This window comes from Oncorhynchus tshawytscha, linkage group LG16 (assembly GCF_018296145.1).
Source record: "Oncorhynchus tshawytscha isolate Ot180627B linkage group LG16, Otsh_v2.0, whole genome shotgun sequence".
Classification (NCBI taxonomy): domain Eukaryota; kingdom Metazoa; phylum Chordata; class Actinopteri; order Salmoniformes; family Salmonidae; genus Oncorhynchus; species Oncorhynchus tshawytscha.
Window position 1 is genome coordinate 69,497,570 of NC_056444.1, and position 121,578 is coordinate 69,619,147.

Here is a 121,578-nt window from a genome sequence, read left to right on the forward strand (position 1 = left end):
GGTGGTGTAGGTGTCCTGGAGGGCAGGTAGTTTGCCCCGGTGATGCGTTGTGCAGACCTCACTACCCTCTGGAGAGCCTTACGGTTGAGGGCGGTGCAGTTGCCATACCAGGCGGTGATACAGCCCGCCAGGATGCTCTCGATTGTGCATCTGTAGAAGTTTGTGAGTGCTTTTGGTGACAAGCCGAATTTCTTCAGCCTCCTGAGGTTGAAGAGGCGCTGCTGCGCCTTCTTCACAATGCTGTCTGTGTGAGTGGACCAATTCAGTTTGTCTGTGATGTGTATGCCGAGGAACTTAAAACTTGCTACCCTCTCCACTACTGTTCCATCGATGTGGATGGGGGTGTTCCCTCTGCTGTTTCCTGAAGTCCACAATCATCTCCTTAGTTTTGTTGACGTTGAGTGTGAGGTTATTTTCCTGACACCACACTCCGAGGGCCCTCACCTCCTCCCTGTAGGCCGTCTCGTCGTTGTTGGTAATCAAGCCTACCACTGTTGTGTCGTCCGCAAACTTGATGATTGAGTTGAGGCGTGCATGGCCACGCAGTCGTGGGTGAACAGGGAGTACAGGAGAGGGCTCAGAACGCACCCTTGTGGGGCCCCAGTGTTGAGGATCAGCGGGGAGGAGATGTTGTTGCCTACCCTCACCAACTATACATGGTTGATGATATTACTAGTTTAACTAGTGATTATGTTAAGATTCATTGTTTTTTATAAGATAAGTTTAATGCTAGCTAGCAACTTACTTTGGCTCCTTGTTGCACTAGCGTAACAGGTGGTCAGCCTGCCACGCAGTCTCCTCGTGGAGTGCAATGTAATCGGCCATAATCGGCATCCAAAAATGCTGATTGCCAATTGTTATGAAAACTTGAAATCGGCCCTAAATAAAATAGGCCATTCTGATTAATCGATCGACCTCTAGTTAGTATTGTGGAGTAACTACAATGTTGTTGATCCATCCTCAGCTTCAATTACAGCCATTAAACTCTGTTTTAAAGTCACCATTGGCCTCATGGTGAAATCCCTGAGCAGTTTCCTTCCTTTCCGGAAACTGAGTTAGGAAGGACATCTGTATCTTTGTAGTGACTGGGTGTATTGATACCCCATACAAAGTGTAATTAATAACTTCACCATGCTCAAAGGAATATTCAATGTCTGCTTTTTCATCTACCAATAGGTGCCCTTCTTTGCAAGGCATTGAAAAACACCCCTGGATTTTTTGGTTGAAACTGTGCTTGACTGAGGGACCATTACAGATCATTGTACGTGTGGGTAAAGAGATGAGGTAGTCATTCAAAAACCATGTTAAACACTTGCACACAGTGAGTCCATGCAACTTATGATGTGCCTTGTTAAGCACATTTTTACTCTTGAACTTATTTAGGCTTGCCATAACAAAGGGGTTGAATACTTATTGACTGAAATTTCAGCTTGTCATTTTTAATTAATGTGTTAATTTCAAAAAACATAATTCCACTTTGACATTATGGGATATTGTGTGTAGTAGGCCTGTGACAAAAATATCAAAATCTAATCCATTTTCCATTCAGGCTGTAACAACAAATGGTGGAGAGAAAAAATGAAGGGATGTGAATACTTTCTGAAGGCACTGAAGCTCATTCTCATAGAAAATGTTATACGATGAAATAGTATCTATAGTATCTATGGAGAGCACTCCATTGCACTCTGGCCATCTCTTTTCTACTATGAAAATAACTACAGTCCTTCTACAGTAACAGGACATAGATCTAAATTACATGACCAGATACTTCAGTTCCCCAAAACGTGACACGCACTCTTTTGTTTCTAAAAACCTCTTTGCATCATGAAAGGTCACATGTCCAAAGGTCTAACTGGGCAGTGGTCTACAGTGTCCCCTCTACATCAAAACAACATCTATAAATTATATAAAAATGCATAATACACTAGAATGTCAAATAGTAGGATCCGTAGATAACCATCCAGTCCCTCAGAATCCCCTCCAGAGTTGAATCACGTTCTGTGCATGCGATTCTCACACACAAATTATTGTCAATTGTAAATGATCATTATACAAGTTTTATCGGTGAAATGACCATGCAGCATCTGCATACCAACCATTGATCTCAATCAGTTTCATGGGGATACGTGTTCAGATCTTGAGTTATACAGTGTTGTTTCAAGTATCCTTATGAGTTATGTACAGTGAAAGAATTTTAGAGCAGATGTTAACAAACTGTAGCATACCTGTGTTTAGTTTCAATTTTAAAAAAGCATATTTTTCCTAGTGGCACATGCTGTTGAGTTTTGGCCACGAGAAAAAAAATGCAACCATTCGCACAATCAACCTCCTCAAATCTCTTCAGAAATTAGGTGGTGTTTTGTCTTAGAATAACATTATATTATGCCATTATATTTGGTTCTGTTATGTGGAATACTATCATTGTGATCTTGCAGACATTCAGCTTTGATCTAACTTTATTAAACTAGCAACATTCACCAGAGTAGCCTGTTCTCTGAGCAGCCAAACAAGTAGAGCAGAGAATGTGTCTAAAGTACAGACGTTTCAGACCTTTCGCTGTCGGGAAGAGGGGTCCAGAGAAGTCGCTCCATAAATAGTAATAACCGCAAATACAAAAGGTTACTGTACTGCATTCAATCCTCCCAAAAGCTGAGCCCAGAGGCCTACTCAAATTACTCTGAAAGCAGCCCACTGTAACACGCATCATTTGAGTCTGTTGTGAATGAAAGGGTTTACTAATGCTGTTCTGGCATTCTGTGTATGATATATGCTTCCCTCCACCACAGTCAAGAGTGAGAAGTGACAGAAAGGCAGATGTGTCCTGTAACTGATGCCAGGGGGAGAGATGACTGTTTGCCTTACCTCCGTGGCTCTGTGGTCTGAGTCAGGGGATTCCTCTTCTGCAGCCCACCATTCTGTGACGAGAAAACATGACGGACATGAAATAACAACCAAAGACAGGTGTCTAAAGGTTCAAACAGAAATCACACTGCACACAAAGGGGATTTTCTTCCTACCTACGTAGGCCAGGTTTGCAGGACATACCTCAAACTCTCACTTATGTGTCTTGTCCACCAAGTCCTCCTGAGGCATGTTGTGTGTGTTTGGTGTCTATGTTTGTGTTCAAGCTACTGAGCCAAAACATGGGTAAGAAACCATTACAGATAAAAACCAGTATGTCTGTGTCTGACTGTCTGCTCTCGGTTGACCCTATTTACTGTCATTAGTCAAAGGAGAGGTTTTGGACATCTATATTTAAATTATCTACATCGGAGTCCACTGACTTGTGATGCCCAGACTGCTGATCAAACCAAACTGTGTGTCTTTATTTTTTATCATTATCAGAAAAAACAGATCTCCCCATTTCTACAGGTTACATTCAGAATGTAGACACACAAGACATGTGTATGGATTGGAGCCTTGGGCCTCTTGGCACAATCCCTGCATTGAGGGAAACCCCAAACCAAATTGGGACTTTGGGAGACCCAAACCTACAACCTACACTTTACCTAGTGTAAACTACAAGTATCGCTTACACTACATCCCTTACCGTATTTAGCCTACACTACAATCAATTCACCTCTGTTCTACCTCAATTATTTAAAATGTGGCCCCTATGAAAGGGCACTTTTTATTAAAAATGTATTTTTTAAATAATATATATTTACACTGCCAGAATTGTCCTGGGCCCCTCAATGACTTCATTTATTCCCAAGTACCCAGAGAGAGACCCATGGGGGTGGTAGGAGCAGAGCAGGGTCCCCTGCACAATGCCCTGTTGTGGTCCTAGGCTCCAGATGATGATGAGATGTACGAAGGAGGCCTCCACATAACTCTGGCTGGCCTCCTAAGACAGTACAGTAACACTACAGAACTGGGACAACCAATGCTGTTGTGTCACACACACACACACTTCCCATAATAACAGTTTTACCAGTCTACATCACAGTACATTCTCAGATTATGATGATGCGTGGCCATGTTAATTCACTAGTAAAGTCAGCACTGTTCCTTGTGAGGCCATGTTCTGCCACAGTACATTATGTTTGCCTGCCTATAAATACTCATTTGATGCCAAACTAATTTCTCAATGCAGAGATATTATGAAATGGTTGGATTGCACTGAATCAAGAGGAAGTCTGGAGTGTGGCACTCAAAGAGTAATGTGTGGGTGGTCCTGTGGTCAGGAAGGGGCACGCTTTAGTACGTGACAAGTGGACACCATGTGATTTTGCTTCAGTGTGTGTCAACATTTATACAAAGTTTATATGAAAATGGGGAACAGATGCAACAGGGCATCCATGTCGGGCTCTGACAAAAGGTCACAAATACTCACACTGCTATTTCTAATTAAATAAAATGTCGTCACAGATAGGCTAATGTCTCCACTCATAATGAACAACAGACATCAATGCATGTGCTCGTGTGAGAAGCCACAAGGAAATCCATATTCAAATATTGAGCGTATCCGCTGGCCTCTGTACTTTACGGGCAAGTGACACTGTATTTGGCTAACTGAAAGTATGTGCTTTCATTGATGAGTCTATTATGCTAGATGACTTGATTGAAGGAGCAAGTGAAAGTTAAAGTGATAAAGTTAAACAGGATACACACCTTTCTGAAGTTCCTTGGCAACGTTCCACCAGAGTAAGCCAAAGTCTTGTAATTATACACTTCCGAATTAGTTGGTAAATCCATAGTTTTACAACTGTCTGACTTTGAGGACGGAAAGTAAATATCGTCCGGACTCGAAAGTCTACCAGATGGATCACTGGAGTTGACATTTTTAAGCTTTCGTAGCGTCATATTCTTCATATTATGAGCGCTCCGATCAAGAAAGTACAAAAATAAACCCACAAAATCTGAGTGAAACGTCTATCGCAGCAAACAACACTGATGCTTCTGTCCGGACAGCATGCACAATTTGGCAGTGAGAGCGAGGACAGGGGAGGCGTGCCCTGTGATGCACACGACACAATTGGATGGCAGTCGTATTGTATTGTCTTTTGTTTGTCGATCAGCACTTCGTGCACGTAGGCAAAAACGAATGTGCCAAGAAAGTAGCATTTTTAGATAATTTGGGTTCTTTCGTTTCGCTAGCCAGAGCTGTGTTATTATGGTAAATGTTATTCTGCTAAATGGTTAAACTGCTTGTGAAGTGTGCAAAAAGTTTAACATACCTGAGAAAAGCCGTTGCCTATATAGCCTAGGTTCAAGTCTAAACAATAAGCCTACATTTATGAAAGAAAATAGTCTCGGTTTAAGATAAATACAGCCTAACATAGACTACAGCTGTTTAAATTATAGAACGTTATCAGATAAATTGAACAACATTGGTCGGTGGCAGGGCTGTCATGAACTAGGCCTAGATATTTAGTCATTGCAAGAAGATCAGTATTGGCTAGTAGTGAACTAGCTACATGTAGTTCAACTAGTAAGTAAACTACATTTAGCAATACATTTAGCTTGGTGGTAGTTGAACTAAATTAAAATATAGGTAGTGTTTTCAGTAGTTTTTTTTTTTTGCCATGTACTAGTGCTAAGTAGTGGAACTACAAACTACTTGTTTTGCTAAAATAAAATATGGGTGAAGTAGAAAATGTCCTTTATTTTCCGGGATCATACCTGCACAATTCTCACCTGAAACATAGTTGTGTTTAATAGGCTAAATTACAAATTGTTGTTACCATATTACCCCAAAGGGATCTGTTTTTGCAATTTGGAGTCATTGACATTTCAGATTTACATATGAACATTTTTCATGAAGTAGTTTGAATGTAGTGGACTATTTTTTCAAAGTTACTTTAGTTACGTAAACTGTATTTTAGGGTAGCTTTAGTGTAGCTTAACTTCTTTCAATGTAAAGATATCGGTAGCTTGGTAAATTATATTTTCAGAGTAGCTTCCCCAACACTGAAGACACATAATAGCAATTGCTTCTAATAATCCATCTGTGAATGTACCAAAGTATAAGGTCATGGGGCCCAGCCAATGAAGCTGGCACAGAGCAGACTGCTAAAACGGAACAAGTGGCACCCCCTGTGATCTTGTATGTGTAATACACTGCTCAAAAAAACACTAAACACTAAAATAACACATCCTAGATCTGAATGAATGAAATATTCTTATTAAATACTTTTTTCTTTACATAGTTGAATGTGCTGACAACAAAATCACACAAAAATTATCAATGGAAATCAAATTTATCAACCCATGGAGGTCTGGATTTGGAGTCACACTCAAAATTAAAGTGGAAAACCACACTACAGGCTGATCCAACTTTGATGTAATGTCCTTAAAACAAGTCCAAATGAGGCTCAGTAGTGTGTGTGGCCTCCACGTGCCTGTATGTCCTCCCTACAACGCCTGGGCATGCTCCTGATGAGGTGGCGGATGGTCTCCTGAGGGATCTCCTCCCAGACCTGGACTAAAGCATCCACCAACTCCTGGACAGTCTGTGTTGCAATGTGGCGTTGGTGAATGGAGCGAGACATGATGTCCCAGATGTGCTCAATTGGATTCAGGTCTGGGGAACGGGGGGGGCCAGTCCATAGCATCAATGCCTTCCTCTTGCAGGAACTGCTGACACACTCCAGCCACATGAGGTCTAGCATTGTCCAGCATTAGGAGGAACCCAGGGCCAACCGCACCAGCATATGGTCTCACAAGGGGTCTGAGGATCTCATCTCTGTACCTAATGGCAGTCAGGCTACCTCTGGCGAGCACATGGAGGGCTGTGCGGCCCCCCAAAGAAATGCCACCCCACACCATGACTAACTAACCCACCGCCAAACCGGTTATGCTGGAGGATGTTGCAGGCAGCAGAACGTTCTCCAAGGCGTCTCCAGACTCTGTCACATGTGCTCAGTGTGAACCTGCTTTCATCTGTGAAGAGCACAGGGCGCCAGTGGCGAATTTGCCAATCTTTGTGTTCTCTGGCAAATGCCAAACGTCCTGCACGGTGTTGGGCTGTAAGCACAACCCCCACCTGTGGACGTCGGGCCCTCATACCACCCTCATGGAGTCTGTTTCTGACTGTTTGAGCAGACACATGCACATTTGTGGCCTGCTGGAGATCATTTTGCAGGGCTCTGGTAGTGCTCCTCCTTGCACAAAGGCGGAGGTAGCGGTCCTGCTGCTGAGTTGTTGCCCTCCTACGGCCTCCTCCACGTCTCCTGATGTACTGGCCTGTCTCCTGGTAGCGCCTCCATGCTCTGGACACTATGCTGACAGACACAGCAAACCTTCTTGCCACAGCTCGCATTGATGTGCCATCCTCGATGAGCTGCACTACCTGAGCCACTTGTGTGGGTTGTAGACTCCATCTCAAGCTACCACTAGAGTGAAAGCACCGCCAGCATTCAAAAGTGACCAAAACATCAGCCAGGAAGCATAGGAACTGAGAAGTTCCACTCCTTTATTGGGGGTGTCTTGCTATTTACCTATAATTTCCACCTGCTGTCTATTCCATTTGCACAACAGCATGTGAAATTTATTGTCAATCAGTGTTGCTTCTTAAGTGGACAGTTTGATTTCACAGAAGTGTGATTGACTTGTGTTGTTTAAGTGTTCCCTTTATTTTTTTGAGCAGTGTATATTTGGTGAGACTGAAGAGAATTGGTGAGACCACAACATAGTACCTTTATTTCTCTAGTAGGTGAGAATGTGGTAATTTGAGCAATGTTTTTACATTCAGCATTACTCTGTCAAGGGAAATATACACTGAACAAAAATGCAACAACTTTACTCAGTTACAGTTCATATAAGGAAATCAGTCAATTGAAATATATTCATTAGGCCCTAATCTATGGATTTCACATGACTGGGAATACAGATATGCAAAAGATAGGGGCGTGGATCAGAAAACCAGTCAGTATCTAGTGTGACCACCATTTGCCTCATGCAGCACGATAAATCTCCTTCGCATAGAGTTGATCGGGCTGTTGATTGTGGCCTGTGGAATATTGTCCCACTTCTCTTCAATGGCTGTGCAAAGTTGCTGGATATTGGCGGGAACTGGAACACGCTGTAGTTCACATCGATCCAGAGCATCCTAAACATTTGATTTTTTATTTCACCTTTATTTAACCAGGTAGGCCAGTTGAGAACAAGTTCTCATTTACAACTGCGACCTGGCCATGATAAATCAAAGCAGTGCAACACAAACAACACAGAGTTGACACATGGGATAAACAAACGTACAGTCAATAACACAATAGAACAATCTATATACAGTGTGTGCAAATATAGTAAGATAGGTAGGTAAGGCAATAAATAGGCCATAGTGGCGAAATAATTACAATTTAGCATTAACACTGGAGTGATAGATGTGCAGAAGATGATGTGCAAGTAGAGATACTGGGGTGCAAAGGAGCAAAAAATAAATAACAATATGGGGATGAGGTAGTTGGTTGGGATATTTACAGATGGGCTGTGTACAGGTCCAATGATTGGTAAGCTTCTCTGACAGCTGATGCTTAAAGTTAGTGAGGGAGATATGTCTCCAGCTTCAGTGATTTGGAAAGGCAGCCAAAAGAGGAGTTGGCTTTGGGGAAGACGAGTGAAATATAACTGCTGGAGTGCGTGCTACAGGTGGGTGTTGTTATGGTGACCAGTGAGCTGAGATAAGGCGGGGCTTTACCTAGCAAAGACTTATAGATGACCTGGAGCCAGTGAGTTTGGCGACGAATATGAAGCGAAAACCAGCCAACGAAAGCATACAGGTTGCAGTGCTGGGTAGTATATGCGGCTTTGGTGACAAAACGGATGGCACTGTAATAGACTACATCCAATTTGCTGAGTAGAGTGTTGGAGGCTATTTTGTAAATGACATCGCCGTAGTCAAGGATCGGTAAGATAGCCAGTTTTATGTTTAACAGCATAAGTGAAGGAGGCTTTGTTGTGAAATAGGAAGCTGATTCTAGATTTAATTTTGGATTAGAGATGCTTAATGTGAGTCTGGAAGGAGAGTTTACAGTCTAACCAGACACCTAGGTATTTGTAGTTGTCCACATATTCTAAGTCAGAACCGTCCAGAGTAGTGATGCTAGGCGGGTGGGTGCAGGCAGCGATCGGTTGAAGAGCATGCATTTAGTTTTTCTTGCATTTAAGAGCAGTTGGAGGCCAAGGAAGGAGTGTTTATGGCATTGAAGCTCGTCTGGAGGTTTGTTAACACAGTGTCCATTGAAGGGCCAGAAGTATACAGAATGGTGTCGTCTGCGTAGAGTTGGATCAGAGAATCCCCAGCAGCAAATCAAATCAAATCAAATGTTATTTGTCACATACACATGGTTAGCAGATGTTAATGCGAGTGTAGCGAAATGCTTGTGCTTCTAGTTCCGACAATGCAGTAATAACCAACAAGTAATCTAACTAACAATTCCAAAACTACTGTCTTATACACAGTGTAAGGGGATAAAGAATATGTACATAAGGATATATGAATGAGTGATGGTACAGAGCAGCATAGGCAAGATACAGTAGATGGTATCGAGTACAGTATATACATATGAGATGAGTATGTAAACAAAGTGGCATAGTTAAAGTGGCTAGTGATACATGTATTACATAAGGATGCAGTCGATGATATAGAGTACAGTATATACGTATGCATATGAGATGAATAATGTAGGGTAAGTAACATTATATAAGGTAGCATTGTTTAAAGTGGCTAGTGATATATTTACATCATTTCCCATCAATTCCCATTATTAAAGTGGCTGGAGTTGAGTCAGTGTCAGTGTCAGTGTGTTGGCAGCAGCCACTCATGTTAGTGGTGGCTGTTTAACAGTCTGATGGCCTTGAGATAGAAGCTGTTTTTCAGTCTCTCGGTCCCAGCTTTGATGCACCTGTACTGACCTCGCCTTCTGGATGATAGCGGGGTGAACAGGCAGTGGCTCGGGTGGTTGATGTCCTTGATGATCTTTATGGCCTTCCTGTAACATTGGGTTGTGTAGGTGTCCTGGAGGGCAGGTAGTTTGCCCCCGGTGATGCGTTGTGCAGAACTCACTACCCTCTGGAGAGCCTTACGGTTGTGGGCGGAGCAGTTGCCGTACCAGGCGGTGATACAGCCCGCCAGGATGCTCTCGATTGTGCTGTAGAAGTTTGTGAGTGCTTTTGGTGACAAGCCGAATTTCTTCAGCCTCCTGAGGTTGAAGAGGCGCTGCTGCGCCTTCTTCACAATGCTGTCTGTGTGAGTGGACCAATTCAGTTTGTCTGTGATGTGTATGCCGAGGAACTTAAAACTTGCTACCCTCTCCACTACTGTTCCATCGATGTGGATAGGGGTGTTCCCTCTGCTGCTGTTTCCTGAAGTCCACAATCATCTCCTTAGTTTTGTTGACGTTGAGTGTGAGGTTATTTTCCTGACACCACACTCCAAGGGCCCTCACCTCCTCCCTGTAGGCCGTCTCGTCGCTGTTGGTAATCAAGCCTACCACTGTTGTGTCGTCCGCAAACTTGATGATTGAGTTGGAGGCGTGCGTGGCCACGCAGTCGTGGGTGAACAGGGAGTACAGGAGAGGGCTCAGAACGCACCCTTGTGGGGCCCCAGTGTTGAGGATCAGCGGGGTGGAGATGTTGTTGCCTACCCTCACCACCTGGGGGCGGCCCGTCAGGAAGTCCAGTACCCAGTTGCACAGGGCGGGGTCGAGACCCAGGGTCTCGAGCTTGATGACGAGCTTGGAGGGTACTATGGTGTTGAATGCCGAGCTGTAGTCGATGAACAGCATTCTCACATAGGTATTCCTCTTGTCCAGATGGGTTAGGGCAGTGTGCAGTGTGGTTGAGATTGCATCGTCTGTGGACCTATTTGGGCGGTAAGCAAATTGGAGTGGGTCTAGGGTGTCAGGTAGGGTGGAGGTGATATGGTCCTTGACTAGTCTCTCAAAGCACTTCATGATGACGGAAGTGAGTGCTACGGGGCGGTAGTCGTTTAGCTCAGTTACCTTAGCTTTCTTGGGAACAGGAACAATGGTGGCCCTCTTGAAGCATGTGGGAACAGCAGACTGGTATAGGGATTGATTGAATATGTCCGTAAACACACCGGCCAGCTGGTCTGCGCATGCTCTGAGGGCGCGGCTGGGGATGCCGTCTGGGCCTGCAGCCTTGCGAGGGTTAACACGTTTAAATGTCTTACTCACCTCGGCTGCAGTGAAGGAGAGTCCGCATGTTTTCGTTGCAGGCCGTGTCAGTAGCACTGTATTGTCCTCAAAGCGGGCAAAAAAGTTATTTAGTCTGCCTGGGAGCAAGACATCCTGGTCCGTGACTGGGCTGGATTTCTTCTTGTAGTCCGTGATTGACTGTAGACCCTGCCACATGCCTCTTGTGTCTGAGCCGTTGAATTGAGATTCCACTTTGTCTCTGTACTGACGCTTAGCTTGTTTGATAGCCTTGCGGAGCGAATAGCTGCACTGTTTATATTCGGTCATGTTACCAGTCACCTTGCCCTGATTAAAAGCAGTGGTTCGCGCTTTCAGTTTCACGCGAATGCTGCCATCAATCCACGGTTTCTGGTTAGGGAATGTTTTAATCGTTGCTATGGGAACGACATCTTCAACGCACGTTCTAATGAACTCGCACACCGAATCAGCGTATTCGTCAATATTGTTATCTGACGCAATACGAAACATATCCCAGTCCACGTGATGGAAGCAGTCTTGGAGTGTGGAGTCAGCTTGGTCGGACCAGCGTTGGACAGACCTCAGCGTGGGAGCCTCTTGTTTTAGTTTCTGTCTGTAGGCAGGGATCAACTAAATGGAGTCGTGGTCAGCTTTTCCGAAAGGAGGGTGGGGCAGGGCCTTATATGCGTCGCGGAAGTTAGAGTAACAATGATCCAAGGTTTTTCCACCCCTGGTTGCGCAATCGATATGCTGATAAAATTTAGGGAGTCTTGTTTTCAGATTAGCCTTGTTAAAATCCCCAGCTACAATGAATGCAGCCTCCGGATAAATGGATTCCAGTTTGCAAAGAGTCAAATAAAGTTCGTTCAGAGCCATCGATGTGTCTGCTTGGGGGGGGATATATACGGCTGTGATTATAATCGAAGAGAATTCTCTTGGTAGATAATGCGGTCTACATTTGATTGTGAGGAATTCTAAATCAGGTGAACAGAAGGATGTCGCAAGAGCGACATCCATTGATATATACAGAAAAAATAGTCGGCCCGAGAACTGAACCCTGTGGCACCCCCATAGAGACTGCCAGTGGACAAAAAAAAAGCAGGTAGCCTTGTGGTTAAGAGCGTTGGAACAGTAACCGAAAGGTTGCTGGTTCAAATCCCCGAGCCAACCAGGTGAAAAATATGCTGGTGTGCACTTGAGCAAGTCACTTTATCCTACTTGCCCCTGTAAGTCACTCTGGATAAGAGCATCTGCTAAATGACTCAAATGTGAAAATGCTTAACACCTAATAAAGATTTTGTACTTTAAAAAAAAAAACTTGTTACCTCATATCCCAGCGATAATGCCTTGCATTATTCCTGGGAAGAAAACACTTCAATTTGCTCAACTTGCTATTAACTCAACTTACCCCAAGGCAAATATTTAGACTATTAGCCCACCCACACAGCTACAAGGATGCACTTTCATGCTAGGATAAGGACCTCATGTTGAAGCTTATAGAGACCCCAACTGATGTATAGAACAATCTTAGAAGTATCTACTTTGGTTTAGATACACGCATCATGAAATCTCTAACACAATAAATTAATTTACTTTTTTGGACTTAACTTGCTTACCACTTTTCCGTGTGGTTTCTTCCTTAGTCTCCATGAAATTATGACCACTTCCTAAATAATTGGTCAAATTATGAATTTTGTGTATGGTTTGCTTGAATTAAGAGTGACTCAACTTAACCCTTTGGTTCAACTTACCCCACTCTCCCCTTGGCCTAACTAATAAAGAAACATATCAAATAGTTACCTATTCATTATATAATAACCACACCACATTGCACAATGTCAAATCAGTTTATTGAAATAACTATAGCATCATTTCCAATATTTTCAACATTCTCAGTATTTAAGTGAAATGATATGGCTAACCTTCAATTAGAGATACCGAATAAGAGAAAACTGAGACCTTAAATTGAGAGGAGGAAGTAAACAATTTGTTTTCGATTCCAAACGGTCACTCAATATATTAAAACTACTGAATTAAACTACTGCTATTAAAACAATTAATTACGTTTGGCCACAGGACATAGGAGCAAAGAGTTTCTTGCTGACAAGAGTGCAGACTAATTTCATATAAATCTGCACTGATGTGGGTATATTACCACAAGCATTATGCACTGAGCTTTTAAACATTTCATAACTTAACAAATCCTGGACAATTTTAGACTTTCAATGACCAAATTTGATACAGTACCAGTCAAAAGTTTGGACAAACCTATTCATTTCAGGGTTTTATTTATATTTTACATTATAGAATAATAGTGAAGACATCAACGCTATGAAATAACACATATGGAATCATGTAGTAACCAAAAATGTGTTAAACAAATCAAAATATATTGTATATTTGAGATTCTTCAAAGTAGCCACCCTTTGCCTTGATGACAGCTTTTCACACTCTTGGCATTCTCTCAACCAGCTTCATGAGGTAGTCACCTGTAATGTATTTCAATTAACAGGTGTGCCTTGTTAAAAGTGAATGTGGAATTTTTTTCCTTCTTAAATATGTTTGAGCCAAATCAGTTGTGTTGTGACAAGGTAGGGGTGGTATACAGAAGACAGCCCTATTTGGTAAAAGAACAAGTCCATATAATGACAAGAACAGCTCAAATAAGCAAAGTGAAAAGACAGTCCATCATTACTTTAAGACATGAAGGTCAGTCAATACGGAAAATTTCAAGAACTTTGAAAGTTTCTTCAAGTGCAGTCACAAAAAGCATAAAATGCTATAATGAAACTGGCTCTCATGAGGACTGCCACAGCAAAGGAAGACCCAGAGTTACCTCTGCTGCAGAGGATAAGTTCATTTGAGTTACCAGCCTCAGAAATCGGCAATTAACTCCAACTCAGATTGCACCACAGAGTTCAAGTTCAAGACACATTTCAACATCAACTGTTCAGAGGAGACTGTGTGAATCAGTTCTTCCTGGTCAAATTGCTGCAAATAAACCACTGCTAAAGGACACCAATAAGAAGAAGAGACCTGCTTGGGCCAAGAAACATTAGACCGGTGGATATCTGTCCTTTGGTCTGATGAGTCCAAATCTGCGATCTTTGGTTCCGACCACCATGTCTTTGTGAGATGCAGAGTAGGTTAACGGATGATCTCCGCATGTGTGGTTCCCACCGTGAAGCATGGCGGAGGTGTGATGGTGCTTTGCTGGTGACACATAGTCCATTTGTAAATAGCCCACCTAAATTTACCTACCTCATCCCCATACTGTTTTTATTTTATTTACTTTTCTGCTATTTTGCACACCAGTATCTCTACTTGCACATCATCATCTGCTCATTTATCACTCCAGTGTTAATCTGCTAAATTGTAATTATTCGCTCCTATGGCCTATTTATTGCCTACCTCCTCATGCCTTTTGCACACACTGTGTAACGGCTTTCCTCCTGGGAAGGAGAGGCGGACCAAAATGCAGCGTGGTTATAGTTCATGTTTTTTAATAGGTAAACTCAACATGAACATAATACAAAATAATAAACGTGGCAAAACCGAAACAGCCCTATCTGGTGCAACAAACACAAAGACAGGAAACAACCACTCACAAAACCCAACACAAAACAGGCTACCTAAATATGGTTCCCAATCAGAGACCATGACTAACACCTGCCTCTGATTGAGAACCATATCAGGCCCAAACACAGAAACAGACAAACTAGACATCCAACATAGAATGCCCTCTCAGATCACTCCCTGACCAAACAAAACATAGAAACATACAAAGCAAACTATGGTCAGGGTGTGACACACTGTATATAGACTCTTTTTTTTCTACTGTGCCATTGACTTGTTTATTGTGTTACTGGCTTGTTTATTGTTTACTCCATGTGTAACTCTGTTGTTGTCTGTGTCACTGTCACGTCCTGACCATAGAGAGCCCTTATTTTCTATGGTAAAGTAGGTCAGGGCGTGACTGGGGGGTTAGTCTAGTTTATATTTTCTATGTGGGGTTCTAGTTTCGTTTTCTATGTTGGTGATTGGTATGATTCCCAATTAGAGGAAGCTGGTAATCGTTGTGTCTAAATGGGGATCATATTTAAGTAGCATTTTTCCCACCTGTGTTTTATGGGATATTGTTTTGAGTAAGTGCACGTAGCATCTCTGTAGTCACGGTTTGTTGTTTGTGTTATTGTTTTGCTAAGTTTCACTTTATAATAAATTATGTGGAACTCAACATCCGCTGCGCCTTGGTCCGTCTCTACAAATATTTGTGACAGTCACACTGCTCTGCTTTATCTTGGCCAGGTCACAGTTATAAATGAGAACTTGTTCTCAACATGCCTATCTGGTTAAATAAAATAAAAAACACTGTCTGTGATTTATTTAGAATTCAAGGCACACGTAACCAGCATGGCTACCACAGCATTCTGTAGCGATACACCATCCCATCTGGTTTACGCTTAGTGGGACTATCATTTGCTTTTCAACAGGACAATGACCCAACACACCTTCAGGTTGTGTAAGGACTATTTGACAAGAACAAGAGTGCTGCATCAGATGACCTGGCCTCCACAATCACCCAACCTCAACCCAATTGAGATGGTTTGGGATGAGTTGGACCGCAGAGTGAAGGAAAAGCAGCCAACAAGTGCTCAGCATATGTGGGAACTCCTTCAAGACTGTTGGAAAAGCCTTCTAGGTGACTACCTCATGAAGCTGGTTGAGATAATTCAAAGCTGTCATCAAGGCAAAGGTTGGCTACTTTGAAGAATCTAAAGTTTATTTTGATTTAACACTTTTTTTGGTTACTATATGATTCCATATGTGTTATTTCATATTTTTGATGTCTTCACTATTATTCTACAATGTAGAAAATAGTAAAAATAAAGAAAAACCCTTGAATGAGTAGGTGTGTCCAAACTTTTGACTGGTACCGTATACATTTAAATTATCCTACAAAAATGTCATAACAATGAAGTTAAATGCAGTTAAAATAATATTGTTGAATAAACATTTAACTCAAACTTTTCAAGCGGATACCAATATCTTAGACTGTGCAACCCAGCAGTCTTTGTCCCCTTGATAACGCATAAGGTGAATTTGGCAAAACATGATGGAAAAGGCACATAAAACCCACTAAAAGCTCTTAACTTGTTGTCCAGAGTAATATAAAAGGCTATCATACAGCTGTAGTTGGCAATGTTTTCATAATGTCATCTTGTATTGAGGCAGAACAAACAAAATAATATGTGTTGAACTGTCTTAAAATGTTGGTCAACCTATTTCTCTAAAATATGCATATACCAACTGGTTTCACAAACCAAGCTGCTTCAGTCATTTCACAAATGTAAAATAATAAGCAAGTGCATATAGGTCATGTTACTGCGTGTAGCCAGGGAGCAGGCTTCTACTTTGAGCTGAAGAAGCTGGACCGGCTCTGGGGACCCATCAGCATACTGGCCTGGTTCTTGTGTGTGATGTGAATCTGAAGGGGGAATATGAGTGAAAGGTTGTGTTACTCAAATGACCATGTTATTACCATGTCTACGTACTTGTTACCAACATGTTACCATGTTATATTAACAACATGTTATTAGCATCAAGCTCCATGGTCTCTAGCAATAGAACTTGCTTTAAAAACTCTTAAAATGCTCTGTTACACTGAACTCAATCTGGATTCCTAGCACTCACCGTACAGGGTGGCTGCATCCAGGGCTCTCCGTCTATCTGCATTGGTAAAGGTTTCTTAGTCCTGAGAGATGGACAGAGACATAAGGGAGAACATTTTGTGTTCACAACATCTCAGAATTTTGTAAATACCAGCATACAACTGGGAAAAATACACTTAAATGCCCTTCCAACTGGTAATTACTAGTGGGGAAACTTATCTATTATCCCCATGCTCCAAGTTTCCCACTTGCACCTCTCTGACATCATTTGTCAACAAAAAAAGACAGCAAGCATGGTGGCATCTTCAGCAGTTGTACAAATGATTGATACAAAATTGATTCTGTTTATCTTCCTTCTGATTTAAAAAGTGAAAGCAGCTCTGGATATAGGGCAGGTAGCCTAATGGTGGCAGGTACCCTAGTGGTTAGAGTGTTGGGCCAGTAACGGAAAGGTTGTTGGATCGAATCCCAGAGCTGATAAGGTACAAATCTGTCGTTCTGCCTCTGAACAAGGCAGTTAACCCACTGTTCCCTGGTATGCTGTCATTATAAATAAACTGTTCTTAACTGACTTGCCTAGTTAAATAACAAACAAAACAATATATATATATGTTCAACAGTTAGGGGCAGTTAACCCACTGTTCAACAGTTAGGGGTCACTTAGAAATTTCCTTGATTTTGAAAGAAAAACAACTTTTTTATCCATTTGTCCATTTAAAATAAAATAACATCAAATTGATCAGAAATACAGTTTTTAATGTTGTAAATGAAGAAGAAAGCTATTTATTTATGGCCATTTTGAGCCTGTAATCGAACCCACAAATGCTGATGCTCCAGATACTCAACTAGTCTAAAGAAGGCCAGTTTTATTGCTTCTTTAATCAGAACCACAGTTTTTAGCTGTGCGAACATAATTGCAAAAGGGTTTTCTAATGATCAATTAGCTAATCCAAGTTTACCATTTTAAAAGGCTAACACAACGTGCCATTGGAACACAGGAGTGACGGTGGCTGATAATGGGCCTCTGTACCCTTATGTAGATATTCCATTACAAAACTGACGTTTCCAGCTACAATAGTAATTTACAACATTAACAAGGTCTACATTATATTTCTGATCAATTTGCTGTTATTTTAATGGACAAAGAAATGTGATTTTCTTTCAAAAACAAGGACATTTAAGTGACCCCAAACTGTTGAACAGTAGTGTATATATATATATATACACACTTTTATATATAAAAATATATATAAAATAATCAAAACCTTCTCATGACCTACACATTTGATGAAATTTCTCAGTTCAAAACGTGAATACACCCATCTTGTATTTAAGACTTTACAACGGGTAATTACCACCTTCTCACTTGGTTATGAAGGCAGCATTAGTAGTGAGAATGGAATATTTTTTTTAAAGGTGTAAGGTGTACAAATAATCATCCCACATCATACTGTGATATCTCAGCTAGTCTGTACATGTCTCAACATGTCACAAACACTCACCTGATTGTAATCTGTGAGGTTTTTGCTAGTCTTATAGCACTCTTAAGTCCAGTATATATCTGCCCCATCTCCATGGCCCCTTCTAGACCAACCACTTCCAAACGCAGGTCACTGAGGTCTGTCATGGAAGATGGAAACACTGAACATGCAGTTCACACAGAGGCAGTACAGTTTTTAGTCTGAGACTAGCTGATCAAACCTAGAACAGACCTCTTGAAATGGATACTCTAAAACATCTCACATGATATTCTAACAATATTCTATACCAGACACTGGCACAACTTTTAACATTTTGAAACCTTGAGCCCTTGGATCAAGCCAAGGGATTTCACTGTACCTTGTCCACTGACTTTCAGGATTTCAGGGTCGACAATAACCTCCGGCATTTCCTGGGGATTCATCAAGGACTTGGATTCACCCTTCTTGGCTTCTCCCCACAGGTTGGATCCACCGTGCATGCTGGGAATGTTGAGGACTGCGATCCCCTCCATAGAAAGGCCACTCAGGTCCAATGGTGTGCCGCAGCACTGAGGGACATACAACATCAGGCAGACAGTGCAACTTAATGAGATGCCATAATGAGCTAAACATACCACATAACTATCAGGTCAGCTGTGTTAACCACAATCCTCATGTAATAAAATAATATATGCTTGCTTGCTGACTATCGACGTGCTAGCGGAGTGGAACTCACCTTTCATGGAGTAGCATTCAGCATAGGAGAAAGGTTTAAATATCAGTGCTTGTGTGAATATGTCCTTGTCTAATGCAGCTGTATTGACCCTCTAGGAAGAATAAAATTGGTTTGAGCTTTCAAATTGCCCGTTGAGTTTTTACTCTGAAAATTAGAACCGTTGGCGTCACGAAAGGGATTCATCACGATTTGCAGTTGAACTAGAGATTTCCGGATCAGAGAAACGGCACCAGAAATAAGGTAGGCACAGTTCCTACGCCTGTTATCACTAATTCTGACACCTTGGGGAGATGAGAATTGTAGGCTGAACAATTATAGGATACGGAACTAGAAAACCTGAGTTTATTCAGTAGGTCTATTGTGTTTTATTTATTTTACTAGGCAAGTCAGTTAAGAACAAATTCTTATTTTCAATGACAGCCGAGGAACAGTGCCTGTTCAGGGGTAGAACAACAGATTTGTACCTTGTCAGCTCGGGGGTTTGAACTTGCAACCTTCCAGTTACTAGTCCAACACTCTAGCCACTAGGCTACCCTGCCGTGTAATGACCGGTCGTAAATATCTGGTGTAGGCTAGGTTCCATTAGGATAGGTCCTGAGTGGAGGTGTTCCTCTGCGAGATCCAGGTAAAAATAAGGTGTAGGGAAGGTTCCATAAGGATAGGTCCCGAGTGGAGGTTTTCCTCTGCGAGATCCATGAGGGACAATACAGTGTAGGGTAGGTTCCATATAGGATAGGTCCCTAGTGGAGGTTTTCCTCTGCGAGATCCATGAGGGACAATACAGTGTAGGGTAGGTTCCATATAGGATAGGTCCCTAGTGGAGGTTTTCCTCTGCGAGATCCATGAGGGACAATACAGTGTAGGGTAGGTTCCATATAGGATAGGTCCCTAGTGGAGGTTTTCCTCTGCGAGATCCATGAGGGACAATACAGTGTAGGGTAGGTTCCATATAGGATAGGTCCCTAGTGGAGGTGTTCCTCTGCGAGATCCATGAGGGACAATACAGTGTAGGGTAGGTTCCATATAGGATAGGTCCCTAGTGGGGATATTCCCCTGTGAGATCCATGAGGGACAATACAGTGTAGGGTAGGTTCCATATAGGATAGGTCCCTAGTGGAGGTGTTCCTCTGCGAGATCCATGAGGGACAATACAGTGTAGTGTAGGTTCCATATAGGATAGGTCCCTAGTGGGGATATTCCCCTGTGAGATCTGTAAAAGGGATGAAAGTCCCAGCTGCAGTTGACAGTGAGGCAGTAGAGTATATGTGGATAATGATAAGAAGGCTGCCTATAAATTCTGAAGATAAGCCACATGCATGGCTAAAAGAAAAGCATTAAGATATACAAACACTGTTTGAGTTACGTGTATTAGCAGTAGCAATAAGGAGAGAGGTTGGTTTATGCCCTATGGGGAGGGGGAACCATGAAAGATTACGTGGAAATAGGGAGACAAGTCTGAATAGTTTTGGTAATGTGTGTTATCAACAACAGTGATATTTGAGGCGCAACACTGGAATAAGACATTAGGTGATCCGTATTCTCCAGCAATACATTTGCAGATGCTATAGTATAGGTTCTAATACAAGGTATTAAGTGCTGTGACCAATTAATAGGCACAAATACCATAACTATTATCTGGCGAAGTGGGTAGCTCTACCTTGGAAAATAGTTAATAGAAGGTGTGTATTATAGACGGGGAGTGAAGAAATCTAAACACCCTGCACACTGTCGGGAGAGGTTTCGGAATAATAACTATTGATATGGCAACAGACGGCCCATGTTTTCCCGGTAAAGCGGAGCTAGAGGATTTTAATAAAGCCATGGAGGCACTGACAGAAGCGTACAAGCATTCTATCAATTCGGCTCGAATATGGGAAAATTGAGCAAACTGGATAAGATTGGTCAGCATTTCCCGGCTGACAGAAAATTCCAATCTGACAGAAAATTCAGGGAGGCAATTATGACTTGGCACAATGACAAAACCATAATCAAAGCTCAATATACCAGCGTTTTGATGTCAGCATTATCTCAACAAAAAATACCAACCGATTAACCCGGAATTAGTAGATGTACTCAGCTACAGAAAGACTGGGTACGGGAGTACATTGATAGAATTTGTACTTTGGCCTTGATATCAGATTTGAAACCTGTGATCAAAACAGCAATTGCGGGGGTTGTGGATGAAATAGAGCAAGATGCTATGAGAGTTGAATTTAACTCCGCTCACTTCGCAGACGTGCGAGGGGTTAATACGGCCACAGGGAAAGTCACTAACTATAGTTTCAATGGCCAAGGTAAGAAAGAAACGTAGCGGAAAAACATAAAAGCGTAGGGAGAAAGAGTTCTGTTTTAGATGTGGAGCTGTTGGTCATTGGAAAAATGAGTGTAAAGTGGGAATGGAGCCTGCTGCAATCGGAAGAAATGCTGCCATTTGCATCTTTTTTAAAAGACAACAACAAATCGTCTGGAGAGTAGCAGGGCGGGAACTTTCACATAGCGGTGTACGGCATCGGTACGATCGATAGTGGTTCATAGAGATTACAGTTCTATGTGAAGGAAGACATATGAGATCACCTCTTACACAACTTTTTAATAGATCCAGGGAACAAAATCGCTGATTCCTTATGATGAGAAATTGTCTAAATTTGCCATAAGAAAAAGTATTTTGGGTTGAAGAATCTAGGTAAAATGCCAGGGGTGTGGATTCTAAAGAGGTAACAAATTAAAATGATCTGGCCAAACACTCAGAACACACCTTGGGAGCTTTTTATCTTAGGAGACATTTTATGTGGTTTTATTATGAAATAGATTTACATTCTATGTTGTCTTGTTCTGAAATTGATTTCTAGAATGGACGAAAGGGTGGAGGGGTCATGAGGAATTAGCATAGGGGTTACCAAACCTAAAATTAACTTTACATTGTTTTTGTTCATGAACATTGTGGTGCGGTGGTTATGGAGAATCATGGGGAAAAGAGACCTGTGAATCGTTGGACTCGGTGGCGAGATAAAGTCACTGTGTCTAAGGGTAGTACATGCTAAATAAAAGATACATAAAACGTTGGGGTGGATTAAAACAAATGTTTAATGATTGGAGTAAGGATAGAGGATTTACCATTATCATGTTTGATTTATAATTAATACTTTTGGATTGCTGGTTAAGATGTAGCATAGTGAATGCTAAGGAAATGTACACTTTCTTTTCCAGAAGAGGGGGTTTCATTATCTCTCGTTGGAATGTTTCCGGAGACTGTGGTCTTGGGGAGAGCAGTTAGGGATATTTGGCAGTTTTAAGTATAAAAGTATCTGGAGTAAGCCATAAACGGAGTTCCCAGACAAGTAAGGCCTGTTATTTAGTGGGGTCTTTTCAATTTGGTTTTAAATTGGGTATGAAGAATGATGGAAAGATTTAAAATGTTTTTAAATGGTTTCGGAAGGAAAGGGAAAGAAAAGTGAGAGTAAATATTTAATGGTGTCGAATGCCCTGTATCCTGACTTTCTGGTGAGGCCTGATCAATCTCACTAGAAATTATCGAAACGGGTGGGATTTAATTATAAATTGAATGAGAAACACCAGTCTCTATTCTATTTTTACCATTACCATTTCCATTTATGGGATACCATTGTTTCCTTATAGTGTTATCAAGATTTGTAACTCTAAGTTGATTGGTTATTCGAATTAGTTAATTTTTTATTTAACATGTTGTTTTTGAATCACGATGTGAATCATGTGTTCGAAGGGAAAATGACCAGTTCCCTGGTCCTTGGGTAAATATACACATTTACTTTGTTCAGTCTGCATATAGAAGAAAATATATATGTTAATGATGGTTGACTCTTACTCCAAATGGATTGTGATGTGTGTATTGCTGATTTAATTTTTGTCTTTGTTTCGATACAAATGTCACCAGATTGGGTCTAGTGGAGTGTTGGGATTCCCCCATGGGTTAGGGTGCTAACTCCCTGATCTGGTAAATCTTCTGAGGGGTCGTCGGTAAAATAAGGGAGTATAAACCAAGTTTGAAAATGGTTTTAACAGTAACAGTATGTTGTTATGCTGTTTGACATTTGTTGTAGAGATGATGTTATTAAGAAATTGGGAATGTAATATTTTGTCATAGTCAATTCTTGTCTGGATTTCCTGAAACAGAACTGTTGTTCTGATCTGTCCTCTCTTGAGGTTATCATGGAAGGTGATGTCAGATGGTGTCTTAATGCATGTAGGAATAATTTGGCCACAAACGGTTTGTGTGAACCGGCTGAAGAAAGAGCAACAAAGGCGTTCAATGCGACAGTGACTTTTAAACAGTCCAATCTGAGTCCGAGCCAAACCTGGGTACAGGTGGCAGGAGTGCTGAGACCGCGCATGTGGAGTGAGCATGGAGAGAGAGAACATACACATTTCTCTCATGCTCCTGGGTAGCTGGTGGGAGAAATGGACAAGAAAGAAATGGTGGTAACGGCTCAGATGAGAGACTCATGTATGTGGGAAAAACAGATGTATCTATTTGGATATTGAAATTGGGACATTATCAAGGGCCATCAAAATGACAGGCAAGAGTTACATGTGCCGTTGGGAAGATGAACTGTCATGCTACCTGAAGAAGACATGCTAGAATGATAAGTGCCGGGAAAAGGGGCAAAGCACAAGTCTCAACATCAACAGTGAAGAGGCGACTCCGGGATGCTGGCATTCTAGGCAGAGTTGCAAAGAAAAAGCCATATCTCAGACTGGCCAAATAAAAGAAAAGATTAAGATGGGCAAAAGAACACAGACACTGGACAGAGAAGGCTTTTTCTTTGCAACTCGGAGCATCCCGGAGTCGCCTCTTCACTGTTGACGTTGAGACTGGTGTTATGCGGTACTATTTAATGAAGCTGCCAGTTGAGGACTTGTGAGGCGCCTGTTTCTCTAACTAGACACTCTAAAGTACTTGTCCTCTTGCTCAGTTGTACACCGGGGCCTCCCACTCCTCTTTCTATTATGGTTAGAGCTTGTTTGCGTTGTTCTGTGAAGGGAGTAGTACACGGTGTTGTACGAGATCTTCAGTTTCTTGGCAATTTCTCGCATGGAATAGCCTTCATTTCTCAGAACAAGAATAGACTGACGAGTTTCAGAAGAAAGTACTTTGTGTTTCTGACCATTTTGAGCCTGAAATCAATCCCACAAATGATGATGCTCCAGATACTCAACTAGTCTAAAGAAGGCCAGTTTTATTGCTTTTTAATCAGAACAGTTTTCAGCTGTGCTAACATAATTGCAAAAGGGTTTTCTAATGATCAATTAGCCTTTTAAAATGATACACTTGGATTAGCTACCTCAGCATGCCATTGGAACACAGGAGTGATGGTTGCTTACAATGTTCCTCTGTACGCCTATGTAGATATTCCATTAAAAAAGAAATCTGCTGTTTCCAGCTACAATAGTCATTTACTACATTAACAATGTCTACACTGTATTTCTGACCAATTTGATTGTATTTTAATGGACAAAAGCAGTTTCTTTCAAAAACAAGGACATTTCTAAGTGACCCCAAACTTTTGAACGGTAGTATATATATATGTATGTACAGTGGGGAGAACAAGTATTTGATAACCTGCAAAATCGGCAGTGTTTCCTACTTACAAAGCATGTAGAGGTCTGTAATTTTTATCATAGGTACACTTCAACGGTGAGAGACGGAATCTAAAACAAAAATCCAGAAAATCACATTGTATGATTTTTAAGTAATTCATTTGCATTTCATTGCATGACATAAGTATTTGATACATCAGAAAAGCAGAACTTAATATCTGGTACAGAAACCTTTGTTTGCAATTACAGAGATCATACATTTCCTGTAGTTCTTGACCAGCAGGGATTTTGGCCCACTCCTCCATACAGACCTCCAGATCCTTCAGGTTTCGGGGCTGTCGCTGGGCAATACGGACTTTCAGCTCCCTCCCAAGATTTTCTATTGGGTTCAGGTCTGGAGACTGGCTAGGCCACTCCAGGACCTTGAGATGCTTCTTATGGAGCCACTTCTTAGTTGCCCTGGTTGTGTGTTTCGGGTCGTTGTCATGCTGGAAGACCCAGCCACGATCCATCTTCAATGCTCTTACTGAGGGAAGGAGGTTGTTGGCCAAGATCTTGCGATACATGGCCCCATCCATTCTCCCCTCAATACGATGCTGTCGTCCTGACCCCTTTGCAGAAAAGCATACCCAAAGAATGATGTTTCCACCTCCATGCTTCACGGTTGGGGTGGTGTTCTTGGGATTGTACTCATCCTTCTTCTTCCTCCAAACACGGCGAGTGGAGTTTTGACCAAAAAGCTCTATTTTTGTCTCATCAGACCACATGACCTTCTCCCATTCCTCCTCTGGATCATCCAGATGGTCATTGGCAAACTTCAGACGGGCCTGGACATGCGCTAGCTTGAGCAGGGGGACCTTGCGTGCGCTGCAGGATTTTAATCCATGACAGCGTAGTGTGTTACTAATGGTTTTCTTTGAGACTGTGGACCCAGCTCTCTTCAGGTCATTGACCAGGTTCTGCCGTGTAGTTCTGGGCTGATCCTTCACCTTCCTCATGATCATTGATGCCCCACGAGGTGAGATCTTGCATGGAGCCCCAGACCGAGGGTCATTGAACGTCATCTTGAACTTCTTCCATTTTCTTATAATTGCGCCAACAGCTGTTGCCTTCTGTTAAGGGATTTTTTAAAATCAATAATGACTAATTATGTATACATTTCAATCAGGACTGACTAATCAGAATACTATTATGTTACTGTATAGAATTATTAATTTTCTTTTTATCCTAGTACTGAATATAATGTGTGTAAATATAATCAAGAATTAGAACAATGACTGTCTGTTCCTTGGTAGAAATGAATTAACTTATCGTCAGACTGGCTAGAATGCTTATCGACACAGGAAGACCTTGGCTCATAAATTATATTAAATTGGTTTGGGACGATGTGGGAAGGCTTGAGATACTGCTTTTGTACCAGGGTGAAGAAGAGACGGGACAGTTCGAAAACTAATGATGTCATTTTCAGTTTATAACCTGTGGTAAAATGTTTCATGTTCAGTACTCTCGAGAATAAACGCTGCTGATTGATTTTGAGACTGGTCTCTGTCCATTTAACGCAAATAAGAGTCTTACAAATTCTTAGAAGTGGGCAGAGTGTTTAATTTAATTGGCTATTAAAACATGTAGGAATTTTATTCCAGTAACACCTTCTCACCAAGCTGCTTGCCTATTGTCCTGTAGCCCATCCCAGCCTTGTGCAGGTCTACAATTCTATACCTGATGTCCTTACACAGCTCTATGGTCTTGGCCATTGTGGAGAGGTTGGAGTCTGTTTGATTGAGTGTGTGGACAGGTGTATTTTATACAGGTAACGAGTTCAAACAGGTGCAGTTAATACAGGTAATGCAGGTAATACATGTATCACTAGCCACTTTAACTATGCCACTTTGTTTACATACTCATCTCATATGTATATACTGCACTCAATACCATCTACTGTATCTTGCCTATGCCGCTCTGTACCATCACTCATTCATATATCTTTATGTACATATTCTTTATCCCCTTACTCTTGTGTCTATAAGGTAGTAGTTTTGGAATTGTTAGCTAGATTACTTGTTGGTTATTACTGCATTGTCGGAACTAGAAGCACAAGCATTTCGCTACACTCGCACTAACATCTGCTAACCATGTGTATGTGACAAATAAAATTGGATTTGATTTGATTTGATTTAATGAGTGGAGAACAGGAGGGCTTCTTAAAGAAAAACTAACAGGTCTGTGAGAGCCAGAATTCTTACTGATTGGTAGGTGATCAAATACTTATGTCATGCAATAAAATGCAAATGAATTACTTAAAAAATCATACAATGTGATTTTCTGGATTTTTGTTTTAGATTCCGTCTCTCACAGTTGAAGTGTACCTATGATAAAAAATCACAGACCTAAGTAGGAAAACCTTCAAAATCGGCAGTGTATCAAATACTTGTTCTTGCCCATGTTTTGGATCATTGTCTTGTTGGATATAGACTATATGGTCCTGTATGTATATATATGTATAATCCTAGAATAATTTTGCACGGATATCTTTAAGAAATGGCTTTCTTCTTGCCAATTTTTCAGTTTTTGATTTGTTAAAAAAGTTTGAAATATCCAATAAATGTCGTTCCACTTCATGATTGTGTCCCACTTGTTGTTGATTCTTCACAAAAAAATACAGTTTTATATCTTTATGTTTGAAGCCTGAAATGTGGCAAAAGGTCGCAAAGTTCAAGGGGGCCGAATACTTTCGCAAGGCACTGTATACATACACCATTAGGGGAGCCTGTAATAATCCATTTGTTTAGAGATACAAATTCTAATCAGTTTTTAATAAAGCAGTACAGATTTAAGGTAAGTGTGTTGGAGGCAACTGGCACCCCCTCCAATAGGGCAACTTGAAAAAAAAGTGCCAACTGTAGCCACTTATTTCCCTAAGCATGACCATCATTAAAATACCACATTTTTACCTAACTTTTATTTTCTTGTGTCAGCAATTGGACATTGTTCTTAGGGGGAGCTAGTTACACCACGTTACCCTATCAAGATAGAATTTAGTTGTGTGATGACACTTTTTATTGCCGTTTTGAATTGTATTTATCAGACATTTTTGATTGTTTATATGAACATTTCGTAAGAACACTTGGAAATATTATTTAGGCCTATGGATCTTCGTTTATTGTCATAATATGTAGGCCTATAGATTTCTCCTCTTTCACACATTTCTGGAACTTTGGCTACCAGCTCTGTGCCTCTGTGCACAATCTCCAGATGCTATTTCAGGTTTGATGTGGTGGTTCTAGACAAAGGTATTAATGCTTGCTGCCTGTGCATAGGTTAAGCAGGGGACACAACACAACTGCCATCTTTCTTTGATTTTCAGTTTCACGATAGCCTAGGAAATGAGTTAGCCTAGCTACAGATGAATTACAGGAAACAAGGCTTAAAAAATATACAACCTTCTGAGAGATTCTGAAAGTAATGGAAAAAATAATAATATAAAACAATTTTGAAGACAGTAACTTGTTATGTTACTCCGTTACTCATAAAAGTAACAGTACTGTAATGTGTTACTTTTACTCGCAACACTGGTTGGGTATATGTTTTTGTTATAAAGTTACTATATGTTTCTATGTGTTGATGCAAAGCTGTGTGTTTGCAATCCTCACCTCAATTGTAAGACATTCATTCAGTTTCTTGCATGAAGCAGAGATGGTCTCAGAGGTGGCAAACTCAAAATACCATAACTTGTTCTTCATTCTAGAATATTGAACAACATTCTTGCATTAACGTAGGGTCGTTTACACCATGCACAAAGTCATTACACCTAAAAGTCCCCTCTGAATAACCAGACTCCAGTCCGATTATTCAAGTTTTCTTACCTGCTATTAAATTTCTGGGGGTGTTTCTCTCTCAGTGTATGAAACCGGTGGGCAATAGAGGCATCCTGTCAACACAGAACAAGTTATAAAAAAGTTGACGAAGCATTCTGGTGTGTGCCATAACTAAGTAGCCTGGACATATCATCTTTTGCTGTCCTGCCAACTCCTATGGTCATTGCCATGTTGACGTGACAATGACCATAGGAATTGGCAAGACAGCACAAACAGATCTGGGACCATGATAGAAGTTCACTCACCACTCCGATGGAGAAGTAGTTGTTGATGATCTCATAAGGCACAGGGTCACCCATCTCCTGGGGGTCCTCTAGGATCACCTCTACATTCCAGCGGTCCATCAGCACCGGGGTGCTGCCCTCAATCTCCTTCAGGATCCGACACAGATCCGTCCCATCATAACCTATAGGGGAGAGTGGCTCAACTATATTCAGCATCACTCCATCAAGGGAACTATAGTATTCTTTCTCACAAAGATATCTACATATATTTCAGGATGTTCTGTTTCCCTGGAAATAATCAGAATTCATATTAACATGATAGTTTTGAAAATATACTTGTAAAAAAAAAATAAGTGGTCTCTTTGCACAACTTACCCCAGGTTTGGGATAAGTTCAGCCGTGGGACTGTAAGTTAAGCCGCCTACAAATTTCTGTACTGAATGAAATATTACCACTACATTTTTCAAACCATTTCTATCTTCATTTCCCAAACACAATCACAATTGCTTTTTTGTCTTTTAATAATTTGAAGCATCTTTTAACACACACCTAAAAAACATGCCTAACAAACACTTTGTACTTAAAAAAAACATTTTTAACACAGGCCAAGCCCTATTGTTACCTCATTTCCAGTGATAATGCTTTGCATTACACCTGGGAAGAAAACACTTCAGTTTGCTCAACTTAAAACAAACATTGACTATATTAGCCCACACAGCTACAGTTGAAGTCGGAAGTTTACATACACTTTAGCCAAATATATTTAAACTTAGTTTTTCACAATTCCTGAGATTGAATCCTAGTAAAAATTCCCTGTCTTAGGTCAGTTAGGATCACCACTTTATTTTAAGAATGTGAAATGTCAGAATAATAGTAGAGGGAATAATTTATTTCAGCTTTTATTTCTTTCATCACATTCCCAGTGGGTCAGAAGTTTACATACACTCAATTAGTATTTGGTATCATTGCCTTAAAATTGTTTAACTTGGGTCAAACATTTTGGGTAGCCTTCCACAAGCTTCCCACAATAAGTTGTGTGAATTTTGGCCCATTCCTCCTGACAGAGCTGGTGTAACTGAGTCAAGTTTGTAGGCCTCCTTGCACGCACACACTTTTTCAGTTCTGCCCACAGATTTTCTATAGGATTGAGGTCAGGGCTTTGTGATGGCCACTCCAATACCTTGACTTTGTTGTCCTTAAGCCATTTTGTCACAACTTTAGAAGTATGCTTGGGGTCATTGTCCATTTGGAAGACCCATTTGTGACCAAGCTTTAACTTCCTGACTGATGTCTTGAGATGTTGCTTCAATATATCCACCCAATTTATCTTCCTCATGATGCCATCCATTTTGTGAAGTGCACCAGTCCCTCCTGCAGTAAAGCACCCCCACAACATGATGCTGCCACCCCCGTGCTTCACAGTTGGGATGGTGTTCTTCAGCTTGCAAGCCTCCTCCTTTTTCTTTCAAACATCAAGATGGTCATTATGGCCAAACAGTTCTATTTTTGTTTCATCAGACCAGAGGACATTTCTCCAAAAAGTACAATATTTTTCCCCATGTGCAGTTGCAAATCATAGTCTGGCTTATGTTGATATAGGACTAGGTTCACTAGGGATATAGATACTTTTGTACCTGTTTCCATCTTCACAAGGCCCTTTGCTGTTGTTCTGGGATTGATTTGCACTTTTTACACCAAAGTACGTTCATCTCTAGGAGACAGAACGTGTCTCCTTCCTGAGCGGTATGATGGTGTGTGGTCCCATGGTGTTTATACTTGCGTACTATTGTTCGTATAGATGAACGTGGTACCTTCAGGCATTTGGAAATTGCTCCGAAGGATGAACCAGACTTGTGGAGGTCTACACATTTTTTTCTGAGGTCTTGGCAGATTTATTTTGATTTTCCCATGATGTCAAGCAAAGAGGCACTGAGTTTGAAGGTAGGCCTTGAAATACATCCACAGGTACACCTCCAATTGACTCAAATGATGTCAATTAGCCTATCAGATGCTTCTAAAGCTATTACATAACCTTCTGGAATGTTCCAAGCTGTTTAAAGGCTAGGTCAACTTAGTGTATGTAAACTTCTGACCCACTGGAATTGTGATACAGATACATTACGATAAGTGAAATAATCAGTCTGTAAACAATTGTTGGAAAAATGACTTGTGTCATGCACAAAGTAGATGTCCTAACCGACTTGCCAAAACTATAGTTTGTTAACAAGACATTTGTGGAATGGTTGAATAACTAGTTTTAATGACTTCAACCTTACATGGATGCACTTTCATGCTAGGTTTAGGACCTCATAATGAAGCTTACATAGACCAAAACTGATGTATAGAACAATCTAAAAATAATATTATCTGGTTTAGATACGAACATCATGAAACCTCTTACAATAAATGTATTTTTTTTTTTAACCTAACTTGCTTACCACTTTTCCCATGTGGTTTCTTCCTTCACAATGACAACCTTTTCCTAAATGTTTAGTTAAATTCTACATTTTGTGTATGGATTCCTATAAACAAGGGTGGCTCAACTTACCCCTATGGCTAAACTTACCCCGTGATACAGGAAATATGATATGTGAACACACAACAGAATGAAAAAAGACAAAAGACAACCCTTCTCACCTCCTCCCCATCTAAGACAACGTGCAAGGTCATTTCCTGTGCCCAGGGGTAACACAGCCACAGGTGGCCGCACTTGAAGATTGGCTTTTTCTGATTGCACCAGAAGGGGAGAAAGAGAGATCGTCAGCATTTTACTCATGTCTAGGTTACTACATGGAATCCATTTCAGTAACATGTTTGGTAAGAAAATTAATTGTTTTTATTCATATACTAAAGTTGACTTGTCTATTGGCATGTACACTCAGTGGCCAGTTTATGGTACACCCATCTAGTCCTGGGTCGGATCCCCCTTTGCCTCCAGAACAGCCTGAATTATTTCGGGGCATGACCACTTTCTCCACACCGTTACACTACTGCCAACAGTCAGTATCGTTGACACCAGGCGGGATGGGGCCATGGACCCGTGCTGCTTACACTAAATCCTGACTGCCATCAGCATGACGGAACAGGAACCGGATTCGTCGGACCAGGCAATGTTTTTCCACTACTCAATTGTCCAGTGTTGGTGATCGCGTGCCCACCGGAGACACTTCTTGTTTTTAGCGGTTAGGATTGGAACATGGTGTGGTCATCTGCTGCAGTAACCCATCTTTGACAAGGGCCGACGAGTTGTGCATTCCGAGATGCTGTTGTGACCCACCGGTTAGCTTGCACGATTCTTACCATTCTCCTTCGACCTCTCATCAATGAGCTGTTTTCTTCTACAGGACTGCTGCTGACGGGATGTTTTTTGTTCGTCGCATCATTCTCGGCAAACCCTAGACACTGTTGTGCGTGAAAAGGCCCAGAAGGGTGGCCGTTTCTGAGATACTAGAACCGGCACGCCTGGCATCAACAATCATACCACGTTCAAAGTCACTTAGGTCACTAGTTTTTTCCCATTCTAATGTTCAATCGAACAGTAATTGTATGCCTACTTTATTTTGCAAGCCACAGCCACGTGACTCACTGTAGGAGCGAACCATTTTCTTGAACGGGGAGGTGTACCTAATAAACTGTCCACTGAGTGTGTAGTACATGGTCTACCAATATTGTGTACTGGACCCCACCTATGGCATCAAGTATCCAGCCCACAGTGCCGTCCCCTCCGCAAACCAATATCCTGTAATCCTTCAGATTTCTGAAGAAGCACAGCCTGAAACACAGAGTGTGTATTATGTTGGGGGTGCAGTACAAGATCTAACAGTGACGTTCACTGATGGTTATGACATCTCAGAGAGAAATAAGCCGTTCAAGTTTACTTGAAGTATGAGTGTACAAAGTGGTCAGTCAACAGTGTAAAAAAAAAGAAGAAAGAAGGCATTATTTATATTTATTATTTCTAAACATAATTTTTAAACCAAAAGTAGGGAAATCTATCAGATATAAAAATGCTGAACAAAGTCTTCCAAACATGGAGATCAACTATGATTAACATCACGGTTGTGATGATAAGTTTATAACAAAAAGGTTAAACATAAAAAGATTAGTGAAGAGAGGATCTGAAAAACCATGATCAGTCAATGGGAAATATCACTAACTTGGGAAAAGTATTTATTTTTAGGCCAATATCGGTATAAATTGAATCATTTTACAACTGCGACCTGGCCAAAAACACAGAGTTACACATAAATGTACAGTCAATAACACAATAGAAAAATCTATGTACAGTGTGTGCAAATGTAGAAGAGTAGGGAGGTAAGGCAATAAATAGGCCAGAGGTGAAAAAATTACAATTTAGCATTAACACTGGAGTGATCGATGTGTAGATGATGATGTGCAAGTAGAGATACTGGTGTGCAAAAGAGCAAGAGGATAAATAACAATATGGGAATGAGGTAGTTGGGTGTGCTATTTACAGATTGGCTGTGTACAGGTTCAGTGATCGGTAAGCTGCTCTGACAGCTGATGCTTAGAGAGGGAGATATAAGACTCCAGCTTCAGTGATTTTTGCAATTCGTTCCAGTCATTGGCATCAGAGAACTGGAAGGAAAGGCGGCCAAAGAAAGTGTTGGCTTTGGGGATGGCCAGTGAAATATACCTGCTGGAGCGCGTGCTAAGGGTGGGTGTTGCTATGGTGACCAGTGAGCTGAGATAAGGCGGGGCTTTACCTAGCAAAGTTTTATAGATGACCTGGAGCCAGTGGGTTTGGCGATGAATATGTAGTGAGGACCAGCCAACGAGAGCATACAGGTCGCAGTGGTGGGTAGTATATGGGGCTTTGGTGGCAAAACGGATGGCATTGTGATAGACTACATCCAGTTTGCTGAGTAGAGTGTTGGAGGCTATTTTGTAAATGACATCGCCGAAGTCAAGGATCGGTAGCATAGTCAGTTTTACGAGGGTATGTTTGGCATCATGAATGAAGGAGGCTTTGTTGTGAAATAGGAAGCCAATTCTAGGTTTAATATTGGTTGGAGAACATTAATATGAGTAACAGTCAAGGCCATGCCTTGATTTTCAGGAGACTGACATAATTTCACTTCTGTTGGGAAGTAGGAGGGAGACCAGCATTTCTCCTCTCCACAGTTGTGGCTATTCTATTCTGGACACATCATATTCTGACTGTGTTAAACCTGCCGCTGCATCATGTCATTAACAGTCAAGGCAATGTCACTGACTGCACTGAGCAGGCTGGAGCTGTTGGGCAGCCCTTGGCACATTGACTGTAGTGTTGTCAGCTTCCCATAAGGTGGGAGTGGATGATGATACTTTGTGTTTTCTTTGTGTGAGGTGGGTTTCTGATAGGGGGTCATTATTCTCCAAAATGAGGGAGAACGTTGCACTAATGCCGGGCATAGCCCAACGGTGGTGAAACTGATGAAGCGTCAGGTAGTGTCAGTGGGACTGGAGTCACCAAATCAGGAGTAACCGAAGACCCTCCAAGAGATGGAGGAGATGAAGTGATACAATTAATGCGATGCAAAATTCCATATCTAACGTAATAAAACTAAAGTCATGTTTTTAACACAACTCACCCTCAGATTTCACAACAGGGACTGATGTTTCTGTCACAAAGGGGCATTCCTCTTGCCTGACAACTCACCCTGAATTGAATTCTGCTGCTCTATCGTTACATACATTCAGTCTAAACTGCCAACCTAGAAGTCCTTTGACTTCAAAATGAGGGGCATTGTACAAAACATATTCATCAGCGATTGGATCGTAAAATTTAACCCGAGTATCAAAGTTGATAATGCCATCATGTAGGCCGGCTCTGGCCTAACCAATCGTTTTTTCGGACCAATCAGAATGGTCAGAATGTGTTTGCATTCTAGAAATTGTCGGGGAGGGAGGCAAATCCAGACTCATCACGGAGAAGAAACATCAGTTGGCTGGAGCAGTGTGGATGGGTAGCCAGGCACGCATTCCTCTTCTGTTTTCACAATGATTGGCTGTTGCTGCTCAGCCTCAATCTGTGGAGGAGGTATCTGATCTTTCGAAAGGTCTACAACTGCATGTCCTACAGCAGTACAGTGCAGTACAGCATTGTCCGCCAATCCTCCTTTATTCTTTCTAGCTCCGAGTCTCTCTGGCCATCTATGCTTCACCTCGCTTACAAAGCCGTGGGAAATAGGGGTGCTAAGGGTGCTGCAGCACCCCATGATAAATGTAAATTAAATAAATATCTAATATATATACTTTAAAGTGAACTCCGCCTTTATTACACGTCAGTAGCACCCCCAACCCAAAAACATCTTCCCGCGGCCATGGTCGCTTACTGTTCGTCTAGCGTCTACCCCCCACTGCATTGATTTTCTGTGTAATGGCAAAAATGTGCTGCCTTACTTTCACCACTCCCTGTATTTACCATGTGCAACATATTTTTGTGGTGCATGACCTCCCTGTTCATCACTTTCCCTTTCGCTGAAATTATTTTTCAGTCTGTGTTTGTCTGCTTTCTTTTGAACACACAGAGCTGCATTGCCTCGCATTTTTGACAGCCTGCGACTGGGCGTAATTTGACCAGAATCCATCAAATTTATTGGGGAATTTATTTGTGAAACTTTAACGCGAGACACTGTAGTAAAACTCTTACAACTATTTACTTTTTTCTCAACCGCCACCAGTTTGGCGGAAAAACAAACATTAACATAGTAAAATGTTTTACAGCTTTGTCACTCTATTTTTTATTTTAAAATGATCTTATTTGATTATTTATATATATTACATGTGATAAGGCCACAGACAGCCAGAGGTAATTACAGATACCTGTGATAATCTAAAGTACCAACAAAAAAACCCACTAGATGTCATCTGATAAAATTCCCATAAAAAAACATGAACGTTTTCTGGTAAACTTTGAACGTTTCCAGTAATATACCCTCCCTTTGCAACCATTTTATTGGCTTTGATGTTCCAATTATCCCAATACCATTGCATATTCAAGCAGTAAATAAGAGAACTGGTAATGAATTTATATTAAAGCCCAGATACACACACAATAACACATCTCAGACTCCTCAAAATGTAAAATGTCTTAAATGTAATTTTCGAGATTTAAAGCTGCTAAATACACCCCAGTTGTCCAATTAGTGATGCAGGTAAAACAGAGTGCAGTTTTTAATTTTATACTAATAGTGGTCTATACATCATATGCAGTTATCCATATGGGAAACCTTACCCTGGTCCAGGTCCACCATTGGATAGGTTATACACCTGCCGTGGATTCAGCAAATACTGGAATTTACGCAGAACTCTGAAATGAATAAAATAGGACTTGAAATTGTAAAATAGAAACATTGACATTGTTTATTATTCAACCATAAATGCCCATTTGTGTAGGAGTGTTCACTTGTAGCATCACCTTTCTCCCTGCTTGCCTCCACTTTTAGGGTTCACAAACACTAAAAGAGGATGAGTGTCTGGGACCGGATCAATCTGATCAGAGATAAATAGTTCAAAGATTACAGCAGTTTCACAAATGGATACAATGATATTGTCAGTATATTCAGTCTATATTGTCAGTATTTTCAGATAACATATACAGTGGGGCAAAAAGGTATTTAGTCAGCCACCAATTGTGCAAGTTCTCCCACTTATACATTTTTTCATCATAGGTACACTTCAACTAAGACAGACAAAATGAGAAAAAAAATACAGAAAATCACATTGTAGGATTTTTAATTAATTTATTTGCAAATTATGGTGGTAAATAAGTATTTGTTCACCTACAAACAAGCAAGATTTCTGGCTCTCACAGACCTGTAACTTCTTCTTTAAGAGGCTCCTCTGTCCTCCACTCGCTACCTGTATTAATGGCACCTGTTTGAACTTGTTATCAGTATAAAAGACACCTGTCCACAACCTCAAACAGTCACACTCCAAACTCCACTATGGCCAAGACCAAAGAGCTGTCAAAGGACACCAGAAACAAAATTGTAGACCTGCACCAGGCTGGGAAGACTGAATCTGCAATAGGTAAGCAGCTTGGTTTGAAGAAATCAACGGTGGGAGCAATTATTAGGAAATGGAAGACATGCAAGACCACTGATAATCTCCCTCGATCTGGGGCTCCACGCAAGATCTCACCCCGTGGGGTCAAAATGATCACAAGAACGGTGAGCAAAAATCCCAGAACCACATGGGGGGACCTAGTGAATGACCTGCAGAGAGCTGGGACCGAAGTAACAGAGCCTACCATCAGTAACACACTACACCGCCAGGGACTCAAATCCTGCAGTGCCAGACGTGTCCCCCTGCTTAAGCCAGTACATGTCCAGGCCAGTCTGAAGTTTGCTAGAGAGCATTTGGATGATCCAGAAGAAGATTGGGAGAATGTCATATGGTCAGATGAAACCAAAATATAACTTTTTGGTAAAAACTCAACTCGTCGTGTTTGGAGAACAAAGAATGCTGAGTTGCATCCAAAGAACACCATACCTACTGTGAAGCATGGGGGTGGAAACATCATGCTTTGGGGCTGTTTTTCTGCAAAGGGACCAGGACGACTGATCCGTGTATAGGAAAGAATGAATGGGTCCATGTATCGTGAGATTTTGAGTGAAATCGTAAGAAGCATTTCAAGGTCCTGGAGTGGCCTAGCCAGTCTCCAGATCTCAACCCCATAGAAAATCTTTGGAGGGAGTTGAAAGTCCGTGTTGCCCAGCAACAGCCCCAAAACATCACTGCTCTAGAGGAGATCTGCATGGAGGAATGGGCCAAAATACCAGCAACAGTGTGTGAAAACCTTGTGAAGACTTACAGAAAACATTTGACCTCTGTCATTACCAACAAAGGGTATATAACAAAGTATTGTGATACACTTTTGGTATTGACCAAATACTTATTTTCCACCATAATTTGCAAATAAATTCATTAAAAAATCCTACAATGTGATTTTCTGGATTTTCTTCTCATTTTGTCTGTCATAGTTGAAGTGTAACTATGATGAAAATTACAGGCCTCTCTCATCTTTTTAAGTGGGAGAACTTGCACAATTGGTGGCTGACTAAATACTTTTTTGCCCCACTGTAGTCTAAATGGAATATGGCTGTGAGGCACTTCCTAGTGACAGTTCTCTAGACTCTAAACAAGGTAAAATAGTTAGACATGGTTGCTTATTTACTCACACCAGTTACTATCCAGCAGTCCTGTAATAGGGAAAGACCTAGACAGGGTACTAGTACGTACCTGAAGCACCTTTCCGTCAGGAGTGGTGTTGTGGTCACTGTCGCCGGCTGAGCTCGAGGAGCCGTTCTTCATGCTGTTAGGCTTCTCCTGATGGGGTCAAGAGAGAGATGAACAGTCAACTTAGCAAATCCAGAGATCATATAAAACAATAAGCAATAACCGTATAATAGTCAAATACAGATGTATTGTTTCTCAAACTAGACATCTTAGCTATCCTACTATTAAAAAGTAATTTCACTAAGTTGAGGTTCCTTAAAATATATCCTTATGTGAGCTTTACAAGTATTAGACACCTGTCATAGGGCAGTAGGTTATCCTGTACCTTCATAACAGGGTAGATGGCCCAAGGGGGGAGGATATGGTCTCTGAGAGTTCCACAGTTACAGTCGGAGGGCTCCTGGGAGGCACAGTCATCATGGCGCTGGAATACAGTAACAGCCAGTGATATCTATTATCAAATTATTCATTTATAAAGCTAACCACATTTGATTTATAAAGCATTTTTATATCAAAGTAGTCACAAAGTGCTGTATTGTTCACAGACATACAGTACCAGTCAAAAGTTTGGACACACCTACTCATTCACAAGGGTTTTTCTTTATATTGACTATTTTCTACATTGTAGAGTAACAATAAATCAAATCACATTTTATTAGTCACATGCGTCGAATACAACAGTGAAATGTTTACTTACGAGCCCCTAACCAACAGTGCAGTTTCAAAAAATACGGATAAGAATAAGAGATAAAAGTAACAGAGTCAATGTGCCCTGCACATTGACTCTGTTACTTTTATCTCTTATTCTTATCCGTATGGTTAGTTGATTAGTTGAAGTAGTATAAGTCGGAAGTTTACTTACACCTTAGCCAAATACATTTAAACTCAGTTTTTCACAATTCCTGACATTTAATCCTAGTAAAAATTCCATTTTTAGGTCAGTTAGGATCACCACTTTCCTTTTTAAGAATGTGAAATGTCAGAATAATAGTAGAGAGAATGATTTATTGATTCATCACATTCCTAGAAGTTTACATACACTCAATTAGTATTTGGTAGCATTGCCATTAAATTGTTTAACTTAGGTCAAACGTTTCGGGTAGCCTTCCACAAGCTTCCCACAATAAGTTGTGGTGAATTTTGGCCCATTCCTCCTGACAGAGCTGGTGTAACTGAGACAAGGTTTGTAGGCCTCCTTGCACGCACACTCTTTTTCAGTTCTGCCCACAAATTTTCTATAGGATTGAGGTCAGGGCTTTGTGATGGCCAATCCAATACCTTTACTTTGTTGCCCTTAAGCCATTTTGCCACAACTTTAGAAGTATGCTTGGGGTCATTGTCCATTTGGAAGACCCATTTGTGACCAAGCTTTAACATCCTGACTGATGTCTTGAGATGTTACTTCAATATATCCACATAATTTTCCATCCTCATGATGCCATCCATTTTGTGAAGTCAACCAGTCCCTCCTGCAGCAAAGCACCCCCACAACATGATGCTGCCACCCCAGTGCTTCACGGTTGGGGTAGTGTTCTTCGGCTTGCAAGCCTCCCCCTTTTTCCTCCAAACATAACGATGGTCATTATGGCCAAACAGTTTTATTTTTGTTCATCAGACCAGAGGACATTTATCCAAAAAGTGCAGTGGCGGTTTTGGAGCAGTGGCTTCTTCCTTTCTGAGCGGCCTTTCAGGTTATGTCGATATAGGACTCGTTTTACTATGGATATAGATACTTTTGTACCTGTTTCCTCCAGCATCTTCACAATGTCCTTTGCTGTTGTTCTGGGATTGATTTGCACTTTTTGCACCAAAGTACGTTCATCTCTAGGAGACAGAAAGGATCTTCTTCCTGATGGCTGCACGGTCCCATGGTGTTTAGACTTGCATACTTTTGTTTGTACAGATGAACGTGGTACCTTCAGGCATTTGGAAATTGCTCCCAAGGATGAACCAGACTTGTGGAGGTCTACACATTTTTTTCTGAGGTCTTGGCTGATTTATTTTCCCATGATGTCAAGCAAAGAGGCACTGAGTTTGAAGGTAGGCCTTGAAATACATCCACAGATACACCTCCAATTGACTCAAATTATGTCAATTAGCCTATAAGAAGCTTCTAAAGACATGACATAATTTTCTGGAATGTTCCAAGCTGTTTAAAGGCACAGTCAACTTAGTGTATGTAAACTTCTGATCCACTGGAATTGTGATACAGTGAATTATAAATGAAATAATCTGTCTGGACACAATTTTTGGAAAAATTACTTGTGTCATGCAAGTAATGTCCTAACCGACTTCACAAAACATAGTTTGTTAACAAGAAATTTGTGGAGTGGTTGAAAAATGAGTTTTAATGACTCCAACCTAAGTGTACGTGAACTTATATTGTGCCTTGCGGTCAGAGGCCGAGCAGTTGCCATACCAGGCAGTGATGCATCCAGTCAAGATGCTCTCGAAGGTGCAGCTGTAGAACCTTTTGAGGATCTGAGGACACATACCAAATCTTTTCAGTCCCCTGAGGGGGAATAGGTTTTGTCGTGCCCGCTTCACAACTTTCATGGTGTGCTTGGACCATTTTAGTTTGTTGGTAATGTGGACACCAAAGAACTTGAAGCTCTCAACCTGCTCCACTGCAGCCCCGTCAATGAGAATGGGGGCGTGCTCAGTCCTCTTTTTCCTGTAGTCCACAATCATCTATTTTGTCTTGACCACGTTGAGGGAGAGGTTATTGTCCTGGCACCACACAGCCAGGTCTCTGACCTCCTCCCTATAGGCTGTCTCGTTGTTGTCTGTGATCAGGCCTACCACTGTTGTCTCATCGGCAAATTTAATGATAGTGTTGGAGTCGTGCCTGGCCTTGCAGTCATGAGTGAACAGGGAGTACAGGACGGGGCAGAGCACACACCCCTGAGGGGCCGCTGTGTTGAGGATCAGTGTGGCGGACGTGTTGTTACCTACCCTTACCACCTGGGGGCAGCCCATCAGGAAGTCCAGGATCCAGTTGCAAAGAGAGGTGTTCAGTCCCAGGGTCCTTAGCTTATTTATTAGCATTGAGGGCACTATGGTGTTGAACGCTGAGCTTTAGTCAATGAATAGCTTTCTCACATAGGTGTTCCTTTTGCCCAGGTGGGAAAGGGCACTGTGGAGTGCAATAGAAACCGCATCATCTGTGGATCTGTTGGGGCGGTATGCAAATTGGAGTGGGTCTAGGGTTTCTGGGATGATGGTGTTGATGTGAGCCATGACCATCCTTTCAAAGCACTTCATGGCTACAGATGTGAGTGCTACGGGTCGATAGTCATTTAGGCAGGTTACCTTAGTGTTCTTGGGCACAGGCACTATGGCGGTCTGCTTAAAACATGTTGGTATTACAGACTCGGACAGGGAGAGGTTGAAAATTTCCGTGAAGACTTGCTAGTTGGCCAGTGCATGCTCGCAGTCCATGTCCTGGTAATCCGTCCGGCCCTGCGGCCTTGTGAATGTTGACCTGTCTAAAGGTCTTACTCACACTGGCTGCGGAGAGAGTGATCACACTTCCGGTACAGCTTGTGCTCTCATACATGTTTCAGTGTAATTTGCCTCAAAGCGAGCATAGAACTAGTTTAGCTCGTCCGGTAGGCTTGTGTCACTGGGCAGCTCTCGGCTGTGCTTCCCTTTGTAATCTGTAATGGTTTGCAAGCCCTACCACATCCGACGAACGTCAGAGCCGGTGTAGTACGACTCGATCTTAGTCCTGTATTGATGCTTGCCTGTTTGATGGTTCGTCGGAGGGCATAGCAGGATTTATTATTAGCTTCCGGGTTAGTGTCCCACTCCTTAAAAGCGGCCGCTCTAGCCTTTAGCTCAGTGCGGATGTTGCCTGTAATCCATGGCTTCTGGTTGGGGTATGTACGTACGGTCAATGTGGGGACGACGTCATCGATGCACTTATTGATGAAGCCAATGGCAGATGTGGTGTACTCCTCAATGCCATTGGAGGAATCCTGGAACATATTCCAGTCTGTACTAGCAAAGCAGTCCTGTAGCTTAGCATCTGCTTCATCTGACCATTTTTTATTGATCTAGTCACTGGTGGTTCCTGCTTTAATCTTTGCTTGTAAGCAGGAATCAGGAGGATAGAATTATGGTCAAATTTGCCAAATGGAGGGCAAGGGAGAGCTATGTATGCATCTCTGTGTGTGGAGTATAGGTGGTCCAGAGTTCTTTTCCCTCTGGTTGCACATTTAACATGTTGATAGAAATGAGGTAAAACTGACATTAAAACTATGAAATAACACATTTAGTAACCAAAAAAGTGTTAAATTCTTCAAAGTAGCCACCCTTTGCCTTGATGACAACTTGGCGCAGTCATGGCATTCTCTCAACCAGCTTCACCTGGAATGCTTTTCCAACAGTCTTCAAGGAGTTCCCATATATGCTGAGCACCTGTTGGCTGCTTTTCCTTTACTCTGCGGTCCAACTCACCCCAAACCATCTCAACTGGGTTGAGGTCGGGTGATTGTGGAGTGGAGGCCAGGTAATCTGATGGAGCACTCTATCATTCTCCTTCTTGGTCAAATAGCCCTTTTAAAATATTATTTTAAAAAACAACAATTTAACTAGGCAAGTCAGTTAAGAACAAATTCTTACTTACAATGACGGCCTACCCCGGCCAAACCCAGACGTCGCTGGGCCAATTGTGCGCCGACCTATGGGACCCCCAATCACAGCCAGATGTGATTGCAGTCACTGGATTTGAACCAGTGACTGCAGTGCACCTCTTGCACTGAGATGCAATGCCTTAGACTGCTGCACCACTCGGGAGCCAACCTGGAGGTGTGTTAGGGTAACTACCTCATAAAGCTGGTTGAGAGAATGCCAAGAGTGTGCAAAGCTGTCATCAAGGAAAAGGGTGCTACTTTGAAGAATCTCTCATTTGATTTGTTTAACACTTGTTTGGTTACTACATGATTCCATATGTGTTATTTTATAGTTTTGATGTCTTCACTATTATTCTACAATGTAGAAAACAGTAGAAATAAAGAAAAACCCTTGAATGAGTAGGTGTGTCCAAACTTTTGACTGGTACTGTAGATCCAGACGTAGTTCCAGACATAGCTCTTTCAAGACCACTCCATGAACAGATTGAACAACAGATTGTAATATGTAAATATTCTGCTTGGAAGAAAAGACTGGCCTAATAACTTAAAGGGGCCTAACTCTCCCCACCACAGGGCTACTCAGGAGCCCTCCCTCATCACCATGGAGTGGCACCAGACACAGTGTTTGCCCGTCAGCCCGTGATAACTCTTGATCTTCTTCTGACACTTGTCACACTTCCCAGAGTCACAGTTCCCACTGACCCAGTCATGGGTTGGAACCTGAAGCAGGAGACACAGGCAGAGTCAGATGCAAGACTGACATACATGCACCAGGACAAAGAGAGTGGCTTAGAAATTCACATTACAACATACACTAAGAATGAAGAGGCATTGGAAATATTAATAGAACTGCAAATGCCATTGTAAAATGTTGTTTGAAAAAAAACTCTTACTCCCGTGTCTTTCTTAGACTTGACATAGGTCCTGGTACAGGGAGCTGGGTTTCTGTTGGCACAGCGTCCATGGACCGTGTATTTACAACCTTGAAAACAAAGACAAGTAAACAATGCGTTACGTGTCTCCATTGTGTTTTCAACTATTATTGTTATTCTCTCGTTTAATGAATCATGTTAATCAAGACAAGATATACAAGGCTGACAATTAAGTAAACAATAAACACCACTACAGTTTTTCCTATGGAAATATGTGGGGATGTCATCGGTCATAATGGTTATCTAATGGTACATGTTGACATCATCTGATTATGAGAATGCAATTCCACTAACTTGCTTTTAATTGTAAATTCAGGATAGGTGTCTTCCTGGTAATTTTTTGTTGTTGCTTTGAGTGGATTGAGGACGTTATGTTGTATTTCCCTCTAGTGGTGAGACCAGACAATGACACTCACAGGTGCAGCAAAGCCCCTGTTTCCTCAGTCCTAGCAGCATGCTCTGACACACGTTGCAGTAGACAGGCTTGTTGTAATTTTTCATCCTCCATAGGTGCTGCCCATCCTTCTGAGTCATCTGGGGGTAGATGGTGGGGGAGAAAACACATATTATGGTATAATAAACAAAATATAAAAACGTTGTGCTTTTTTATCTTATATGTCAAAAACTATTTTGACCATTTTTGCACACTCCTAAAACAAACACTGACTCTAAGGGTAAATGTTGGATCTCATATTTGGAAAACATTATGTAAGCAATGCAACATTGATACACATTTCATTTTAATATTGTCTCATGGTTGGAGATTGTGGCTATTAGTGATGCTGTTAGCAACAAACATAAATCGCCTCCGAGATGATTCTCCTGGAATGACAGTTCAGTGTTGACTTTTACAGTTGGCTTTACAATGGCCTTTGCATGCCATGATCCCATCTATCAAAATATCAGAATTATGCTGAAAGGAATCTATGCTGCATAATTAAATGAGGAATGGAATGTACATTTCTACCATATTTCCATGGAATCTCCTTGGGTAAATATAAGCCCTTTCTATGCAATACTACATCAGTAACACCAATGTTTGCAACACAAGATTATACAGTAACATGGTCACAGATTGTATATGCTCTTTTCCAGATTATAGACACAAATACACAGTAAAAAAATATTTTACAAACATTGGTTTAAATGACTCATGGTGCCTCAGCTCAGAGCCAGACTTTCAGTCAGTCTATGTGTATGAAGCATAGCCCCTAAAATCAGCACACAGCAATGTGAGAGTGCTGGATGAAGGCCTCCATGGTATTCTCATTGGTGGCCAGAAATAGCCTGAGGGGAAGTACCTGGCATTGTGGTAGGGGCACGAGAAAGACCAGTTTACAGTTCAGATCTTTGTAAGGCAGTCTGATAACAGACCCAAAAGTAAACTGCATGTTCAATAAGTAAGCATACCCCCTATACCAAGATATTTTAGTATTCTAGTATTTTCTAGTATTTCCAGATCTCAGCACTTGGGAGACAAGAGTGACAGTGGTCCCATGTGGCTCAGTTGTTAGAGCATGGCACTTGCAATGTCAGGACTGTGGGTTTGATTCCCACGGGGGACCAGTACAAATTAAAACAGATCCACTCACTACTGTAAGTCGCTCTGGATAAGCACATCTGCTAAATGACTCGAAAGAAAATGGCACCCCCACTTAGTTTCATTGTTCTAAACATAATAACTTACTCTTTATACTGTAACAATGAATGTTTATGTTCTTCCTTTCCATTGTAGTTGCTACTAATTGATGCAGAGGGTGAGGTTAGATGGAGTTGTGAATGAGAATAATAGATAGGCTTTTGCCCACTTCCTCTAACTCACTCTGGTGGTGCAGAGATAGATGTGTATGTGAAACAGGTAACATTAGCACACATGCATGAGTGAGTCAACAAAGGGGTGGTGCACAGAGGTAAGAGCAGAAGGAGAGAGAGAGCATGTACTGTATGTGTGTGAGTGAGGAAGACAAAAGGAGGAACTGCAGACACCGGCTGAGCATATTTCTAAAGGTACAGTAGTATTATCATTGCCCCAATATCTTTGGGGCATGGAGTCTACAAGGTGTCGAAAGCGTTCCACAGGGATGCTGGCCCATGTTGACCTTCATGAATGTCCTTGGGGTGGTGGACCAATCTTGATACACACAGGAAACTGTTGAGCGTGAAACACCCAGCAGCATTGCAGTTCTTGACACAAACCGGTGCACCTGGTACCTACAACCATACCCCGTTCAACGACACTTACATGTTTTATCTTGCCCATTCAACCTCTGAATGGCACACATACACAATCCCCCATGTCTCAACTGTCTCAAAAACTCCATCTTTAACCATCTCCTCCCCTTCATCTACACTGATTGAAGTGGATTTAACTGGTGACATCAATAAAGGATCAGCGCTTTCACCTGGATTCACCTGGTCAGTCTATACCATAGAAAGAGCAGGCGTCCCTTAATGTTTTGTACACTCAGCATATAACACAAAGAGGATGCATCATGTGTACTCCTCCCGGCCTGCACAGGAAACATTTGTTGACGCAATAAAAGGGGAAGGAATGATGGATGGTCCCTTTTCCACCTTCTGCCCCAGTGACATTAGGGTCTTAATCATTTGGGCAAAATGTATCAAACCATTTTTGCAACAGCAACCAGCATTTCTTATTGGATATCCAAGTAGTCCCTCCCTGTTTCTTCCATTTTGTTCCTAATGAACACAACCCAGAAGAGGAACATGGTTCACCCACCTTCAGCCCAAGTAATACCAGCAGAGGGACGTTGTTCATTCCGCCTTCCACCCACTCATCCAGAGAGACCGTGTTACTGCTGTCTGCGTCGATGGCTGTCATCATGTCCTTCAGCACCTGAACAAACCAAAGTGCATTCTAGCTTAGCATCTAAATTAGTATTTTTGGGAGGTTTTGTTCAGCAGATATTTGTAGAATTCATTAAAATATGTATTTTCTCCTCTGATATCAGTAATTGTAAGGGACATCCCACATTTGGCCACACTTACTGGTCTCAGCTCAGACACATCCCAGTCCAGGTAATCTGCAGCGTGCATCATCTGAGCAATGATCCGGTCCACCTCCTTTAGGAAGAAGAGTATTAGTTATTCTTATGAGAAGACCTGATATACATTACCAGTCAAACGTTTGGACACAGCTACTCATTCAAGGGGTTTTCTTTATTTGTACTATTCTCTACATTGTTAAATAATAGTGAAGACATCAAAACTATGAAATAACACACATGGAATCATGTAGCAACCAAAAAAAGTGTTAAACAAATCAAAATATATTTTATATTTGAGATTCTTCAAAGTAGCCACCCTATGCCTTGATGACAGCTTTGCACACTCTTGGCATTCTTTCAACCAGCTTCATGAGGTAGTCACCTGGAATGCATTTCAATTAACAGGTGTGCCTTGTTAAAAGTTAATTTGTGGAATTTCTTTCCTTCTTAATGCATTTGAGACAATCAGTTGTGTTGTGACAAGGTAGGGGTGGTATACAGAAGATAGCCTTATTTGGTAAAAGACCAAGTCCATATTATGGCAAGAACAGCTCAAATAAGCAAAGAGAAACGACAGTCCATCATTACTTTAAGACATGAAGGTCAGTCAATCTGGAAAATTTCCAAAACGTTGAAAGTTTCTTCAAGTGCTCTCGCTAAAACCATCAAGCACTATGATGAAACTGGCTCTCATGAGGACCGCCACAGGAAAGGAAGACCCAGAGTTACGTCTGATGCAGAGGATAAGTTCATTAGAGTTACCAGCCTCAGAAATTGCAGCCCAAATAAATTCTTCACAGAGTTCAAGTAACAGACACATCTCAACATCAACTGTTCAGAGGAAATTGCGTGAATCAGGCCTTCATGGTCGAATTGCTGCAAAGAAAGCACTACTAAAGGACACCAATAAGAAGAAGAGACTTGCTTGGGCCAAGAAACACGAGCAATGGACATTAGACCGTTGGAAATCTGTCCTTGAGTCCAAATTGGAGATTTTTGGTTCCAACCACTGTGTCTTTGTGAGACGCAGAGTAGGTGAACGGATGATTTACGCATGTGTGGTTCCCACTGTGAAGCATGGAGGAGGAGGTGTGATGGTGTGGGGGTGCTTTGCTGGTGACACTGTCTGTGATTTATTTAGAATTCAAGGCACACTTAACCAGCATGGCTACCACAGCATTCTGCAGCGATATGCCATCCCATCTGGTTTGCGCTTAGTGGGACTAAAATTGATTTTTCAACAAGACAATGACCCAACACACCTCCAGGCTGTATGTTACGGATACAGTTATCCTGTGTGTGTATCCTGTGTGTGTGTTTCTTTTCTCTCCTTCTCCCCTCACAGGTGAAAATCATCACTCCCCAATCAGTCAACAATCAATCATCAATCAGAAGACACACCTCCTCCTATTTCCTACCCTATCACAGTTCCTTCCCCATGGTTTAAAAACCCCATCATTTGTTTGCTCTAGAGCTCAATTCTCTCTGTAAATGCCATGTCTGTAGGACTCTGTGTTTCACTCTCGCTTTGTGTCTTAACCTCTCTTTTGTTTGAGCACCTCCATAGCACTTTGTCATCACCTGTGAGTATTGTTTTTGGTTATGGTGTTTGTTGCTGGTGGGAAAAGGGGGAAACCAAGACAAGTCGCCCATGGGCATACACTACCCGTAGGTGAACTTTGTTAAATACACTAGTTAGAACTGGGCGGACCCCCCACTGTATTTTTGGTTAGTTAGTTAGCTGTTGTTAAAGTAGGCTAGTCTAGCTTAGGGGTGTTTTTGTATATTTATTGTTTCTTTCCTTGGGTCCAGCTCAGCCCCTTTTCCTGCTCCCCCCCATTATCGTGTGCTTATAAATAAACCTGGAGTTTGACTGTAGATTTCTGTTGTCGTGGTTATTTCGTTCACACTTTTACTTTGTCACAATAATAATTTGCATGAGTTATGTTACGGGTCTCATTACCATCCCCCCTAGACTGTCGGGCCAAAAGGGATTCGTAACACTGTATAAGGGCTATTTGACCAAAAAGGAGAGTGATGGAGTGCTGCATCAGATAACCTGGCCTCTACAATCACCCAACCTCAACCCAATTGAGATGGTTTGGGATGAGTTGGACTACAAAGTGAAGGAAAAGCAGCCAACAAGTGCTCAGCATCTATGGGAATTCCTTCAAGACTGTTGGAAAAGAGATCCAGGTGAAGCTGGTTGAGAGAATGCCAAGCATGTGCAAAGCTGTCATCAAGGCAAAGGGTGCCTACTTTGAAGACTCTCAAATATAAAATATATTTTGATTTGTTTAACACTTTTTTTGTTACTACATGATTCCATATTTTATTTCATAGCTTTGATGTCGTCACGATTATTCTACAATGTAGAAAATAGTAAAAATACATAAAAACCCTTGAATGAGTAAGTGTGTCAACTTTTGACTGGTACTGTAAAAATGAAAGGGTATGAGGTGATGTCTCCTGCAACAACAGACAGTCATTACATGTTATTACATTGTTATTATTTTGAAATGGGTAATGGGGAAACTGGGATAATACCTAGGGGGGTGTAGTTATTCTTTGTAGTTCACAAAAAAATATTACAAATTGACTTACAGAGCTGTCAAGGACTCCATTGCCATCTCTGTCATACAGTTTGAAAGCAACTGAGGGAAAAATGTGCATATAAAAATCTTGAAAAGGCACTCAAACAAATATCTATACAAATAGACTGCAACAAGCTGCTACTCAGTGGAGAAAATATGATAAAGACTCACACTCCAGCTTGTCTCTGGGCTGGCCATCCTCCAACAGAGAGAAGTAACATGAAACGTCCTTCAGAAAGACCTCTTCTAAAGGAGAGGAGGAGGACAAGGAGGGGGAGGAGGATGGTGAAGTGGATACACACAGTATAGCTACATATTCAGGTTGTCTGTGGACTTTGATTTAAAAAAACACCACATAGCAATAGTGAAACTGATGACTAAACTATAGACAACAAAATAAGCCAACACATGGTATTCGAGGTATTCTACACATGGGCAAATGAACATACTGGCGTTGTCCTGCCCGTCCAGTTCGGTTCCGCTCTGGAAGGATCGGAACAGGCGCTGGCAGAGATCCTTAGGGAAGTCCTCAACCTCCAAATAGGTCTTCAGGAAGAGACGGAAGCCTTCCTCATTGATACACTGGAACAGAAGATGGGATATCAATCAGTAAATTGATGGGAGATGGATGGTTTCTAAAATAGTCATCAAAACAGTCTGATTCAGAGCAGAGTGATTTAGGTGAGAAGACTAATTCCTAGAGCAGGGATCATCAACTACATATTTCCTTAAGCGGATGGTCAGTGGGCCGGAACATAATTACAAATACAGTGCATTCGGAAAGTATTCAGACCCCTTGACTTTTTCCACATTTTGTTACGTTACAGCCGTATTCTAAAACTGATTAAATAAATGTTTTCCCTCATCAATCTACACACAATAGCCCACAATGACAAGGCAAAAACAGGTTTAGACATTTTTGCACATTTATTACAAATAAAAAACAGAAATACCTTATTTACATAAGTATAAGACCCTTTGCTATGAGACTTGAAATGGAGCTCAGGTGCATCATGTTTCCATTGATCTTCCTTGAGATGTTTCTACAACTTGATTGTAGTCCACCTGTGGTAAAATCAATTGATTGGACATTCATTTTAAAAGGAGGACACCTGTCTATATAAGGTCCCACAGTTGACAGCGCATGTCAGAGCAAAAACCAAGCCATGAGGTTGAAGGAATTGTACGTAGAGCTTCGAGACAGGATTGTGTCGAGGCACAGATCTGGGGAAGGGTCCAAAAAAATTCTGCAGCATTGAAGGTCCCCAAGAACACAGTGGCCTCAATCATTCTTAAATGGAAGAAGTTTGGAACCACCAATACTCTTCCTAGAGCTGGCCGCCCGGCCAAACTGAGCAATCGAGGGAGAAAGGCCTTGGTCAGGGAGGTGACCAAGAACCTGATGGTCACGCTTACATGGCTCCAGAGTCCCTCTTCCTCTGTGGAGATGGGAGAACAGACCAGAAGGTTAACCATCTCTGCAGAACTCCACCAAATCAGGCCTTCATGGTAGAGTGGCCAGACGGAAGCCATTCCTCAGTAGAAGGCACATGACAGCCCGCTTGGAGTTTGCCAAAAGGCACCTAAAGGACTCAGACCATGAGAAACAAGATTCTCTGTTCTGATTAAACCAAGATTGAACTCTTTGGACTGAATGCCAAGCGTCACGTCTGGATGAAACCTGGCACCATCGCTACGGTGAAGCATGGTGGTGGCAGCATCATGCTGTGGGGATGTTTTTCAGCAGCAGGGACTGGGAGACTGGTCAGGATCGAGGGAAAGATGAACAGGGCAAAGTACACAGAGATCCTTGATGAAAACCTGCTCCAGAGCGATCAGGACCTCAGTCTGGGGCGAAGGTTCACCTTCCAACAGGACAACGACCCTAAACGCACAGCCAAGACAACACAGGAGTGGCTTCAGGACAAGTTTCTGAATGTCCATGAGTGGCCCAGCCAGAGCGCGGACCAGATCGAACTGGAGAGACCTGAAAATAGCTGTGCAGCAATGCTCCCCATCCAACCTGACAGAGCTTGAGAAGACTGGGAGAAACTCCCCAAATACAGGCGTGCCAAGCTTGTAGCGTCATACTCAAGAAGAGTCAAGGCTGTAATCGCTGCCAAAGCTGCTTCAAAGTACTGAGTAAAGGGTCTGAATAAGCATGTACATTTTTAAATTTAAAAAAAAAATACATTTGCAAAAATGTCTACAAACCTGTTTTTGCTTTGTCATTATGAGGTATTGTGTGTAGATTAATGAGAATACATGTTTAAAAAAAATCTATTTTAGAAAAAGGCTGTAAGTTAACAAAATGAGGAAAAAGTCTAGTGGTCTGAATAGTTTCCAAAAGGCACTGTAATTTGTAGACTGCTAATGCACCGCAAGATGCCCAAACAGATATAATATTTGACAAAAACAATCATTGAATTGCTTAAATTTGTACTCGATCATATATATAGAGTGCCTTCAAAAAGTATTCACACCCCTTTGCACAGATTGGTGTCACCTCGTCAGTCGTTATGTGTTACACCTGTGCTGGTTTCCATCTCGTTAGTGGGAAGGTGTTTCACCTGTGTTGGCCCAGGTGCTATTTTAGGAGTGGCTGGCCCAGTGCTCTAGTTGAGCTTGAGAGATGTTGAGAGAGCTAAACTTTATGACAGCTGATGTGTGAGCCAAGCGCAACCTATATAAGTTTGAAAGAAGCTTATTTTTGGTTTCCCCTGTTTGTTTTGCTCCATATTCTTTTTACTTGCCAAGTTTTTGTGGGGTTTTCTTTGTCTTTTTGGAGGCAAACCTAGTGGGAATCAATGGTGGGCGTCTTTCAGAACCCCTTCTGAGTGGCTTTGGCAACTTTCAGTGGGCACCCGTGTGTGTTTCAGAATCCCTTTTTGTTTGGTTGTCAGTGATTTTCTTTGTTCCCTTAGTGACATTTTGAGTTTCATGTTCCCACAAGACAGTGTTTGAATCCCCTTTGGCAGTGACTACGGCTGAGGCTTTCTGGGTAAGTTTAAGAGTTTTGCACACCTGGATTGTACAACATTTGCCAATTTTCAAAATTCTTCAAGCTCTGTCAAATTGGATGATCATAGCTTGACAATCATTGAAGTAGTGTCATAGATTTTCAAACAGATTTAAGTCAGAACTAACACTGCCACTGAGGAACATTCTCTATCTTCTTGGTATGCAACTTGTGCAGATGTAGCCTTGTGTTTTAGGCTATTGTCCTGCTGAAAGGTTAATTAATCTCCCAGTGTCTTGTGGAAAGCAGACTGAAGCAGGTTTTCCTCTAGGATTTTGCCTGTGTTTAGCAAAAAAATTTATCCAGGAAACTCCCCAGTCCTTGATTATAAGCATACCCATAAGATGATGCAGCCACCACTATGCTTGAAAAAATTGAGGTACACTAATGTTATGTTTGAGGCAAATCAATACTTTGTATTCAGGACAAAGTTAATTGCTTTGCCCCTTTGCTATATTTAGTGCGGTTGCAAACAGGATTCATGTTTTGGAATATTTTTTATTCTACAGCCTTGTTCTCACTGTCAATAGTTTAGTATTGTGGAGTAACTATATGTTGATCCATCTTCAGTTTTCTATCACAGCCATTAAACTAAAGTCCCCATTGGCCGCATGCTGAAATCCCTGAGCAGTGTCCTTTCTCTCCAGTATTGATTCAGGAAGGATGCCTGTATCTTTGTAGCTAGTGGGTGTATTGATGCACCATCAAGTGTAAATAGTGTTCTCTTTTTTTTTTTTACCCATCTACCAATAGGTGCCCTTTGCGAGGCATTGGAAAACCTTCCTGGTCTTTGTTGTTGAATCCGTTTGAAAGTCACTGCTCGATTGATGGACCTTACAGATAATGTGAGGAGTACAGATAAGGTAGTCATTGTAAAATCATGTTGAACACTTGTTGCACACTGAGTCCAGTCTGACTTGTTAAGCTACATTTTACTCCTGAACTTATTCAGGTTTGCCATGAAAGGGGGTGAATAGTTATTGACTCAACACATTTCAGATTTTCAGTTTTCACCACTTTGACATTATGGGGTATTGTGTGTAGGCCGGGGACAAAAAAACTTGGATCCATTTTTAAAAGAAGGCTGTAACAATGTGGAAAATTCAAGGGGTGTGACTCCTTTCTGAAGGCAGCAGGGACTGGAAGACTATTTATGTGGGGACAAATAAAATATAGCCAAAGGCTGCCAGTTGGCAAACCCTGTTCTAGATTGTACAATAAGGGGTTTGGTGCATAACTTCCTGATGTTACCCAATAAAGACCCCATTTCAATAAATTGTGCCAGCTGACTTTTTTTTTCTTTCTGGAAATATGTAGAGGGACTAATTTGCTTAAGGGCTTCAAATCAGAATTCCCTCTGGAATACTGAACCACAAACCCATTTCTGGTTGAGGTTGCTTTTCCCTGGGTGATACACTACATAACTGCCACAGTAATAAGGTATGACACCACTATTCAGCCCAACCTCAATGTTAAGGAGACTGGTGTAGAGGAGAGAAGGGGATTAGATAACCACGCCAAAAATGTTCTGTGCCATTTGTCAGATTTTCCACTTCCTTGATAATTACAGTACTTTGAGAGGGTGTGGCTTTGTCATTATCCTTGTTGAAAAATGTATTTTTCTGTAACCCATGGTTGCCCTTAAATTACTGCTAGTCTACCACTTTTATTCCTCTTAGACAGCAATTACCCTAATCCAACTGCCGATATCGGCAATATTGGTAACTGTCCAGTTAAAATCCCCTTATGGCTTACTCTGTATGAGGCCAACACATCACACAGACCTTACAGAATTGGCACAACTGAAGAGGTCATTTCTTTTAGCAACTTCAGCTGCTTGTAAATTCATCAATCAATCTCTGAAGCCATGTCTCTTAGAATTGATTGGCTTTATCTAGAAGTCACATCTATAAACACGATAAATGTTTTAGTTAGTGGATTTACTATTAGGAAACCAATTATTTGTTTGCGGGGTTATCACATGAGCACAAACTATATGTACCCCGAACATTTAAGATAGACTGAAGCAGACATGAGTTGTGGTGGGGTCAGTATCAACCTGGCCATTGTTTCCTCTCACCTCTCCATGTCTGTGCTGGGCCAGCCTGCCATCTGCATCAAATTCCCTCAGCACATCTTTAACCCTCAGCCTGCAGTCTAGGAGGAGAAGAAATGCACTAAACATCTGTCGAAGTAATGATTCTAACAGAGAATGCGTAATCACAAATGATCAAACTATAGATGGAAAACTGCATATTTTCTACATAGCAACATTCATACATGGCTGGTGTACTACGGCATTGAACTTCCGTTAAAATGTTCCTTAACATTGATGTTCACAAAATGTCTAAATCCAGAGATCTACCAAGAAAGATGTGGGTGCAACATTTTGCAGATACTTAGAAATACACAGATGACAGCGTGTGGGTGTAAATGGAAAGGGGTGCAAGGAAACTGCCAGCCTGTACTCACAGTCAATGTACTGCTGTAGCTGGATGAAGTCAACTGGGTTCAGCTCTTTCAACTCTGTGACTGTGGGGGTGGACATGCTGCCTGCGTCTGCACAAACCGCCAGAGGGAGAGAGGAGGAACAAGTCATCAGTCTTCTATGTGAAATGGAGGTGGCTCAGACATCAAACCAGAATTGTAAGCTGAACAGTCCTAGGTAGTAACTCACGAGGCTTTGTTTAGAAATGTCACAAGACGCTTCAGATAACCCCATGCAAACCAGTTAGAAACGGCCTGTTTATACCCACAAGATTTACATCTGCAAATTGGCAAGAACCACAGTTCAACGCCAGATCTGGCTTGCAAATACCCCTCAATGTCCTTTAACATCATGACTAAGGATTGTGAGAAAATGTTTGTCAGAATCCCCTCTTCCCACTCAAATTACAACAATGAGCATAACTTCTAAGCATAAACGGTTTCAAGCAACACTTCACACCTCTGACCACTGTACTTCAAAGTAAGCTCTAAATAAGCAGTATTAGGCCACAGACACACCAGAGACATTATACGTCTCAAGAGTATGTCTCCCCAAAGCTTTGTTCTTTGTTCTTTAAATGTCTGACCCAGTTTTCCAAATTATACAATTATTTTATTACCCATAATCTCCATTTAAAAATTGTTCCAGTCCCTAATAATACCGCAGGAGTATAGGTCAGCCAGTCAGTATATATCTACAGCAGTCAGAAGTCAACAGTCAGTCATGGAGTAGTACTGAAACCTAATTAAACTCCTAAACGCCCACTCCTTTACATGTGACGCGGAACCACTGTCTCTCTCTGTGCCAACAGAAGGGTCACGCTGTCCCAACTCAATTCTCCTCAAAAGGTTAACAGCGTTGCCTAGCAATTTTGTTCAGGCAGCCAATCAGCTGAGGGAGTAGAGACTTGACAGGAAAGTGCCACTTGTTGAGCAGGTTATTGTTTTTTGTCATGAATCTGGGAGGCAGCTCTGCAGAGGTCACTAGCTAGCACAGCCACAAAGTCATAAAATCAGATTTTAAACCTAACCCTAAACACACTGCTAACCCTAATTGTAAATTAAGACCAAAAGCATGTGTTTTCATTACATTTTAACCTTTATTTAACTAGGCAAGTCAGTTAAGAACAAATTCTTATTTTCAATGATGGCCTAGGAACAGTGGGTTAACTGCCTGTTCAGGGGCGGAACAACAGATTTGTACCTTGTCAGCTCAGGGATTTGAACTTGCAACCTTTCGGTAACAAGTCCAACTCTCTAACCACTAGGCTACCCTGCCTAATAGACAATTTTGACTTTGCAGCTGGCCTATCTAAGGGGGAAATCACTCAGTTCTGTCTCTAGGACAAAACTCATGACAAATGTCAACCTGCACTTGTTGATGGAAAAAGTGGAATATGGCAGGCAAGTGCCTTTAAATAAGAATCTTGATAACTACCAACTCCAATGACTTGTTTTATACTGCACATAATGCAACATTTTGGGATTCCTGTTAGGGCCTTAACCATACAGTTCAAATAAGTAATCAAATCAGAACTGCTCATTTCTTTTAACGTGAACATAAAAAATACATTTCTAAGAGCATAATAAAGATGTGCTTCTAAACAAGATGTAAAATCTAGTTTTAGGCTACTTCTAGTTGTGTACCCTTGTCTGTGGCAATATGGCAGATGGCCATTCTTCATGCCCTTCAAAGAAACACGCTGACATATGCATGTTTCATTCCCTCATGTCGGACAGACAGTATACCATCCTTGTCTGCCATGATTTAAGACCGAGCAACCTGGGTAAAATCTGATTCTCGACTTCCTGATCAGATATGACATTTGCATGGAGGATTTTTACATGCAGACTGGAAATTACTACCAGACAGAACAATGTGTACTATATATAAAAAGGCACGTGAAGTCAAAAAAGGGCACCAAACTGGCCCCCCTCATGAACCCCCCAGAAACTGAAAGGAAGCTAGTTTGAATCCCAGAGCTGAGGTGGTGAAAAAAATCTGCCGATGTGCCCTTGATCAAGACACTTAACCCTAATTGCTCCAGCGTCGCCGTTGATATTGGCAGACCCTGGCCGTGACCATGAGTGACCCCACTCTGAGGGTGTCTCAGGGGGAGTTGGGATATGCAAAAAAAACATTTCCAATTCACACATGGTTATAATACACTTGTGCATGTATTTAAATAGGTCAAATATAAGCACCCAGCTAAATGACATCAGGTAGGTTAGCAGACAGAAGGAAGGACATGCTTGGTTGCTATGGAAAGTGTTTCCCTACATCAGCTATGCTCCATCAGAGCATTGCCACGAGTGACTAACGGGGGGGAGGGCAGGGGGGAGCCCTCAGCTAAGGCAGCCAGCAGCTATGAGTGTTCCCCAGCGCTACCACCATCTCTCCTCCCACGCCACTGTGACTCATCCTGTGAATGGGGGAATACTCCCTCTCTCTAAATCAGGGGTGTTAAACATACCGGGTCTAATCCGGCCCACAGGTGGTTTGAGAATAAGAAAAAAATGACTAAAGGGACAAAATGACTAAAACCAAATAAACTGTAGAAATGATAATGGACCTACAAACATACTGTGTCCAGCTGGGCAATAATCACTCAAATGAAAGCTAGACAGGGAGCATTGAACATTCCAAAATCTATGGTTAGTGGACTATTTTTTTGCACAGGAAATATAACCAATTTTCAGTGTGGCCCTCCAGACCTCATTGAAGACTGAATGCGCCCCCTGGGGCTAAATGAGTTTGATATCCTTGCTCTAAAATGGACCCTTTGCTCAGAACGTCACTTCTCAAGGTTCATCCAAAATAAAACAAAGCCTATGACATGAGTTTTGCTACATCTTTAAAAAAACATTTTTTTTTGAGTGTTGACAGTTGACCACAGAGCTGGAGTGCAACTCCTTGATAACACAGTTTGGATCACTGCAAGTTCACCCATTACTTGGTTAATGACATTTGAGACGTTAACAACAAATGCCAGATGTTAGGCAGGGTTTGTCTGAATGGAGAGACTTTGGCTCCTATGCATGAATCACACATTTCTGGCAAATGTGGGCGAGGCACAGCTTGTTGCCTTTTTTATTAACCAAACAATGTGTATGACGTTAAAAAAAAATACTATTCAGCAGGCTGTGTTGAGTTAGTCCCGTGGAACACTGTAGTGTGTACAATACAGAAAAAAACACAAACCCGCCTGGACTTGTGAGGGTGCACCCTTCCCTCCAGTAACCACGCCACTTTCACGCTGAGCGTTGGCACATGTTTGGAGGAACTGTTTACTCTTACTGTACTGCCATTGTAAAACCATTGAAATGTACAATCTGTGTATAGGGCAAAGGGAGTAAATGATCAAATGTTTAGATTGTGTGATTGCATGATAGTAAACACACACACAATCCCTCTAGAAGCTCTATAGATCCCTATTAGATTAATTTAATTAATTACATTTAATTTCTCTGCAGCAATAGTGTGACCCGCTTCCTGATCCGTCTGTAGAGATAGTCTGTTTCCTTACCGACAGGTTGACCTGACCAGGAATGCCTCTCTCGGTGTTTCCCTGTGATTACTTAGCTGTGTAGGTTAAGTATGACTTTTTCATTAAGAGACGGTCTTTCCCAGAACGAGGATAACATTTCTGTTTTTTGGCAACCAATTTTCCAGTGGGGAGGGAAACCAGGAAATGTTATAGATTTAAAAAGGAACTGATGACCTCACTTGACTTGAATGGAAATGCAAAAACTACACTAGCAATGAAAAATGACCATGTCATTTCAAATCCCTAAAATGTTCTGGGTAATCTGTTGTTCAAATAATGGAATAGTTATTTGCAGGGTTATCAAGGCACCCTTTAGGCCACATCATGCTGGCAATATGTCCAGCCAGAAATACACTCAAAAGACAAAATTAAAAGTTTCAGAACCATCCCTGTGACTGTTTGTGGTTGCATGACCCAGAAAAATGTAAAATGTTCAAGGAAACCTGATGAAAGCCCAAAATGCAGTTCAACTCTGATTGCTACTTGCCAACATGTTCTAAATGCATGGCCAGAAGACCTAGTTTACCCATAGGTAACTTAATTAAGGAGACACATACCAAGGGAAATAAGCACACAGTGAAGTAAATATATCAGAAGGGACAAACATGTCTTAAATGGTGCAACTATGGTTGTGTGTTGAGCAATGTGTTGCTTTGTCAGTTGTTTTAATCAGTTAGATGGCAAGTAAGTGTATTATTCAAAGTCAAAAGTTATTTGCAAGGATGTCACATTGCTAATGAAAATCATATAAACCAAAATGGCATTTTCCATCCAGACAGAGCTCCTTGTATCAAGGACCATAGGTCCAACATTGTCTCCAACCTGTCTGGTCTACAATATTGAGCCATAAGGGTGACAGTTTAACACTATGAACATACCTTAAACAGTATATTCAACTTATATTCTTAGTAGCTTATCTCTCCTTCTAGGCTATAAAACATGCCCTATGTTAACTATAGTCTAAAGAGGAGCATGTCTAAAGGTTAGGCTATAGGTTTCAAAGGGGAGAAACATGGGAACAGAAGCTGCAGATGTAGCCAATGTATATAGCAACCCAACATTGGATGTATCAGTAGGATCCCACTCAAAAGTAGCCTGTTTTACCCAACCAGGGAACCAACTGAGATCAGTTGGGCGAGGCGAGGGATACCGTCTCTCCCATGGAATATGTATCTTACCCAAACTTGGCAGCGGCGCAACGAAATTCACAGGCAATATCTGTATGCAAAGTTGTGAACAAGCATACACGATTCGTTGAACTTCATCCAGTAGTACTAAATGAGGCTGTTTTGAGCATCAATTAGCCTACCTATATTTCGCGATGATGAGCGTTGTCTGTCTGTCGTCCTTAAACGGAGTGTCGTGCCGTTCGTCCGGTAAGATATTTCCTCAGCGAGGATCGAGGCGCAATTCAACGTTTTTACACCCAGCAAATCGACGGAAATTGTCTGTGGACGCTGCAAGAAAGGTAGTCTAGCTGTCAGCTTTCATTTACCCAGAGATAACAAGAAAGATTGGCTGACTGCCACGCCCGACTCAGCGATTTCCCCCTCCCTAGCTATTAAAAAAAGAAAGAAGCAAAGCACCGCCTCGAACTGTCATCTGCGGGCACTTTGACTAACGCGGGGATGTAGTCTACATTGGGCTTGCCCCATTTACCCCAGTCTACTCTAGTATATGGATGTGCGTTCTTCTCTTATCATTTATGTGCCCTAGGCTATAATAGAGCAGCGATGGACAAATTTAGTTGCAATCGATAGGACATTTTTCCTACATTTGATTTTCAATGCACTGTGAGCCTATAGCGAACTACAGTACATCTTCCGCCAAGAAGTCTGGACCAGTTTCGCCTCGTTCACACGGATAGGGTTATTGATTTTTGGTACACCAGAGGTACATTCATTTTCAATGGAACGCTGCGTTTGCCTTACAGCATTGAGTTGCAGAGGCAGTTGCAGTGCGCTCTATGTAGTGCAAACTTTGGATTTATCTCACTGTACGCGCAGACGGCTTGACAGAACTGGTAGCAGAAGGTGACTGATGAACTTTTGTTATACACATATCTAGATGATGCTGCGTGCCATTTTGCGCAATAACACTGTCGGTGTGATCAAGGCGTTTGGCACAGGTGGGTGTGCTATGTAAAAGAAATAGCAAGCCTCGATCACACCTACAGTGTCATGCGCAAAATGGTACGCAGCATCATCTGGATAGTGCGCAACAAAAGTTCAACATTCACCTTCTGCTACCATTTCAGTCAAGCCATCTACACATACAGTGTAACGAATAACGCCTCGATCACAGACAGCTTTTTGCATTTTGGTGCACCAAAAGTACATTAATTTCTAATTGAACACTGTACGCGTTCTAATTGAACGCAGTTGCAGTGAGTTCTCTGTGGTGCTTACATTGGATTTATCGAAAGTATGCGTCAAACTGTAGACCGCTTGACAGAAATGGTAGTAGAAGGGGAATGTTGAACTTTTATTGCACACTTATCCAGGTGCTGCTGCTCACCATTTTGCGCAATAACACAGAACGTACTATAAAAGTTGCTGCAGTCAAACGCAGCTGGTTTAACAAAATGCAATGACACTGTCCGTGTGCTCGAGACATTAGGCCTATGAGCTCCCAACTGCTTTGTTACATTAGTAGCCTATATTATGGAACATCTATAGATAATCGAAAGTGACAGCAGTCCCATAAGTGTGTTGAGGCAATGATGGACTGACAGTAGCCTAATTATTGATTCTGACCCTTTGATGGTGTGAATTTGAGGTTGAATCACTGAACAAACAGTTGTGCATTGTAAAATCCAGTCCAACAGTACAATTATTGGCATACAAGTAAATAGGTGTCTCAACCAATTAGATCATTTAATACCAGATGATGAACCAGAGGATTTTCAGGCACAATAACAAAAGCATGCCCTTTGGCAAATCCCATGATATTCCAACCATTCACAAAGGGAAAGATTTAAAAGGAAAGGCCTCAATAGAGTATGGGCTGCTGGCAAGAGCTCACTAGACACTGCTGCTGTAGACATGCACAATGTCTGACCATGTGGGTGTTTGTGTGGGTGGACAGAGAGAGCATTGCCAGATAGGCTGCTGCTTAGAGTGCTAATCATCAGAAATCATGATGTATAGAGGCCATGCATGTAGGAATGACTCAATGGCATAAGAAAAAAGCCATGCAGTACTGTACCATGATGACAATCAAGATCACAATTTTATTTTTTCCTTCATCTTTACCCCACAGCACAAAAGATAAAAGGACACAAAATGACAAAACTCAATCCAAATGTATCTCATTATGGTGACACTAACGAAGTAGCATTGAAGTTAGATTTCCACATGGTTGTTTTCGACTGCATGTCTTTAGATCAAGTCCCTTGTCACTATCATTCAGTAATTCAAAGCTTTTAGATAAAATAGTTTGGTAAAAATAAGAAATTGTCAATTAATATCAACACAAACAAGCATCAACCATTTATAAAATAAAACAGGTAAAACTACACAATGTTACATTCCAATGGTTTAACGTCAATTGGCCCAACTTCATGTTCACTATGTACAACGGAAGCAATGAACAATGAGCTTCAATTTTCTAAAATGACAAATGTATTTACATAACACAAAAAACATCTTCAAGCATACTGCTTCTGGTGTGGAGATCCCGCCCCAGCAGGTCTTCAAAATCTATAAATAAAATGCATGGCACAACAAAAATGTAATAAACGAGAAGCAAAACATCATGGCGTACAACTGTCATGACATGATTAGCAAAAAACAATGCTGAAGTGAGCAAAATGTCCAGAGCAGCATCCTTAAACACATGGATGCCAACTGACAAAATCCACAGTCTAATTACTGTATAACAAGAATAGCTTGAGAATGTGTATATTTTTTTTCAATATAATATTTGTATTTACATGATTTTTTGATATGAATTAATTTACATAGTACAAGGTGTAGGATGGGGGGGAACCAGAGAAGCCTAGGAGATCAGGCATAGCTTTTTATTATGCGACTCTCAAACATTCCATCTTAGAATATCCTGGGTATTATCAGTTAAGTTCTCTTTTTCCAGGTGTATTTGAAATGTCCTTTTAAGGCAAAGATATTAAATAAGCTCATATGTAAGTAATACTCTTCTGTTCATTTTAGGAGCCATTGAGATCTTTTCATTTCCCCTACAACCACATCTTTAGAGACAACAACTGACATATCAACTGTCATTAAGAAATAGACCCATAATTACCATTCAATTGAGAAGGAGTATTTTTTTATTATATTTTTTAGAGATGAGTAATAACTCAAGAATCAAAATGTCCGGTTTGCACTCCTCTCTGCCATGCTAGACCCCCCTGCTCCTAGTGTTGGGTTATTATAAGATCTCCTCCACTCCATGGGCAAAGATCATGACCAGGCCAGGCTCTAGGATCATGTCCTCTCCCATGTGTTGGTTCTCACAGGCCATCACCACCACTGCCTGTTTCCCAGGGATCCGCTTGGCCACGTAGTTTTCATAGTAGCGCCGGTTCATCTGCCGCGTCTCCAGCGTGGCCAGGCCCTGCGGCCAGTTCCTTTCGTGGGCATTCTCAATCAGCTCGTTAATGATGGACAGAGGACAGCCGCTGTCGATGAGCGAACGCTTGATGACCGCCTGGAGAACTGCATCTGGCGTGGAGATCATCCCGCCCCAGCGTGTCACCCGCACAGGTTGGAGGGAGTTGACCCATCTGTTGGGCAGGTCAGGAACAGGTGAGATGTGGAATAGGAGGATCTTTAGCTCTAAAGCACTGTGACAACAGGCTAATGTAAAAAGGGCTTATTAAATTTGATTTTTAAAGTGAGTTTGAATGATGGTAGCAGTAAAACAATATCCAACATAATAGAATTGAGGCTGAAATCAAGTGTTAAAACTCCTGAAAATATTCTAGAGGAGAGGGCCAAAGGGACAGGAGAGTAAACTCACTCCAGGATCTCGTTGTACTCAATGCTCTCCTCCAGGTTCTGCATGTTGGGGTTTGCACTGCGTATTGCTCTCATGTTTGCTTTTAGCAGCTGGATGTCCCGTTTCTGACAATGGAAGAAACACACACACAGCAGATCCCTGACCATTGAGGAACAGAGCACTAATGGATTTGCATACAGGTATATCACAGGAGGTTGGTGGAGCCTTAATTGGGGAGGACGGGCTCGTGATAATGGTTGGAGCAGAATGGTATCAAATACACTGCTCAAAAAAATAAAGGGTACACTAAAACAACACATCCTAGATCTGAATGAAATATTCTTATTAAATACTTTTTTCTTTACATAGTTGAATGTGCTGACAACAATCACACAAAAATGATCAATGGAAATCAAATTTATCTACCCATGGAGGTCTGGATTTGGAGTCACACAAAATTAAAGTGGAAAACCACACTACAGGCTGATCCAACTTTGATGTAATGTCCTTAAAACAAGTCCAAATGAGGCTCAGTAGTGTGTGTGGCCTCCACGTGCCTGTATGACCTCCCTACAACGCCTGAGCATGCTCCTGATGAGGTGGCGGATGGTCTCCTGGGGGACTCCTCCCAGACCTGGACTAAAGCATCCGCCAACTCCTGGACAGTCTGTGGTGCAACGTGGCATTGGTGGATGGAGCGAGACATGATGTCCCAGATGTGCTCAATTGGATTCAGGTCTGGGGAACGGGATGGCTAGTCCATAGCATCAATGCCTTCCTCTTGCAGGAACTGCTGACACACTCCAGCCACATGAGGTCTAGCATTGTCTTGCATTAGAAGGAACCCAGGGCCAACCGCACCAGCATATGGTCTCACAAGGGGTCTGAGGATCTCATCTCGGTACCTAATGGCAGTCAGGCTACCTCTGGCGAGCACATGGAGGGCTGTGCGGCCCCCCAAAGAAATGCCACCCCACACCATGACTGACCCACCGCCAAACCGGTCATGCTGGAGGATGTTGCAGGCAGAACGTTCTCCAAGGCGTCTCCAGACTCTGTCACATGTGCTCAGTGTGAACCTGCTTTCATCTGTGAAGAGCACAGGGCGCCAGTGGTGAATTTGCCAATCTTTGTGTTCTCTGGCAAATGCCAAATGTCCTGCACGCTGTTGGGCTGTAAGCACAACCCCCACCTGTGGACGTCGGGCCCTCATACCACCCTCATGGAGTCTGTTTCTGACTGTTTGAGCAGACGCATGCACATTTGTGGCCTGCTGGAGGTCATTTTGCAGGGCTCTGGCAGTGCTCCTCCTGCTCCTCCTTGCACAAAGGCGGAGGTAGCGGTCCCGCTGCTGGGTTGTTGCCCTCCTACTGCCTTCTCCACATCTCCTGATGCACTGGTCTGTCTCCTGGTAGCGCCTCTATGCTCAGGACACTACACTGACAGACACAGCAAACCTTGCCACAGCTCGCATTGATGTGTCATCCTGGATGAGCTGCACTACCTGAGCCACTTGTGTGGGTTGTAGACTCCGTCTCATGCTACCACTAGAGTGAAAGCACTGCCAGCATTCAAAAGTGACCAAAACATCAGCCAGGAAGCATAAGAACTGAGAAGTGGTCTGTGGTCACCACCTGCAGAACCACTTCTTTATTGGGGGTGTCTTGCTAATTGCCTATAATTTCCACCTGTTGTCTATTCCATTTGCACAACAGCATGTGAAATTTATTGTCAATCAGTGTTGCTTCCTAAGTGGACAGTTTGATTTCACAGAAGTGTGATTGACTTGGAGTTACATTGTTGTTTAAGTGTTCCCTTTATTTTTTTGAGCAGTGTACATCAAACACATGGTTTCCATGTGTTTGATGCCATTCCATTCATGCCGTTCCAGCCATTTATGAGCCGTTCTCCCCTCAGCAGCCTCTACTGGGGTATATGTATGCAACATGAGAGTGTGTGTGCTTACTTGTTCCCCCAGCTGGTGTTTGTGCTCTGCAGCATTTTTCTCTAGTTCAGAGATCTTGGTCTGCTGCTGCTGTACCACGTCACGTAAGTGCTTGATGCAGTTGTGGTTGCACATCTCATCTTTCGGCATCTCCAGCCTGCGGCGAGATTGTGACATTATGAAATTAAAGCCACTACGTCACTCTAGAGACCACTACAATACTAAATAATAAATACAAGACTAGGTAATGTCACATTCTGCAGTGGTGGTGCGGCATGCCCAGCAACTCAAAAGTCACAGCCATGTTTTCCCATTCTGTCTGGTCTACTCTGCTGTGTAATGTGCTCTAATGTCACCTACCCACAGCCCTCCTCACAGTTGACAGGTCTTTTGGGGTTGTGCTCGCAGTCCTTCAGGTGAGACTGCAGTTGATCTAGCCGCAGTGTGGCTGGGCAGCCGAAGCCAGCGTTGTCACAAGCGATTTGGAGTTTGGAGAGCATGTTGCGCATGATGCGGGGCACAGGCCGGAGGTGAGCCAGTGTCACCACGCTGCGGTCCACAGGACAGATCTGCTGCTGGTTGAACCACTGGGTGATGCAGGCATTGCAGAAGGCATGCTCACAGTGTGGGGCCTAGACATAGGAGAAAAAGGAGCGGAGATGGGAAAAGGGAAGATGGGAAAATAAGTATATTGTTTGAAATCGGTGAAAGGTCTATATTAAGAACTCAGTGACAACCTGTCTAAATAAAGGATAAATAAAATAAGTCCTTGTAATAGATCTGGTCCAGAGGTATAGGAGGTATAGTAGGCCATTAACCTGCACTGGCTCCTCCAGTACCATGCTGCAGATGGGACACAGCAGGTCTTCATCCACCTCCCCTTGGAACCTGGTGACGTCGTACCCCATGGCACATCACTGATACACACCAATTTCTGCAGAATACAAGGCTAGGTGAGTCAATGCCTGGAGAAAACCCATCTCACCAATGCAAACCTGTCCAGGAGTGTTTATGGGATATCTGCAGAAGAAATGCAGCAAAATGAACATACCCACTTTATCCTGTGCAATTAACATAACTTCAAGGTCAAGCCTTGTTACCATATTAAACAACTTCAGCTATATCATCATACTAAACCATTTGGAGTGGCTCAAGCCAGTAGCTTGAGAGAATTAGTGAGTGAACAAAAGAAAAGCAGTAGTGGTACCTCACTCACAAATGGTCCTCATTTCTCCTATTCAGCAGGACTGTTAAAGGTCACATGGAGTGGTTTCGATGGCACACTGTATGGAGAGACAGACTCAATCAGACACATAGCTAAGTCTAACTGGGAAGCACATTTCCAGGCATTTACTACATTTACTGGACCTTACTTACTGACTTTATTGTCCCCATGGGGAAATTTTGTTGCAGTATCTTGTACATGTTTAAAGTGGTGTTTAAATACAACAAAAATTGGCAATACAACTTTCATAAGTTACATACCAATAAAACTTTTTTTTTTTAAATAATTGTGTGACTCCTGCGGGCCTTACTGAGTCAATAGGTACATTATCCCGAGCTATTTAGGAGGGATATCACACCTGGCACAAATTATTGTCTAGTTCTGTTTTTCCTGCGCCCAGAGGGGAGTAGTTCAAAGTCTGGGTACAGGGGGTGGCTTGGGTCTTATGACAATTACACAGTAATTAGGCCTACACAATATCCTTGGGATTAATCACGACATGCATCTTCATCTTCGCAACAAAGCCTCCTTCACTCACGCCACCAAACTTACCCTAGTAAAACTGACTATCCTACCGATCCTAGACGATGTCCTCTACAAAATAGCTTCCAATACTCTACTCAGCAAACTGGATGCAGTCTAACAGTGCCATCCGTTTTGTTACCAAAGCCCCTTATACCACCCACCACTGCGAACTGTATGCTCTAGTCGGCTGGCTCTCACTACGTATTCGTCGCCAGACCCACTTGCTCCAGGTCATCTAGAAGTCTATGCTAGGTAAAGCTCCGCCTTATCTCAGCTCACTGGTCACGATAACAACACCCACCCGTAGCACGTGCTCCAGCAGGTACAGTGGGGCAAAAAAAGTATTTAGTCAGCCACCAATTGTGCAAGTTCTCCCACTTAAAAAGATGAGGCCTGTAATTTATCATAGATACACTTCAACTATGATGGACAAAATGAGAAAAAAAAATCCAGAAAATCACATTGTAGGATTTTTAATTAATTAATTTGCAAATTATGGTGGAAAATAAGTATTTGGTCAATAACAAAAGTTTCTCAATACTTTGTTATATACCCTTTGTTGGCAATCACAGAGGTCAAATGTTTTCTGTAAGTCTTCACAAGGTTTTCACACACTGTTGCTGGTATTTTGGCCCATTCCTCCATGCAGATCTCCTCTAGAGCAGTGATGTTTTGGGGCTGTTGCTGGGCAACACGGACTTTCAACTCCCTCCAAAGATTTTCTATGGGGTTGAGATCTGGAGACTGGCTAGGCCACTCCAGGACCTTGAAATGCTTCTTACGAAGCCACTCCTTCGTTGCCCGGGCGGTGTGTTTGGGATCATTGTCATGCTGAAAGACCCAGCCACTTTTCATCTTCAATGCCCTTGCTGATGGAAGGAGGTTCACACTCAAAATCTCACGATACATGGCCCCATTCATTCTTTCCTTTACACGGATCAGTCGTCCTGGTCCCTTTGCAGCAAAACAGCCCCAAAGCATGATGTTTCCACCCCCATGCTTCACAGTGGGTATGGTGTTCTTTGGATGCAACTCAGCATTCTTTGTCCTCCAAACACGACGAGTTGAGTTTTTACCAAAATGTTATATTTTGGTTTCATCTGACATTCTCCCAATCTTCTTCTGGATCATCCAAATGCTCTCTAGCAAACTTCAGACGGGCCTGGACATGTACTGGCTTAAGCAGGGGGACACGTCTGGCACTGCAGGATTTGAGTCCCTGGCGGCGTAGTGTGTTACTGATGGTAGGCTTTGTTACTTTGGTCCCAGCTCTCTGCAGGTCATTCACTAGGTCCCCCTGTGTGGTTCTGGGATTTTTGCTCACCGTTCTTGTGATCATTTTGACCCCACGGGTGAGATCTTGCGTGGAGCCCCAGATTGAGGGAGATTATCAGTGGTCTTGTATGTCTTTCATTTCCTAATAATTTCTCCCACAGTTGATTTCTTCAAACCAAGCTGCTTACCTATTGCAGATTCAGTCTTCCCAGCCTGGTGCAGGTCTACAATTTTGTTTCTGGTGTCCTTTGACAGCTCTTTGGTCTTGGCCATAGTGGAGTTTGGAGTGTGACTGTTTGAGGTTGTGGACAGGTGTCTTTTATACTGATAACAAGTTCAAACAGGTGCCATTAATACAGGTAACGAGTGGAGGACAGAGGAGCCTCTTAAAGAAGAAGTTACAGGTCTGTGAGAGCCAGAAATCTTGCTTGTTTGTAGGTGACCAAATACTTATTTTCCACCATAATTTGCAAATAAATTCATTAAAAACCTACAATGTGAAACGTCTAGGAGCAACAACGGCTCAGCCGTGAAGTGGTAGGCCACACAAGCTCACAGAACGGGACAGAGTGCTGAAGTGCGTAAAAATGGTCTGTCCTCAGTTGCAACACTCATTACTGAGTTCCAAACTGCCTCTGGAAGTAACATCAGCACAATAACTGTAAATCAGGAGCTTCATGAAATGTGTTTCTATGGCCAAACAGAAGCCACAAGCCTAAGATCACCATACCAAGCATCGCAGTGCCAAGCATCAGCTGGAGTGGTGTAAAGCTCACCGCCAATGGATTTTGGAGCAGTGGAAACCTGTTCTCTGGAGTGATAAATCATGCTTCACCATCTGGTAGTCTGACAGACAAATCTGGGATTGGTGGACGCATAGTGCCAAATGCATAGTGACAACTGTAAAGTTCTGTGGAGGAGGAATAATGGTCTGGGGTTGTTTTATGGTTTGGGCTAGGCCCCTTAGTTCCAGTGAGGGGAAATCTTAACGCTACTGCGTTATTTTCAGTAATGTTATGTACAATGACATCCTAGACAATTCTTTGCTTCCAACCTTGTGGCAAAAGTTTAGGGAAGGCCCTTTCCCGTTTCAGCATGACAATGCCCCCATGCACAAAGCGAGGTCCATACAGAAATGGTTTGTCGAGATCTGTGTGGAAGAACTTGACTGGCCTGCACAGAGCCATGACCTTAACCCCAATGAACACTTTTGTGATTAATTGGTACGCCGACTGCGAGCCAGGCCTAATCGCCCAACCTCACTAATGCTCTTGTGGCTGAATGGAAGCAAGTCCCCACAGCAATGTTCTAACATCTAGTTGACATCCTTCCCAGAAGAGTGGAGGCTGTTACAGCAGCAAAGGGGGGGTGGGGACCAACTCTATATTAATGACAATGATTTTGGAATGAGATGTTCAACGAACAGGTGTCCACATACTTTTGGTAATGTAGTGTAGCTACTATAGATGAGACTGTAGTTTAAATCCAATTAGGCTGTTCATTAGGCTATTATGTTTTCCTAGATACAGGTGAAGACTGATCAAGGCATGTGGGGAAAGCTAGAACGACAGAACTATAATATTAGATTGAAAAACTATTTCCTAATGGTAGATTAAAATGACAATATTTCTGAAATTGAGAATCTGTTTTACACCCTTGCTGTCTCATCTTTATGCCAACTGTGTAGCCTCCCATTATATGAGTGGAAGCTCGTGGTGTTCAAGCTGACCAGTGACCTATTTTCAGTAACGTTATGGCAGGGGGGTGGGTTTGAGGAGTGGTTAAATAAGAGATCCTTTTCGCATATCTAGCTATCTGATATTACAGGGCATTTTACAGACTGTGATAGCCAGCTCAATCTAGCTAGCTAATGTTAGTTGGTTAGCAATCTAACGTTAGCCACTACTAGATATACGAATGCACTGCAGCTTAAATATATTTTTGTTTTACTAGCTAGCTGCTAGTTAGTTAGCAAGTTGCCACCAAGGAGTCAACATTCGTTTTTTTGTCTAGAAAATAGCTAACGTTAAACCCAACTAGCTAGTTAATGCTGGCTACCTAGCTAGCACTGCAGCTGACTAGCTAACATTAGCTAGCCAACTGTTGTTGACTTGCTAGCTGTATCAGACTGTAACCGTTTAAAAATCTATATAATAATCTGTGATCGGAATGAAAACTTACGTGTTTGAGGCACAAGCAAAATTGCTGCGACAATTTCAGACCTCTCTGCTAACTAGGTAGAGTAGCTGGTTTAGCAAGCAAGCCACTCCTACATCTCCTCGCGGTGCTATGCAACCAGAGCTTGGGGGTGTCCGAAATGATTGACATCAAGTGATATTAAAACATTTAGGATAAAAATATTTTCTTTCGTTTTCTGTTGACATACTTGGGGGGGAGAATCACAAAATCTTCTTTGTAATTCAGCTTTGGATACGGGCTCTCAAGTTTGGGGCCATTCGGGGGGCTCCATTTTCCTGTGCAAGTGGCAGACTCCTAGAGTCCTCTGGGAGATTACACACAGGGGGACCACTCACTGTCCTCTTTTTTTCAGGGTGTCACTGTCTCTTGTGGGGTCAAGACAACCATCATCTTTTGGCTCCCAAAGGCCATCGATGAACCAGCCAGGAGAGGGTGTCTTCTTCTCGAATGAGGTTTAACGTAGGTTGGCATCCAATAAATGCTGGATTACCGCCACCTACTAGACTGGAGTAAAACTCAATTATACTTTGCTTGAAAAAAAAAACGAAAAAATAAATAAAATACCCTACCATTGAAAATAAATACACGTAAAAAATAAAAAAATGTATGCCATACTCCACTATTTAAATCGATTTATTCCTACTTCAGCCCAACAACCTGAAAGGATGGGACACCACCACTTAACTCGCCCTGTAACTCTTCTGACATCAAATCTCGCACACCCCAATACCTCTGCAGCTGCCACCAAAACCTCTATTTTCTGCGACTTACGTTCCATCCCTGCAGTACAGTTGATAACCATTGCTATAAATGCCAAAAATCCAATCTTACTGAAACATATATTACTTGTTTTTTCCCTCTGTACTGGTTCATTATATACTACTCACACCACTCCTCTCAGGATCCACCCCCCTTGACCCATCTTCCTCTACTTTCTTCACTGCCTCAGCATGTGACAACTTCTACTCTAACCCTGGAAAGATCAACCTACCTCTCTCGCACAGGACATTTTTGATCCCCAGCCCCATGGGCACTCCTACAATTAACACATACCACTAATTTCCCCAATGCTACACATTCCTTTGTCCTTCTGCACACTTCTCACACCTAGGAACCTCCCTTCTACAGACTGCCGCTACATGCCCATAAGCTTGACACCTGTAACAACGTAATGTATTCGGCACAAAAGATTGGATAACATATTTCCTAACATCACTTTGTCAGGCAAAGACTCAACATCAAAATGCAAAAGAACAGACAATGACTGTTCTGTTTCACCAGTCACGCCACCCTGTCTGCGTCACATCAAATGACGAGCATCACAAACACAGAGAATCTTCCCCTTCACTTGGTCAGCTTTCAGTTGGTACCTCTCTCTCTAAGACCTCCTCTGCCTCTTTTCCTTCCATTCCTCCTCCGAATTCCAAGTATTAGTCTCCTTAGGATAATACTGCACTTCCCCTGACGTACATATTGTTCTTGCCTTCTCAAGGGACGCCATTTAACCGGCTGTCACAATCTCCGTACAATCAGCACAAACACCTCGGGATGTATCGCTCAACAGTGCATCCCACTTATAAAGCCCAGGAGAGGGTGTGGTGGCTCTGGGGTTCAAGAGTTCTCCTCTTTGGACTTCTGTTAAAATCAGACTCCTAATCTATTATCCCATTAGGCCCACTCATCCCTCTCTTTCATGAATGATTGTGAGATACTACTACTTACCTGTAATGTATTCTTCAACATTTAAAGGGGCAATCTGTGGTTGAAACAATAAGAAAAGGGTCACCCCACCTCTGTTTTGGTAAAAAGCTGAGCTGCGGGCCAAGAGACATGTAACCACTCTCAAATTAATAGACAGAGCAATGGATGCAAGGACTGCCCAGCCAATATTTCAAGGTTATAGTTCTAAGTATGTTTAAAGCCTGTGCAGTGTTTGTTTGCATGTACAATGTTTACAAACATTGGAGTAACAAGCTAGCAACTGCAGCTTGCCCCTTTAAAGTGATAACAATTTGCATAGGGTAGGCCTATCACAAGAAAGGTTGAGATAATTCAGCTAATTATTCTTTTTGTGGATATTCATTCAATTCAACCCTTGTTAGGCTACATTGTTAGATCCTCCAACTATTAATATACTGGTTGAAGATGTTGCAGTAGCCCAGTTATTGCAACAATTCTGTTCCAGGACATGGATATTAAGAACACTTCTCACGTGCCTTGAGCAGGGCAAACCATCCTGCTGTATTGGAAAAGGTAGGTCAATTGCCTTGAGTAATGCTTTGCGGCCTCCCTTATCTGTTTCATGACTCAGTTAACGTGTCGTTATAATATTGACACAGAAAACCAAAAGACAATAACCCCAGGCTCTTCAACCCTCAGATCAGCAGGGCAAGAGAAGATGTACTTCAGGACTGGGAAAAACAACCCGTGTGAGTAGCCTGTAGGCATAATAAAATCTGTACGATTTTGTTGTTTCGCGGACTGTATAAAGTTTGGCAATTTTGTAGCGTTTCACTGCGTGTTACAATTTGGCAGACTAAATGATAAACAAACTGGAAGCATTAAGAAGTTGAGACTGTTCACGGTACGTGACTTTTGAATAAACTTGCCTCCATATTGCTTTCTGCAGTTAATTTCTAGGATGTCACCTCTACTGACGCTCGCAGTATTTGTCTGTCTGCCTCTGCTGGAGTTCGGGGCAAGGGCTCGACCATCTCTCAGTGGCACAGTGGAAACGCCATCGAATACGACAGACAGGATATCAAATGGAAGCCGACAAGAGGTATCAACAGCCGAACATTTAGACGAGGCTTTTGAGGAGCAGGTGAGAATATTATGGAAGGCCGTCTATGCCATTACAGTTTTGCAAATTTTTCTAATTTTTCTAATTTGATAATTCCGAATATTTCGAGAGTGCTCTTCTCGACGATTTGATGGCCTGATAAATCCTACCCCCTCTAACCTATGTGAACTTTCCTCCACATCTAAATGTGATGAGTTTACGGCATATTTCAGAGACAAGATAACCAACATTAGGCTTAGTATCAGACTTGATTAAAGTTTGATTTGTGCCCTAGCCTGCCAGGTAAAGGCACTATGGATTTATTTCCCCTGGTTGACACAGACATGCTCAGGAGTGTGATTTCACAATTTCACAAAGTGATTTCACAATTTCACTCTTAAACTCGATCCAAGCCCCCCCCTTTTCAAAACCGTTTTTAATTGCATATCTGAAGAAGTGAAAGCTATTGTTAACCACTCCTTGTTCACAGGCACTTTCCCCACTGCACAAAACTTATATGGTGAAATGCCTTCTGAAGAAATGTATTCTAGATTCTTCAGTTTTTAGAAATGTTCAGCCAATCTCCAACCTTCCATTCGTCAGCAAAATTCGAGATAAATTGATTTTCAAACAGTTAAATGATTATTTTTTAAATGCCAACTGTATTATATAAAAAAAAGTCCAATCTGGTTTTCGTGCCCACCACAACACAGAAAAAGTGGTAAATGATCTTAGAGCCAACACAGATGCCAAACAGCTCTCTGTCCTAGTACTCTTGGATTTAAATGCTGCATTCAACACTGTTGAACATGATGCCCTTCTGGACAGACTGGAGAGGTGGGTTAGCCAATTTCTAAATTGGTTTCGGACCTTTTTAACTGGTCGAGAGTTTTTGTCACCCTTCGTGAACATAACTCAGAGAAAATACATATCACATGACACGTTCCACAATGTTTGATTTTTGGTCCGGTGCTGTTCAGTTGATATGTGTTACCCCTTGACAGTGTTATTAGAAAGCACAACATAGTTTTTCACTGCTACGCAGATGATACACAACTTTGAAATTTCTGCGTCACCAGAGGATTTTAGCTCAATAATTTAGACTGTATTAGTGATTTAAATACTTGGATGGCTCACAATTTCCTCCAGCTAAATCAAGACAAGGCCGAGGTACTTACTGTTGGAGCCAAAGCACAGAGATAATCTGGCCGCACATTTTAATTCACAGGCGATAAAGATAAAACAACAAGTAAAAAACCTAGGTGTTGTTTTAGATTCTGAACTAAACTTCGAATCACACATTAGGAATGTGACCATAATAGCTTTTTACCATCTGAGGAACATTGCCAAGGTGCGGCCGTTTCGTTCTCAGGCTGATTCAGAGACTCAATGCTATTATTACAAGCAGGCTTGACTACTGTAATGCTCTCTGTCTGGTCTACCCAAGAAAGTCATTGATCAACTGCAAAACATACAGAATGCTGCAGCACGGGTCAGACAGAGAGCACACATTACACCGGTTTTAAGGTCTCTGCACTGGCTGCCTGTGAGTTTGAGATGATTCAATTGGTTTTTAAATCAATCCACGTTTGTGCACCCCAATACATGTCAGACATGCTTTTATCATCTACTGTTATGTACCCAGTAGGTCCTCAGGTCCTCTGGCATCTGGCCAAATAAAATTTGATTTGATTTGATTTTAAGTTATGTACTATCCTGGTCCTCTGGCAAGAAGCCTAAGACCAAGAGACATGGAGAGGCAGCCTTAAGTTATTACGCCCCCAGCCTCTGGAATAGCTTGCCAGGGAACCTGAAGGGGGCCTAAACTGTGGACATATTTGAAAGTGTGTGCTTTTTAGTCGTTCAGGTTTTGTGACTTTAGTTTTTCTTGTGTTTGTTGTTTAGTAAATATTTTCGCTTTTATTTTCATTGTTTTTTCCTGTGAAGCACATCGCGTGACATTCCATGTCAAATGTGCTGTATAAATAAAGCTTTATTTATATATTCTCCGGGCATCTCAAATATCTGAATTTGGCCTCAATATATCAGTGATACAACTTAATTTCACAGCAACATTATGGATATCATAGTTGAAAAGGTTACAACTTAAACTTTCAGGAGAGACACTGATGTCAACAAGACACTAAACCTAAATTGCATCAGTAAAAAGGGGTTGCACTAAATTGCATCAGTTAAATTAGCTGGCTGGCTAAAACTGTCACTTTTACAGTAATATTCATTAATGTGTGCTATCCCTGTAAAACAAAATTGAATAAAGTAAAAATATAAAGTAGCCTAGCTATTATAAGTCTCATAATGGCAGTGTTTTAACACTAATGATTATCCTTCTTGCCGACAATTTCAGCTGACAATTTACTCTTGTCAATTACCCTTTTTCCAGGTCTACTACTTGCACCGTCTGTTCCATCAGTATGGAGACAACGGGACCTTGAACTATAAGGGCCTTCAGATGTTACTGGGCAGCCTGGGACTAGGGCAGGTCAGTGTGTTGGAGATCAGCCACCAAGGGTTGAGGCACAACCATAACACTCTGACACCCCCTCACCCACAATCTCATGACCATGAAGATCAGGAAATGGACACCCCCAGTCCTAGTAGGCCTATTCAACCACCCCCCTCTGTAAAAGCATCCAGGTGAGACAGATATGGCAACTGATTTGATTCCATGATTGTTAGAGATGTGCAATATACAGTGCCTTCAGAATGTATTCACACCCCTTGACTTTTTCCACATTTAAAATTGATTAGTTGATTTTTTTTTTGTCACTGGCCTACATACTGTACAATACCCCATAATGTCAAAGTGGAATGTTTTTTTACATTTTTAATTTTAACTAATTAATACAAAATGAAAGCTGAAATGTCTTGAGTCAAAAAGTATTCAACCCCTGTGTTGTGACAAGCCTAAATAAGTTCAGGAGTAAAACATTTGCTGAACGAGACACTTAAGTTGCATGGACTCGGTTGTGCAAAAATATTGTTTAGCATGATTTTTGTACCCCACACATACAATTATCTGTAAGGTCCCTCCGTTGAGCAGTGAAATGAAAACTTGTTCTCAACTAAATAAAGGTGAAATAAAACACAGATTCACAGAATCTGAACACAGATTCAACCACAAAGACCAGGGTGGTTTTCCAATGCTTCAACAAAGAAGGGCACCTATTGGTAGATGGGTAAAAAAACAGACTTTGAATATCCCTTTGAGCATGGTGAAGTTATTAATTACACTTTGGATGGTGTGGCAATACACCCAGTCTCTACAAAGATACAGGTGTCCTTCCTAACTCAGTTTCCAGAGAGGAAGGAAACTGCTCAGGGATTTCACCATATGGTGACTTTAAAACATTTACAGAGTTTAATTGCTGTGATAGGAGAACTGAGGATGGATCAAGGGGTGTGAATACTTTCTGAAGGCACTGTATGTAGCCACTTTTGAAGTACTGAGGTTTTGGCATTCTAGTGTTCATTAAGCTATGAATAGTTACACAATGACACCTGAATAAACTGTGCTGCCTCTTCTCAACCCCCTCTGAAAGAATTCCACAGCCTGGGATATCAGGGCCTGCTGGATCTGGGTCTGAAGAGGGTAGCGCATTATCCTCTGATCATGTGATTAAAGAAGAAATTCTTCTATGGTCATCTGCTATTGCACACTCTATTTCTGTCCAAGGAATGTTTGACTCCCTTGTGTCAAATCACCCCACTACGAGGCATCTTCATGGGAACGTGAGTAGTCAATAAAAAAATGTTGATCTGGCTAATGTTTTGTGCGAAATGCACAATGTTAACTGAATTCTGCTTACTGTTCTTGTCTAAATGTCATCCTCTCAGGTGATGGTTTTTATTCAAAATTGTTAAGATAAGGAGGAAGTTAAAGGAAAATGGTGTTCTGTTGTACATGCCTGGCCAATGAATGTTTTGGGTCCCTTTTGTCAAAATACACCACTCTTAGTGGATTCTCTCATTAACTCTATCAAAACGTTCCCCATACATAAACAGTTTCTGTGGACAGTGATGACTTTTAACCCTTTCCTTTTCAGTGTCTGAACGTTACTCAGCTGTTGTGGAATTTCGGTCTGGAAAAGGCATCCCACATCACTCCTGCCCACTTCACCCTCCTGTGTCCAGCTCTGTTGTACCAGATTGAGAGTGGCGTGTGTCTACGCCACCCAGAAACCCATGGTGCGGAGTCAGAAAGGAGTGTGACTTTCCTCAAAGGTGCATTAATGAAACTACCAGCTATGACAGGAAATGATTTATCGATATAGTATGTTTTAAAACTCGTTGCATAACTTTACATTTATGACACCTAAACTTAACATAACCCTGGAAACTACAATACCCTATTGACCAAGCAGAATGAATACAACATCTAAATGAATACAATATATTGTTTGTTTTGCAGCTCTGGGATGGAGCTCCTTGGCTCTGGTTGTGATCAGCCTGCCGTCTTTGCTGGCTCTGAGCCTGGTACCCCTCCTGCCACCCGCCCGCCTCCGTTCCTTCCTCTGCCCAATGACAGCCCTGGCTGTGGGGACGCTGTGTGGAGATGCCTTGCTGCATCTCCTGCCTCACGTAAGTACCCATCCAAACTGTCAAACACTAAATAAATACCAGTGCTGCTGTCTCTGTTTAGTCATGGAGGGTGAATTTGTAAAATCTATTAGTAAATGTTGTAAGGTAAAACCTGTTGCTGATAGTGAAAACCGTGTCTTGTTGTATCTGTGTCCTGCAGGCCAAGACTGGGCCACACTCAAACCACTCTGAAGAACAGGACTCTATTCTGAAGGGCCTTTGCGTGCTGGGAGGTTGCTACCTCCTTTTCATCTTTGAGAGCCTTCTAGGACTGAAGACCCATTACAAGGTTAGCTGGATTAAGATAATAAAGGGGCGAGTTTAATGCTGTTGTCACTGTTTTATAATACACTGTGCATAGTATATTGAACAAAAATATAAATGCAACAATTTTAAAGATTTAGCTGAGTTAGTCAATTGAAAAAAATTCATTGGGCCCTAATCTCTGGATGGGTGGGCCTGGGAGGGCGTAGGTCCACCACCGTTGGAGCCAGGCTGACCCACTGAGGAGCTAGGCCCAGCTGGCGCCTAGCCAAACTCGGCTAAGTGAACCAAACGAATGTGCTCACATATCCCCTTTAAAAGACATTAGCTAGAAAAGTGGCAATAGTATTGTTTGTCCATCTTGAGATGCCGTAGCCAGTATACACTTCCTCATAAATCAGAATTAATCTAAGATAAGAAATCTGTCATTCATTTTTACATTTTTGCAGAGATCTTAGTTGTGCAATTTTTTTAATCTAACCAAGATGTGTTGTGCAGTATTTTTCAAATATTTTTTTTTGCATTAAAACTTTCCGTCTGTTGTTGAACGACAACAAACACTTAATTGAAGAATCCCTACTGTTGACCAATCACCGACAAAGGGTTGTAGACTTCAGCTTCTGATCTTTGGCTTGTCTCAATGTTTTTGTGTGTGCACAAAAAGCCCCCCAAAAACCCTGCCGAAGACCAAAACAAACAAACGCGTCACAATATATGCCCAAACTGTTTCGGATGGGAAGCATGAGGACGCCTTTAGGCCCTATTCTCACTATGAGATATGAAGACGTCTGAGGAGCAGGGGTGGCGAAAGAATTCTACTTTTCAATTCACATTACATCCTTGCCTAACATTTTGTTGTAGCTGGCCATATTACATCCTTGCCTAACATTTTGTTGTAGCTGGCCACATTACGTCTTTGCCTAACATTTTGTTGTAGCTGGCCACATTACATCTTTGCCTAACATTTTGTTGTAGCTGGCCACATTACATCCTTGCCTAACATTTTGTTGTAGCTGGCCACATGACATTCTTGGTCCTCAGCTCAAATTGACCTTAAATATTTCTGTAGCTAGTAAGCACAAACTATTCAACAATGATAGAAACATTTCTTCTAAAACACAATACATTATTGAATAATGCAACCAAACCATATTATACTCTTGAATAATGCAACATTTTACAAGCATGTATCTGCAGACAATTAGTGTTATTTTCTTATCTGTAGGCTTCACTCATTAAACGTTATCTTCAAGACATAAGCACTGAGTTGCTATAACAGCATGTCTTCAAGTGACAGCCTATCGAAAAAAATGAGCGATTAAACCTCTAATACGAATATAAAGGTACATTAGGCCTACCTTACAACATTACAACAAAGGAGGCTTCATCATGCAAATCATTACATGAGGTAAAAGCAAATTGCGACAAAGTGGGTATAAGTGAATTCACTGCAAGGAGCTGTTTTATATGGAAGTCCATAAACGCCACAAAATAAATAAAATAAAATGCCTCGTGATTTGTCAACGTGCACAATTAGTCTGTTCTTCAGTCTGATCAGCAGTAGCCTACTGATAACAACCGCAGCTTCAGGTAGCCTAGAGAAGCCTATGCGATCTGATCCCATTTGGGCTTGGCCAGGAGAAAAATAATCATGTTTTTTATAGCCTCAGCTTTGTATTTATAGCCTAAAATAGGTCCATTTTATTTGTATTCTGAGAAAATGTGAATTTGATAAAATTTGGGTTATGTTCACACTTCAGGTGGCTAGGCCACTTAGGCCTTTTTAATAAAAAATGACTGACTGGAATTAATCAATCAGCACAATAGTGATGACATACTCATAGTATCTTTTTCATTACAGATGCAAAGGCCTACACGATGCAACCAGCCATACAGCGAGCTCGGCACTGTTCTTTTTTTTTGTCCAATCGTAGTTCTCTGTGTAAGGGGTTTTAAAGTTGTCATCCTCCCTAGGGCCAGAAGTTATATGACGTGATTAGAAAATTATCTGGTTCCATTTATAGCCCATGTGAAACTGCTTTTTTTTTTTTACAGCTGATTTATTACTATGTCATACACTACAACTAGGGTCCAGTGTTGGTTAGGTTAGCCTACTACCAGATCAGGAACAACTCTGGGCCCCAGGAAAACAATCCCCCCCTCCCCACTCTAGGACCTGTGGTGCTTACTTGTTTTTGATCCCCATTAGCTTTTGCAGAAGCAGCAGCTACTCTTCCTGGGGTTCACACAAGACATGACAAGTAACAAAACACTGATACACTGAGAGAAGGAAAGTCACACAAACTAAAAATTCAACAATATACAACAAAATGTATACAAACAATACAACAAAGTGTCTGTGTGTGCGCCACCTCTGAAATCACCACACAATGCTACAAATGAAAAAAACATATCCTATCTACATTTGTATGATCTTCCATAGTTTTATGTAGCTCAGTGCATATAGCTGACAGCTACTGTGAAAATGTCAGAATATAACAGGCTGTTACTGCAATTTCAGGTAAAAATCTGTCTAAAATATTAAGAAAATGTCTACATTTCAGCTGTTTCAAAAACATTGCTCTGCTATTTACATTTATACCGTAGGAGTGTTGGTTCAACAAGACAATTGTGTTTACATTGCTCTGCTTCAAGGGGCCAACTGTCGGGAGTGTTGTGCACTAGAGGTAGTGGTTGACACATAGCAAGTTCACATTTTAATATGTGTAGCCGACGGTATTTTTACAAAAAGTGTGAAGAGGTTCTATATAGTCTTTGTTAGGAAAGCAGGGTGGATTGTTTGGTCTTGTAGTTTATTTAATTTGACCATTTAAAAAAAACAAGCACGTGTATAACTTGAAAAAGCCATACATGAATAAAATCATCTCGGAGGATCACACAAATTCTGGGACTTATTTCCATTGTGGCCCTCTTGAGACAAGATGGCTAGACAAGATCCAACACAGTATGGCAGGGAAATAATAAAACAAAAAACATAGAACATCTCTCATTGCAGTTACATCATAGAGGTTATTCATATGGGCACAGAAGACATCAAACGTATTTTTAAAGCTGCCCAGAGAGGATGTTTTTATGGGCAGAGGCAACTCATTTCATTCTGAGGCTCCAGTATACAAGAAAGTACCTTTCCCAGCATTACTCCTGAACCTGTATAAGCACACATCAGCAACACCTGATCTGGTGCTGTGATTGTGTGCATCCCTAACACGAGGAAAGTAATCGCTTAGATATCTGGACGCAGGACCATAAATACTCCTGTAAACCAAACCTAGTCTAATCTGGGACAACCTAGCCTCAACAGGCAGCCAGTTTAGTTCCTGAAAGCAGCTCCTGCATATGCGAGTATGTGGACTCACCTTCAATACTACCCTGATCAGCTTATTCTGGGCAATCTGGAGCTTCCCCTTCATAAGTTTAGATAAGCCCCCAAACCAGGAAGTACTAGCGTAGTCAAAATGGCATTGAATGAGGGCAGTAGCTAGCACTTTCATGGGGTCCTTATCAAGCAGCTTGGACTTTCTAGCCAAAAACCTAGTCCTGGCATTAACCTTCCCTAGCACTTTATTGGCCATGCTCACATCAAGGATACATCCCAAGTAGCTAATAGAGGTTTTAGTAGTCAGCACCTCACCCCCTAACTCCACTCTGATTTCAGAAGACCTGCACAATTTAGGTCTGGATCCAAAAATAATTGCTGAGATTGCAGAGATGTCTTATCTCCAAGCCATTTGCTAATGTTATTAAGCTCTGTGCTAAGTATGCTCTCCAACATAGTTTTACTTTTGTGAGACACCAGAAGTGTAGAGTCATCCACATAAAGAAAAAGACGGTAAGAACAAGCATCTTTCATATCATTAAACAATAAAAACAGCAGAGGCCCAAGCACGCTCCCCTGCAGAACGCCACAAATCATTGGTTTTGCCTGAGACGGTGAACTGATAAATAGGACTTTACCCAGCCTAGAGGGATACTGCTTAACCCCAGTGCCTCCAATTTGGAGATTAGGAGACAGTGGTTAACTGTATCAAAGGCCTTCTGTAGGTCAAGCAGTACCATTCCACACAGATTTCCCTCATCAATCTCTTTCCTAATGAAGTCAGTCAAGTAAAGTAGATATGAATCAGTGGAGTATTTTTCTAAAACCCGACTGAAAATAATACATTGGACCCATTAGTATTCAGTTGTGAATGTTTCACTCATATGAACAATTTTTTTTTAATGCTCTTTCTTTTGTCATCAGAAGGCTAAGAGGAAGGAGCAGAACACCAGTATAGAGCTGTATCCAGAGAGGGAGCTTACTGCTCTGCAGAGTGAGACACAATCCTCTGAGCACGGTCACGGCCATTCACATGGCCCACCTTCCAAGGAGGAAGCTGGGATAGGAAGCTTGGTGTGGATGGTGGTTATGGGAGACGGAATCCACAACCTTACTGACGGTCTGGCAATTGGTGCAGCTTTTTCTCAGAGTCTGGCTGGAGGTCTCAGCACCACGATAGCAGTGTTCTGTCATGAGCTTCCTCACGAGCTAGGTATACAAGAAAACCTTCCATTTCAACTGAGTGTACAAAACATTAAAAACAGCTTCTCTTTCCATGACATAGAATGACCTGGTGAATCCAGGTTAAAGATATGATCACGTGTTAAATCCACTTCAATCAGTGTAGATGAAGGGGAGGAGACAGGTTAAAGAAGGATTTTTAAGCCTGGACACAAATTGTGTTTGTGTGCCATTTGAGGGTGAATGGGCAAGACAAAAGATTGAAATGCCTTTGAACAAGTTATGATAGTACGTGCCAGGCGAACCAGTTTGAATGTGTCAAGAACTGCAACACTGCTGGGATTTTCACTGAATTGAAGATTTTCACACAGTTTCCCGTGTGTATCAAGAATGTTCCACCACCAAAAGGACATCTAGTCAACTTGACCACTGTGGGAAGCATTGGAGTCAACATGGGCCAGAATCCCTGTGGAACGCTTTCAACACCTTGTAGATTCCATGCGCTGTTGATTTGAGACTGTTCTGAGGGCGAAAAGAGGATGTAACTCAATATTAGGTTTGGCGTTCTTAATGTTTTGTACACTCAGTATGTACTGTAGGCTACAAAGGTACAACGCATCATAAAATCCATGTTCAAATTTTCAGGTATACCTCTGATCTGTAATGTTCCATGGAGTATACGGTTCATTCAATGTGTTGACTGTCTGTGTAGGTGACCTGGCAGTGCTACTAGGAGCAGGGTGGCCTGTTCGCCGACTAGTCCTCTTCAGTGCTGTTTCAGCCTTGCTGGGCTTCGTGGGACTGCTGACTGGCTCTGTCCTGGGCCACCAGTCTGCTCAGATCTCCCCCTGGATCCTCACCCTCACCGCTGGGGTCTTCCTCTACGTGGCCCTTGCTGACATGGTGAGCCACTAGAGTGGATCGATTTCCACACTAAACACACTTTGACAACTGCTGATGTAAATAGGGCTTTATAAGTACCATTGATTTAATGATAATGTCAACCATAACCATACTGTGCTGGCTGATATCTTCTTTTCACATTGTCCTTTCCAGCAGGGTGGATGTGTAAACAGGCCAGGGTCCGGTTTCCTTATAGCGATGAAACTTAGGCTTATGAGTGTTTTAACAATGCATCTTTCCTACAATGAGCGACGATGTAACATATTTCCTAAAACGCCACGCAGAGAGTGTTCGCTAAATGCGGCATTTTGTTGATCGAAAGTAAGGCAGTGCTGGTCTCGGATCAGCTTTCTCCTTTAAAGTCTTACCTTAACATTAGAATTATTCCACAATACTGACAATGTATCAACTCCTAGAGCGATATCACCTATGGCTTCAAATATTGAGGCGGCTTATTCTAATGCTTATCCTACAACAGGGGTGTCAAATTCATTCCGTGGAGTCCTAGTGTATGCTGGTTTTTGTTTTTTCCTTTCAAATAAGACCTAGACAACCAGGTGAGGGGAGTTCCTTACTAATTAGTGACCTTAATTCATCAATCAAGTACAAGGGAGGAGCAAAAACCCGCAAACACTCGGCCCTCTTTGAAATGAGTTTTGACACGTGCCCTATAATAATTCACAAAATCAAGATTTGGCCATTTTTTTTGACAGTAGCCAAATGGCAAAATAGAACAAACATGTATTTAAATAAATGTCAGTATATAGGCCTATGTAGCCTATACTGTAGGCTATTTATCAGTTTTCATTTGAAACATATTTTTATCCTTTGGGAATTTATCAGCGGTTAGAGACTGAGAATTAAGATGTTTATGTTTAGTGAAAATCTGTGTATAATGTGACAGTTGGGAAAAAACACATCTAACACACTGACCTTTTCTGAGTGGTCAGTAAATAACAAGCGATTAAGTGCAACTTCAGTAACAATAGTTTTGGTTAACAGCTTGGAGATTTAACCTCCTATGAAAGGTTCAAATGATGAACTTAGCCTTAAGATGCTTTTGGGAAACCAGGTCCAGCTCAGTACAACTCTGCTGGGCTCTGTGGTGTGAAAATGTCATTCTCTCCCCTCAATAGTTACCTGAGATGCTTCATGGTGATCCTGGCCTGATGGGACCCTGGACTCGCTTCCTGCTACAGAACCTGGGCCTGTTGGCAGGGGGAGCCATCATGTTGTGTATCGCTTTGTTTGAGGACCATATCGCATTCAACCTGGGTGACATCTGACTCAATGGGAAGGATATGAGTGGATCAAATTCTAAACCACCTGAGGTTCAGATGGTGATTCAAACCCACTGGATTGGCTACTCTTAATTCAAGTTCAAACGGCCAATATCAAGACCTCAAAGTAGACTTCATTTACAGTACTTTACTACTAAAGACCTGAAAAACATGATTTGAGATGACCTCAATTAAGCACCAGCTTCACTTTTTGAGCACTCTGAGGCACGATATTCCACATTTACATCTTTAGTAATTTAGCAGACATTCTTATCCAGAGTGATTTACAGGAGCAAGTGCCTTGCTCGATGGAAGACAGGTTTTTTCCCCCCCATCTAGTTGGCTTGGGGATTCGAACCATCAACCTTTCGGTTACTGGCCCAAATGCTACGCTACCTGCTGCCCTACTGACACAATTTGATGGTTAATGTAAACAACCCATGAGTCACTCGTCCTGCCGGGCAAGATGATTATCACATGGCCAAGAGAATGGCACTGTACTGCACACAATTATGCTTTCTTATTACCATGTTCTATGAAACTATATTCTCTTAATGTAGTGTGCAACTTGTTTTTTCCTATATCATGAATGTATTTTTATGGGAATGGGAAAAAAATTGAGTAAATTATTTCAGAATGTTTTGCATGGGTTGAACCACACTGGCAGGAAGTACAAAACATATGTAGATTTTCAATATGTACTTTTTGTTTTTAAAAATCTTGAATACTGAATAACCATGTCAAATTCACCATTAAAGGTGTCCCTTTTATATCTGACCATGACTCCAGAGCACTTCTCACTAGTTGTACATCTAGGAATCAAATCATAACACATGATGCAATGAATATTTATCAATAGCACTTTATTTAAAACACAACCAACCCTAAGCCACAATACTGAATGACAAGACCAATTGGCTGCAGCAAACATTGTATAAAATAGATTTAGGTTCAATGTTTAAATCATTTTATTATTTTAACGTCAAAGATTGATGCAGATTAGTCCGAAATTGTGAATCAATGATCTTACACACATTTTGTAACAAATTACAATTTACATAGTTCACACAATGGAAAAACAAGGCAAAGTGCTTTTGGGATCAATTGCATTGTTGTCAACTAAAGAAATGGCTTGAGGTTTTGGAGGGACAGTGGATGGGGAGTGAGGGGGTGTTCCTCTCCTTGTGTGGGAATGAGGGGCAGGGTGAGTGTCTGTCTGGTCAGAAACCAGACTTCTCACCCTGTCCTCTATTGCCATGGAATTAAAGCTAGAATCTTTAGTTCCTACATTCATTTTTGGACTTAAATTAATGAAGAATATAATTTGACTCAAACAAAGTTCAACCATCATACCCCATTAAAACCCCAAATATACATGTTTTACAATGTTGGTAAACAAACACTGTATAGCCTCAACATGGTTAACTAGATTTTATATCATGGGTGGTCAGTCCTTGCATCCATAGCTCTGTCCATGAATTTGAGTGGTTCCATTTCTCCAGGCCCAGCCGTCAGCGTTTTACCAGAGGTGGGGTATCCGCTTTTGTTTCAATTTAAGGATTCTAGCTTTAAAGCTGATGCACAATGACAGTGGGAAGGCAAACACCTAGCAAGTTGAGTGGATTAGTGTTTCTGAAGGCATACGGCTTGAGGGGAACAAAATTCAACCTTGTACAGAATATAATAATGCATATAACCGGTCTCCACTGTTAAAAATATGACAGTACCAAAACCAGCTGTACGTACATATGCAATAACTAACCCAACCAAAATTCACATATTCCAGGAAGCTGTAAACGTTAAGAGACTAGAGCATAACAATGGAGAAATTAGGTTTTAAAAAGACATCATCAGTCTGGCTTCACATCCCAGTGGCATTTTGTTGTAGAAATGCGTATCATAAATCTCATGAACACACACAATTATACATACAATCAAGCACACTTCATCAAGTTGAATTATTGTTCATGGTAAAATTCTCAGTTCCCATAGGCTATTGTGTATATGTTTGTCAAAACAGGTGCAGATTAACTCTAGCTGCAATGTATGGGAGGTAGGAAAAATGCTACTATTGAAAAAGACAAGTGTATTTACATGGATAATACCATTATATGCATCAGCCTTACAGAATTAAGAAAGTGAGAGGCGTTGACTATTCATGTTAACTCAAAATGTTGAAATTGCGCTACGTCATTGGTCCTGTTGCCATTGTCATCACAGGTCTAGAGCACATGCTGGTGATGGCATTTTCTACTCACAGTAGAATAGTATTTGCAGGTTTGTAAATGAGGTAAGAGTTAAATAGGGAATCTTTCCTTTCTCTGACAAACACACAGCATGTAGACTAGGCCTATGCCAGATGTCAGTTACTACTATTCAACAGCAAAGCAGTTTAGACTGTTCTGTTACCCAACAGCAAAGCTTGCGAAACTTTTGGAATGTTTAGCTGACAAACCAATTTTTAAGGTACATTGAAAAACCATTTCATTGTAACTATTGATGTGCCCTGATTTAGACTCCTCCTCCTTTCCTGGTATGGGGTCCATAGTATTTACAATACATAAGCCACGGAGTGAAACGGACAACTAACCCGTAGTCGGTCTTCATCAGTTCATTCAGTTAAGGTGCTGCAGAGTAAACTAAGAAATCAGCAAAGGGACCAACAAGTCACAGGATATGCCAATGAATGCATCCATTATTCTGTATTGCTCAGAGCACATTACCATCAAGTACCTCCAACGGATGGTATCAAAGAGACTATGTGAATTACCATTGTGGTCCCTTACGGAGTCCAATGATAATATCTGGCCCCAGACTTCATTGTGGGTGACCGCGCATCTCAAGGCAATTCCCAATAGGAGGCTACACACTGAGCTAATAAATGGGCAATTGGCATTGATCCTGTGCTTATTCTAAGAGTACGTCTATGTGCTTTTACAGCAAATTACTGCCAATAGTGGCAAAGAATGTAAGAACATTTCCTTCCCCTGCTGGTTAAAAAGGTCGTTTCAAGGGGAATGTTATTCTACAACTAATATCACAGGGCTTCCAACAATGTCAACACATTATATCCTAAGCACTAGGCTGTTCTCATGCTACACCTTTCATTTCCATTGTCATCTATACGTCTGATTTAGACAGGCTTGGTTACTTGCCCAAAGTAACAAAAACATACATGTGCAACACTGTTTCTTTTAAGTAGTTGCTTGTAATGTGTAATAATTCTTACGTAGTTTTGTTAATGTAACCCATGGGTCACCATTTCAACACACCTCCATTATTGATACTAATAAAACATACATGATCAGAACAGCTGCAGAAAGCTTAACGTAACACATTTTTTAAGATTAGTGAGGGGGAATGAATGGGAGGTCTCCCTTAATGTTTTCTGAAAACAAGGCATTTCATAATTCCTTTAATACACTTAATTTACGGCCAGACAATATTTCATTTGATACGGAGGAAGATGCATACATACACACCTTGACATGCAATCAAAATATTCACATTCAAGGAGATTGAATCCCAAAAATGCCTCTAACACAATACACACAGTTAATGTATCAGTCAAATTATCTTGTGCATTGTCCCCCTTATGAGAAAGCAGCTTTGATACTTGAATATCACAGTTCTAAGAATGCAGTTCTTCACATCCTAGTGCCACTTCTCTGGATGCGAAGCAGCAAGGAGAGTTTACAATCCCACTGCATTAACCAGCTACAGAAAGTTACTTTATTTTTTTTACATGAAGCAAATGATAAATAAGTTTATTGCACTCGTCTTTTTCATCCACTTCAAAAGGGAGGTCAGCTTAAAAAGCGAGGATGATTCATCACGCCCTAATGCTACTAGAATACGACGCATGTTATATTAGACCACTTCAACAGAATGATCACATGCTTAACACTGCACACCGCTACTGAGGAACCACTACTTTTAATAATGCAAAAACACCACACGATTACGACCAAAACATTATCATTATTACTGTTATGTACCCTAATATGACTTCACAACCTGAACTATTCTGTACAGTTAGCACATCTAAGTATAAATACATCTAAATTGATATGCTCAGACTACAGTTACTGGTAATGACTATCCAATCCCATGCTTTCCTTCTCTTTGTGACCCCCTCGTTCTAACTCTTCTTGGCTCTAACCGCCACAGCATTGCGAGACACATCTTTGCTTGGAGGTATTGTCAAAAAATATGGTTCCATGTTTGGATTTGTGCTTTCAAATTTTTTTTTACTCCAATATTGGTGTTCAACATCAGGTATGATGGTACACTCGGATTCACCATATGACAGGACTCACGCGCAGAGATCCATAGCATGCACACGAAATAGGCCAAGAACATACACAACAGTTGCTTATTTTAGCAAACATCACAAAGGTTGAGTGTTCTTTTCAGAGAGATGTGCTCTTATTTTACATGGAATTCATAAGACTTCCGGAAGGTATAAATGGAAGACCATGCCGTAGCTACAACATTCATTTAGAAACACATGAAAAGGCACCATGCCACCTCTGTGCTGGTTATCACACAGGTCCAACTGATGGAGAACAAAATACCAAGCAAGGATGAAGGAAAAAAAATGAGACCACAAGCAGGGGGAAAGCTAGAAAAATCCTCCCATATTTACTAACCCACATTCACCAACTTGAGGGGGTAAATAATTACTGCATAGTACTCCCCCCCACTATAGATTGTGTTTTCACACTATTTTTCCTCATGACCTTCATTGAATTACACATTTCTGCCCTTCACATGCCAGAACTTAAATCTTTAGAATCAAATTGACAACTGTTTGCATTTATAACAAGGTAGACTTTATTTTTGCCCTTTCTCTTCTCTCCAACTGGTACTTAAATTAATAGCGTTATTTGGTTTTGGAGATTACAGTCAAACTGAACTAGACTGGTAATAAGTCAAATCCAATTAAATGTTTTTCACTCAATGTAGCAAATATGGCAAAATCCCAAAACAATCTCAGGGAAACCTTGAGTTGTTCGCCATCAACATTGGATGTGTGCTTCCAGACACCCAAGGATGTGTGTGTTCTTATCCAAAATGGCACCCTATTCTCTAAACAGTGTACTGCTTTTGACCAAGGACCAACTTTGGTCAAAGGTTGTACACTATGTAGAGAATACGGTACCATTTGGGATGCACACCATAATAGCAAAATCAGCAGAGATTTGATCAGTTCCACTGAGAAATGGAACTCCAGGGGGGTCACGTGTCATAACTTAGTAGATACTGCAAGATATTGGTTCCTTTGCTTTAAAGTTAAGGCTTGGCTGTGAATGAAAATTTTACATTTGCCTTCTATCAAAGATACTTCAAGTAAGAATAGGGGCATCCATTGAGGTAAATCTATTCCCTGTTAACCACACATCTGCCAACATTAAAAACTGTTCCTATAATAATTACAAAACCAGATCTTACAAAGAAATAAACATACATTTTGATCATTGCCGACTTGTTACAAAGTCTGTCCAATTATAAATATTTAACAAATCTTGCATCCATTCTTTCTTCCAGACTACCATGTCTGTTCTGATTGCTTTCCTCTTCCTAGTTTCCACCCTACGATCAGTACTAAGTAGTAATGCAAACCATTAGTCACCACTGACATTAGGACCTGTATCTGTGACAGCAATGTTTCAAATCAGAGCTTAATACCATTTTTATTTTACTTTCTAACCATGGCTATCTGGGTAAATGAGTCCCAACAAACACAAACAAAGAAATTAGTTACTGACCAAATATGACTATTATGCTTGAAGGCAAATAAAGGTTTCTATGGCACTAAATGGATGTAGCTAGGTGTATTTTCCTTTAAAAAAACAGGCTATCAATTAATGCAAAAAAATTAAAGCAACTACAGCGTAGTCTAATTTTCTGTTCAAAATATATTGTAAGGCTATCTCAATGGTATTAACAGAGATGAATGTTCAAACCCTCTAACCTGCTGTTTTCATTGTCAATGCATGACAAACACATAGGGACTTATAGGTATAGCTCGATCACATTCAAGAGACAAGACCCATAACAGGAAGACTAAACTTACATGACAGTTATTTCATGCTGCTACTTGTATAATTTCATGAATGCCAGAGCAGTAGTTCAAAAGGTCAGGAGAAAATAATTGTTCCAATTTGACCCCATATTCACATTTGCCAGTGAAGTCATGGGTCATATTTGGAGTCAGTGTACATTCCATGTTCTCGGAATTTATCTTTTTCATTTTTGTTTTTTAATCCAATGTACTTGGCAAATAAGGCCTTAACTGTGACCTAAGATTTGCACAATAACTCACGCAAATCTTCAATTGGCATGCATGTCAATTGTAAGTCGCTCTGGATAAGAGCATCTGATAAATTACTAAAATGCTTTGTTGGATTAGCTTAAATACAGTAGAAGGCAGTGCAATATTTGTGCTGCACACATTGTTCACACGCTCTTTATTGCTACAAATGAGAAATGTCCCATTTAATTGTTTCTTTAAAGTCAGAAGAATGATCTCAAGCTCCTTTATAATGAGTTCTCTGTCAAGCAATGGAACACATATATATGGAGGTCCAGATGGGATATATGCAGGAGAACCGGTGCCATCTGCTGGACAAGGGCATTGCAAGAACAAAACTATTTCTGACCTACTAGCCAGACACACCTGCTGTTGGATTATTGATGTAATCAGTGTCTGTTATACAACATACAGATGTTGCTCAATGTGGAGTCATGGGAGGAGGATGCAAGCATGGTGAAAACAAGCCTAACTAAATCACTGGACTAACCACAAGGACTAGTAACATACCCTGGACTGGCATCGAACAAACCACATTGTGATAACTGGATTTTGGACCATGTTGTGTGGACTGACCATTTTAGACCCTGAGAGTTTTGAAGTTAAATCTGTCAATGAAGCAACAGTACATACATACCTTGCAATCTTTGCAATGACCTGTTTTGCACCTCTTCTCTCCCACAAAGCAGACTTGCTCATGTAGCTACAACACATATGCACTATTCAGAGTGATAATGCACACGAAGACACTGAACGTGTTAAAGTGCATAACTACCTCAATAAGTGCCTTGGATCAGGGTTGAATGAATAACTATAGAACTGTATGCATATCACAAAATGTCAATATGACTTGCATGTTATCAATCCATGTGATATGCTTACTGGCTCCACACAGCCTGAGACTTAACTGTTTACACATGACACCAAAGACTAAACACTCCCTTTGTTCCTCCTCTACCCCAGACAACACAGAGAACACAGACTGTTGGGCACCACATGACTTGTTAGTCCATTAGATTAGGTCCTCATCTTTATCATCCTGAAAGAACTAAGGCATGTCATTTAGCCATCATCAAGAGATGTTATGGTGAAGCATTAAATAAATATGTAAATTAGTCCGGAATCTGTGAAATGTAGCTGTCCATTGATGATGCAATAGAAATGGTAGTGTAAAAAATATTTAAATTAAGTTGAGCAATGAGCTCCAGTGGTCTGATACAATCTACAATGTAGTACCACCAGACAAGATACATGTGTAACAAAAGGAATACCACATAGCAAAAAGGAATTACACTTTTTGGCTTTACTAAAAACACAAGTACTACTACTGCCCATATGAGTGTAACATTTGTTTTTTCAGTTCATTCCTACAGTAACCCTGCCAACCTACCGGGCTTTCAATTATCTCTAGTAAGTCATGACTTCTATCCGGAGACATGACCAATCAAGCCCAACCAAGGAATCCTCTTCTTACCAGATTCACAGGTCTAATTAAGTGGGTGAGATCCTAGGGTTCGTCTTGTTTTGCCATCCTGCATTCATACTGCCAAGATGTCATATGGTTCTAAATGAGATGCCATGGTGGCAATCAATTTAAAATGTTTTCTTGGCACAGAAAAATGCCTTGACACAGCGACTACAGCCTTTAGTCTAGAACAGATCATGTCCATGTAGCTAGGCCTAGTGTCAGAACTAAAATAAAGTGAACATAAAACAAGATTACCAAGGAAACAAAAGCCCTTGAGACTATGATTGTCTTTTCAATAACGTTCAAATGCCAGAAAGTAAATATTGCTTATATTATACAAAAATGAAAGAGCATTTCAATCTCATACCAGGACTGACCATTGTACTAGTCAAGATACAAGCGTTGAGAGGAACAGTGGTATTGCTCCATCTCTTAATTTCTGAAGAACACCAAACAAAAATATTAAACGCAACATGTAAAGTGTTGGTCCCATGTTTCATGAGCAGAAAAATGAGATCCCCAAAATGTTCCAATCGCACAAAAAGTATTCCTCAATTTTTGGGCACAAATTTGTTTACATCCCTGTTAGTGAGCATTTATTCTTTGCTAACATAATGCATCCAACTGACCGGTGTGGCATATCAAGAAGCTGATTAAACAGCATGATCATTACACATGTGCACCTTGTGATGGGGACAATAAAAGGCCATGAAAATGTGCAGTTGTGTCACACAACACAATGCCAGATGTTTTTTCAGGGACTGTGCAATTGGCATGCTGACTGCAGGAATGCCCATGAGCTGTTGCCAGAGAATTTAATATTAACTTCTCTACCATAAGCCACCAACATCATTTTAGAGAATTTGGCAATATGTCCAACCGGCCTCACAACTACAGACCACGTGTAACCATCTCAGCCCAGCACCTCCACATTTGGGTTCTTTACCTGCGGTATCGTCTGAGACCACACGTTGATGTCAACGTTGTGAACAAAGTGCCCCATGGTGGTGGTGGGGTTATGGTATGGCAGGCATAAGCTACAGACAACGAACACATTGTATTTTATCGATGGCAATTTGAATACACAGAGACAGCGTGACGAGATCCTGAGGCCCATCGGGGTGCCATATCTCAAGAATCTGTACACAATTCCTGGAAGCTGCAAAATGTCCCAGTTCTTCCATGACCTGCATACTCACTAGACATGTCACCCATTGAACATGTTTGGGATGCTCTGGATCTGTACACCCAGTCATGAAATCCACAGATCGGGGCCTAATGAATTGATTTAAATTGACGGATTTCCTTATATGAACTGTAAAATATGAATTTATATGACCTCAGTAAAATCTTTGAAATTGTTGCATGTTGCATTTATATTTTTGTTCAGTATAAATTCAATTTCAGATTGACCAAGGCCAAATTTGGGGAAATAATCCCATTCAATGTACCAAAGTCTTTTGAGAATGATAAGAAGAAAAAAAAAGAGAAATCAATTGAAATGGCTAGTAAAATGACTGAGCAGTAATCTCAGAATACAAGAGAAAGTGCTCACAATACAAGAGGCTTCACTGAGGTGCAATGGGGCGAGCCCGCTCCCAAAGGCAAACTAAATAACCAAGGCCTCATTGCTACTACTCTCCCTGTCTAATCGTTCAGCAGCTGCAAAATTATTTATCGAGGTATCTCAAGATCGATCTATCGTCTTTCTCTATACAGTACATCTCAAATAAATATTTTTGTTTTGCCATAGTAGTGATGATCACCTTTGGTCATAACTGATATGCTTTGAACCACATTCTAGCTTAGTAAACACAAAACTGTGTTGTAGACAATACTTCAGCATTGAGAATAAATTGATGCTAAAATCCCAACCCGAGCACTGTACTCCTTTGCAAGGAGACATGCTTACATATACATTTTTCAAACTTTAGCAGCTCTATGAAATTGACAAACTATTTTAGGCTAAAAGTTTAAATATAGGCTACTACACAAGGTACATATTATAATCATAAAAAAAAAAAAAAGTCAGAATAGATATATTTTAGCATTGCACTCTTGGGCAGGACTTTCTTCTGTATGGTTCCTTCATCAAGTCCTCTACCCTACTTTAACCCGTTTGATCATTCTCCTTTGGGGAAGGCTGTGCATTCCTATTCAAGGCCACCACTACTAGTCCTAGTTTCTGATATAATATTAAATACTGAATGATAATGAGAAGTGACTAAACAAGAGACTACAAACAAACACAAAAAGGAGAATAAAAAGTCCTTTAAGCTGTCAGTCATTTTTCTGTGCTGACAAGTACCTATTTGCGGGACATTTTTTAAAGGGATTGATTATTTAGATGATTTTTGTGGTTGGTTATTAGCAACCATTTAGGGACAAACAGCAGTATTCCAGTGACATTACAGAAAGAGAGATCAGTCTCTCTGTGTTAAGCACTAACTACTACAGAGCTGAGATAGATGCTGTGGGCTCTATTTGCATATAGGTTTGACTGCACTTCAGGAGAAGACCATACGCGCACACATACGCACAGGCGTGTAGGTGGGTGTACTCAAGGGAGTCACCCTGTGGTGGTGGTTGCAGTGGTGTCAGATTGTAGGTGTAGGATGACCTCACTCAGAAAGGCACCCGTCCAGGCCGATGGCGGCGCCATGGTGGTCTTTGACTTAGCCGTGGTGATGGTGAAGGCTTCCGTTGGGCAGGGGTGTGCAGGCTGCGGTGATGCCGCAGTGCTTCAGTAGGTTGAGACCGGGGGAGATGGAGGAGGAGACAGATATGGAGGAGACAGAGATGGAGGTGCAGGGGCAGGAGGAAGAGGAGCAGGAGCACGAGGAAGGGTCCAGAGGTGGGAAAGGTTTCATGGTAGAGAGGATCAGAGCCAGGCAGTCAGCCACGTCCTTGTTGGGGGCGCAGGCCAGGGCTGGAGTGTGGCCTGGTCAAAAACAAAAACACCATCAGACCAGATACACTAGAAAGCTGTTGTCTATGGCCTATGCTCGAGGAGGAGAAAAAGGCCTAAGTAAGTAACAATCAGAAATCAATTAGAAAGCCCATAGCATTATTAAAATGAAGACAAGGTTTTGAGAAAGATGTAATAGTGTCTGTCCTTACCCTCCTCATCCACTGCCAGCACTGTGGCTCCTCGACTCAGCAGTGCCTGGACCACGGTGGCCATACCGTTGCGTGCTGCTAGATGCAGGGGCATTTGCAGTGCAGCGTTGGTTGCATTGACGAGGGTAGCGTTATGGATCTCCCCCAGAATCAGCAGGGCACACATCTCATGAGCCTGCAAGACAAATACAGAAACATGCTTACATCAACCATCATCAATACATTCACTTCATTAATCTCCATTCATCAGAGAGGTGCTGAAAGCTTGAATGCTATGTTATTATGCTCCATTTCTTTCCGAGCTCTGATGATATTGTGAGGGCTGCTTACCTTGCTGCAGGCCAGATGCAGGGCAGTGTTTCCATTGTCGTCCAGCAGTGTCAGGTCAGCCTTGGCCCGTTGCAGGAGGATGGCTGGGGACACCAGGGGAGAATCAAGAGATAAATGACACAGGATTCCTCTTTACAGATCTACCCAACACATAATGAATTCACTCCAATCAAGTGGTAGTTCATTCTTCTTCAGAGACTGATGAGAGAGAATCTGCTAAACTCTATCCTTTATCAAAACATCAACGAAAATGTGTTCCGTAGACTTACCCACGGTGCCACTCTGTCCGTTGTCAGCAGCAACCATGAGAGCAGAGCGCCCGGTGTGGTCCACGGCGTTGATCTCAGCGCCGTGGCGTAGGACCAGCTGCAGCCCCGACACGTCCTCGGCGCACGCTGCGGCATGAAGTGGGGTCCTACAGGCAAAGAGAGGCAGCCTGACCTTGGTGAGCTCAGTCTCGCATGACAATGAAACAGGAGATCAAATCTAGAGTCCACACTGAGCGCAGAGGTACAGCTCAGAAGACATACCAATGAAACAGGAGATACCCAGGTAAACATCTAGTAAGGTAATGACACCTTGCCCTCAATTGACTTACCTTCCTTTGGTATCCCTGGTGTTAACCATCTGTACACCAGCAGATTCCAACAGCATCTCTGCAGCTCCACTGCGGCCATTCATTCTGCAGCATCACACAACATCAAAAGATCACCACATAGACGTGTTGACTGATAACGTCACAAAAAAGATGCGCGTGTCGATGTGGCCCGGAAGGCGTGCGTTGTTACGATTCTGAAAGGTCAGATAGCTAGCAACAATGACAAGAAGCTGCCCCGTGGGGAATCATTGGTGGCTCGTTTCATCATTATTGATACCATGTCTTGTTTTGTGGTGTTTTGACTGATGTCTATGCTAATATGGCTAAAATTAGCTAACTAGCTAACCAACAATTGTAACAATGTATTTGAGACAAGTGCTCATTGTGCAAATGTATTTATGTTTTCAATAAACATTTGGAGACTAAATATAGTTCACGTTGTCAACAGTCTAAGCCAACCCTGTAGTTTAGCAACTGTCAGTTTTGTTGCTAAACAACCAACCCGTTTATAGAACCCATCATTACTGATCCTTTCCCAAACACATTGTCGTAATAATGTATTATCATGTTTAAAACATTGATTAGAGAATACTCACAGAGCACAGTGCAATGGGGTAAAGCGGTTTCCCTCCTGGCTACTACATGTTTTGTGTTCAAGTAAAACCTCCAAACAGCCTTCATGCCCTGATAGGAGAAAAAAAAAGTGTGTTCATCTTGAATTACAAAGACACTACAAAACAAACCGTTTTCCCCCCACATTTCATTTATACATGTAATATACACCCTTCTTGAAAGAGGGTGTTTTGGGATGTAACCAATAACCACACAGACCTTGGTAGGCGGCCCAGTGTGACGGCGTGTACTCTTCGTGGTCCAATAGGGAGTCCAGAGGATCGGAGCGTGTGGCGGCACGCAGCAGACTCGCCAGGATGTCAGTGTAGCGGTGGGAGGCAGCGTAATGCAGGGGGGTACGACCCTGGCCGTCCCGACACAGGGCAGATGCCTCATGATCCAGCAGGGCTGTCACACAGTCCTCACGGCCCACCACCGCCTATGGGACAGGTTCCAAAGAGTTACACAGCTATATTTCTAACTTTTACAGTGCTTTAATAATTATTTCAAACTAATGTTGCAGTGTTCCTCTGTACCACACAACAACCAGACAGGCTAGGTGTAGCTGAAGAATTTGACCTTTTTCTCAGCTGAGTAATGTGAAAAGCCTCAAGGCGTGTAGCTCACCCCTCTGTGCAAGGCTGTGCTGCCCCCCTTGTCCTTGGTGTCAGGCCAGGCCCCCTTCTCCAACAGCAGGTGGACACAGTCTGTATGGCCACCTAGCACGGCCAGCATCAGAGGGGTCCTGAGGAGGAAGACAGGGAAGACCACACACACACACAGTCATTTATATTACAACGTCAACAACAATGCATTCTAGCAGACAGGATGTGCGATTCTGTAAATCTTCCGTGAACAGCCTAAACTGTATTGCTAACACTGTATCTATATGGAGTTATTAAAAGTAAATAACACATTTACATTAAAAAAACAAAGTTTCCTGCCAGGTAGCAAGAAAGAGAGACCACTCACTGTCCCTGTGTGTCTGTGACGTTGGTAAGGTCTGCCTCCTCCCCGCTTTCCACCAGCATGTGGAGACATTCCGTGTGGCCGTTGGCAGCTGATATGAAACAAATATTCAATCACACATTCAACCCTGACTGCTTTGTTTCTAAGCTATTCCATACTTGCTAATATCGAACAATATACAGGGACACATACTTGCATGTATTCATTACACATGGCAAATAAACTTTAACTCATTTCAACCCACATCTGGTTCTGAGGGGGGGACCGTACCTGCGACGTGTAGAGGGGTCCACATGTGTCTGTTCTCGTTGAGGAGGCAGGAGGCCCCCTGGGCTAGCAGGACCTCTACACAGCGGGCGTAACCTCTCTGGGAAGCCAAGTAGAGCACAGAGCGGCCTGAGGCATCTTGCACATCTACGTAGGCAGCAGTCTCTGTCAGCACACTCAGCGCCTGCCAGTGGCCATTATCAGCCTGAGGGGGAGAGGAGATGGGATACGACAGGAAGCTGTCATGTTTTGGCTGCTCTATATGAACATGGCATCTTCTCCATACGAAACACACACTCAGTCTCAAGCTACAAAGTAACAGAGAGGATTTTAGGAATGAAAAGCACACTTACAGCTAAATGCAACGGACTCACTGGAATACTGCTCTCAATGTCTCCTAGGGCATTAAAGGACATTTCCAGGAGCTAAAAGGGACAAGAGTCACAATGTAATACTATCCACAGATACAGCAAAGTCATGATGAAAAACAATTTACCTAAATGGCTGGAGCTATACAAGTTACTGAACACAAACAGAAGGACTTACCAGTTCCAGGTTCTGCTTGTTGCCGTGGGAAGCAGCATAATGAACAGCACTGTAACCTTTAGAGTTGACCAGGGATGGGTCTGCACCGTTGTCCAACAGATGCTCCAAGCAACTAGTAACAAAAACAGACAAAAGCCACAGTCAAGTAGGGGTCATGAAATAAACATATTGAGTTCTTTAAGCGGATCTTTAAAATCAGTAGAAAATTATACACATTTTAAAAAGATACAAAATAATGGTTGCAGACAGTAAACTAACAAATAGGACTCCTTATCTCCATCCTCCTCGCTCTGAAGAGTCCCAGGGAAATGTCGGTCCATTCTGGAAGTGCAGAATGAACACGTTTATTCACAAATTCAACACAGCTATGTTTCCTGAAAGCGTCTTGGTGTATTTGTCGATGGAGTGTGAGTTCCTACCTGCAGAAGGCCTGGGAGGCAGCAGAGTAGTGCAGGGGAGTGCAGCCTGTACGGTCTGGCTCATTGACCTCAGCGCCAGCACTCACTAGGGTCACAGTGCATTGGTACCTCCCATTAGCAGCTGCATAGTGCAACGGAGTCCTGAGAGACCAAGAGAAGGCCCAACTAATAATCAGTGCATCAATCAAATGTATTCATAAAGCACTTTTTACATTAGCTGTTCACAAAGAGCTTTTACAGTACCCAGGCATTTAACATTACTATCTCGTACTCACACCAGCATGAGTACAAACACAGACAAAGAAAATAATCAGTGGCAAAAACTCACCTTCCCGATTGGTCCCTCTGATTCAAGTCAGTACCACTGCTTAAGAGCAAGTTGAGACATTCAACGTTTCTGTCAGCAGCGGAGAAGTGAGTAATAAGATGATGAGAATGACAGACTCATTTGGGTATATTATCCAATAGTTCAGAATGGGTCCAGTTTTAGAGTGTGATTCTGTGTCTTACCCTCCAGAAGCAGCAGCATGTAGACAGGTCCTTCCAAAGTTGTCTGGAGTGTTTATGTCAAACCCGGCTGATAGTACGTGCTCCTTACTCATAGATGAAACAATACTGTACAGCTGACCTGAGGGGAGAGGAAGAGGCAACCAGGAGTGATCCATCAAATACAGATATAAATGTACACTACCGTTCAAAAGTTTGGGGTCACTTTGAAATGTCCTTGTTTTTGAAAGAAAAGCTACTTTTTTGTCCATTTAAAATAACATCAAATTGATCAGAAATACAGTGTAGACATTGTCAATGTTGTAAATGACTATTGTAGCTGGAAACTGCAGTTTTTTTATGGAATATCTACATAAGGGTAGAGGCCCATTATCAGCAACCATCACTCCTGTGTTCCAATGGCACGTTGTGTTAGCTAATCCAAGTTTATAATTTTAAAAGGGCCAATTGATCATTAGAAAACTTTTTTGCAATTGTCAGCACAGCTGAAAAATGTTGTTCTGATTAAAGAAGCAATAAAACTGGCCTTCTTTAGACTAGTTGAGTATCTTGAGCATCAGCATGTGGGTTTGATTACAGGCTCAAAATGGCCAGAAACAAAGACTTTCTTCTGAAACAAAAGGGTTTTCAAATGATCAACTAACCCTTTAAAATGATAAACTTGGATTAGCTGACACAACGTGCCATTGGAACACAGGAGTGATGGTTGCTGAAAAATGGCTTCTGTACGCCAATGTAGATATTCCTAAATCAGCCATTACCAGCTACAATAGTCATTTACAACATTAACAATGTCTACACTGTATTTCTGATCAATTTGATGTTATTTTAAATGGACAAAAAAAGTGTTTTTCTTTCAAAAACAAGGACATTTTGTAAGTGACCCCAAACTTTTGAACGGTAGTGTATGTATGTAAGTACCAACCTGAGGAGAGTAGCTTGCGACAACAGTCTGAAAACCCATAGAGCACAGCCAGGTGCAGCGGGAACATCCCATGAATCCCTTGTCTGGCTGTATCTGCACCGTTGGTCATCAGAGTACTGATCAGTAGTTCATGGCCGTACTTAGCAGCAACATGGAGGGGGGTATTGCCATATTTATCCACACTGTCAATCTCTCCACCTAACAACAAACAAGAAACATAGAATCAGAGACCCAGTGGGACAGGACTTGTATAAAGCATCCTAACATGTCATTCAGTTAGAGGGGTTGTCATGGTTACCATTTTGGATGAGGATCTGAGAGCGTGTGAAGCGTCCATGAATGGCTGCCATGTGCAGGGGGCTCTTCCCTGCATTACTCTAGCGAAGGGAGAAGAGAAATATGACAAACTAGTCTGGCAGAGAACAGATAAATCCTCCCATCGCCACCCATTAAACAACATATAAGGCTACTGATTGCATTAGCCTCAGAGTAGAGCTGCTGATCTAGGATCAGTTTTTCATTTTAGATCATAATGAATAAGATTACATGGACAGGTGGGGACATAATCCGAGATCAGTATTCCTACTCATTGACACTTTATGAATAAGGGCCCAGACCTGCTGGTTGACGTCGGCCCCATTGTTGACCAGCAGCTCCAGGCAGAGGGCCCCGTTGGTGGACACAGCGGCCAGGTGCAGTGGGGTATAGCCACTCCTGTTGGGCTGGTTGACGTTAGCTCCTTGGTTCACCAGCTCATTGGCCACAGCCTCTTGGCCTGTGTAGCAGGCCACATGCAGAGCAGTGTTCCCAAAGGCATTGGGCTCATCCAGCTGAAATAGTACAAGATCACACAAGACATAAGGAGCTAGCTAAGCAACAAACAAACAAACAAACACACGAAGGCGGAAGTTTACATACACTTAGGTTGGAGTCATTAAAATCAGTTTATCATCCACTCCACAAATGTCTTGTTAACAAACTTTAGTTTTGGCAAGTCAGTTAAGACATCTACTTTGTGCATGACACAAGTCATTTTTCCAACAATTGTTTACAGACAGATTATTTCACTTATAATTCCCTGTATCACAATTCCAGTGGGTCAGAAGTTGACTGTACCTTTAAATAGCTTGGAAAATTCCAGAAAATTATGTCATGTCCATCATTTGAGTCAATTGGAGGTGTACCCGTGGATGTATTTCAAGGCCTACCTTCAAACTCAGTGCCTCTTTGCTTGACATCATGGGAAAATCAAAAGAAATCAGCCAAGACCTCAGAAAAGAAATTGTAGACCTCCACAAGTCTGGTTCATCCTTGGGAGCAATTTCCAAACGCCTGAAGGTACCACGTTCACTTGTACAAACTATAGTACGCAAGTGTAAACACCATGGGACCACGCAGCCGTCATACCACTCAGGAAGGAGACGCCCTTCTGTCTCCTAGAGATGAATGTACTTTGATGCGAAAAGTGCAATTCAATCCCAGAACAACAGCAAAGGACCTTGTGAAGATGCTGGAGGAAACAGGTACAAAAGTATCTATATCCACAGTAAAACGATTCCTGAATGGCCGCTAAGCAAGGAAGAAGCCACTGCCATAAAAAAAGCCAGACTATGGTTTGCAACTGCACATGGGGACAAAGATCGTACTTTTTGGTGAAACAAAAATAGAACTATTTGGCCATAAATACCATCGTTATTTTTGGAGGAAAAAGGGGGAGGCTTGCAAGCCTAAGAACACCATCCCAACTGTGAACCACGGGGGTGGCAGCATCATGTTGTGGGGTGCTTTGCTGCAGGAGGGACTGGTGCACTTCACAAAATAGATTGCATCATGAGGAAGCTAAATTATGTGGATATATTGAAGCAACATCAAGACATCAGTCAGGAAGTTAAAGCTTGGTCGCAAATGGGTCTTCCAAATGGACAATGACCCCCAAGCACAATTCCAAAGTTGTGGCAAAGGACAACAAAGTCAAGGTATTGGAGTGGCCATCACAAAGCCCTGACCTCAATCCTATAGAACATTTGTGGGCAGAACTGAAAGTGTGTGTGCGAGTAAGGAGGCCTACAAACCTGACTCAGTTACACCAGCTATGTCAGGAGGAATGGGCCAAAATTCCCCCAACTTATTGTGGGAAGCTTGTGGAAGGCTACCCAAAACGTCTGACCCACGTTAAACAATTTAAAGGCAATGCTACCAAATTCAAATTGAGTGTATGTAAACTTCTGACCCACTGAGAATGTGATGAAAGAAATAAAAGCTGAAATAAATCATTATATTACTACATACTATTATTCTGACATTTCACATTCTTAAAATAAAGTGGTGATCCTAACTGACCTTAGACAGTGACTTTTTACTAGGATTAAATGTCAGGAATTGTGAAAGTCTGAGTTTAAATGTATTTGGCTATGGTATGTAAACTTCCGACTTCAACTGTACGCATATATATGGTCAAACTATCTCTCTCTCATATATATATATATATATATATATATATATATATATATATATATATATATATATATATATATATAATATATATATATATATATATATATATATTATATATAATATATATATATATATATTATATATAATATATATATATATATATATATATATGAGAGAGACAGTGGATTATCTTTGAATATAATTCAATTTATGCATATATATATATATATGCATAAATTGAATTCTATTCAAAGATAATCCACTGTCTCTTCTGGTAATGGTCAAACTAAAACTCAATTAATATTACTTCCTATGGCTATCTTGAGCATCCGTTTACCCATAAGGCCATATTGAGACAGCTCCCAAGTATGTGCATTGTCCAGCTGACTAATGACAAATATCGCCTACGCTCACAGATCTGTATCTCGTTGACAGTGCCTAAGGCCCGTACAGAGCTAGGTAAAAAAGCATTCCAGTACCCTGCCTCCTCTACTTGGAATGAGCGACAAAAGGACTTGAAACTACAGGAGCACACCCCCTAGAATCATTTTAAAGTCAGGGTAAAATCTTTGGTGGAAAATGAATTGGGCGGCAGTCAATGGTTTGACCCCTAGCTGAACCACTCCTCCCAAAACCAATGTGCCTATTCAAATGTGTCAGATGTTTTTTTTTAAATGTAGTACATTGTGTTGTAAATGTTTGAAACTTTGTGTACTGCTATATTGGCCAGGTTTCTCTTGTAAAAGAGATGTTTAAACTCAATGAGACTAACCTCGTAAAATAAATACAATTTGACCTCTACACTCACCTCAGCCCCGAGCCTCAGTAGGTACTTGACTATGTCAATGTGTCCGCTGGCAGCGGCAGCATGGAGAGGGGTGTAGCCCTGCTTGTCCTTGCAGCCCTTGTCTGCACTCCGAGACACTAGCAGCTTCAACACCTCCAGATGCCCTATAAGTCACATAGGAGAGGCAGTGTGAGTACTGTTTTAATGTCACCCTCTAGTGAGGAGTACATCCATAATGTTCACCCAACTTAAAATTGGGAAACACTGAATATTTATAACCTGCCATTCAAGCCAGTTTTATGAAATTCTGATAATTCGGTACTCTAAGAAAATCACGTTAAGAGTTTTCCCAGTGCAGAGTCCAACTCACCTAAGTACGCTGCCCAGTGGATAGGCTGTCTCTCTCTCTTATCATTGGTACTCAAGTTGGCCCCTTTATTCAGCAGCAACTTCACCATCTGAGGACAGACAAGAGGAAAAATTACATATAAACAGAGTTTCATTATTCACTAAAGCATCTCAGAGTAGGCATGCTGATCTATAACCAGGTTTTCCTTCAAAATTATAATGAACAAAATGGGAGAACTGATCCTAGAGTTGGATGGTGGTTGGAAGAGCACGCTTACTTGAAATGGAAAAGCGCTGCGGTAGCTTTTGATAAAGAATAACATGAAGATGAAGCAGCTGCTTTATAAGTGGGATGCAGTGTTGAGTGCTACAATCCAAGGGGTTTGTGCTGATTGTACACAACCTAGTCAGTTGTACACAACCTAGTCAGTTGTACACAACCTAGTCAGTTGTACACAACCTAGTCAGTTGTACACAACCTAGTCAGTTGTACACAACCTAGTCAGTTGTACACAACCTAGTCAGTTTGTACACAACCTAGTCAGTTGTACACAACCTAGTCAGTTGTACACAACCTAGTCAGTTGTACACAACCTAGTCAGTTGTACACAACCTAGTCAGTTGTACACAACCTAGTCAGTTGTACACAACCTAGTCAGTTGTACACAACCTAGTCAGTTGTACACAACCTAGTCAGTTGTACACAACCTAGTCAGTTTGTACACAACCTAGTCAGTTGTACACAACCTAGTCAGTTGTACACAACCTAGTCAGTTGTACACAACCTAGTCAGTTGTACACAACCTAGTCAGTTGTACACAACCTAGTCAGTTGTACAACTGAAGGCCTTCAACTGAAATGTGTCTTCTGCATTTAACCCAACCCCTCTGAAGTAGTGGTATGTGTTAATTGTAGGAGTGCCATGGGGCTGGGGATCAGAAAGGTCCTGTGCGAGAGAGGTAGGTTGATGTTTCCAGGGTTAGAGTAGTGCAGAAGTTGTCACATGCTGAGGCAGTGAATTAAGTAGAGGAAGATGGGTCAAGGGGGAGGGATCCTGAGAAGAGTGGTGTGAGTAGTGGGGAGGCAGGTAGCCTAGTGGTTAGAGCGTTGGGTCAGTAACCGTAAGGTTGCTAGATCGAATCTCTGAGCTGACAAGGTAAAAATCTGTCGTTCTGCCCCCGAACAAGGCAGTTAACCCACTGTTCCTAGGCTGTCATTGTAAATAAGAATTTGTTCTTAACTGACTTGCCTAATAAAGGTATATAAAAAAAATGTATAAAAATAATTGTAGATATGAACCAGTACAGAGGGATAAAACAAGTAATATATGTTTCAGTAAGATTGGATTTTTGGCATTTATAGCAATGGTTATCAACTGTACTGCAGGGATGGAATGTAAGTCGCAGAAAATAGAGGTTTTGGTGGCAGCTGCAGAGGTATTGGGGTGTGCGAGACTTGACATCAGAAGAGTTACAGGGTGTGTTAAGTAGTGGTGTCCCATCCTTTCAGGTAGTTGGCCTGAAGTAGGACTAAATCGATTTAAATAGTGGAGTAGGGTGTGTAACTGACAGTTAGACTTACAGGTTATGTCGTTGTCTTTTGTTTGAATTGTTTACGTATCCGCTGTGCGGGGGAAATGATAATACAATCGGAACTACGTAGCTAATACTGTTGTAACGGGGATCCTTATTGTAGCAACACACTTTTGGAGGGAAGGCAATCCTGCGCTGCGTTAGCTAAGTTTTCATGTCATCGGGTGTAGTTCATAAAGGTTGAAGAGTGTATGTTAGGATGAAGTGTGAATTCATGCCAGGAATAATAAGTGTGAAGTTTGATTTCCTCCCTTCTGTAATAAGCAGCCAATGAGGTATTTTTTCCTTTATTCATGTGTTTAATCTGTTACTGTTATAACGCCGGTTAAACTGTTATGTATGTAAGCACTTCAGAGTTATACCAAGCTAATAAGTCACTCGTAAGATAAGGTTGTAAGAGTGTGCTTAACTGTATTTTCATTTACTTTATAGTTCTCACGGAAGGTGATAATTCTGACTAAAACTACAGAATAAAGCCGCCAGTTAAAATCAAGGAACGGTTGTGCTCGTGGTTACTGAAGGGAGCTACAGGGTGGGAGTTTTTTGTGAGTAGGGTAGTATTTGTAAAAAAAAAAGGAGTTTTACTCCAGTCTAGTAGGTGGCGGTAATGCAACATATTGGATGCCAACCGCCTTTAAACCTCATCAAAGAACTGATCTTAGATCAACAGTTCCACTCTGAAATGGTTTGTAAAAACAGCCCTGTTCCAAGAGCACACAGTATTTCCAGCCCTCACCTCCATGTATCCGCTCTGAGCAGCGTGGTGCAAGGCGGTTCTGCCAGTGCGGTCTGCCATGTTCAGATTGCTCAGCTGGGGGAGCAGGGCCTCTGCACAGCGCGTGGCTCTATTGGCAGCTGCAACATGCAGTGGAGTCTGCCAGAACTTGTCTCGTGCATTGGCCTCTGCTCCCTGCCGCAGAAGTAGCCCCACTGCCCTCTGGAGAGAGAAGGAATCAAACTGGGCTTGAGAAAACACTTCTTGTCAACACCCAAACAGTACCAAACATTGATACAGTGCTTTATAGTCTTCACATGATCAACATTGCTTACTTCATTCCGGGAGGCAGCAGCTCTGTGCAATGGAGTTAACCACACATGGTCCTTAGCATTTACATTTGCACCTATGAGAGTGTACAAAACAAGGAGCAATATTAGAGGGCCTTGACAAGTACAGTTGAGTCATTTCTTTCAAGTTTAAGTCAGACTAATGAACAATGAACAGACACTACACATTGTTACTACAACTGTACTTTTCATTGCAAATATAGCAGGTCAGGCGTGGGGAGTTCTGTTTAGTTAACATAACTACCAGTGGTTGGTCAATTTTGGTCACAATCACCTGCATTGATGAGGAGGTCCATTATATGAACATCCCCCAAACAGGCAGCAGCATGTAGTGCTGTACGGCGCTCTTGGTCCTGTGGGAAAAGTTAAGAGAAATGAACCATCTACATTAAGACGCAAAATCCATCTCCCTCTTACACTGGCAGCCACAAATAAGTATATTAATGAGATACTGGGCCGGGAGGTAGCCTAGTGGTTAGAGCGTTGGACTAGTAACCTAAAGGTTGCAAGATCGAATCCTGAGCTGACAAGGTAACAATCTGTCGTTCTGCCCCTGAAATGTATTAGCCCACTGTTCCTAGGCTCTCAATGAAACTAAGAATTTGCTCTTAACGGACTTGCCTAAAAAAAAAAAACTTTAGGCCTTCTGTTGACATGTTTGTAGATATATAAATTAGGTTTTAGGGATATACAAAAGAATATCCTAATCACTTGAATTGGGAAAAGGATCCACCTGGCACCCCTCTACTTGCAATAACTGGAGAAATGTTGCGATACAGTAGCTAGCTAACGTTACAATATCAACACACAATATACCAGAGCCAGTGCTGTGGCACCACAAACATACCAGTGCATTGACGTCCTCTTTCTTGTTGTGCAATAGTAGTTGAATTTCATCGGCATTTCGATTGAAAACTGCTTGGACCAGTGGAAGCTGGAGATAAGCACAGGAGAACGTCAGACTGTGTGGTTAGCAAGGAATCGCAGCTAGTTAACGTTAGCTAAGTAAACCGTTGGCAGACAGCATTAGGCCGCGCAGAGGTTTAGCTAACAATCCTACGACACATTGCTTGCAGATACTTGCATCAGTAACGTTATGGAACTGGTCAACTTTAAGGAAAATATAATCAAAACATTTGATTAGCTAACTAGCCAGCCAAATAGCCAGGCTTTTCATCTAACGTTAGCTAGTTAGCATGCTAACTACTTGCTAGATCACCTGGTCTGTAATATTGTGTACTCCCATCTCCCAAAGTCAGCCAGGACGGAGCTCCTTCATTAGAGTGGAACTGCAAGGTATATTACACGATAGTTAACTCATGTAGATAGTTAGTTATTAATACGAAAGTTCGTGATCTGTGTTTGCTGTCCGTTTCTGCTTGATGTTTGTTTGTTAGTTAGTTCTGCTATCACGCACATGCGCAGTTCCACGTCCCCCGTTTTGCCCTACCAGACAATGTGAAAGCCTGGCAATGTTTGAGGAGAATTACAATTATATACTAAATGCATTTCAAAATAATCTCTCCATTTTAAAATTGTACTCGTTTATTATATAATAAATCATTGCTTTACTCCCAGTAATGTTCTTTGGGAGCAGGGCGGTTTGGGATTGTAATACCTCCGACACAGTTGGTGGCAGCAATGCACTGATAGGACAGTTGCTCTGTTTTAGAACAGTGTGTCCCTGGCCATGAGCCTGACCAATACCGGTGTTTACTTTACTAAACAGATACGGTCGAGATAAAGAGTTGTCGCCGTATGGGGAAAAACTTGAACGCGCATTTTATGCACCTTCAGCGTCCCAGGACATCGAGCTTGGAATAAATAAACGACTTATGTAAACGCGGCCTTTTTGGTTGCGTCTACTTGGATAAGTGAACTGAAGCTTATCTACACGGTGTCTGACGTTGATGGATGCCTTGAAATAGGACTGGGAAAGGCTTCAAATAGCTAATCCGAAATTGGCTAAAGTCGGTGTTTTAACAGAAACCTACAGATCCGGTCTCCGTGAACCGTTATTCTACTTGAGGTTCTGATAAAGTAACCCAAAATACAATGGCAGCAACTGCCCGGCGAATACCGATGGGTGTGCGGACATTCAGTGAGTTTTTGGAGATTGCTGTAGGCTCTGGGCGCTCACCATGTCACACCGCGGGGTCAAGAGAACATATGAGACAGACTATCAGGTGAGATTAATACATTGATAACTTCATGTGACACAATTAACCAATCAGTGCTGTGCATGCGCATTGTGCATATCTTTGAATCCCCTTTGGTGCAGGTTTTTGTTCCAGCAAAGCACTTACACATCTGGTTCAAATAGGTCCACACTGAAGAACATTCTGTTTTTTCAGAGAATATAAACAATTAGTAACTTGTGTTCTTCCTATTAATCATCAAATTGGCATTAAGGCCTAAAAAGTTCCCTTTTCAATCCTATCAATGTCACCATTGTTGTATATGCATATTGTGGCTTTCTTCGTGTTGGTTTCACTTTGTCAGTAGTGCTCTCTGTAATTTTGTCTATGACTGTAATTAAACTTTTTATGACTGTCACACAGTTATTTGTAGTGAGCACATTCAGACCCCAATAGCAAAACATGCCAACTCTGCAAGCCACCTCACATAACCTGACTGAGTGGGTCGCATTACACATAGTTCCATTCATGTGTTTACTCAGAATATAGTAGCTTGTCCTAGACATTGAAGGTTAGGACACTACTGGCAACCTTTTCCCCCTGCAGGCAATATATTATTTCTGCCCTGACTCTAAAGACAGGAAGCCTGTCTGGAAAAGTGTGTTTGTTAGAGATGTTACACTCCAGTATTTTTAACATGATCCTTTCTCTCCCTTCCCTATCAGACACTTGTCATCATGTGGTATTGTAATGACTAGGACTCCCAGAGTGCTTTGCCATCAGCAGAATTGGGACACAGTGACATCAGTTCCCCACAGCAGAACCTTCATGGGGTTCACAAATAAGAGAAAGGAGTACTCCGAGCGGAGGATACTGGGGTAAGATGCTACCATACATGAAATAGAATATATTGTCGGACTTCCTATTTCTGTATGTAGTTTTTAAAATTTAATTTACCTTTATTTAACTAGGCAAGTCAGTTAAGAACAAATTCTTATTTTCAATGACGGCCTAGGAACAGTGGGTTAACGGCCTGTCCAGGGGCAGAACGACAGATTTGTACCTTGTCAGCTCGGGGATTTGAACTTGTAACCTTCCGGTTACTAGTCTAACACTCTAACCGCTAGGCTACCCTGCCATTGAGAGCTTGAATGAGAGCTTGAATGAGAGCTTGAATGAGAGCTTGAATGAGAGCTTGAATGAGAGCTTGAATGAGAGCTTGAATGAGAGCTTGAATGAGAGCTTGAATGAGAGCTTGAATGATGAATGAGAGCTTGAATGAGAGCTTGAGAACGAGAGCTTGAATGCATAGATAGATTTCATATTAAAGGAAAAAATAGGGCTTAGCCTATTTGAAACACGAAGTGGAAGGGATGTAATGTTGTTTTCAAACTCCTTTTGCTATGCTGCTTCAGGTACTCTATGCTGGAGATGTATGATGTGGTAGCCAACGTGGATGACTACAAACTCTTTGTCCCCTGGTGTAAGAAGTCCCAGACCATCATGAAGAGGGCAGGCCACTCCAAAGCTCAGCTAGAGGTGGGATTCCCACCCATCGTAGAGCGATACACATCCATGATCAGCGTGGTGCGACCCCACATGGTCAAAGTAAGTCCCTCCTGTTTAATTATGGTTTAAAAATCCCAGTAACTTCCAGATTTCCTGCTTATTCCCTCCTGGTTTCAGGAATCTTCCAACTAGGATTTCTTGAAAACCTGGGATTCTTGAGAAAGTTACCAGATTTTTTGCAATCCCATTTAGTCCCGCTTAATTGAGGATTCATGAATTATGATGAGATATGTGATGATCATTGTTGGTTTGGTGATAGATTACTCTAAGTAACCCTTTCTTATTGGATTACATTTTTTAGGCGGTGTGCACAGATGGAACACTTTTTAACCACCTGGAGACGATATGGCGCTTCAGTCCTGGAATCCCTGGTTATCCCCGCACCTGCACTGTGGACGTTTCGGTGAATATGACAGCCCCAGCTTGCAGCCCTTTTGTTTATCTCATGCTGCCAACCTCTCAGTTTCTTCTAATCTTGCTCTCTATTTGTGCATAGACCTTGTGCATGTGAATAGTCTAAGTTATATCCGTTAACAGAGCTTATCCTTTGTTTATCCTCTTTCTCTTTTGTATGTCTTCTCCGACTGACATTCTGCCCTCTCCTTCCTTCCTGCCACACAGATCTCGTTTGAGTTCCGCTCCTTGCTCCACTCTCAGTTAGCAACTGTGTTTTTTGACGAGGTGGTAAAGAAAAATGTGTCTGCCTTCGAGCGCCGGGCCGGCACGCTCTACGGCCCACAGACTCGCGTCCCACGGGAGTTAATGTTCCATGAGGTACACCAAACGTGAGGTCCATCTGCCATTGTGTGCCCTTGTCCCAAACAGCCTGCACCTTCACCCTGGCTGTCCCCTGCATCACCTAGCTGGACCTGCATGACACTACACCACCAACCATCTCCATTGCCACCCAGGTGCCATTAGCCTGGTCCCAGAACTGTTTGTGCCATTTTGCCAACTCCTAGGGTCACACTGGCGTGAGACAGCACTTCTGAGAACTTGGACCATCTGGGACCAGGCTAAGATGCCACTTCGTGCAACCTCACATCACAGAGTAAGAACCAAGCAATCAGTGTGGGCATCAGCCCAGCTAAACACCCTTCACAACTAGTTGAAAGTCCCATATCATATCATGGATCATGTCTTGTAAAAATCTGCCATCTACCTCCTCACAAGGGTTACTCTTCAATGTTGCATTGGTGCTTGTGCACAATTTAAATAGAAGAATCCTTCTTCCAAATCTAGTTGTAAAGCAAAAAAGCCACTACACATATTGGAACAGATTTAATGTATTGCTGTGTAAGCGTGAGTGAACAGGACACAATATTGAGTCAACCAATGACATGGACCATTTTGAGTCTGTCATACAGTATGTCTGTTGATGCTTCAGATTGTTGAAGAATGGATGCAGGTGCACTCCACTTACCTGCCACATTAAAGTCGTACATTCATGTCAAATTAATTTATCTTAGAAATATTTTAAATGTACAGTATTGCTTATACCAAGAAGTGCTTCTTTAAAATGTATTTGTTTTGAAGATATTGATTTTAAATATACACTGAGTATACAAAACATTAGGAACACCTACTCTTTCCATGAGAGTTTTCACCTGGTCAGTCTATGATCCCTTATTGATGGAACCTGTTAAATTCACTTCAATCAGTGTAGATGAAGGGGAGGAGAGAGGTTAAAGAAGGATTTTTAAGCCTTGAGACAATTGAGACATGGATTGTGTGTGTGTCATTCAGAGGGTGAATGGGCAAGACAAAAAAGTGAAGTGCCTTTGAACGTGGTATGGTAGTAGGCACACCAGTTGGTGTCAAGAACTGCAACACTGCTGGGTTTTTCACACTCAATTTTCCGTGTGTATCGAGAATGGTCCACCAACCCAAGGACATCCAGCCAACTTGACACAACTGTGGGAAGCATCGGAGTCAACATGGGCCAGCTTCCCTGTGGAACGCTTTTGACATCTTGTAGAGTCCATGCCCTGACAAATTGAGTCTGTTCTGTGGGGGGTGCAATACAATATTAGGAAGGTGTTCCTAATATGTTATAACTGTGTGTGTGTACAGTCGTGGCCAAAAGTTTTGAGAATGTCTGTTTCAAAGTCTGCTGCCTCAGTTTGTATGATGGCAATTTGCATATACTCCAGAATGTTATGAAGAGTGATCAGATTAATTGCAATTAATTGCAAATTAACTGAAACCCAAAAAAAACATTTCCACTGCATTTCAGCCCTGCCACAAAAGGACCAGCTGACATGTCAATGATTCTCTCGTTAACATAGGTGTGAGTGTTGACGAGGACAAGGCTGGAGATCACTCTGTCATGCTGATTGAGTTTGAATAACAGACTGGAAGCTTCAAAATGAGGATGGTGCTCGGAATCATTGTTCTTCCTCTGTCAATCATAGTTACCTGCAAGGAAACAGGTGCCGTCATCATTGCTTTGCACAAAAAGGGCTTCACAAGCAAAGATATTGTTGCCAGTAAGATTGCACCCTAATCAACCATTTATCGGATCATCAAGAACTTCAAGGAGAGCGGTTCAATTGTTTTGAAGAAGGCTTCAGGGTGCCCAAGAAAGTCCAGCAAGCGCCAGCACCGTCTCCTAAAGTTGATTCAGCTGCAGGATCAGGGCACCACCAGTACTGAGCTTGCTCACGAATGGCAGATGTGAGTGCATCTGCACGTACAGTGAGGCAAAGACGTTGAGGATGGCTTGGTGTCAAGAAGGGCAGCAAAGAAGCCACTTCTCTCCAGGAAAAACATCAGGGACAGACTGATATTCTGCAAAAAGGTACAGGGATTGGACTGCTGAGGACTGGGGTAAAGCCATTTTCTCTGATGAATCCCCTTTCCGATTGTTTGGGGCATCCGGGAAGAAAGCAAGGCTGGAGAAAACAAGGTGAGCGCTGCCATCGGTCCTGTGTCATGTCAAAAGTAAAGCATCCTGAGACCATTTATATGTGGGGTTGCTTCTCAGCCAAGGGAGTGGGCTCACTCACAATTTTGCCTAAGAAAACAGCCATGACTAAAGAATGGTACCAACACATCCTCCGAGAGCAATTTCTCCCAACCATCCAGGAACAGTTTGGTGATGAACAATGCCTTTTCCAGCATGATGGAGCACCTTGCCATAAGGCAAAAGTGATTACGAAGTGGCTCGGGGAACAAAACATCAATATTTTGGGTCCAGTGCCAGGAAACTCCCTAGACCTTTAATCCCATTGACAACTTCTGGTCAATCCTCAAGAGGCGGGTGGACAAACAAAACCCCACAAATTCTGACAAACTCCAAACATTGACTACAAGAATGGGCTGCCATCAGTCAGGATGTGGCCCAGAAGTTAATTGACAGCATGCCAGGGCGGATTGCTTGTCTTGAAAAAGAAGGGTCAAAAACTGCAAATATTGACTCTTTGCATCAACTTCATGTAATTGTCAATAAGCCGTTGACGCTTATGAATTGCTTGTAATTTACTTCAGTATTCCATAGTAACATCTGACAAAAATATCTTAAGACACTGAAGCAGCAAACTGTGGAAATTAATATTTGTGTCATTTTCAAAACTTTTGACCACGACTGTATTGTGGTCACATAGAAATTTCCTTTCCTTTTTGTCCATTTTAAAATAGCATCAAATTGATCAGAAATACAGTGTAGACATTGTTAATGTTGTAACTGACTATTGTAGCTGGACATCTAGACAGAGTTGCAAAGAAAAAGCCAAATCTCAAACTGGTCAATAAAAAGATTAAGATGAACAAAAGAATAGACACTGGACAGAGGAACTCTGCCTAGAAGGCCAGCATCCCGGAGTTGCCTCTTCACTGTTGATGTTGAGACTGGTGTTTTGCGGTACTATTTAATGAAGCTGCCAGTTGAGGACTTGTTTCTGTTTCTCAAACTAGAAACTAATGTACTTGTCCTCTTGCTCAGTTGTGCACCGGGGCCTCCCACCCCTCTTTCTATTCTGGTTAGAGACAGTTTGCGCTGTTCTGTGAAGGGAGTAGTACACACCGTTGTACGAGATCTTCAGTTTCTTGACAATTTCTCAACTAGTCTAAAGAAGGCCAGTATTATTGCTTATTTAATCAGGATGACAGTTTTCAGCTGTGCTAACATATTTGCAAAAGTGTGCCATGTGCCATTGGAACACAGGAGTGATGGTTGCTGATAATGGGCCTCTAGAAATTGCATAAAAAATCTGACAATAGTCATTTACAACATTAACGATGTCTACACCGTATTTCTGATCAATTTGATGTTATTTTAATGGACAAAAGTGTTTTCCTTTCAAAAACAAGGACATTTCTAAGTGACCCCAAACTTTTGAACGGTAATGTGTGTGTGTGTGTAATTAATATATATGTATGTATGTGTATATGTATACATGCATACAGTTGAAGTCAGAAGTTTACATACCTTAGCCAAATACATTTAAATTCAGTTTTTCACAATTCCTGACATTTAATGATTTATTTCAGCTTTTATTTTTTTCATCACATTCCCAGTGGGTCAGAAGTTTACACACACTCAATTAGTATTTGGTAGCATTGCCTTTTAAATTGTTTACTGTGGGTCAAACGTTTCAGGTAGCCTTCCACAAGCTCCCATAATAAGTTGGGTGAATTTTGGCCCATTCCTCCTGACATAGCCGGTGTAACTGAGTCAGGTTTGAAGGCCTCCTTGCTCGCACACGCTTTATCAGTTCTGCCCACAAATGTTCTATAGGATTGAGGTCAGGGCTTTGTGATGGCCACTCCAATTCCTTGACTTTGTTGTCCTTAAGCCATTTTGCCACAACTTTGGAATTGTGCTTGGGGGTCATTGTCCATTTGGAAGACCCATTTGCGAGCAAGCTTTAACTTCCTCACTGATGTCTTCTAGACGTTACTTCAATATATCCACATAATTTTCCATTCTCATGATGCCATCCATTTTGTGAAGTGCCTCCTGCAGCAAAGCACCCCCACAACATGATGCTGCCACCCCTGTGCTTCACGGTTGGGATGGTGTTCTTTGGCTTGCAAGCCTCCCCCTTTTTCCTCTAAACATAACGATGGTCATTATGAACAAACAGTTCTATTTTTGATTTATCAAAGTAGATGTTCTGACTTGCCAAAACTATAGTTTGTTAACAAGAAATGTGTGGAGTGATTGCAAAACGAGTTAATGACTGTAACCTCAGTGTATGTAAACTTCCGACTTCAACTGTGTGTGTGTGTGTGTGTGTGTGTGTGCGTGCACACACACATACATCAACACACAGTACCTGTCAAAAGTTGACACACCTACTCATGTGCATGTTTTTCTTTATTTTTACTCATAGTAAAGACATCACAATTATGAAATAACACATATGGAATCATGTAGTAACCAAAAGTGTTAAACAAATCCAAATATATTTTATATTTGAGATTCTTCAAAGTAGCCACCCTTTGCCTTGATAACAGCTTTGCACATTCTTGGCATTCTCTCAACCAGCTTCACCTGTAATGCTTTTTCAACAGTTTTGAAGGAGTTCCCACATATGGTTAGCACTTCTTGGCTCCTTCACTCTGCGTTCCAACTAATCCCAAACCATCTCAATTGGGTTGAGGTCGGTTGATTGTGGAGGCCAGGTCATCTGATGCAACACTATCATTCTCCTTGGTCAAATAGCAAACTAGAGGTGATGGCGTATTGCTGCAGAATGCTGTGGTAGCCATGCTGGTTAAGTGTGCTTTGAATGCTAAATAAATCACGAACAGTGGCACCAGCAAATAACCATCACACCTCCTCCATGCTTCGCGGTGGGAACCACACATGCAGAGATCATCCATTCATCTACTTTGCGTCTCACAGACACAGCGGCTGGAACCAAAACTCTCACATTTGGACTCATCAGCCCGAAGTACAGATCTCCTTCAGTCTAATGTCCAATGCGCGTGCTTCTTGGCACAAGCAAGTCTCTCTTCTTATTATTGGTGTCATGTTAGTAGTGGTTTCTTTGCAGAAATTCAACCATTTAGGCCTGATTCACGCAGTCTCTTCTGAACAGTTGTTGTTGAGATGTTTCCTGTGGCGGTCCTCATGAGAGCCAGTTTCATCATAGCGCTTGATGGGTTTTATGACTGCACTTGAAGAAACTTTAGATTGACTGACCTTCATGTCTTAAAGTAATGGATTGTCATTTCTCTTTGCTTATTTGAGCTGTTCTTGCCATAATATGGACTTAGCCCTATTTGGTAAAATACCATCTTTTGTATACCACCCCTACCTTGTCACAACTGATTGGCTCAAATGCAAGAAAAAGGAAAGAAATTCCACATTAACTTTTTACAAGGCACACTTATTACTTGAAATGCATTCCAGATGACTATCTCATGAAGTTGGTTGAGAGAATGCAAAGCTGTCTTCAATGCAAAGGGTAGCTACTTTGAAGAAACTCAAATAAAATATTTTGATTTGTTTAACAGGTTACTACATGATCCCATGTGTTATTTCATAGTGTTTAAGTCTTTACTATTATTCTACAATGTAGAATAATATAAATTAAGAAAAACCCTGGAATGTGTAGGTGTCAACTTGACTGGTACTGTTGAGATATATATAAAAATAGCTTTCCTTCACTTTTGTGTGTGCAGAGAGAATGTTCAAGTGCTTTATTTTTCTTGGAGAGAAAAAGGTTTTAAATGTAGTCTGCGCCTTTTAAATGTTGAGCTTGTATGTAAATATGGAGAAAAGGAGCTTTGTCGATATGCTGTGAAAATTCTATAAAGTGTGTCAAGATGGCTGTGTCAAGACAAGCTATAAGTTCATAAATTAGACAAGACAAAGTTATTTTATTGCAGTATTTATGCATGAAAGATATGGCTACTTGTGTAGGATGTTTTCTTTTGAATTGTATTTGTTGGGTTTGCCTACGTTTTAATGGGAAAACATGCACATATTTTAGTTATTGTGTAATAAAGGACTCAGTCTAACAGATCATGTGTAATGTACTGGTATGTATTTGCCATTTTGCTATGATGGTGGAATTTACTCTAGGAGGTCATGAAAGGTTAACATAGGAAGCTATTTTAAGTGTCTTTTAGATTCAAGACTATTCATTTGACTAGTCATCAAGCAAGACTCCCAAGACTTATAACCACTGTTGCAATACTTCAAAGCAACTTCCTTTTTGTATTTTTTTTAATGTTCAAAAGCAACCAATAAGTTGCTAGTGGTCATCCAGTTTGATGTAACAGTATTGCACCTCCAGCCTTCCTAAGAACTGCTGTATTCATTGCTTTTCATTTTCCGTCGGGTGTTGATATAGGGCAATTGTATTTGTGTGCATGATGTGTATATTGTAAATAAAGATGGAGGTGGAATTGTGAATCCTGTTACTGTATTCCTAATTAGGCCTACCTTTAACTTATTCTGCCAATTAGATCTAAAGTGAGCAATAATGGACAAACGGGTGTTGAGAAGCAGTATATGAGCATATAATGTTTGAGTTTGGCGTGATGATCAAATTGGTTTTACCTAAGTTAAGTTGTTTTTAGTGTTCATTTACACTTCTGTAACCATGGTATCAGTTGGAGAACAAACACTTGTGCTCTACTTTTTTTTTCAATTAGAATTTCAGCAAAATGTTACATTCTGGTTGACCATGAGCAGCTGGTCACTGCTCACTACAAAAATCACCCTTATCAATGCAATGGAATATTGGGAATGTGCATCCATACAATGTAGTCTAAATACATATTGCCATAACTCCTTATCGAGTCATTTCCTTCGCAGTGTCAAGCACAGAAGCTGAAGAGGGGAAAAAACAAAAATCGAATCACATTTTGTCACGTGCCGAATGAAACGGGTGAAGTGTGAATCAGTGTGAGAGTGGTGGTTCCGCTATGTGTGGATGCTGCCTTTTCAAAGGGAAACCAGAGTAGGGTGGTGGTATCTGGGCCAGTTATTAATAACAGCACAGAGAGATGGGTCCTTTAACCATCTGCCAGTTATTACACATATCTCCCAAACACCACCATACCTATACAAATGAAATCACACCGTAAACGTAAAGACTACCACGTTGGGTAATACTGTAGTTAAACTGATTGTAGGACATTAACTAAAGTTCACTAAACAAAGCCCCACTTCCTTGTGATTCAGCTGTCTAGCCATGTATACAGAAACAGACAAGGCCTGGTGTAGTGGGGGCTCATGCAACAGCGGCTGAGTGGTTGTTTCAGTGTGTAACATTATCCCCGGTCTGGTCTCATGACTGCAGTTCTCCAGAGCCAGAAACAAGAGAGCCAGAGGTGAGACTGCTGGGCTTATTTGACATAAGGTAAGCTGGCTGGTTGTGTATTTTTATTTTTTAACATGCACAAGGGTATTCTCATTCCTTAATTTCAAAACCTGGAAATGCCAGTCCAAATAGGATTATGTACAGTTCATCCAGGACATTGAGACAGGAGGACAATCTGCCAGGACTAGATTACCAGCGACTTTGCAATTTTCCATTTGTTATTGAAATAACCTTGTCAGTTTTCAACCTCTTTTCACACAATGAGTAAACATGAACATGACACCAAGTGTTAATAAAAACATTTATTGGTTTCCCATTTGTTCTAAGCGCCTTTCACCCATTTGACCCATCCAGTCTTCCCCTGGTTCCACACGTTCTTTAGACCCTCTATGATCAGAAATAACCACGCTCCACAAGACAAACCAAGAAGAATGAACACAGAAAAACATCAAGCCAAGAGGCGTAGAAATCGGAGGGGACTGACGTCAGTGAAGTCTGACAGACATTGAATGAGTTGTTCCAGAAAGCAGTGGTAGAAGTGCAACAGCTGCTATATAGTATGTTGTGTTGATAAACATAAGCACAGGAAAAGCTGCTATGTGCCTGCAACCAATATCTGCTGCCTGAGAGCAAGCTTGAAAACAGTCAAAGCAAACACCCCCTAAACAGCAGAAAAAGCCCATATAAAACAGGCAATAGATTTATTTACAAGAATAACTTTCAAAACGACACAAAACAGAAAGATGTAATGAGCGAGGTTGGAATCACACAGCTGTATGACTGAGGCAATACTTTTTGAAAATAGCTCATTCATTCAAGCTATACATAACTATATACAAAGTATACATTAAAACCACAAATTATTATCTTTATACATTAGAGGTTTATCATTCAACACCCAAAAAAGGACAAATCTAACAGAGGTTTTACTATTGCTAAGAACTAAGGATTCTAAACCAACAAGTGCTCATTTTGAAGTAGCAGCAGCTCGATCACTGAAGCGCTTTTCTGGGGCATTAGTAACATAACCCCTCAGGCCTTATTGCTTAAGTATAGTGTATGCTATATGACCATTATACTATGGCTAAGGGCTGTTCTTAGGCCCAACACAATGCCTACACAACAAACCACCAAGGTGCCTTATTACTATTAAAACTGGTTACCAACGTAATAATAGCAGTAAAAACAAATGTTTTGTCATACACGTGATATACCACGGCTGTCAGCCAATCAGCATTCATAGCTCGAACCACCCAGTTTATCAACAAAATTAAGACAGGACCTCAACAGATACATAGCCCCGACTGCATACTTATGTCCAAGCTTGCATTCATGTACATACTAAAAATCAGAAGACCTTGTCCTCCCAATCCTTCAAAGATGACAAGTCTGTTATTATTAAATCAGGCCTTTGGGTACTCAAAGCTTCAATTCAGAGCTCTATCATATACATCCTACCCACACAAATCCCACATTACAAAAGATGCCCAGACAGAAATTGAAAGGAAAGAATGTAAGACACAATTGAAAAACAAAAGGTTATTTTGATCATAGAGGTGTGTTCAAGGTCAAAGCCATTGAGGTCAGGGAATCAAGCCAGACGAATGAATGAATGAAATCTATATATATATTAATTTTAAATAAAGGGGGCAGCACCCTTTCTTTCCTGATTTGCATCCTTCTTCAGCAAAATTGAACATCTTCCGTGGAAGTTAAATACTTTAACAGAGAAGGACCTTTTTCTTTACTGGAGTGTTCTTGGGAGTGAAATCAGAATGGTTAGTGACATTGGGGGAAATGTATAGATAAATGGGGTGAGGGTTTCAGGCAAAAAAATATATGTTTCCCTGTTTTAGATTTGGCCAGGCTTTCCAGTCAATCAAAGCTTCAGCAACTAATACCAGCAGAATGTGACCGAAATTAAAAGTAACTTGCTTCCTTATTAATTGTGCTTGCTTTTTGAAGGGGTTCATCTTGATGTCAAACTACCACAATTTAAATCTCAATTGATGACCATTTGGCATTGGTCTATAACTCCCCACATAATTCTATGTTTACGTAGTCTGGAAACCAAACGGATATGCTCCAATTGAAACAATAGTAAAACAGTATACGAGTTTGGATTTCATGCTACTTTTTATGCCCCTTCACATCTTCAATCTGTTGGTGGCCCTGTCCTCCCAGGCACATGGGGAAATCTGATGATGCTACAAGACCACATTAACCTACTGTGCTGTTATTGTCTTGAGTCAGGAACAGAGGTAGGTGGGAGCTCTGTAGTAATGAGGTGGAGTGACAGACTGGGCAACCCAGGCCAGCATACGAGAGGCATGGGGTTAGCAAACACTGGACATAAATTAACGTATCTGTAATCTCTAGGCAGGTGAATTGTATATACACTGAGTGTACGAAACATTAAGGACACATGCTCTTTCCATGACAGACTGACCAGGTGAAAGCTATTATCCCTTATTGATTAACTTGTTGAATTCGCTTCAATCAATCAATGTAGATGAAGGAGATGAGACAAGTTAAAGGATTTTTAAGCCTTGAGACAATTGATACATGGATTGTGAATATGTGCCATTCATAGGGTGCATGGCCAAGACAAAAGATTAAATGCCTTTGAACGGGGTATGGTAATAGGTACCCGGTGCAC

General features: G+C 41.6%; 6 protein-coding genes across 10 annotated transcripts in view; 2 read left to right on the forward strand and 4 right to left on the reverse strand.

Moving 5' to 3' along the window:
• LOC112216242 (general receptor for phosphoinositides 1-associated scaffold protein) overlaps positions 1–4,977 on the reverse strand; it is a 14,685-nt gene extending 9,708 nt beyond the window's left edge. The window contains exons 1-2 of the mRNA XM_024376085.2: positions 4,615–4,977; positions 2,863–2,915 (exon numbers count right to left, since the gene is read on the reverse strand). Of these exons, the coding sequence (XP_024231853.1) occupies positions 2,863–2,915; positions 4,615–4,815 (254 nt within the window). The 5' untranslated portion in view covers positions 4,816–4,977. The remainder of the gene's footprint in view (positions 1–2,862; positions 2,916–4,614) is intronic.
• A 10,999-nt stretch (positions 4,978–15,976) lies between these two features.
• Positions 15,977–59,694, reverse strand: LOC112216243 (diacylglycerol kinase beta). Of its 3 annotated transcripts, none has more exons than XM_024376087.2 (24): positions 59,442–59,694; positions 54,570–54,656; positions 54,178–54,254; positions 49,528–49,660; positions 49,250–49,321; positions 49,089–49,138; positions 46,486–46,560; positions 46,217–46,333; positions 43,893–44,010; positions 43,438–43,526; positions 43,145–43,264; positions 38,233–38,331; positions 37,911–37,997; positions 36,085–36,158; positions 35,902–35,976; positions 32,348–32,433; positions 31,299–31,388; positions 28,683–28,843; positions 28,426–28,490; positions 28,213–28,303; positions 18,632–18,821; positions 18,295–18,412; positions 16,815–16,875; positions 15,977–16,608 (listed from the first exon to the last, which is right to left on the reverse strand). In XM_024376087.2, the coding sequence occupies exons 2-24, from the start codon at positions 54,643–54,645 to the stop codon at positions 16,531–16,533; spliced, it is 2,202 nt and encodes a 733-aa protein (XP_024231855.1). In that variant the 5' UTR covers positions 54,646–54,656; positions 59,442–59,694; the 3' UTR covers positions 15,977–16,530. The 3 variants fall into 3 exon arrangements, with proteins under 3 accessions (XP_024231855.1, XP_024231854.1, XP_042155487.1); XM_024376086.2 differs by having other exon boundaries at positions 49,250–49,324; XM_042299553.1 differs by lacking the exons at positions 43,438–43,526; positions 43,893–44,010; positions 46,217–46,333; ... (5 more) ...; positions 54,570–54,656; positions 59,442–59,694 and having other exon boundaries at positions 43,113–43,145.
• Positions 59,695–61,344: 1,650 nt separating this feature from the next.
• Positions 61,345–70,425, reverse strand: LOC112216244 (E3 ubiquitin-protein ligase NRDP1). 2 transcript variants are annotated; one of them, XM_024376089.2, is made up of 7 exons: positions 70,243–70,425; positions 66,253–66,319; positions 65,855–65,970; positions 65,397–65,668; positions 65,058–65,193; positions 63,113–63,216; positions 61,345–62,876 (listed from the first exon to the last, which is right to left on the reverse strand). In XM_024376089.2, exons 3-7 carry the CDS (start codon positions 65,942–65,944, stop codon positions 62,522–62,524), a joined length of 957 nt encoding a protein of 318 aa, XP_024231857.1. In that variant the 5' UTR covers positions 65,945–65,970; positions 66,253–66,319; positions 70,243–70,425; the 3' UTR covers positions 61,345–62,521. The 2 variants fall into 2 exon arrangements, with proteins under 2 accessions (XP_024231857.1, XP_024231856.1); XM_024376088.2 differs by having other exon boundaries at positions 66,244–66,319; positions 70,243–70,424.
• A 1,939-nt stretch (positions 70,426–72,364) lies between these two features.
• On the forward strand, positions 72,365–85,384 carry LOC112216245 (zinc transporter ZIP10). Of its 2 annotated transcripts, none has more exons than XM_024376091.2 (11): positions 72,365–72,513; positions 72,600–72,689; positions 72,890–73,084; positions 75,444–75,697; positions 76,603–76,792; positions 77,107–77,284; positions 77,472–77,641; positions 77,802–77,930; positions 82,167–82,455; positions 83,137–83,327; positions 84,464–85,384. In XM_024376091.2, the coding sequence occupies exons 3-11, from the start codon at positions 72,902–72,904 to the stop codon at positions 84,611–84,613; spliced, it is 1,734 nt and encodes a 577-aa protein (XP_024231859.1). In that variant the 5' UTR covers positions 72,365–72,513; positions 72,600–72,689; positions 72,890–72,901; the 3' UTR covers positions 84,614–85,384. The 2 variants fall into 2 exon arrangements, with proteins under 2 accessions (XP_024231859.1, XP_024231860.1); XM_024376092.2 differs by having other exon boundaries at positions 72,640–72,689.
• A 9,263-nt stretch (positions 85,385–94,647) lies between these two features.
• On the reverse strand, positions 94,648–108,358 carry LOC112216246 (serine/threonine-protein phosphatase 6 regulatory ankyrin repeat subunit C). Its single transcript, XM_024376093.2, has 26 exons — positions 108,150–108,358; positions 107,778–107,864; positions 107,205–107,283; positions 106,916–106,986; positions 106,602–106,802; positions 104,296–104,383; positions 103,947–104,089; positions 101,302–101,514; positions 100,983–101,061; positions 100,685–100,882; positions 99,763–99,880; positions 99,581–99,649; positions 99,253–99,393; positions 99,092–99,154; positions 98,834–98,945; positions 98,641–98,712; positions 98,291–98,492; positions 98,024–98,111; positions 97,679–97,796; positions 97,271–97,490; positions 97,036–97,123; positions 96,440–96,523; positions 96,111–96,256; positions 95,842–95,924; positions 95,512–95,686; positions 94,648–95,332 (listed from the first exon to the last, which is right to left on the reverse strand). The coding sequence occupies exons 1-26, from the start codon at positions 108,174–108,176 to the stop codon at positions 95,067–95,069; spliced, it is 3,231 nt and encodes a 1,076-aa protein (XP_024231861.1). The 5' UTR covers positions 108,177–108,358; the 3' UTR covers positions 94,648–95,066.
• A 213-nt stretch (positions 108,359–108,571) lies between these two features.
• LOC112216247 (coenzyme Q-binding protein COQ10 homolog A, mitochondrial) lies at positions 108,572–112,225 on the forward strand. The gene is made up of 5 exons (XM_024376094.2): positions 108,572–109,116; positions 109,794–109,946; positions 110,484–110,676; positions 110,939–111,040; positions 111,259–112,225. Exons 1-5 carry the CDS (start codon positions 108,986–108,988, stop codon positions 111,424–111,426), a joined length of 747 nt encoding a protein of 248 aa, XP_024231862.1. The 5' UTR covers positions 108,572–108,985; the 3' UTR covers positions 111,427–112,225.
• The last annotated feature ends 9,353 nt before the right edge of the window (positions 112,226–121,578 follow it).

What these genes read in the sequence shown, in the direction of transcription:
- LOC112216245 (XM_024376091.2), top strand. Translation starts at nt 72,902, where the DNA reads ATGTCACCTCTACTGACGCTCGCAGTATTTGTCTGTCTGCCTCTGCTG. An exon ending in CGAGGCATCTTCATGGGAAC is followed by an intron (nt 76,793 to 77,106) that starts GTGAGTAGTCAA and finishes TTTCCTTTTCAG; the next exon opens with TGTCTGAACGTTACTCAGCT. An exon ending in ACGTGGCCCTTGCTGACATG is followed by an intron (nt 83,328 to 84,463) that starts GTGAGCCACTAG and finishes TCCCCTCAATAG; the next exon opens with TTACCTGAGATGCTTCATGG.
- LOC112216247 (XM_024376094.2), top strand. Translation starts at nt 108,986, where the DNA reads ATGGCAGCAACTGCCCGGCGAATACCGATGGGTGTGCGGACATTCAGT. An exon ending in TCCGAGCGGAGGATACTGGG is followed by an intron (nt 109,947 to 110,483) that starts GTAAGATGCTAC and finishes ATGCTGCTTCAG; the next exon opens with GTACTCTATGCTGGAGATGT. An exon ending in TGCGACCCCACATGGTCAAA is followed by an intron (nt 110,677 to 110,938) that starts GTAAGTCCCTCC and finishes TACATTTTTTAG; the next exon opens with GCGGTGTGCACAGATGGAAC.
- LOC112216243 (XM_024376086.2), bottom strand. Translation starts at nt 54,645, where the DNA reads ATGTCCACCCCCACAGTCACAGAGTTGAAAGAGCTGAACCCAGTTGAC. An exon ending in CCCAGCACAGACATGGAGAG is followed by an intron (nt 49,661 to 54,177) that starts GTGAGAGGAAAC and finishes CTTCTGTTCCAG; the next exon opens with TGTATCAATGAGGAAGGCTT. An exon ending in ACAGGGGCTTTGCTGCACCT is followed by an intron (nt 43,527 to 43,892) that starts GTGAGTGTCATT and finishes TTTGTTTTCAAG; the next exon opens with GTTGTAAATACACGGTCCAT.
- LOC112216244 (XM_024376089.2), bottom strand. Translation starts at nt 65,944, where the DNA reads ATGGGGTACGACGTCACCAGGTTCCAAGGGGAGGTGGATGAAGACCTG. An exon ending in TACTGGAGGAGCCAGTGCAG is followed by an intron (nt 65,669 to 65,854) that starts GTTAATGGCCTA and finishes TCCTATGTCTAG; the next exon opens with GCCCCACACTGTGAGCATGC. An exon ending in GAGTACAACGAGATCCTGGA is followed by an intron (nt 62,877 to 63,112) that starts GTGAGTTTACTC and finishes CCTGCCCAACAG; the next exon opens with ATGGGTCAACTCCCTCCAAC.
- LOC112216246 (XM_024376093.2), bottom strand. Translation starts at nt 108,176, where the DNA reads ATGGGAGTACACAATATTACAGACCAG. An exon ending in CATGCTGCTGCTTCTGGAGG is followed by an intron (nt 99,650 to 99,762) that starts GTAAGACACAGA and finishes CGCTGCTGACAG; the next exon opens with AAACGTTGAATGTCTCAACT. An exon ending in CAGAGGGACCAATCGGGAAG is followed by an intron (nt 99,394 to 99,580) that starts GTGAGTTTTTGC and finishes TTGGTCTCTCAG; the next exon opens with GACTCCGTTGCACTATGCAG.